General features: G+C 39.2%; 8 protein-coding genes across 12 annotated transcripts; 4 read left to right on the forward strand and 4 right to left on the reverse strand.

The window, feature by feature from the left end:
* Nucleotides 1-20094: 20094 nt before the first annotated feature.
* On the reverse strand, nucleotides 20095-21546 carry LOC148152450 (uncharacterized). Its single transcript, XM_088003358.1, has one exon. The coding sequence runs from the start codon at nucleotides 21398-21400 to the stop codon at nucleotides 20348-20350; it is 1053 nt and encodes a 350-aa protein (XP_087859484.1). The 5' UTR covers nucleotides 21401-21546; the 3' UTR covers nucleotides 20095-20347.
* Nucleotides 21547-26580: 5034 nt separating this feature from the next.
* On the reverse strand, nucleotides 26581-29852 carry b2m (beta-2-microglobulin). The gene is made up of 4 exons (XM_014974939.2): nucleotides 29693-29852; nucleotides 28668-28940; nucleotides 27409-27440; nucleotides 26581-26953 (listed from the first exon to the last, which is right to left on the reverse strand). The coding sequence occupies exons 1-3, from the start codon at nucleotides 29754-29756 to the stop codon at nucleotides 27427-27429; spliced, it is 351 nt and encodes a 116-aa protein (XP_014830425.1). The 5' UTR covers nucleotides 29757-29852; the 3' UTR covers nucleotides 26581-26953; nucleotides 27409-27426.
* A 5141-nt stretch (nucleotides 29853-34993) lies between these two features.
* hspa14 (heat shock protein family A (Hsp70) member 14) lies at nucleotides 34994-41971 on the reverse strand. The gene is made up of 14 exons (XM_014974940.2): nucleotides 41829-41971; nucleotides 40249-40329; nucleotides 40019-40101; nucleotides 39384-39432; nucleotides 38881-38986; nucleotides 38722-38812; nucleotides 38430-38534; nucleotides 37963-38124; nucleotides 36823-36978; nucleotides 36640-36742; nucleotides 35954-36169; nucleotides 35473-35637; nucleotides 35224-35291; nucleotides 34994-35149 (listed from the first exon to the last, which is right to left on the reverse strand). Exons 1-14 carry the CDS (start codon nucleotides 41895-41897, stop codon nucleotides 35071-35073), a joined length of 1533 nt encoding a protein of 510 aa, XP_014830426.2. The 5' UTR covers nucleotides 41898-41971; the 3' UTR covers nucleotides 34994-35070.
* Nucleotides 41972-44633: 2662 nt separating this feature from the next.
* prl2 (prolactin 2) lies at nucleotides 44634-49879 on the reverse strand. Its single transcript, XM_088003193.1, has 5 exons — nucleotides 49858-49879; nucleotides 49378-49565; nucleotides 47008-47115; nucleotides 46491-46670; nucleotides 44634-44860 (listed from the first exon to the last, which is right to left on the reverse strand). The coding sequence occupies exons 1-5, from the start codon at nucleotides 49877-49879 to the stop codon at nucleotides 44666-44668; spliced, it is 693 nt and encodes a 230-aa protein (XP_087859319.1). The 3' UTR covers nucleotides 44634-44665.
* A 4503-nt stretch (nucleotides 49880-54382) lies between these two features.
* rint1 (RAD50 interactor 1) lies at nucleotides 54383-65022 on the forward strand. Its single transcript, XM_014974937.2, has 15 exons — nucleotides 54383-54646; nucleotides 54736-54861; nucleotides 55659-55774; nucleotides 56128-56301; nucleotides 56379-56516; nucleotides 57498-57678; nucleotides 58299-58409; nucleotides 59069-59294; nucleotides 59598-59735; nucleotides 61035-61129; nucleotides 61324-61428; nucleotides 61634-61854; nucleotides 61997-62177; nucleotides 63858-63976; nucleotides 64662-65022. Exons 1-15 carry the CDS (start codon nucleotides 54416-54418, stop codon nucleotides 64864-64866), a joined length of 2367 nt encoding a protein of 788 aa, XP_014830423.2. The 5' UTR covers nucleotides 54383-54415; the 3' UTR covers nucleotides 64867-65022.
* Nucleotides 65023-67882: 2860 nt separating this feature from the next.
* On the forward strand, nucleotides 67883-79170 carry lemd3 (LEM domain containing 3). The gene is made up of 13 exons (XM_014974936.2): nucleotides 67883-69232; nucleotides 70290-70330; nucleotides 71158-71227; nucleotides 71519-71592; nucleotides 71731-71810; nucleotides 72892-73037; nucleotides 76225-76326; nucleotides 76398-76500; nucleotides 76570-76733; nucleotides 77207-77288; nucleotides 77468-77573; nucleotides 77668-77746; nucleotides 77819-79170. Exons 1-13 carry the CDS (start codon nucleotides 67942-67944, stop codon nucleotides 77977-77979), a joined length of 2499 nt encoding a protein of 832 aa, XP_014830422.2. The 5' UTR covers nucleotides 67883-67941; the 3' UTR covers nucleotides 77980-79170.
* Nucleotides 79171-85317: 6147 nt separating this feature from the next.
* Nucleotides 85318-95642, forward strand: msrb3 (methionine sulfoxide reductase B3). Of its 5 annotated transcripts, none has more exons than XM_088003210.1 (8): nucleotides 87244-87358; nucleotides 87698-87791; nucleotides 88567-88719; nucleotides 92246-92354; nucleotides 92617-92694; nucleotides 92878-92906; nucleotides 93193-93290; nucleotides 94075-95642. In XM_088003210.1, the coding sequence occupies exons 3-8, from the start codon at nucleotides 88644-88646 to the stop codon at nucleotides 94234-94236; spliced, it is 552 nt and encodes a 183-aa protein (XP_087859336.1). In that variant the 5' UTR covers nucleotides 87244-87358; nucleotides 87698-87791; nucleotides 88567-88643; the 3' UTR covers nucleotides 94237-95642. The 5 variants fall into 5 exon arrangements, with proteins under 5 accessions (XP_014833116.1, XP_014833115.2, XP_087859336.1 ...); XM_088003211.1 differs by having other exon boundaries at nucleotides 87702-87791; XM_014977630.2 differs by lacking the exons at nucleotides 87698-87791; nucleotides 88567-88719 and adding an exon at nucleotides 85318-85486.
* Nucleotides 95643-96953: 1311 nt separating this feature from the next.
* On the forward strand, nucleotides 96954-103058 carry dera (deoxyribose-phosphate aldolase (putative)). Its single transcript, XM_014977627.2, has 9 exons — nucleotides 96954-97122; nucleotides 97493-97590; nucleotides 97663-97810; nucleotides 98436-98531; nucleotides 98617-98751; nucleotides 99431-99559; nucleotides 101863-101975; nucleotides 102585-102734; nucleotides 102807-103058. Exons 1-9 carry the CDS (start codon nucleotides 97092-97094, stop codon nucleotides 102861-102863), a joined length of 957 nt encoding a protein of 318 aa, XP_014833113.1. The 5' UTR covers nucleotides 96954-97091; the 3' UTR covers nucleotides 102864-103058.
* The last annotated feature ends 12639 nt before the right edge of the window (nucleotides 103059-115697 follow it).

The raw sequence follows: 115697 nt of genomic DNA on the forward strand, positions 1-115697 counted from the left end.
CAGCGAACAGAGTCGCATCATAAATATTTATATGGGAGGAGGAAGATGGCGGAGTTGCAGGGGAGGAAGAAATAATAGGAAAGGAGAGAGAGATGAGTGGAACTTCAGAGGTGGCAGCAGGTGCTTTTGGCTCACTTTACCTTCTTATCCCCATCTCTCCCATTGGCTGGCCCGCTGCTGGAGCACAGCAACTCACCAAGCAACTCGCACTCCCTGCAGCTCTTATATACATGAGTGGGTAAACAGGGGAAGGACAGGACGACGCCCCCCTCCTTCCTCAGAGAGCGAGATGAACACACAAAGGCTCACAGACTCTCAAATAACAGACCTGGAAAAGTTTTTGAGGCAGCAATAATTATGATCAAACTGCTGCCGTTTCATTTTCCAGTTTGTAACTCGGTTTTGTACAAAGACTCTTCATTTCTGACATCTGATAAACTTCCAGAAGCTGTTAACTCAATGGAGATGAGATGCTTCTAGGTGGAGGACAACAGAGCAGAAGGTTGAAATGGAATTAAAATCAAAGCTCTGATGCATTCTCTCAAAAATACAAAAAAAAAATTCACAAAATATTTAGAGACAACAAACTCCTATTAGAAATGTTAAGGCATTCATAAAACTGGGATCCTCCTGCTCTTTACACATTTTCTATATTATTGCACATGACATCTTTAATTGTCTTTCTTGGTCCACCATTGAAATATTGGCCAGAGCTAAAAACTGTTGATCCTGTTTGAACTGTCACCTGACTGCTTGGGACCCTCGGCACACTCTTCTCTTGCTACACGTTTGCTAAACTGGTCAGCTGGATTTAATTACGTATTGAAATATGCTTACATTTTGTAAAACAATGCAACACAGATTCAACTGTAAATCCATTGAAGTGAAATTAATTCCAACTAAGCAAAATCAAATGAAATCTGCCTTAATCAAACTCATCCTTAAAAGGATGAGTTTCATTAACGAATGTTCATCTGACATTCGTGTCCATGAACGACACGGGCTAAAATCTGACCTGAAGGATCACATTTCAGCCAATAATGATACACTCCATAAACTGAGCATTTTGTAAACCTTTTTGTTAGTTTTCACTGTTAACTGAAGCCATTTCAGTTCAGTCAGTGAACATCTGAGAGGTTTGGATGCAACAAAGGGTTTCTTTTCTGTTTAAATGTTTAGAAAATAAGAAATCAGAAATTCTGCCCTGAATCTAAAAATTCTCTGAGCGTACTCAGATGTCCTTGAGCTTATAACAGAATAAATAAAATCAGATAAGAGCTGAACTTACAAAATACACAAGAAACTACATCATGCTGAGAAAATGCATTGAAATAAACTGATTTTTTTTTTTACTTCCAAAGTTTTAAAAGGTGCTGCATGTGACCTGTACTAAAACTACCCATGATAATCCTAGTGGTGAAATTCACACCTGAGCCACAGTAATGCTAGAGCCAAGTCTTTACTTACCTAGCCAGTCATTGAACTTTTTGACCTCAGAGGGCAGCCCAAGCTCGGTGAAGTCTCCGGCATGAATGAACACGTCTCCGTACGGCATCTGGATGGCGTCTGTGCGTGAATGAGTGTCTGAAATACACACGAAGCGTGTGTAACCTGGAGGTTTGGGAGTGTCGTGGGGCATCGGGTCCACCCTGAGAAAGAAGAGATGAGCAAAGTCAAGGTTGAGTTTGAGGGCCATGATAAAAGTGTCACTGCATGTGTAAAGTGTGCAGGCAAATAACGGTGTTTGCAAAAGTTCTGCAGTAGCAGGCTGACAGGAAAAGAAGTTTAAATTAGTATCCAACCAAAAGAGAGAAAAAAAACATCCCCACAGAATGAGGAAGCAAAGGAAGCAGGAGACTTGAGAAGAGGTGGGAACGAGAGGCCACAATAAAAGCACAGTACAGAGACACACTGAAGCAAATGTACAAAAATAGAAAAAGAATAAAGTACAGATATAGAAAAGTGTAGAGTCCTGTGGGATTTTCAGTGAGCTTGTGCATTCATGTGGTCTCCGGAGAACCAGGGAGTTGGTGAATAACCATGGCCCACTTTAGGAAGTTTCCTCCAGGTACGGTTCCACACAGCCCTTTCTCCTCCACACTGCCGTCCCACCACCCTAAGCCCCCTTCACCACCACCCACCATCCAACTTCTAGAATGTAAGAAGCAGGATGTTGGTGAAAAGCAGATATCCTACATGAATCTCAGACAGTCATGACAAGTAAAGTAAACTAAGCGCAGTAATAAAATGCTAAAGTTCACTTTAACATTTGCATTTCTCTCACATGCTAATGATCACAGGCCTCAACTGCCAGAATTACTTTCTCACATCAAATATATTTTTTTTATTCTGTCTGTAATTAGTTTCATTACACAGACACTGGCAGATGCTCCAAGGGTTGCTTCTGACTCTATTAACTATATTAGATAATTTCTTAGCCTGCAGTAACTTTTATAAAAAAAATATGTCTTTTAGATATTTGTTTAAACCACCATGTCCATGTCCAGAAAGACACAAGCTACTCCGTCTCCTCTCTCTGGTTCTACCGCCTTCTACAGAAACCCAGTCAGAAACAACCAATCAGAGTCAGGAGGAGGGCCTTAGCACCGTCAAGAGAGGACGAGTTGGCTGCTGGATGGGTCTGCTGAACTGTAACTAGTGCATCCCTACAACACAAAGGTGTAGGAGTTATCCAAAATGTCTTTATAAGCAGAAACATTAAAAGTTATTTTTACTGTAATAAATGGTCTGCCTCCTGCAGTAACCCTATACAAACCATACTCACTCACTCAGCCCAGCACCTTTTTGCTGCTAAAGTCCAAACCCTGACTTCTCTACATGACATGCATCCACAGCTCCAGAGTCCAGTGATGGACAGAGAGCACTCGGTGATGTAACGCTTGGAAATGACTCAGCAGTGGAAATCCATTCCATGAAGCTCTCTGCTGGTTTTTATCTATGTGAAGACTACAAGAAACTTGGAGGACTGTAGCTACAGAAACTTGTTATCCTCTGACTGCTCTGTCATGTTCTGAGGCCTAACACTGCATGGCACAGTTGATGTTGTTACCAATCACTTCCACTTCATCATAATACCACTAACAGCTAACTGTGGAATATTTGGAAACTCATTGCAGTGATATCTTGTCTTGGTGGCCAACATGGCCGCAGCCTTTCTTCTCCAGTTTACTCACATGTGGACATGCGGTGGCTGGAAGCGGCCCTGGTTGATGTTGTAGAAGGTGAAGGCCTGTGTGGGGTTGGTGCTGTACTCATCAACCTCCACAGCCGCCCTGCTGCCTCTCTGAGTGTGTGACTGGGCCTGGGACTGCTGCCGCCTTGCCGCCATGATTTCCGACAGAGTGAAGGCCATGGCTGTCTGTGGTGTCAGCTGTTTGGTGCTTTTGGTTCTGGACAGCGAGCAGACTGGACGGGCCAGAGGGGAGACTCCTGTCCTCAAATACACGCAGAGCTCACTGTGGCTGTGATCTGTGGCGGGAACATGGCCTCCTCTTCCTCTGCTTACTTGCAGCTCCTCAGCACCTAAAGGGATTACAAAGAACAGAATTCACAGAACTTTGGATAGCTGGGATCTGTAGCTAAACACTTACATGAGAGGGTATTTCCCAAAACACAAACACATTTCTGGGACAAACTGGAGTTTTTGTAAAGTTTTAAAATAACTATTTAGTAATGGTTGTTACACTAATTATGCCAAATTCTTGGGCCACTCCTTCAGCACTGAACGTCTGCCTTCATCATCATATGAGTTACAACATGTAATTCCCCTTTGGGATCAATAAAGTATTTTTTAATTTGAATTTCATTCAGAATGGATGGGATAAATGTGAACCAAATGTGGACCCAAACATATTTTATACAAACCCTGCTTACCGATGAATAACAGTGACTTTTTATTCTAAGAACTATGACCATAATTTTGCCCCTCAGTCTCTTGAGGTGCGGTTTGTCTGTGCAGTATTATACAAGGAGTATCTTCTACCCTTCTGTGGTAGAAGGCACACTTTGTCCGAGCAACTCAATTCAATTCAAGTCAAAAATAATTTCATAATAAAATGTTGTTGTAATTCATATCATCCAGTTATCTTCAGTCATTGTGGATGGTGATGCTGTGGGCAGGAAGGATCTCCAGTAGCAGTCAGTGTTACAACCAAGGCTGCTGCTGTATGAGAGTTTCATCATTGTCACAACATGCTAATAGCTTAATATCTGAGCAGCAGACATGATATTTTATGACAATGTCCTGCTTACTCCTGTTTATCAAGAACTGCTAATCCGCTTCCCCTTTAAATCTCTGTCTGGCTGTTTGGTTAGAAAGACTGACTGGTCCATCATGATGGATGGAAGAGACGGTTTGAAGATTTGGGGTCAGAGGTCATGTGTTAGTTAAGTTGTTGAGATACAAATCAGAAGCTCCCAGTTGTAAAAGCAATACCTTGTTTTCTTGGTTATGCAACATAACTGTTCAAAAGTAAATTAAACAAAGTAAGAGCAAAACATAATAGAATAGAATAGAATAGAATAGAATAGAATAGAATAGAATAGAATAGAATAGAATAGAATAGAATGCTTCATTTAGTTGTGCTTCTGCACAACACAATTTCATTTCAGAGCCCATCCAAAGGGAGGCAGGTGCCTGGGGCTGCAGCCATGGAGGCGCTGCTCATCCTTCCAGTTGCACAGCATCCAAAAGCAAAGTGAAGAACTGTCCAAACATGCAATGAATCAACCAAAGCAACCATGAAAAGTCAACAAACAGAACAAATCAGAACCAATACAAAAGAGTCACTTAAGAAAAGAGGCAGAACAGGAGGTGATCCTGGTATCTGCTTCTTCTTTTTAGAGCACGACAGAAAACTAGCTCTGCATGTTTAACATGGGGCGACTTGTTCTACAACCAGAATGATTAACCTTTTGCAAATTACCTCAGTCTGCTGATTACATGTTTAAAAAGATTAATGAAGTTCCTTTTATTCCTAAACAGTTACTGAAGAACACACAAAATATCTTCATATTGCATCATTTGACTCCATTATTTTGCCAATAATTCCCTTAAGCTGACTGAGAACACCCTTACTGCTAAACAAGTCGGCCCTCTGCAGACATGTTAATGTAAAGTTTAGTGAAAGGAAAAGCTGTGGTTTATTAACCACACCCTCAACAAGACGTAATCACAGCCTTGACAGGATTGTAAAGTAAAGCACGAGGTGAGTGGTTTATGACATTCCCAGTATACCCAGTACGACTCGGGTGAGTTGTGTGCCGATTATCCTCCTGGCTGTCCAAACACACACATTCCTCAGATGCAAAAAGAAGAGGGACAACTTTGAAAGGTGCCACACGTTCTGCTTGGATATATGACTGTTATTTGCTATAGCTTCACATCATGTTATAATGTTATTCCCTCATCGAAACACATCTGGAATTTTGCCTTGATTCTTTCATGCATGTTTGATCATGTTAATCTCCAGTGATATTTTGAAGAAGTCTTTCCTCAACAACAAAAAGCAAAGGAATGCTCACTCAGAGAGGCACAAGAAGCCTTTTATTTTTGAATTCCCGAGTTCCTTGAATCACCTTAGAATCGTACCTTCTCATTCCCAGTTCTGGCTTTTTATACTAATTTCTAATGTAAATTTATATCTGATTTAAAATAACATTTTATTTCTACATGCTTATTTTTCTGCATGAAAATAAACTTTTGAATAGAAGAGCTTCCATGATATTTGCAAAACAACATATGATGTCCAGCTACTGGAAAAAATACAGTAAAATGTATTATGTTGATCTCAGCAATATGTATTTTGGAAATGTCAACAAGAACAGAAGTTGTTGGTTACATCTGCTGTTTGTGCAGTGAAGTTAGTCGCAGTTTCAAGTGATCTGATCACCTTTTTGTCTTCTAAACATTTTTAAGCTCTTATGAACGACCAGCTCCACCATCTTATGCTGAGCAGCACTCAGCATAAGCACAGACAATCTGAATGTTTAAATGTTTATTCAACAGTTCTTTGAAGTTGTTGCAATTGTTTGCAACATGCATATTGTGTAGAATGAATCTGCCATATCAATAAATGTACAATACATTGTGCAGCCCTGGCAGCTGTGAACATTGACAAGCTGCCATAAAAAAGTGATTCATTCCATATGACATGCAGACATGATGAATAATACCTTTGCAGATTCCTTGATTGTTCTGATCCCTCAGAGTTTTTTTGTTTTCCTTTTTCTTGTTTTGCACCTGTGAGCTGTCTCCATTGTTACTGTTCCAGTCTGTATTTGTCAGGTTTTCAGTTTAGCATTCTTTTCTAATATTCTGCTTTCTTTGTAATCTCATCACATCAAACTTTATCAGCACCACTTTTCTTCAGAGTTCTTGTGTTTGAAGCAAGTCCACTGATTTCCTACTAATTCTACTGGAGCTCTGTGTCTGAACTGAGCATTCATCCATCTGAAAACCCTGCTCCCCTTCTGAGTTACTATTCAGAATCTTATTTGTCTTGATTAGTCAGTTCATTGAAAGATTGTATGCTTCCCATTAGTATTAATAATGTTATCAGTAGTAGTATGATTGTTAAGTTGAAAATATGTAATATCAGCTTTCAGTGTTATTCTGATATTTTTGTAAAGTATAAAACTAAATTCAGCGGATTTTGCTGCTGTCTTCCATTACGGTGTACATGTAGAAAAATAAAAAATAAAAGGTTTAACAGCAGCTACATTTTCAGGCACTCAGAAAGCACAGCCTTCCATATTTTCACCCGACCAACTGAATGAAAAATAAATCTAGCAATTTGTTCAGCTCTCAAATGATTTCATATTTACAGATGTTTTAATCAATGCTTTCACATTTTGCTAAGATGTTATGAATTTGCAGCAACATTTAGTTCCTGTGAATACAGCTTTTGACAAACTACACTGAAAAAAATAACTCTTTGGATTAACATAAAAAAATCATGGAAAGATTTTCCACCTGATTACTTTGCTTTATTTCAGCACTATGTAATTTTGTTACTCCGATTTAAAGGAAATGTGTTGGTTCAACTTAATTTATTAAGGTTATTCCAATTTAAAGGAAATGTGTTGGTTCAACTTAATTTATTAAGGTTATTCCAATTTAAAGGAAATGTGTTGGTTCAACTTAATTTTTGTGGTTGATTCAACTTATTTACTTTAGTTGGACCCAATGTAATTTAATAGAACCAGACCAACTAATTTTACACTGATAACTTCACACTACTTAATTAAGTTGATCCAACTCATGAAAATTAAGTTAGCTGAACAAACATGCTTCATGCTGAAAGACAGCTATATAATCGTGTGGAAAATCTTTCCATGATTGAATTATGTTAAATCAAAGACATTTTCTTAAGTACTATTAAATTAAGTGTTTTAAGACCACACTGAAAGAAGAAAGAACACTCAACAATTAGAAAAAGTACAACATGAAACTGTATTTTCAAAATTGTTATCCATTTTCTTTTTACACAGCACAAAAAACAGCTGAGTTGAAAGTTGAAATAAACAACAAAAGGTCAGTTTTGTTTTTCCAGAAAAAAACTGGGCTGTGTTTAGCATAGATCAAATTCTTAACAACATAAAAAGTGTCAGTAAATTCGCTCAACTTTGCGAACTGTAACAGTTAAAATTTAGTTTTCCATTGCGGTCTTTAGAAAAACATGTAAAGATAGATTGCTCAAGTTGTTCATCACTTCCACCCCGTCCAGGAGAATCCCAACATCCTCAATGGCATCGCCAGGCTCTGCACTCTCCGGTCGAATAACGAAGATTCCACAGACGGTCTCGGCCATTTGTGCACCTTGATGATGGGAACATGGGTGGGGTATTGGGGGGGAGATATTTCACATCTCATTAAATAAAAAAATAACTTTACACTTATTTGGCTGACTCAACAACAGCTAAGGTCCATCAAAGACCTGTCTGTGTTAATTGTGAGTCCAGTGGTAAGATTTTCCATTTAGAAAAGGTACCATATTTTCTACATTTTCACAAAAATCGTCTTATAATCCGGTGCACCTTGTGGTAAAATACGGTATATTGTCTCATATGGAAAAACATGAAGAGAAGGGATGAATCCCAAATAGGCCCCATATTCCATGGCCTGTTCTCCTCAATTGAAATGACAGTCTGAGGATCCACCACACAGACTGTCATTCCAAACCAGTCCTACTTATGTGCAAACAAAGCCCTGACTCTGTACACAAACCAAACATCTTATACATGAAGAACCTGTCTTATTTCCTGGATGGAGGAAATGTCATGACTATGTGTGGTAGTTATTTCCAAATAGATCAGTACTAACATCTTAGGTAAAGTTACTTAATATTTTTGTCTGCATATGAAACAATGCTGTTAGAAAAAAAGGTTCCTCTGACTCAAATTTAATACTTTTTATTATTAATAAATTAAGAATCTGTGTTACGATAGAAAGCCACAAAAGTGTGTGTGCATCCAATGTCCACTCTGCATTTACCTACATAATAACAGTACTGAAATTAAATAATAATAATAATAAAAAAACATTTAAATAGACTTATGTTTGGCCCCAGTGTTTAAAATCCACTAAACCTCAGACTTCAGAGTTTGTATGGCACCAGATGCTGAATTTACATCAGTCCAACTTTTTTCCAGGGAGTTTTAACAACCTGAGGAGGAGCAAAACTGTGACATTTATGGGGTCCGTTTTTTGTCTTGACAGCAGCTTTGTGACCCTTACACTGCTTCATGTGATGTTAGCATGATTTGAGTACATCAATTACATAGAAACGTGACCGAACATAGAAAAAAATGTTTTTTTTAAAAAGTCTTATGATTTTAATTTGCATCTTTTTATTTCGATTTTTATTTTGATTTAGACGGATGAAAATAGACTGAATCTTACCTTTTTCAAATTAAGCAGATCCAAATCAGGAATCTTCCCGCTTCTCTTGAAAGAACAGTTTGAAGTTTTCCCAGACACAAGATCTCGCGTGATCTCGCTAGCATCTCGCGTGATCTTCCGTAATTTCGCTAGCATCTCGCGTGATCTTCCATAATTTCGCTAGCATCTCGCGTGATCTTCCGTAATCTCGCCAGTGTCTCGCGTGATCTCCGGGTCTCGCTAGACCCTCTTCGGCGGGAGGTTAGTCTGACTACATTGAATCACGTTGTCTCAACTTGAATACATTTTATTAACGCTAGGTTGTTGAATTTTATGTTTATTTGACGTGATTTTGTCATATTTGCCTTTGAAATATAAAATAATTCTGTTAAACATGTTATTTTTTATAAATGCAATAACCACTTCAATTCAGTTGTGCTTTGACACAAGCATGGAGCAAGCAGGCAATAAATGTTAGAAAAACGCTGATTAATTACCAGCTAACCATCACTTCATGTGATGTTAACACATGTTAGCCACTGACATGAGTACATCAATTACATAGTGTGAAGGTATCACTGTTAAATAAGTTGGTTTCAACTAAATTTGCATTCATCTTAATCAAGTAAAGTCAATTATTTGGTCCAAAACATTGCAAATTAGTTGGTCTGGTTCTATTAAATTACATTGGGTCCAACTAAAGTAAATAAGTTGAATCAACCACAAAAGTTAAGTTGAGCCAACACATTTGCTTTAAATTGAAGTAACAGAATTACATAGTGCTGAAATAAAGCAAAGTAATCAGGTGGAAAATCTTTCCATGATTTTTTTTATGTTAATCCAAAGAGTTATTTCTTTCAGTGTACATAGCAACACTGATATGTGCACAATCCTGCCAGGAAAATTTAGTATTCTCTAAACTGCAGCTGGCGTTTTCCTGGCACGAAAAACAATCATCTCGCAGGGCCTCGTGTGATTTCCCATGATCTCGCGGGATCTGCCGTGATCTCGCTCGTCGCCTCCAGCACAAGATCAGTCTGACTATAATGAATCGTGTTATCTCAACATGATTCAATTTCATAAACGTTAAGTTGATGAATTTCTTGTTTGTTCAACATGATTTTATCACGTTTTTGTTTAAAACATGAAATTATTGTGTTAAAAGTACATGATATTCTTTTATTAATCTAATAACCCCCTAAGTTCATTTTTTTGAGTGTATAGAGCCTGAAGAGGATTTGGTCGATTTCGCTGCCTGTCCCTGGTGTTAGGCCCGTCTACGTGCGTCTCATCTATTAAGACACGGATTCAATCCTGAAGCTCATTTTTCACCGGCTGCTGGAAGCAGAGCGCAGCTACTGAGAGGTGCTGAATGATGGCAACAGTGTAAGAAGGAGGCGATAATTTGGGGACAGGCGGCTTGGCGGAGTCCACCTGGACCGCCGCGCGATGTCGGCGTGCCATCTCGATTCATCATTCACTGCAACCTCACACACTGACAGCCCACTGATGAGACAGAAACACACTTCACACTTCACACTGCGGTTGTTTGTCATAGGCGAATCCCAGCATGGCTGGTGGATGTGTTTCAGGGTGTGTGTGCATTCTGTGCACAGCGGATGAGCATGAAGGCCTGTGCATGCATATTTAAAAGTGTTTCTGTTGTCATGAATGTGACAGTGACAGTCCCTCACACTGTTAGTGTCAGACAGAGAAATGCATTAGCAGATGCTGAGTGTCTAACACTCTGGGCTCAGATGCAGCTGTCTTGATCACGTATGTGACTCAGAACAACTGAATCTTGGTTTTACAGACTCCCGTGTCGACTCTCCTTCCAGGTTTAAGTCATTTTGAAAATCTGTTTTGGACTCAAACATAACACCTTCTGTATAATTAAATAATGGAAGTATATTGTCTTCTTTATGCATACTGGAATCTTACTATTCTTTGCTGAATGTTTTCACCTTATTGCAGGTTGATGTTCTAGAAAGCAGAGATTTTCCTCTGTCTCTTATAATTTAATCCTGTTTGATGCCTGTTAGAATGACTTGAATTATTCCATATCTCTAATAAAAGGAAGAAAAAACATCTGATGAAATTAAAGACATCAGTATGTTGTGTTCTGTAGGCCTGCCACAATAACAAATTCATAAATTATCCCAGAAGCTTTCAATTCTAATGAAGGTTTCACACTGGAACTGGGAGAGATTTTAAATACCCAAAATAAAAAGACAAAACAACGAAAACAACAAATAAAATAAATAATGAAGTCTCTGTAAACAAGACTGTTCTTCAAACAAGGGACTAGTTAAGACAAAAGCACCAGACTGAAGACTTTTATCATCCAGTTTTTGGTAGAAAAAGAGAAAAGAGAAAAACTATAAATTATGAAAATAAAGATTACTGAGTTTTAATTGATCACATAACTGATTTATTGTTTATTCCAACAGACCTAGTTCTGTGGTTCCATTGTTTGTTACCTTGTTTTTTACTGTAATTATTTATTTGTTTTTTTGTTGTTGTTTTTTTTGTTGTTGTTGGATGAGTGGAAATAATTCTAGTCCCAATACTATTACTATGTATCAGAGTGACCTTTTGGCATTTAGTTCTAATTTATGAGAGTAAATAAAAATGATTCAAAGCCCTTAATATGCTTCCTGTTTTTGTTTTAAAGCCATAAACCTTAAAGCATTTTACTGAGATATTAAGTGACAGACCAACACAAAGAGCGAAATGCACATGTGGTATACACACAGGTGGACTCTGCCTCCTTATTAGGTGATTTCTGGAGGCAACTGGTTTTATTTAGTGGTGTTACAGTAAAGGAACTGAACACAGTGCAGATCAAAATGATTTATCTGTAAAAATCATTTTGACAATATTTTTCCTTGTCCTTTACAATTATGCATAGCATTACATAAAATCCCAATAAAATACCCAAAGGGTTGTAGCTGTAATGGGGCAAAATGTGAAAAAGTTCTAGGTGAATACTTTAGTAAGACACTGTACACAGAAAATAACCCAGAGGAGAAACCAAAGCTGTCATCAGTTTTCCCAGATTTCTTTTTACTTCCAGACTCGGCAGGTTGGCGCTGCAGCTCCAACATGCTGCTCTCAGCTGCCGGGGTTTTATTCTGTAGCTGTCTGCTTCAAAACGGGCAAGTGCCTGAAAACAAAGATGTCTTTAACACCTGGAAACACACTCATTCACACACTTTTAGCACCGTGTTTAAAATGTGCTTAAAACTTCAGTTTGAAGAGTGAAAAGCTTCCCAACCAATCAATTCTGTGAAAGAACTTGGAGATCATTTGTATGTTTGCAATAAAATGATCCATATATCCCACATGGTTGGTCCGTGGTCACACATTCACAAACTGTGGGACTGTTATGTGATGGTGAAGTGCCAACAGACCAATCCTCTTCCTCCCCGAGCCACAGCTCAAACAAACCTGTCGGCCAAAGAGAAGTCAGGAGGAAACCCTGACTTTATTTTTATTATGATTTATGGATTTTTCTGCATTGTTTGTTCCACAAAGAGTTTTTATGCTCATTTGACACATTTTTTGGCTCTTCTGAAAAGGAGTTCATGTCCTGAAAGCTGGATGAAAACACATTTGTCAAATAAGTTCTGATATAGTAAACTTTCCCATCCACTGGTGGGTCTGTGTACAAAATGTCTACAAACTTTCTACATCTTATCTTTTTTACAGCCATGCATAGCGTCAACATCTGATGAAATCACGTTTTGCGTAGCCTGATTGATTCATACATACATGGAAACGCACCTAATTAACTTTTATTTTAGTTTTTATTTTTTTACAACATTTTAAGAGGTTGCTCTAAGTTTGCATGACAACAGGATGGAAGCATGGCTACATGGAAGCTGGCCGGCCATTGGAGTCCTGGGCCCCTTTAGCCTCTATGGAAACTGCAGTGGCCCTGCTGCACTTCTCATTCTGAGCCTGTTCAGGACATCAGACATCATGTTGAGTTTTAGAACACCTTCTGTTAAAGGTTTCATTAGAGCTGGTGGCTGAGCTGAGGACCCCAGTGCCACCGTCGCACCGCAGCCCGCTTCTTTTTTATGTCCCATTAACATTCAGCTGAATCTTTTTTCTTTCTGCTGCACATCTCGGCTCTGAAAAATGAAGCTTTTAAATAAAAGAGTACGGCTTTCAGGCAATTACGTTTTTTAACAAAAATGAATTGCGCGGCGCTGTGTTTTTAATTATTTTTGACAGCAAATGAATCATAAGTTTACTTCATTTAATTTACAAGGTTTTACCTGAATTAAAATGATTTTAATTTGGAGATGCTTCATTAAAATGCTCTTTCAGTTTCTCCAGGCACGGCGGCCTTGTGGTTTCTGGTGAAGGAAAATGAATGAGGGGCTGTGGTGAAAAGGTGTCTGCTTACACAGGTCATCAGATCAGTTGCACGACTGAGCAGCTCTCAGTGTGGATTTGTGTTTTTACGACACATAATACATACAGATACTAAAGGAAATGTCAGGGGTTTTATTTTTTACCAAACACGATGAAATAAGAAGCATAATCACTTCAGATAACTGACTCCAAACCACACTGATATATAATGTGGTTATGTTTTACCACATTTACTTTAACTTCCTTAAATGAACATAATATTTTACTGGTTATTAGGTGCACCTGGTGGTTCAGGGCATGGAGTGGTTGTCCTACAGTTGGAAGGTTGTAGGTTTGATTCCAGATTCCTCCTGTCATGTCTATGGGCCCCTGGGCAAGGCACTGAACTAAGGTAATGAATGTAATTGTGGCTGGATTATGAAATGCTCTGAGTGGTTAGGATGACTAGAAGAGTTCTGTATAGAATCAGTCCATTTACCATTTATTACACCCCCGTTATTCAGAGGTGACCAAAATTATCTAAAAAAATCTGCAAAGTGAAGCTGAGAATTATGACTACAAGCAATAAAAATTAATGCATCTCTAATATTATTAGCAGGTTGATATTAAGGAAAATGTGTCTTTATTACAGGATCATTTATCAGAAATGCAGTTCACAATGAAAAATTACAAATGAGTTAAATTTGTAATTTGTATTCTGACTTTAAATATGGATTAACACATTAGGATCGTGAAGAGCTTCATTTGTCTGATGAATGTGACCCAGAGTGAGCGCTCATTCTTTAACACTTTCAAAAATATTTTCTTAAATTAACATTTAACACTACTAAGATGATCCATACCTTCAAGTCTTTCGATAGCAGAGCTGTGTCACTGTGTTTGTTTCCTATGTAGACACAGGTTCCCACGGCGATAACACAGCTGAGGTGATCGCATCTCCCTTGCAAAAGTTACATTTTTCTACCTAAATGATAATTCATTCAGGTAGAAAAATGTAACTATTGCAAGAGGCAAATTTTATAATTTACCTCTTTGAAAAGAGAAGACAAGCTGATTTTCCATCTTAAACCAATCAAATCTGGGTTCTGCATCATTTCAGAAAGGTCTGTTTTCATTCCTTAAAACAGGAGAGAGAGCAAACCTGTGCTCCTTTCAGCAGGAAAGGATGCCTGGTCAGGTTGATTCTGCCATCCTCATCCTTATTAATATTATGATAGAAAGTGAAAAAGCTCCCCGCCTGAACTTACAGACCACGATATGGAGCCATGATAAAAATGACATCAACAAAAGCACATTAATGATGATGGCAGCCGCCAGTGGAAGGGGACGCAGTCAGAAAGAGCTGGGAAGACAATGTGGACGGCATTGCTTCACAACTGATGACTATTTAGAAACATATTCTGAAAAAAGCCTCAGTCTCAGAACAGATGTTATGGAGTTATAAAAGCAAAGCGTTCTGTTTGAAACTGTTTCTGGTAGCAAAAAACACCCAGAGCGATGGTTTGGTTATCAGAAGAGAGCCAACCGTTGCCCCTCTAAAGGAATGCTGTTTTGAACTCGACATCATAAAGAAGCCATGAGAGACACAGTTTGTGTAGTTAATGTAACCAGCTGACTGCTGAGGTGGAATTAACAACCTGGGGTTCCCTCCAGCAGGAACCTGATGACACTCATTTTCAATACCTCAGATAAAATTAGGCTTCCCACATTAATCTAAACAATAGATAATATTTTCAGTACCATGGCAACAATATGTGACACACACCTGTTTGTTCTCACTCTTTACATGCATCCTTGAATCAAAATCTTAATGAGTTCTAAGTTAAATGCAGGTACTTTTGATCTGTTTTTATGGCAGTAATGAAAACAAAGCAGCTGCTGAATTCATGATGGGAGAATATCACCAAAACAGAAAAAATACAGCAGAATAAATCAAACTGCCTGTAGGTTTGAAACGGAACTGTGCTGTAGAAGACCTGAGAAAACGGCAACTAAGCTGATAAAGTTGACTGACAGTGCTGCTCTGATAATAAACGAAGCAGTATTGTTGTTACTCTTTTCATCATCATTTGCAGCAGTCCTTGTAATAGAAGCACATAATAAGAGCTGACTTCCTTCTTCTCCTGCTATGGTGCATTGCCAGCCGGGTTTAGCAACATGCATGTAGATCTTTATCCCATCTACTATCACGCTGTTATTCATTTATGATTTATTTTCACTGCTTGACTTTTTAGTTCTGCATGTTCTTTATTTTTTTCTCATTTAAATGGTTCCTTGACTTGAAGGAAACAAGAATGTGTGTGTTTTCGGCAGAGTCCTGCAGCGCCTTATTAATGAAAGAACTAATCTTCTTCTCTTTGTTTTACGCTCGGCTGCTGTTTGATTCAGAACTCTGATCCACACACTTATTTCAGCTTCCTGTGTGTTCTCACTGCTGTCATACAAATGAGTTAATTTCTTTGATCACCTCAAATATCAGAACTTAAAACAAACAAGAGAAAAACCAAAAACTTACTTACTTTCAGGAAAATAAAAAAAAAAAAAAAAAAATTATATATATATATATATATATATATATATATATATATATATATATATATATATATATATATATATATATATATATATATATATATATATATATATATATATATACTGCTCAAAAAAATAAAGGGAACATTTCACTTTAATTTTGTGTGTGGCTCCAAATCCAGGCCTCCATTGTTATTTGAGTGTTCCCTTTATTTTTTTGAGCAGTGTATATATGTGTGTGTATATATATATATATATATATATATATATATATATATATATATATATATATATATATATATATATATATATATATATATATATATATATATATATATATAGTTATATATATATATTACTACCTAAGTGTCAGTAGTAATTATGCTGCTTCAAATTCTGATCAAACATAACTGTTTGATCAGACATAACTGTTTGTTGTTGTTGTTTTTTTTAAACGTGAACATTTTTTCACAGATCAAGATATTTCACAGCTGAAACTGATGGATATCTTTATTGATTGCAAATGTTTTTAATAATTTTAGATTTGCAAGTTTTATATATTGGGATTATTACTGAGTATGAAAAGGCCAGATTAGAAATTTTCTAACTTGTCTGATTGTCTCTGATGTAAGTCCAGTTCTGGTCAGAACTCCTTTCTGACTGCTTTTTTCATCTGTTTGATTTGATGCTTTTATTTTTCACTAGTTATAAATGTTTTAAATCATTTATATAATATTTCCATTGGTTTGCATGTTTCCTCTGAGTAAATTGTCAGTAAACGGCTCGTCAGAGCTACTGCTTCTCTTTGTTATGAGTTTCTCAATTTTTTCAAATCTTAATTTGTATATTAGTTAAATGAAATAATAATGTATGTTGTTTCTGGTTGATCACTTTTTCCTATTGCATGCGTACACAAAAGAAATAAAATAAAATAAAATAAATCAAGAGCAGTAACTCTACATGGAACAGTTAGAAAGTGACAATATATTTATAAACTCAAATAAATAGACAAAAAAAAATATATATATATATATATATATCCAAAGTGGAAAAAATCCGGTTCTGGAAAAATAATCCAACATTTTCTACATCTATGGATCTGCTGAGCGATTAGGAGAGAAGAGGATGAAAATCTGGATTATTCCTCCACACACTGATTTCTGAAACATCACTAGTGTGTTTCAAAGACTGAATATCAGCCTGCTCTCTTCGCATTATATGAGGTCATATTCCAAATAAATATTTGAAATTATTTAATGATTACTTTTTCATCAAATTAAACAGAAATGGCTATTTTACTAAAACATCTATAAGAATTGTCAGAGAAACTGTACATTTTAAAGTGATCTCTGTTTAACACACACGCCTGTATTTATTCTAAATAGACCTGTACTTTGTTTTTCTTTTTAATCTCATGTCCATCTAATTCTGCTCCTCTCAGTTTAAGTATTGCTTACCCTGCAGAGTTCAAACACAACTTGAGAACTGGTCTAGTCAAAGATCACCTTCCTGCTCACTTTGCAGCAGATCCCTGCCTCCACAGCCGTTCACTCATCTAGATTTCAACTTTCCAACCATTTGGTCCTACCAACTGTCGTCTTTGTGCTTGGCACGTGACGGATCGGACTGGACAGCGTTCAGAGCAAAATCTGACACATCCGAGCTTTAGATCCGTTTACATATTGCACATGAAAAGCGCTCAAGTCCAGCGCAGAATCCCACAAAGACACGTGAATAAAACAATATACTAAGACATGGAGCGCAACATCTCCACAACCTGAGACACGGAGCTGCCGGGCACGGCCCGGGCTTACACACGGCGAGGAAGATGCTGAAGAAACGTACCGCTTGTGGAGGAGAGCTGCAGACTGGATGCTCTGGTCCGCGCCGGCCGGAAGGAGCCAGAAAGACGCGCTGGTCAGTTTGAAGGAGGAGAGAGCTGCTTCCTCTCCTCTGCTGCTGGCTGCCTCTGCCTGTTAAAGGGACATCCGCTACGGATTTAGCTGCACAATAAAGAGGAGCAGGAGGAGGAAGAGGAGGAGGAAGAGAACCAGGAGGAGGAGGAAGGACAGACCGCGGCAGCTCCACAGAACTCAGCACAGGCTGAAGTCCTGAAGTTCATCCAACAGACACAGAGATGAAGACAGAGGGCAGCAGCAATGTTACTGCTGGGATATCTGGACATTTTCACCCAGTCTCTGTCCGAGTTCCTACCCATGAGGACATGTCCATCATAGAGGGACACATGGGGAATAACTGGGTTGCAATCTGAACTCCATTAGTTGCATTTGGATGGAGTCATGCAAAACAGAATTATAGAACACCAATTCACTTCTCAAGGCACGTGATAAAAATCATTTCAGTTCAGTCATATACATTCCAATTGACCCTATAAGCTCAATTAATGATTGAAAGTTGATTAAAAAGTTTGTCAATGACCTGCAGCATCAGTTCCTCCAGCACACACACACACACACATACACACACACACACACACACACACACACACACACACACAGCTCTGACAGGCAGCATGCCTCAACATGAGGCATTAAAAGCTCCATGTCCACTTTTCCCACGGAGCCACAAACAACATGTTTGGTCCCTCATTCACTGATTCACCTGTTCGTTTTTTTTATTTTTATTTTTTTGTGGAATATAAATCAAAATTATTGGTGGAGAATTTGCCTATTCACTATTTTTTAAGTCGGTTAATTTCACTAAATCACCAAGTCACACAATTTGCAGATATTTTAGTTTCATGTTTTCACTTTGACTAATAAATAATGGTGTTCTGACAGACAGCTGTTTGGGTTGTTCCACCTCTGGTTAGAATTCAGTGACTTGATAATCCTGAACAGGCTGGAGGATGATTTCATTCCATCACATCTTTACTGGATTCTGAAGTATTATGCTGTTGTTGCTTGATCCAGTCATTTCACGCAGCAGGAGGAGTTATATTAAGTGAACATTAAATATATTTTTCATCTGGTATTCTAACGGTGTACATGAAGCACAGAAACACCTGCCCATGAATTTTAATGCTTTGCTGAAAAAAGGGAAATGAAAACCATGAATTTACAGTCATTGCTGGATGTAAAAGCATTCTGCACTTTGGTTTACATAATTTACTTTTTACTGTAAACATCTATAAATGCAACTGCCTTGGCTTGCTTCACATAGCCTGCTTTCTCATACCAATACTGTCACACCACCATTTTAGAACAGGTTTAGTTTCCTTTTTTGTGGTAAATAAACCATTAACAAAGCAGGCAAACATTTATGCTAACACATTTTTGCCTGTTTGTCTGATGTAGTATTGTAAGTTTCAGACAAAATGAATATTAGGTTTACATTAACTGCAAGCCAGAATCATGAAAATGAAGCTTAAAAAATTCAAAATGTAAGTACATGGACTTTCAACCAATGCAATAAACTTTTTACAATAACATTTAATAATTACTGTTGTGCATTCTCCTGTCGTATGGTAGTTAGTTTTTTTGCAGAACGAGTTAAAAATAATTTTATTCTGACCTCAGATGGAAACACCAAGTCTGAAGCAAAGCGTTTCTGAACAGTTGCAGGAATAATCAGCCAAATCACACAATTACAGCACACCACCTCCTCTGCTCCATCAACCAGCAGGTCAGCAGCAGGTAATGAGCTCAATAAGAAGAGCCCAATCTGAAACTCAAAGTCACGCTCCCATAACAAGCACCTTCAGAATGGAAGTGGTCTGAATCAGGCGCCAGGACGAGAGTGCCATCTGGTGGACATATTGGAAATGCATAACTGACATTTGGAGATGGATTATGCAAGCTAAAGCTCCTTCATCCTGCTTCACCTCTTCCCACATTAAACTGACCCCTTTTCATTTGGTCAACTCTCTCATTTCATTTATATTTGATTCAGATTTTGTTTTTGTTGTTTGTTTTTTTTTGTGGAAAACTTAAGAAAAAAAGTAGGTTGTATTAGATCATGGAGTACTTTGTAATAAAATATATCTTGTACTGAAGATTCCATCATATCTCTATTTGGTCTTTAAATTATTGTTCTGAGTGTGGGAGGAAGTTGCTGGGACGTCCAGCTGTGCCCTGCAGCACATGCTCTACTATGATCCTTCCTTAACAAACTACCGAGGCAGAGCTTGACAAATCAGATTTTCCATCTACACAGTCCTGGAAACCGGCACGTGGCACCCCCAGCCCCACTGGCTGGGGGTGCTTGAGCACCTGCCCTTTTTGCTCCTTGCCCCAAAGTGCCCTTTTGGTCAATTTCTTTTTTTTTTCTTTTTTTTTTTTTTTTGTTGGTATTATTATTTTTCAAAGCCCTCTTCTGACACATAATAACATATACCAAAATGATTTTTTTTTTGTTTTGTTTTGGTGAGATAAGGCGGCTAACTGGAGCTCAGCATAGCGAACGATCCAGATTACATAACAGTTCTTGGTGAATTTTATATATATATATATATATTTATATATAAAATAAATTCCCTTCTCACCCTCCGCAGGTGGTCTCTCTCTTTCATCCTCTGAGCTCGGGTCCTCTACCAGAGGCCTGGGAGCTTGAGGGTTCCTCCAGTATCTTGGCTGTGCCTAGTACTGCACATTTCTGGACTAAGATGTCTGATATTGTTCCTGGGATCTGTTTGAGCCACTGCTCCAGTTTGAGGGTGACTGTCCCAAGGGCCCCGATGACCACAGGCACCACTGTGGTCTTCACCTTCCAGGCCTTCTCCAGTTCCTCTCTGAGGCCCTGGTATTTCTCCAGTTTCTCATGCTCCTTTTTCCTGATGTTGTGGTCACTTGGTATTGCTACATCCACCACAACGGCTTTCTTCTGTTCTTTATCCACCACCACAATGTCCGGTTGGTTCGCCATTACCATCTTGTCTGTCTGGATCTGGAAGTCCCACAGGATCTTAGCTCGGTCATTCTCCACCACCTTTGGGGGTGTTTCCCACTTTGATCTCGGGGCTTCCAGTCCATATTCTGCACAGATGTTCCTGTACACTATGCCCGCCACTTGGTTATGTCGTTCCATGTACGCTTTCCCTGCCAGCATCTTGCACCCTGCTGTTATGTGCTGGACTGTCTCAGAGGCCTCCTTGCACAACCTACACCTTGGGTCTTGTCTGGTGTGGTAGATCTGAGCCTCTATTGCTCTGGTGTTTAGGGCCTGTTCCTGTGCAGCCAGGATGAGGGCCTCTATGCTGTCCTTGAGTCCAGCTTTTTCCAGCCATTGGTAGGATTTCCTGATATCAGCCACTTGAGTTATTTGTCGGTGGTACATCCCATGTAGAGGTTTGTCCTTCCATGATGGTACCTCTAGCACCTCGTCTTCTGTTCCCCATTGCCTGAGACATTCGCTGAGCACATCATCTGTTGAGGCTTTGTCCTTGATGTATTTATGGATCTTGGATGTTTCATCCTGGACAGTGGCTCTCACACTCACTAGTCCTCTGCCTCCTTCCTTATGGCTTGTGTACAGTCTCAGGGTGCTGGATTTGGGGTGGAACCCTCCATGCATGGTTAGTAGCTTCCGAGTCTTAACATCCGTGGCCTTTATCTCTTCCATTGGCCAGCTAATTATTCCGGCAGGGTATCTGATTACTGGTAAGGCATAGCTGTTTATTGCACGGATCTTGTTCTTGCCATTGAGCTGGCTTCTCAGGACTTGCCTTATTCGTTGGAGGTATTTGGCTGTGGCTCCTTTCCTTGTGACCTCATCGAGGTTGCCATTTGCTTGTGGTATTCCCACCTGGGAATTGTAACTGTGCTCTATGTCTGCTATTGTTCCCTCTGGGAGTGAGACCCCATATACATATATAAAACGTTTTTGGTGAATAAAGTGGAGTAGACTTGCTACTTGTCAGATGACTGAAAACATTGTAGTATCGTTTCTGCTTCAGCACGGAGTAGCGGTTTAAGCAGAGAGGTAATGAAATACAACAGACACTGACAGGCCTCTGCGTCTGCTTTTCTCTGAAGAACTACTGAGGGGAGGAGACAGCCAGGTGAGGAAAAACTGTTCTTATCTATCGATTCAGTATTTTTATCATACAGACATTAGGCTGTTGTTGTTGTGCTATTAGCTAGCTGCTAGCTAACGACTTTGCTAGCAAAGCTAGATAAATAAAAAGCTTCTTCCCTGTGTACAAGGCACATCGCCCGTCCAAAACTTATCATCTCCATAATGGATATATGTCCGATCTTCTAATTTCTTTTGCTGCATAATGTACATTGCATTTATTCTGGCGTTAAGTAAATGTATCTTGAAGGAGAATAGCACTTAAATAAAAGTCCAACAAGGATATTCCAGTGATTCTTGAGAATAGGGACAAAGTGGGTTTTAATTTTCCCATAATTTTTTTTTTGTTATTTCTCAACCTTATGTATGCAAATATGACAAATAATGTTTAGGAAATGTAAAGATGCTAAGGTACAGGCTCCCAGTTGCAACATTTTTTTAAAAAATTACATTTTTAATTGACCTGACCTAGAATGTTGTCATCACCATCTGACAAAAATAAATAAAAAATAATGTTTAATGACCCTATTAGTGATATTTTTACTCATTTTACAGACAAATGTTTCTCAGGAAACAAAATAAATATTATTTAAAACCAAAAACAACAAAAAGGCCATCTGACAGAGTTGACACAGAACTGAAGGTGGTGACAAACTAGTGAGTAAAATTAAAAACTTGGTACATGTGAAGTAATACAATTCATGTAAAATACATTAAAATGAATTAACTGCACATTTAAGTGAGATTTGACAACAATTTCACTGAAAGAGTCAGAAAAACTCTGATGGAGTTGAGAAAAAGCCAAACTACCTCAATTTATATGATGTTGTTGTGCTCACATGACCCAGGTTAGTTTAGTCAGATATTTGAAAAAATTATATTTTGTGTATATTTTATTCAAATTTTGTGCTTTATCCATAGGACCTGTTTTGTCCCTATTCTCAAGAATCACTGATTCATTTAGAATTAAAAATAACTCACCCTGAATTACCATGATAGATATAATGTATTTCATTAATGAAGGGGAAAAAACTCAACCCAGACTTTAAGTTTAGGGTCTGGTTCGCAGAGTATGTAGTTAAATTTTTTCCCCAATTATTCAATGGGAAAAAATAAACTAACCTCAGTTAAGTAAAATAAAACTGTAATTAAAACTTTTGGAATTGTAATGATTTCTTTTTTAAAAACAAATTGTTTTGTTTAGAAAACTTTTTTTAATTAAATAACTAATTTTTGTCTTGTGAACTTTAAAAGTTATTTGCCAAACATAAACTTTTATTTGCACACATCAGAAATCTTTTGTTGCTATTTTGGGTCTTGCCCATGACTTCATGTGAGAATCACAAGGAAAACTTTGAGTCAAACAAAAACTTAGAATTTCAAGAAAAGATTTCTGACTTGCACAAATAAGTTTGTTTTGCAAAAAAAAATTCCCTTCATGAGACAAATGTGTGATTTAGATGTTTAAAAAAGTTGTAAGCAAAACTCAGTAGGCTTTTCCCATAGTGACATGCATTAACAATTCAATTTTTGCTTTTGTTTTTTTCTTTTTTTCTGCAGTTCCACCTTAAAGTTTGATGCAGCTCTGCTTTTCTGAATGGACCATCTTCATCTCCACTGCAGCAAACAGGCAGCTCTTTTTTTATAGATTACAGTCCACTAAAAGGTTGCATTGTGCCCTTGTTTATATTTTTAATAGTTTAATTCTGTAAAGACAAAATATTATAATCAGAGCTAAACCACTTTACGATTTACATATCTTGCTAAATTGCAGGTTTGAATATTGGAATACTTTCCTATAACAAAATAGACCTGCAGAAAGAAATTACTAATAAAATATTTTACATATGCATGGTTGTATGCTCTGTATAGAGATTTACCTTAGCTTTGATTGTATATTTCACAATTTTGTAATTTATCATTGTTTATTAGACTCTGAAAGCTGTGTGGCTTTGTTAATATTCTGTCCTAGAAAGCGGTAAGATGTGCCCTTTTTTTTGAGTGCCCTTTTAGTGGTCTCTGTACGGCCCTGCCTGGAAAAATTGACAATTTTCAATTTTTGTCCACTTGTTACTTTGACTGGACTTCTTCCCTGACATGTTGCATTATTCTTGAGCACTGAACCCTACACCGATACTCATTTGTATGTCACTTGTGTTAGGTGCGGTGAGTGAGAGGTGGTGAGGAGAGACGCAGGACCCAGGTGTAGAAGAAAGTGATGAATTTAATGAAGATGCTCAAAACAGTCCAGATCAGGCAGCACGGCAGAAAGATAGCACACAGCTAAATACCGGTAGAAACTGAAAAGACTGAAAACGAGAGCTATACCAACACAGGACTTGACAGTACGACTTTGAAGGTATGCAGACAAAGAATGTCGTACACACGACGAGGATCCGACAACAGACAAAGACAACAGGTGGGACTAAATACACAGGGAGGGTAATCAGGAAACTAGACACAGCTGGGATCAATCAACAGGGAGGACAGGACAGAGACTCACAGGGAAACAGGACTAAATGCAGAAAATCTCAAAATAACTACACAGAGAAACGCAGATCACAACAACGTGCAGCGCAAAGGAGTTTTTAATTCATCCTGGAGAGATTCACACACTGAAAAAACTGCAATGAGAAATTTTTATTTATCATGAATGAAAACGTTTTGGTGCCGGACCCCGGGAGACCTGGGCGCTATGACCTGTAATAAGCTTGGATGGGCTAAAGGGCCATATGAGAAAGAACTATAAACATGACAGTTATGTGCTTAAATATTATTACATCAATGTAAAAAATTTGTTCAATATTATTTAAATTTCAAATGCAGAGACTTCTATAATATTTGAACCATTTGTTAATGAGCAGTTTTATTAATATGTTCTGCCATAACCGGCCTTTTGAGGACATTCATGATTTTGATTTGGCCTAAAATGAAAACGAGTTTGACGGCCTGTTAGAGGAAACTGTCAGGTCACCAGTGTGTGATATGTTGTGTTGTGTTATGACACAATATAACGTAACACAACACTTCTTATTCTCATTTTCCAACAAGCTTTTCATCAACTGTAAGGCACAATCATCAAATTGAACAAAAAAATAAATGCTACAGATATATTAGTCTGTATAATGTGTTTTGTCTCTTGAAATGAGTTACTGAAATAAACTAGACTTTAATATGTGACTTCATGTCTGGGCGCTGCAGTGGCACAGCAGTAACGCACAACACATGGAGGACTAGTCCTCAACCTCAACATCACAGGTTTGAGTCCTGGCCTGATGACTTCTGACCCCTCTCTCTCTACCCACTTTCCTGTCTGACAACTCTCAGATCAAGGCCACTAGATCCAATAAAACCTTAAAAAATGATGATTCTGAGACGCATCCTGAGACACATTCACAGTTTATGAAATACAATTAAAATATGAAACCTTTTCATAACTGTTTCCTTTCCACCAGACTTTTAGCAACTAATTGAAGTTATTAAATAAAATAATAGATTGTCTTTTCTAAGCAATATCAATTTCATGCACCTAGTGTGGAAGGTCACATGGCCAGACCTCTTTACTTCCTGCCTGTGACGCTGGAGGTAAATGTCAGCCACAAACCTGTACAAGAGGAAGTCAGTAAAATATTTAAATAAACAAATATAAATAAAATATTTTGAACACATGTTCTTTCAAGTGTCTTCTACTGATATGTAAAGAAAATTGTATCCCTTCATTCATCTTTTGATCATAAGAAGAGCAAATATAAGCATGGCAACAATTGTTGCCGCTAGCAGAATACATAGACAGCAGTACATACGTGTCGATAGCTTTGCTGTTTATTCTGCTTTGCTTAAAGATATCAGATGTTTTAGATCTAGACCTGAAGGAACCTCGAAATGATGTCTTCTACATCCCACAGTTGAAACCCTCCCCATTTCATCCCCCCAAAAGGCGATCCTTTCCACAAAATGTGGCCTATGCATTGAAAAACAACTACAAGATGATGCCACTACAAGTCGTGATGCCACGACTTGTAGTGGCATCACAACAGAGCCAAAACCTTGACTCTGTTTAGGAGCCAAGGTGTACTGCAAGGTGGAACAGGAACAATGTCCTCTCAGATGCAGATTTGTTCATACTAACAGTTTTACCTGATTTTGCCTCAATGATGAAATGACTAAATGAGGTCAAAGGTCACTCAGCACATTGAGACAATGACATCTGCTGGATGAATTTTTATGTTTCTAAAATATTTCTGAACACTCTTGTAACCATTCCTTGTTATAATAGGCTATGCATGTCATGATTTTTAATATTTTTTATAGGTATAGATTGGCCAGATTTGTGTAACTTAGACTATGCTGTTTCCCACCGGCAACAATTATTGCGAGTATAAAACCTGTATTTTCACTAACATATCCAACATAAAATGTAATAATTCATAAATATCATGTGTTAGGGAGGTCCAAGGATTGAAATGTATGCACTTATTTTGCAGGAAAAAATTTGGGATTAAATGGGTTAACATTTGTTTTTAAAGTACTGTATGAATAAATTCACACTGACAGAATTCTCTGAAGATATTTGGCTAACTATCTTCAGAGCTTAACTAAGAGCTCTGAGTTATGACATATTTTCCCTTTGGGATCAAATAAAGCAACAGTTTACGGGTACTTTGTTTTATAGTTAGCTACAATGTTGTAACTATTGTAATGTTTCTTAATTAATGACAGAAAAGAAGTATTACTAAGAGGCTTTTATTTAGTACAGGATGTTGACAATCACTTTAAGCCATAAATCAATAAGAAAAATAGAAAAACCTCTCAGAAAATGTGGCCAATTATGAAACAAAAAGTTTCACTTACAGAGTTTACATATCAAACATGGATACAATCATTTACAGGATGAAAAGCAAGAAATCAAAAACAGCACTCTTAAATTATGACATGGTGTATAAGCTGAAGACCTGTTTGTATTAACAAAAACAAGACTGAAAATGACCCACCACCTTTCTACCCAACTATTATTCAATAGACAGTCAGAGGCAAACTGAAGAAAACTGATGCTGCTGATTGATGGGATGGTGAACAGATGATTCTGCAGCAGGGAACATTCTGAAAAGAAACATGACAGCATTAATAAGAGATGATCCTGCTGCTGAGGAGCCCAAGTGCAGTCAAGATAAAAACTCTTTCTGATCTACTTCTATGTTGTTTTCACAAAGAGTTTCAGCTTCAATGTTTTTAAAACGGTGTTCTCACTAGGACACATGCTGCAGAATTTAGTTCTCCAGGTTTCAATTTCAGAAGCTTTTTTTTTTTAAAATCTATTTGAAAATGCATAAGAAAAGTTTTGAAAAGTAATCAAGCTGACTCTGACCTTGAAGTTAGTCAAAACATGTTGGAAGAGGATTTTACCAAAATTACAAATATCCAATATGAATAAACAGAATTTTTCAGTCTGGAAAACGTTGGTGATAATGTAATAATAACCTAGTAATGAACTTTATCTATCTGACGATTTTACTGTGGATCATCGGTTCTGTCAACAGGAACAAGAGGAAACTTACCTGTCTGGGTTTCTGCAGTTACATGTTGGGCTCTGTAAAACACAACACAGCAACTGTTACTCATCTGAGGAGTTTCTGAGAGTCCAGGCTGATGTCCAGAAAAAAAAACACATTCCCAGAATGCTCTACTGGGGACAATACTTTTCAGCAAAACATTTTTGGTTTATGACATGGTGATTGTATGCACAACAGCAACAAATGTTGAAAAAAATAAAAGCCGAAAACGTTGCTCTCCAGGTTCTGCAGATATCATTTAGGTATGGTCATCAGTGATGTGATAGCCACAAACAATCCAACTCTTTTAACGGCTCTTTGCTAAGTACGGCATTACTCAGGTCTGACTGAGAGCTGTTCTTTGTTTTTTTTGTTTTTTTCATAACTTAACTTGCTAACAATGCTCTGTACACACTGCAGCAGCTCTTATTATAATATTTAATGTAAAAAAATATATTTATTTAACCAGCAAATAAATAAAACAAAGGAAAGTCCTTGTTTATTAGCACTGCGCAGTTAACCGTCTGAGTTATTGTCGTGTCATGGTGGCTGTGCAGGCTAGCGGCTACACTGACAGGCTTTGATAATAACAGTCACATTAATTCTTATATTTAATAGTCCAGAAGAGGATTTGTGTTTTCGGCCACAGCATCTGTAGTCAACTTTTCCTTCGACTTTGTTACATTTTTTTAAATTTTGTTTCAATATTACAAAAAGCACCGAAACATTATGAATACACACAACATTGATTTAAAAAGCTACATGGGTATTTAACAAGTATATTTTGAAATTTTATGTTTTATGAAAACATAAAATATATTCTGTAAGAATTTTTTTTGGTTATTTACTTATTACAGATGATTCGTCTTTTTTGTAAACTTTACCCTAAAAAGCAATTAAAATAAAACTATATTATGAATAAGATTGTTTGTTAATTAAAAATTAACATTTTCAAAAATGGATACTTTGAACAGCTCTTTGCAGTTAACTGATCCTGAAGAGCCATAAGCCCCATCACTAATGGTCATACTTTTATCATAGAGGTTTAATAAATTAGATATAACAATATGTGTGCACATTTCCCCAGGTTTAAATGATTGTTTTTATGAAACCATTGTTCTCCCAGCAGGTTTCTGTTGGCTGCAGTCATGTGACCAGGCATGTTGCAGTGAGGGAAATCGAAAGCAGACTGAGGGGAATTCCTGGACTTTGGTTCTGATTCAAAACAATATCTATTCCAGAATGATTTTAAATTACCAACTCACCCCAAGTGTATTGTTTGGATGTTCCCGCATGATTGACTTTGCAGATGCATGTTTTGCCAGATTCTGGAGTGAAGGCGGCGCTTTTGGTCAGGTGGAAGTGCCAGTCCTGTTTGAAGGCCAGGTCGGTCTGCACAGGGTTGGGGAGCAGGTTGCCATCACACAGGAGGTCGATGGTGATGTCAGGGGGGTGGAAGTTGCTCACATGGCAGATCAGAGTGTTCTCCTTCCCGTACTCTCCAGGGTTACGGCTGTAGATCAGAACCTTGGGTGGAGCTAGAGGCAACAGGGCAAAAAATGGTTGTCATTTTACAGGATAATGGTAGTTATTCACATTACTTCTGCAAATAATTCCTTCTCAGTGTCTCAGTTTAGACTTTGAGGTAATGAAAAAGCTTCGTCAGGCTGCTAACATATAAAATAAGCTCTCAATACAACCACAGATCCTCAAAAGCTTGACTTTTATTTCGCTTAAACATCAAACCAGATTTTCTATGACAGTTCAAACATTAAACCTTCACGTGTTCACAGAAGATCAATAATTTGTCGCAGAGAAGCAACGGTCGAAAAGAAAGACCATTTGAAAATTACTTCACACTGTCGCCAGTAGGGGAAGCTATTCAGCAGTCTGTAACGTGAGAAAATCGAAACTAAACTCAGGTCAAGCTTTTTCTATAATTATTTTATGCTTCATATTTGTCCTTGACTTCAATTCCCGCCAACATTGAAGCTTTTCGGGAGAATTAACTAAAAGAAAAACATATTCTGTACATATATATTAACTATATATAAATAATGTCAATTTAAACTGCGTCTCTATCGAGGCCTCATCAAGATTACATTAACAAAAAAAGACACCAATGGTGTCGCCTAAAACGCTGTTACTGAACAGAACACGAAACTGTTGACAGCAGCAGAAGGTCCATCCTGTAAATAGAAAATGTTTCTGATATTCTTCAGTGTGATGAAAAGTATCATACTGTTTTATTCTATCCTGGCAGAATTAAACAGAAGATTTTGCTACTTACAATTTTTGCAGCTCACTGCGCAGAAAACAGCAACCAGAGCTGCGAGACACAGTAGCAGCTTCATTTTACTTCACTTTCTTCTTCTTCAGGTCGCTGAAGGTTAGAACAGAACCGGCTCTTTCTCCGTCCTCTGATCAATAAACAGAAAGTGCTTCAGCCTCGGGTTGAATACACATCAAATCCCGCCCACTGTGTGACCTTAACCAATCAGGAATTTTATATCCTGGTGTTACCAGGTAAAATATGACCAAACACGTTTGTGTTAATTGTAGGCTGAGAAGAGTTTTGGTAAACGGGTTAGGTGTTTCCGTGTTCTGAATTCTCCAGACAATGAACATAAAAACTAAACCTTTTGGGGTTTTCTCTTACAGTGTGAAAGTTGTAATTGAGTTCCTTTGTTTTCAAAAAAGGAAACGGTCAGCTTAATGTGTTCTTTTGGGGATATTACCAAAACTTCCTTTTCTAGTAACTGGTTCCATAAACGTGATCCTCCCAGTCTGCCAATTAACTCCCCAGCAAAGATAAAGAGTTTTAAAATAAAGATTCAACTCTATGTACACATTACACTCAGCAAAGTAACAGCCTTCTTCATAATAATAATAAAAAGGCAATAATGACAGAATACATAACAACAGATGAAGGCACAATAATTGATTAGCTGTAGAGCACATTGTCTTCATGGAGTATGAAAACATCACATGTATGAAAAGGTTGTTAATCAGAAGAAATATGCCAATAAGTTGGTATGCTGTCAGAGGACTGGCAGTGATGTTACAGCAAAGCCAAAGGGAGGAGAATGGCATGAAGAGAAAGTCCACATAAGAAAAATGAAGACTGAAGGCCTGAACTATCTGCTGTCAGTAGCTACAAATCTTCCCACTTTGTTTTATCCTCAGATTCAAACCAACTGAATACTGGACTGGAGAGTCCTTCCAGCTCTCTAGTGTCATGGTCAGCAGTGTGAAAGGCTGCACTGAGGTCCAGCAGAACCAGCACTCAGGTTCTTCCACTCTGGCTCTTCCAAAAGACAGCAGTCGGCATAGAATAGAAAAACTAAATCGCAACTATTAAATGAAAAACAGAAACGTTTGTATACAGGACGTGATAAGCACACCAAATTATCCAGGAGTGCAGCCAATGTTTCTACAGAAACTAAGTTCCAAAAACCAAAAACACTTCACATGTGAAACTGTGAGCAGATCATTTTATCCACATCTGGAAGAGCTGGTGTTATCTCTACCCAACCATTGACGGAAACCTGTTGGTGTCCCTGACAAGCTGTGAGTTGCTCTTGTATTGATCTGGAGGACATACAGCGTCGATGATGCTATGATTTTCAGCATCATCTGTCCTGTAGGACAGAACTTTACATTATGGGCCTCAGGATCAACTAGAATGATACCCCGTTGTTGTTTAACGCCTCATTTGTAAATAAAAAAAAAAAAATCAGAAAACATAGCCAGTATGGTACAGGCTAACATATGAAGAGCTTAAGGAAAGAAAAAATAAATGGAATTGAGAAAGATAATCATCCCTTTTTAAAAAAATAAGTAAATAAATAAAAGAATGCTGAACTTTTGTGAGGCACAGATTTAGATTTCCCAAAGATATATAGTACATGGCAAAAACAATGAAGAATCAAACTCTGCCACAAAGTTTCACTTTCTGTCTAAACTCATAACACTGTGCTGATGTCATTGCATCAAACAGGATGCTGTCTCATCTGGATCAACACCCTCTCACAGCTCCATCTGCCTGGGCGGAGCTTCTGCACCGCTTTTACAGGCCTGGGTTTGGCACACACTCATGGGAACGTTTGGGGATTTCCACTCGTTTGGTTTTATATAATAAAATGTCTAATTTAGTTTCGATTGTGTTTTAATACATGTAGGTCTAGGAGACATGTCGCATGTCAAAATACAAATTTAATAACTTACCTTTCAATTTTCAGGTGTTTTCTTTTTATAAGGTTTTATCAGCTCTGAGGCCTTTATTTGAGAGCGGTCATACAGGAGAGCAGGTTCTGAAAGAGAGAGAAGACGTGGGGCAAAGGTCATCGGGCCGGGACTTGAATATGACAGCCATGTTGAGGATTAAAGCCTCACCAGCCGACAGCGAGTCAAGCAGCATGGTGTAGAAATACTGAACAAATAGACAGGGTCCACTGGAGTTCAGAGGACCCTGAACTCCAGGGTTCAGAGTCCACTGAACCCTTGAGGGTTCACTGTAGAACTCCAGTGGACCCTGTCTGATTTGTTTGGGGGAAACTTTGGTTAGAGGGTAGGGCACTTGACTCACATCCTGAAAAGTTGTGGGTTCAGTTGCAGTTTTCTTCCTGACACATCCTGACCCTGTGCAAGGCACTTAACCCCAAGTTGCCTATATCTGTGTAGAAACTTGTGTGTGACTGAGTGAACATGTCTCCAGAGTAAAATGATTCAATTGGGTGGATTGACTAGAAAGTGACTTAAAATGTATCCATTTACAATTTTAATACAATATTGTGATCTGTAATGAGCTGCACAGTGGCACAGTTGGTAGCACTATTGCCTTCCAGCAAGAAGGTCCTGGGTTTGATTCCTGGCTTGGGGTCTTTCTGCATGGAGTTTGCATGTTTTCCCTGTGCATGGTGGGTTCTCTCCAGGTACTCTGGCTTCCTCCCACAGTCCAAAAACATGACTGTTAGATTAATTTGTCTCTCTAAATTCTCCCTAGGTGTGAGTGTGTGTGTGCATAAGACAGACAGATGTCCTGTCTGTCTGTGTTTGCCCTGCAACAGACTGGTGATGTGTCTAGGGTCAACCCACCTCTCACTTGAAATATTTGCTGGAGTTAGGCATCAGCAACCCTCCTGACCCTACTAGGGACAAGGGTGTACAGAAAATGACTGGATGGAGGGTAATCTGTAATAGCTTTAACAAAAACAGGTGCGTCTGTAATTCCATTGGAATCTGACCTGGACCCAGTTTAAGAACAAATCTGGTTTAACATCATCATGTGAGCTAGAAGAATGCCTGGAATGCCCTCCTCTCATCAGCAACCCAAAATATGAGAAAGTTGGGTAAAATCTTTTCTTTAGATGTGACACTTAAGACACACGATCTAGTGTAGATGCTGGATAAATAAAAAAATTAATCCTTTTTTTTTAGTTTTACTTAAACGGGCCATTTCCAAGACATTAGCTTATGCAGAAACATATTTTGTAATATCTGCATCAGTTTATTTTACAATAAATATGAATGGTTTCTTCAAAGAGATATAATTATGTAACTCTGACGACAGCATAAGTGTTTCTTCTCATCACTTATTTCCAGCCAGAGAACCACTTTTAGAACTAATTATTTCATATAAAATGCAGAAACAATTGTTTCTATTTCGGTGTGATCGCAGCTGATGAAGACCACAAACAGCCTGACCAGGGGCCTCATGCATAAAGCGTGCGTGCGCACAAAAAATGTGCGGTTCCATATTTTATGCAAAAGTCGGCATGTATAAAAATTAACTTTGCGTCAAGAAGCACCAAAACGATGTTTTTCATGATTTTAATATTTTATTGCTTAAAGGTAAACGATGGAAATGAGCCGCGTTTATCCTCAGACAATAAGCTAACACGCACACAAAATAGAGAAAATAAAAATAGAAGTATGTGAAAACCTCGCTCGAATGTAAATAGTACTTTTCCTCAGTTTTTGTCTCATAAAGATGTAACACATTGGTCCATGAGCCGAAGCACATGAATTGCATCTGCGAAGTAATTTAATTCTCACTAAAAAAAAGAAAACGTGGTTGGATCAGTAGATTAACTCAAACCTGCTGATTAAAAATAACCAACAGGTTTGATTATTTTTAAGGTGATCAAGGTGTGTGTATACAATCACACATAAGTAGCTGCGCAAAGGTGAGCAGCGTAATTGTGGAGCCCTTTGGCTCTGGTGGAGAACATCCCCAATGGAAGGATTCAGAGGGAGTGTTTGTTCAGAGATCATATTGATCTGCTGGGAAATGTTGATGGTGGTTTATTAGCGTTTAGATTGCTAATCATCCTGGATCTCTGAGCAAAACTTAAAGAAGGATTGCTATACCGGTCTTGTGCCAGCTACAGCCATCCTTCAGTCGAGCCGCCCTTTTGTGAATGCGCCATATAAAGCATCTTTATTCTGCAAATGTACAACTTATACACACGATTCTACTATTTAGAATAAACTGGTTGTTATGTCTAAAGAAGGCTCGGTTCTGCTGCCCCCCTTACCTGAGAACATCTGTGGGCCCTTAACTGATAAAGCTGGTGCTGAACTCCGACATCATACTCACAATCACAGACAATCCGTGCTTCAGTTAGGGTTCATGGTCTGACACACATAACTCACGAGACCCATATGCACGTCACACCTCCTCCTTGTACCCGGCTTGTTTTGTCTATGAGTTTATATGTGCCCTGTAAAGAGCAGAGTTTGAAACAGGCTGTTTTCCCCCCCTCTCCTTACCTGATGTTTTTCTTATTTCCTCTGCAAGGCGCCTGTCGGGCTGGGAGGCCTCAGCCAACTATTCGCCCTCTCCCCCTCGTGTTGTGTAATGGATGGTTGTACTGGAATTGCAATTTTGTTGCCTTTCTGACAATGACAATAAAATTCTTCTGATTCTGATTCTAAACGTCCACTTTCCCCACTCGAAGGACCCTCTGACTCGGTCTTTAAATCCCGGCTGACCGCGCTACTGTTCAGACAGGCATTTGCACGATCTCATTTTTTTTATTTGTATTTGTTTTTGTCTTTAAAATGTACTTTTATTTTTGTGAGGTGACATTATGTGCCCTCAAAGCACCTTTTAAATAAAATATATAATTATTAGTATTACTATAAATACCTGAACTGCTTCAAACAAGGACGTTGCCATGGTTATTGCTTCACGTGGTGGCAGACTTCCGGGTATTTATACAAATTCACATATGTATTTGTGGGTGGCGACAGGGCGGACCAGCAGCTGCGCTCCATTTCCCGCAAATTAGGATTTATAAAGGAAAGGTGAGCGGCCACCTGCGTGCGCACGGCTTTATGCGTCCGATATTTTTGTGCGCCGCACTTTTCTAAATTTTTCCGTACTCCAAGTTTTAGTGTCAAAACTGCGCAGTCTTTTATGCATGAGGCCCTAGAACTTTACTTTCATTTTTATCTGAATGTGTTCCAGTATCAAATCCTGCTCATACTGCCCAACTCTCAAATCTGCTTAGAAGAACTTTGACCTTGTGGTCATTTTTGCGATCTGCATTATTCCGTGTCTGTATGAAAGCACCGAGCAGCTGCACATGGTTTCATTAGTTTATTAAGTTGTAGAAAACAGGAGGAGCGCTGCAACACGGAGTGGAAGGCGATGAAGTGAATTCATGATGCTGCTGCTATGGTGACGGCCTCAGATCTCCCACTGCTCTGCGCTGCACATGACACATGAACAGAACCGTCCCTGGAACACACAGACAAGAATTCTCCACAACTGTGAACTGAACTGAGCACACTGAAGCTTCAGAGGACACACACCTTTTCATGGTGACCACAGCATCAATGCTGTGGTTCTCTTCACTGGGCTGCAGGTCTCTTAAAATAATCTGGATATTAAACACAAACATGTGCAAGTACTTAGATGGTGCATAATATTTTCGTGAATTTGCACAATTTTTCTTTACCTTCAGTGAAAATGTGCAGTTGCGTGGCAAACTTTTTCAGTCAGCAATATCAAACTACAAAGTACTAAAACTCACCTGAATACAAAACTATAACTCTGATTACCTTGGATAGTTTTTGGGGCTGCTGCGTGGTGACCCTCTGATAAACCTCCAGGCAGAGGGAGGACAGTCTGCCCTCGGCGGAGAAGGTGTGGTGTCTGCGAGCAGGAAGGGGAGTTCCCACAGGAAGTAGAACGCTAAACGTCTCAGCTCCTGAATCATCCACTTCCTGCAGCACAAAGCAGAACATTTTCATCCTAATCCTCATTTTATAGAACTGAATGAAAGAGGATGTCTTTTGTTTTATATCTTTATTTTACATCTCAAACGATAAAAAAGCTAATTCCATAGATTCCACTATTTTAAGAGGGAAAATGAGTAACTACTTAACTTGCTATTTCTGTTTTGGAATGTTGTCACAATATGACAAAATTTTATCCACTTTATATATACATAGTAATATATATAAAGGTCATATTCCAGAGGGAAAGCCATCCATGCTGTGCAGATGGCTCAGTGCAGACGACTCAAACAGATGAGGATACCTTCAGGAGGATGTCAGCAGCAGAAACATCCACAGCAACAGACTCCTCCTCCAGGGCAAGGCTGTCCCGGCCAACCAGAAGCCCCGCCTCCATGGCCGCTCCCACGGCGATCACCTCATCCGGAGGGGCTGAGTTCAGCAGCTCTATGTCTGGGAACATCTCACGGATCATTTGTTGGAGGCGAGGGATCCTGGACGATCCGCCACAGAGAACCACCTAAAACAAAAATGGCCGCCCAACTGCTGGGTTATGTTCATATCCATGATTTATGTTTCTCAGCTAATAAAAATGCCAGAATTCAGATTTGCAGATGCTCAGCAGGCAGTCGCTGGTAAACAAGCTGGTTTTTCAGAGTGGAAAGTTTAGTGGAAGGAGAAGTGGTGGTAGAAGCACTTATTAGGATCCAACCATGCAAACAATCAAAGAACTGTGTGCAACTTTGAATGCCTCGCAGCATGAACAGCCCAAACACCTAGCTAAATACTAGTCAGGTTTAGCAGTAAATGTCTTAAGCGCAACTGATAGCCATACAAGATCATTTTTCCATAATTGGGTTTTTAATTAAATGGGTCAAAATTAATATAATATTTGAAGTACATCAGAACATTTTATTTTTCCTCTCAACATGAACCTGTTATTTTTTGATGTGCTTTGCATGAAGCTGTGCCTGGGTCAACCTGTCTTACCTTGTTGATGTCTCCAGCAGAGAGTCCCGCCTCGTCCAGCAGCGACCTGATTGGCTGGATGCTTTTGTTGAACAGTGTGGAGCAGAGCAACTCAAATCGAGCTCTGTGGGAAACGAACCAAAAGGTCAAAGCGTAACGAAATGAAACAAATAACGAGATGAAACACCCTCGCTGGCACCTCACCTAGAAACAGCGCACTCAAAGTCTACGCCGTCATGCAGGGAATCAACGAAGCAGTTGGCTGACCCCAGGGAGGACAGAGAGTGCTTGGCCATGTCTGCACTGTTCATGAGCTTCAGCAGGGCCCGCGGGTTACAGCTCACATCGTGTTTAAAGGTTCTGCACAACAACACAGACATCTTAGCCCAGTGAAAACCAGCTTGGTTCAACGCTTTGCTACTGGACTTACTAAAAAAACCATTCCATTCTGGAGGCCTGGACTCTGTTAAAGTTTTACATTTTACCTAGTCGCTAATGTCTGCCTGTGATGCATGTAGTGCACCAGTTTACCAGAAATTTTTTGCACTGTCAGAGAAGGGTCAATCCAAATGAGGTGGCTGTTGATATTAATTTAATATTTGGAAGTGTAACCAGCACGGACTGAACAGTTTCCTTCACTGTCATCACTAAAACTACAGGCAGACTACGATTCTAAAATAGAGCAGAAAATCAACATCATCATTCAGTCCTTCTGTTTGCTAATTAGAAATTCAAGTGAATGGGAGAAAGCCCAAACTGGTCTGTAAACCAGAATATTTTTATGGAATTGCACAGGAAGGCAACAGCCCGGCTAGAGACATCTGGCTGCCATGACGGCTGAGAAAAACAGTCCAGAGAAAAGAGGTTCCCAGTTTATACGGCAACTCTCAATATTTTCTACATTATGCAAATGCCCTCTGGAATTATGGGAACATTTGGACTCTCCAGTCCAGATGAACTGGTGATGAAGTTGAGATGCACATGTTCTTATTGATTTGAAATATTTCTATTATTAGCTCAATAACCCATCAAGATTTAACCTTCAACCCTAGCATAACACAAAGATACAAACCCATAATTTACAAATTATCAAGAAGATAATTATTTTGGTCATAAGAATCTAAAAGTGAAACTCACACTATGAAGATTCAATATCCTGCATCGCTGGTCTGATATAACATTTTGAGTTTTTATTTCAGTAAATGTTAATTTCAACATGAGCAGAAATAAATACTTGATATGCATTATTCTGATAAAAAGAACTTTAAAAAAAAGCCATTAACTGAATGTTCTTCTCTGTGTTTAATGGACCTGACTTGTGTTGTTCTTTGTGACGGTAGCTACCGTTTGAACTCGGAGGCCAGGTGCTGAGCCAGGGCCTGGGTGAAGCTCTCCCCCCCGATGCTGTGGTCCGTCCGGGTGCTGACCACCCGCAGCATACCCCCGTTCACCTGCAGCACCGTCACACTCAAGGACGTCCCCCCAAGCTTATACACCAGGACGTGACTGGGACAAAACCACAAGGTCAAACATCAACACACACTCTACACAGGAGGAAGACGATCCATTTAGAATTCAGATCAGACTCAGTAAGCTGAACCTCTTCAGCACAGCTCAGACAAATGAAAAGGCTGAGCAGCAGCCAGTGACGCCTAAAGCAATTTAGCTTTTAAGAACGACTGTGGAGGCACACTAATTGACCACTTTATTAGGTACCCCTGCTTAATTGCATGTTAAAATAAATGTCTAATCAGCCTTTGACATTTCCTCTGTTGTTTTCCAGGCGTTCTGCAGACGTTTCCACCCTGTACCTGTTCCCAGAGGAGTAGTCCTGTCCCACGTTGTAGGCCAGCAGAGCAGCAGCAGGTTCATGGATCATCCTCAAAACATGGAAGCCTGCAGCTTCAGCTGCCTCTCTGCAAAACAACGTTTTGAAGCATATTTCAAAAAACTTCCAGATTGTTTTGCCTACCAAACTGCAGCAGTTAAATGTACTACTGTCAATTAAAGAAACATGGACACCATACATTTGTCCCCCAAAGCCATAAAGCTTGGTGAAATATAGTAATAAAACAGAAATGAATGAAAATAAAATATTCTTACCTCAAACTACGCTTCTGAGCATGTGCAAACTCAAAGGGAACAGTAATAACGGTGTCAGTCACATCAGAGCCCAGAGCTGACTGAGCCGTTTCTGGGGAAAAGTAAAGAAGTCATCTGATTGTCCTTTTCTACGGACAGGGTGCATTTAATTCACACTACCTTTCATCTTCTTGAAGATGAGCTTTGCAACATCCTCTGGTGCCACAAGCTTTGTATGCTCTCCACAGGTGATCTCATAATATGGCATCTGCTCTCTGTTGATAACCTGCACACAAACCACAAGTCAGATGGAGCCACAGCTTTGTCTCTGTTGGCAAAGCGCATTTCCGGAAAGAAACCAAAGTCCTATTCCAAGTAGAGAGTGGTAGAAGAAATAAAAATAATGATAATTAAGAAAATGTATCACCAGTCAAAAAAAGAAGGAACCAGGTGAATGTGTGCCTGATGATGGGATGTTTTACATGACAGTAGCATTATTATAGCAAAAGTCAACTGATGATAATTGATGATAAAACTGGCCTGTTTCTTTTTATGTTTTTGTCACTCTAGCTCTTATGTGGGTTGAAGAGTGGCATACGATGGAAACATTTAAATAATGGACATAACCAAAAAATAAATACATAATTAGACTTCTTTCTCTTAATGTGACTGCCACAACATACCTGGCATTTGGTCTCTGCTTTGTGTGTTTGTGTCACAGGATCATCGAATCTAAATCAAGACAGAGAAAAGAACTCTATTATTGTCCAGAGCTGTTGTCAAGGAGCCGTTCTTCCCCTCAGTCCAGCTAAATAAAGCCTGTTACATAACCGTCTCTGAAAAGACGACTTCAAAATGTTCAATAAATATCCATAACAGAAAATTTGTAGTAATTTCTAAAGAACTGCAGGTTGTTTTCTGTTTTAGGTTTTTAAATAGACAAAACATAAAACATGTACAAACAGAGGACTGATACATTTTCTTCTATGGCATGTTGATGTTTGTGTTAAATTATGGAAACAAACAATTTCCACAGTAATAATGAGAATCTATATATATATATATATATATATATATATATATATATAAAACTTATAGTTGATATGAGTCTAACAAATCTGCCTTTGTTAGATACATACATTAAAAAAAGGAAGTCTGTGTAAAAAAAAAAATAGAAAATAGACAAAAGTCAAAAAAAGTGATTGCTGTCGCTTTACACATTTAACAATAATTCAGATTTTGGCCTGCAGGTCTGATCAGAGCCATTGTTCTACTGAAGCTACATAAGCTGCAACAAAACATTCCTCTGGTGACCTACCTTCTCCCCAGAACCTGCTTCACCTTAACAACTGTGTTGGCCGCATTTCGGACCTGACCTTGCTTTGCTGCTATTCCCACAATCTGCAAACGAAGAAACAGTCCACATGGAATTAACAAGAATGACACAGCTTCAGAATGCCAGAAAAGACACAAAAATGATTCTGTTGGCAATAATTTTAGGAGAGTAAATAAGATTGGTAAAATGAAAAGCAGAACTAAATGACTCACCTGCTCTGTATCTCTGTAGCCCACCACAGCTGGAGTGACTCTGTCTCCTGCATCGTTAGCCACCACATCAGAACGCCCCTCCTAAGACACACATTTTACTTCATTAAAACAAAAAATAAAAACAGGAAACAAAGAAGACAACTGGCATGACAGCCATCAGGACACTGGCAGCAGTCATGTAGAGGGAGGTCCTTACAGGGTCCGGCAGGCTTATAACACACTGGGGGGACCCTGTCAGAAGTGTAGCTTGAGTACATTTCATGAAATAATCTGATGACAAAAAATACTTTTATACAATGAGGTTTTATGAGCTTAGTAAGCCAAGCTTTTGAAACCAAAGCAAGGGGAACAGGGTAGAGTACACTGACAGGAGGCAGCGACAGTAAAGAGGACGAGGATTTGAAAAGATATGAGAGTTAATCAGCTCTAGGGACTAAGTGGAGCCCTGGCCTGCACACTGCTGGATGATATTCCAGTTGCACATTGAACATGATTATGGACACATTGTACACAATATAGTGGCTGCTGGTCATCTTCTACATAGAGTCTATCCCTTGTTTGTCCAGAACTGTGTGGTTTGGCTCATCCACAAACAGGACAGGTCCAACTGTAGAGAGGGTCAGCAGGAATGACCAGCCCTCCATCCAGGATTGGAACAGGTCAAGGGTCAGGCAAAGGAAATCTTAAATCTCTGCTGACCCCACACATCCCAGACACAAACTTTTCAGCCTTTTATCTTCAGGCCGACGCGACAGAGTATGACTTGTGTGTGTGTGTGTGTGTGTGTGTGTGTATATATGCACACACACGTATACATGTTAAATGCATTCACTGAGAGCAAAGCAGAACTGAAGTCAAATTTATTCTGTGCGCACAAACTTGGCAAATAATGCAGATTCTAATAAATATGTATGTTATTATAGTGTTAAAAGTATAAATATGAATGTGTAGATCATACAACATCATCATATATATTATAGAATAATCATACATATATAAACAGTAAGGATCATTCAGGAAACAGAACTTCCTGAATGATCCTTAACAGCTGGAAGCTGTTAAGGATCACAAATTATAGGTTTGTTATCCAGGTTCAACTTTTAAGAACCTGGGTTTATTTTTTTAAGCACATATGTTGATTCAAAATTAAAAAGTTGTGTCCTAATTTATAACACATTAACACAATAAGTTAAATTCCTTATTAAAAAGTAGAGGTAACAATAACGTTACAGATTCTGGATCAGTGACTGACGGCATTACCCTCCCAACATGGCGACCTCGTCGACGTGTGTAACTGTTAGCGTGTACACATTATATAGCTTCCCTCTGAGCTGAACCTGGCGGGTCTTCCACACACCTGGACCCCCTCACTCCTCTCTGATCTTCTAGCCTCTTGGTTCTCCCAACTTCTTTTCTTCTCTGAACGACCACTATACTGCTGCTGCTGCTAACGCTTACATTTTACCACGACGCCATCCATCATTACCGGAACTGACATCACTGCTCGTCCTCCCCGCGAAAAGCGGCGTGGAACTCAGCTCTGAAAGATTTTAGGTGGTAAAAGACTGCGAGTCGCTCACCTTAAACACGGCCACACAGGCACAAGTATAACCAAAATGAATCCCAATTGCAGACATGCTGGAAAACATGGACTTCCTCTTCTTCTTTAGGAGTTTACCAGCGGTTTAACTTGCACTATTGCCTCCCTGTGGTTTTGTTGTGCATTACTGCCCACGTGCCACTTTTTTCATAATCATTCAGTGATTCTTGAGAATAGGGACAAAATGGATTTTAATTTTTCCAATTTTTTTTTATTATTATTTCTCAATCTGATGTATGCAAATATGTCAAATAATGTTTTGGAAATGTAAAAATGTGCAGCCTCCAAGTTGCAACATTTTTTTTTAAATTACATTTTTAATCAACCTGACCCAGAACTTTGTCATCACCATCTGACAAAAATAAATCTAAAATTATTTTTAAAATACCCTATTAGCGATATTTTTCTAATTTTTACAGACAAATACTTCAAGAAACAAAAAAAAAATATTTAAAACAAAAAACAACAAAAAGTCCATCTGGCAGAGTTGACAGTGCATGACGGAGTTGACATAGAGCTGAAGGTGATGACAAATTAGTGAGAAAAAAATAAATACTTGATAGATGTGAAGTAATGCAATTTATGTAAAATACATTAAAATGAATTAAATGCACATTTAAGTGAGATTTAAAATTGATTTTCTTGAAAATAAAGAGATTGAGGGAGCATTTATAGCAAATGTAAAATCTGATCTATGTTTGGACTTTTCTGATTCAATTGAACTTCCTGAATTATCAAAAATATTTACTTCATCTAAATATAAGTTAGACCCAATCCCTGACTGAATTATTTAAAGAAGTATGCCCTGTAATGGTTCACTAGAGGGACCCAGAAACTCAGCCACGACACAGGAGTGAGCAGAATACTCAATTTATTAAAAAGCAGCTAAAGCCGGACACACAGGATCGTCAGCTGCAGCACTGCGAAGGGGGCGGAGAAGAGAGATCGGTGACTGGAGAGATAGCAATGAAGGGATCTTATTAGTGTGTATGAGGGGAACACTAACCTGGCTTGGCGGTCCGGTACAGCGGTGATCGGCTGAGGGACGAGGAGACAGCAGATGCTGTGCTGACGCAGGGCGCCGGAGGAAGCGCCTGGAGAGGGGAAGCGCTGATACTGGGCAGCGCACTACTGGGTGAAACAGCAGAAGGGCCAAATCCAGATCCGAATACTTAGTCAGACGAGCAGGGGTCATGCACAGTGGGACTGAGAGCAGAATCCGTGGGAGTGGGCGAGAGCAGAGTCAGCGAGACAGGCGTGGGTCGAGATCCGAAGGGCAAATAGCAACAGTCCGACAAGGGCAAGGCAAAAGGGGTAGATCCGTGGAACAAAGCGTGGTAGAAACGATGAGAGCGAGACAGGAGTGCTGGAAAACTACTAGCAGAAAGGGTTCGATAATCTGGCGACTTGGTAGTGACTGAGAAGGGCTTAAGAGGGGAAACAATCAGGGAGCAACACAGGTGTGGGGAATAACGGGAATGAGGGGTGTGGCATGGATAAGTTCAAACAAAAACACAGAACACCATGTAAACATTACATGCCCTTTGATTACTGTCCCCAATTTAGACATGATTACTCACTCCTTATATAACACAGGTTTTTAGGATCGGTGTCATTACATTGTATTTATGAAACAATACAGCTACAAGGTAAGCTAATGGACCTAGACAGTTCATTAGCTTGATTTAAGGCCTTCCACAGGGGCTAAGAGTGAATATATCATGGTGGCTTCATTCATGAAGAGCCTTGTCAGTGACGGACGTTGGCTCATGCAGGTTCTTATCATCCTTCAGTGTTGAGAGCACCATTATAATATATTTTTGTTTATTGGCTTGATTTCTTATTAGGCTAAGAGAAGATTTAAGCTTGTTATGTGTCAAACATATATATGGAATGAGAAACAAGAAAAAAATTCCCTTTAAAGTGACAAAGTTTGGATTTAGCTCGTTGAACCACACTAAACTGATTAAAAATGCTTTTTGTGGTTGTGATAAAAGACACAAAATGAAACGGCTTGTGGGTCCATTTGCTGAAATGTCTCACGGTTCTCATGGCACACAGTTCTGACAATATTCTTGTCTTTTGATATTTTCATGAAGACAAAAAAGTATATAATTTTGACATCTGAAATGAGTAAAATTGAAACTAAAATTCATGTTTTTTTGTGGATTGTTTGACTAAATGCCAAGATCAATGTCAAGTAGACACTTTTCTGTTCTCACTGGCCAACTGAGACATGTGACAGTGAACTTTTACTATGGTCACATGTTACACTTAACACCATTACTTTGTGGTCAGACTAGAACTTGCCATTTAAAGATATGATGATACGTTATCCAAAGACTGTACATAAAGAAAACTGATTATTGTGTTCATATTGGCTCTTTTCTGACCATGTGAACATGAACAGTCTCTGGTGGAATGTGGAAACACTGCACATAATTCTTCTCTGGTGAAATGAGAATAATATATATTTTTCCTAGTAATGTTTTTATATAATACAACCATACTTCAATACATTGTTCATTTTACATGACATTTGTAAACATTTGTGCTGCCACTGCACCCTTACATTATGCCCATCGTTTTTCTGAAGTTTTGAAAGTGAAATCAAGTATGAAGTACACAGTAAGCCGACTACCTGCAGGTCTTCATTCATGACAGAACTGAACAAATTATAAGTGTAGCTACTTCATGCCTGATAGCTGGCAAAAGGAACATACAGTAAGTCAGATTATACATGGTTTCTTTATGGAGTATTTCCATTTCAATGCTGATGTAACAGAGTCCAACACAACCTCTTTGATAGTGTTCCTTTTAGCACCCATGCTCTGGAACAATTCGACACTTCAGGATTTTCAGGTAATTCTGGATCTTGTTTGAATCACGGCGAAAGCAATAGAGGAGATCGTAGTCGTTCATGAGTCGCCATTCAGCCCTGTCAGACGCCAGCAGAGCCTCCGGGGAACCCAGGTTACCAAGAGAACTGTTTATTACTCCCAGCATCTGCATCTGAGGCACAGGAACACACATGATTACTTCAACTTTCAAACCAATACCAAAACGCTCTTATTGATAGTAAACCACATATTTAAAGCTTCTTAATGTCTATTTAGGAGACTGAACAACTTTCTTCAAAAAATATGACATTCAACTCATCTGTCTTCAAAAAACATGGTTTGGGGAAAAAAAAAGCTGGTAAAGTAGTCTACAGCTCTGGTGATCAGGTGGATGAGACGAGTTAACCTCAAGGACTATCAGACAGTAACAGTTTTATGCACTGAGGCATTTTGTTCTAAAATAAATTACTTTAGGAATTAAAAAAACAACAAAAACATAAATCACGCAGTGTCCTCTATGAAAGTTCTCATGAGAAATACAAAGTGTTGTGATCTGTGTTTTCTGTGTATTTCTTTTTAGGTTTAGCCTGTTCCCCTGTGAGTCTCTGTCTTCCCTGTTGATTGATCCCAGCTGTGTCTCGTTTCTTTGATTACCCAGTGTATTTAGTCCCACCTGTTGTCTTTGTCTCTTCTCATTTTCACTGCAACCTCGGTTCAACCTGCGTCTCTCCTCACCACCTCATCCACACATCATGACACAAAGCCTTTTACCCACCAGAACTACTTTCACCAAGTTCCTTTAAAACTATTTATATTCCACACAGATATAATTTCCTTTGTCTTGAATATCAGTGTTTCAGTGATTTAGGTGTGAGGTTTTACTGTGTTGTCTTGTCATGACCATGTGCTAGAGCTTGAAGAAATAATATTGATGGAACATAACTTTAGAAATATATTAAATTATGAAATATAAACCATATATGATGATTAATATGTACAATGATTTCCTGCTGGAAACCTTTCGTATGTAAGCAGCTTAGGATAGTTTGCTTACATTCTTGGTATCTATCGGAATCTAAATAGTGGTTGAAAAAGAATAGAATCAATTTTCTCTTTTTTTGGGTGTTCAGCTAATTTTCTTTTTTTTTCCATTCTACTTTGTTTTATTGTTACTGGGTTCAGTTCAACAAACATAACCAATGACCTTCAAATTTACCAATGACTGCCTGACCGGATCCAGCGCATTGGGAAGAGGTTTACCCGTCAGGTAAACTGAGACTAGACTGTCATCTTCATCAGTGAGCCAACCATTTCATTTCACAAAACATGCACTCACTATTTCTGTGCTGTCTTAGAAGTTGAACTCTGAGAGGTTGGGTTACTCCAAAAATCAACCATTTTCCTTTAATATTTGGTATTGAAACTCATAACTGTACACATAGTCTGAAGAAAGTAGCAAGAGACCTAACTCATTGTAGCTAATATTTCAAATGTTCACTATTTGCTCATAAAACCTTCCCCTCTTTTTCCCCCATCAGTTTGTGTTGAGTATTATTGATGCATTAGTATATATTTTGGTGGTTTCTGTTCTTTGTACTTATTTATTTTATTGGGACAGCAGTATGAATAATGAGAAAATAAAATATCCTGTTAATTAAAAAGGTTCCTGGTCTTTTTTAGTGATAAGTACATTTTAATCTGATAAGTATAAATAATCTCCTTACATCTCTCATAAAGGTGGCTCAGAATCATTCATCTTGGTTTATGATTTAGATTATGCGGACGTGTGTGCAGGCATGTACCTTCTCAACCACTTTCTGCACACCCCTGCGTAGTTCATGCACCATTTCGCTCATTTCCAGGGACTTGTTTGAGCTGAAGTTGTTAAATTCACGGTGCTGAGCCATGTTCTGATGAAAATGCCACAGAGGTTCCCGCCATGCGACCAGGAGCTTCAAAATCACCTCGGTTAGTTCCTCTCTCTGCAGAGCAGCAGGACATATGGAAACATGGTGAGATACAAATGTCAGGAGAGCTTGTTCACCGTCACAGCTGTACCGTTGCATTTTTAATGCAACACACACATGCTTTCTGTGTGTGTGTGTGTGTGTGTGTGCGTGTGCGTGCGTGTGCATGCGTGTGTGCGTGCGTGCGTGTGTGTGTGTGTGTATGTACATGTGCATCACTAAACCGTTAACCGTTTAAGCAGTTGTAAAAGGTAATAACTGAAGGGGAACCCAAAAGGTTACATGACGTTTCACTATGATGTAGACAGCTGATGTCAGGAAGAGGAAATACGTTCCAGAAAGGTTAACTCACCGCTATTCTCTGAGCATTCTCTTTGCCATTTGGAGTTAGGATGGTAGACGTGTGGCAGTTGCGACTGACCCGGCCAATCTGGTTCTTACTGGGAAGGAAGTAGAGTTCCTGATGGAGTAGACATGAATGAGAATGTCAAAGGTCAGGCTTCTTCTAAATGCCATCTGTGGACAGAGTACGCAAGTGATTAATATTAGTGATGCTTTGTGTGTGTGTGTGTGTGTGTGCGCGCGCGTTTGTTTGTAATACCTTGTGGGGACGATTTTCCTGACATATACTACGTTGTGGGGACCAATCGCTCCTCGTGGGGACCGGAGCCTGGTCCCCATGAGGGGAAACCCTGTTTTTGGGTCAGGGATCAGATTTAGGGCTAAGGTATGAATTGAGTTTTGGTTAGGGTTAGGGTTAGGAAAAGGGTAAAGGTAAGGTTTAGGCTGTAGAAATGAATGGAAGTCAATGGAAAGTCCCCACAAAGATAGCAACACAAACATGTGTGTGTGTGTGTGTGTGTGTGTGTGTGTGTGTGTGTGTGTGTGTGTGTGTGTGTGTGCGTGTGTGTGTGTGTGTACATGTGCATCACTAAATAATAGCAAGAAGAGCAATGGAAGATGGGTTACAGAGAGCATTGCTTTTCTAAACCTGTTGAACTGACATCATTAGTGATGTTTGGTGCTAATGGCCCTCACAACTGGAATAAAATAAAAAGGATGGAAGAAAATTGCTGCAGCTAAAATTTAAGTATTGTTTGGTTTTTATTCATACCATTAGCTTTTGGTATCTTTGCCAGTTTTATATTTGTCTTATTATTTTTACTAAACTTAATTTTATTTTCTATTTTGTCATTTATCTACCTGTGATGTTGTGCTTGTTGCAAAGCACTTGGGTCAGCTGAGGCTGCTGTAAATGTGCTATATAAACTTTGACTTGACTAGAATTCAGTCAATATAATAAATTATTACTATCAAAATTCAATGTATGAGTATTGCTAGTTTCACTGCAGTTCAGAAAAGCACTGTGGTATGCTAGTCGTGACAAATACCCATCTGAATACTATTTGATGTATAACCTGATGATGTCATTCTCAAAAATGCAAATATACAAACAGACCCTTGACACTGGATTTAATTCTGAGGTGTGGGTGAATGTCTCTCTCTGTGTTAAAAGGCTTTTTTTATTGAAGCACAAAGTGTGACTTCATTCCATCTATTTAATAGGTGAGATTAGACTTTTTGTTACAGACACCATCCGCTTTGTTGCAGCACCCATAAGAGCATTACAGTTATGAGCCCCATATGGTCAGAACAGACAACAAGGTCTGTATTTAAAAAAAAGAAAAGAAAAGAAAAAATATCTGTGTTCCTAGGAGTTCCTTGGCGATGCCTGTTGCTGTGTCAGTCTACCTTATCAGCAGATTTCTGATATCAGCTGATGATGAGCCCACAGGGACCATTTTAAAACAACTATAAGATCTGGAAAGCATGGCAGCATGGCATCCAGAAGGTTAAAAACTTATATAGGTCATACTGTCATTCACAAATTACCATATATATTAGCATTTGTTGTATTCTTTCTTGTTGCCTTTGGTCACCTAAACTATGTTTTATGTTTAAATGTGCATATAGCTAAAAGAACAGCTGAGATGTTTTTGATTTACTTGCTCAAAGGTTATTTTTCCAGATCTCTTAGAACACTTAATGTTGTCAGACAGGTTATGTTTCAGTCAGTTTTTTGATTTCACAGGTCCAGCTGTAATCAGGTCTGGGTGTGACAAGGAAAACTGAAGTTAGTATCCATTAAATGTAGTTAATAATAATAAATTGAGCAATGAGGTAATTCATTTTTCATGTAGGACAAGGTTGGTTTGGACAGCTAATTTTCTCAACTACGTAAAATCAGAACTTAAAAAAGAGGTTTTGGATTTACTCAGGTTATCTTTCTCAGGTTATTAAAATTAATTTACTTTTAAACTTTTAAACATGACTAAAAAACCAAAAAAAATTATGAAGGTGAAAATACAGTGTATTTATTTGATCCTCCTCTTACAAAACCTTTTTAGGTATGATAACATGTTTAGTTCCCACTTAAAACAGAGTAATGTTCTGTATGTCCTAAGATCACTTCTTAACTTCATTTAATTTTTTTTTTTTTTTTAATTATTGGCAAAGTAAGGTTCACCAGTAGACCAAACTGTATAATCCTAACCAATCACTGGAATAGCTAATAAAACAGAACTGTTACATCTAATAGATAGATCGAGTAGAAATGCACTCTGGACACAACGGATACACTCAGAATGACAGAACACAAGTATATCAAAGAGACTCTGATCCAAATCATTAAAAATCCTCAGGAAATAAGAAAAAGTCTTACAAATTCAGAGTGTAGGTCATTTGAAATGCCATGCATCCTGGCTGAGTGCTGGATGACCCGGTCAAACAGGTTGGCCAGGGAAAGGAAGTGGCATCCAGTCTGGCCGTTGGTGCAGCTGGATGCTGCTCTTATGCTGCTCAGCCTGCTGCAGAGTGCCAGGTAGACTAGCACCACCAACACGGGGGAGACTAAGAAATGCCAAAGAAAGAGAAAAATGAGGAAAAACAACAAAGACCGGAATATTAAGAAAACTCACAGTGACCCTCAAGAATATGGACAGTAAGTAAATGAATGAATTGACATATTTTCTCCATGTTTTCCATATTAAAACCTAAATGTGCCTCCCTTTTTTTTTCAAAATATTAAAATGGATTCTACAAAAAGCAGCAAAAAAGGTCAAAACTTCATGCAGTGACAGACTGAGAAATTAGACGGGATGTGAAGAGACAGAGAGAAGTCCTTTTCATGCATGATACCTGCCTGGTCTGATGTGTGCAGACATCCTGTAGGTGCAGAAGGCTTTCGTCTCTGGTGCAGAAATGAATGCTTCAGTTTCAAGACAGCAAGAGCTTTATATGAATCCTCACTGATAATTTGGCTGGTAAGCAAAAATAAGGAGGGGGATGTTAAGAAAGGATGGGGGGAGAAGGGGAACAGGGGCATGTGAGTGATCAGTCAGATCACTGTAAGCCCAACCCTAAGAACAATGAGTCATTCTAGAACAGTTTATTTTGTGTTGTTATTATTTCCAGGGGTTGAAAGCATTGTAATCATGTTGTCTTTCTTTGTCCTTCATGTCCTTTAATGCCCTTTAATATCTGTCTCTCAAACTCATATACTATGGGAGAGTAGGTATGATGCATACAGGTTAATATCCTATGGCTTATGTTTTATTTTAATGCTTATGAACTTTGACCTAATGACCCTGTCTGAGCCCTGAGGTAGCTATCCTGGGCTTTTTTTCTACAGCTGCAAGAAATCTAGACTGTCTTTATTTCTCTGTCCTTGGTGTAAAAATGATGACAGAACTGTACTCTGACCTATTCATGAATATCTGTACGTAAGTGCTCCTATCATGTACATATTCATAAACCTGGTGGTTATGTATGTATGTGTGTGTGTACCATGTATTTAATACTTTGTGGGGACCATTTTCCTGACACATTACTTTGTGGGGACCGATGCCTGGTCCCCACAAGGAGAAATGCTGATTTTGGGTCAGGATTTAGGTTTAGGACTAAGGTGTGAATTGAGTTCAAATTCAAAGTCAAAAATACTTTATTAATCCCAAAAGGAAATTAAATATTGTAACACAATGATTTAGATTCTTCAAAGAGTTATTGAAGATGGTGATGACTGTTGGTAGGAAAAATCTTCAGCAGTCTGTACTGCACTGAATCTGAAGAAGCCTCTGACTGAAGATGCTCTGCACACAATAAGTACACAATAAGTTTTTTCCTCTGCCTCCACCAACTAAACCACTTCAGTCTCCTTCCAGGTCCCAACAGGCCACTCTTTCAGGTTCTGTGTCTCAGACAGGAACATGTTTTGGAGTGAAATGCTTGCATCTACCCCAGAGCAAAAGCAGGGCAGCCATGTTGGTACATTTGGAGGAAGAAGGGAGGAAGCTTGCAACTCTGAGATGAGTATCCAGGAAACTTGTTTTTGAGATTTTGACTAATCCAAACTACGATAGTGCTTTGTTCACAATTCAAATCAGTAAACCCACCAGCCCAGCAGTTGCCTCATTAAGTTCTTTTTAGAATAATTTTCCTTTCTTTTCAAAATAAAGCTTCACTACATTATTCCATATACTCTTTCTGCATAGCCTACAGACTCAGCATGTTGACTAAGTAAAATTTTGTCCTATCAGTGTGTGCATCATAATGTCTCACTCCTTTTACACCCTGATGCTGAAGGTTTGTTGTACTAAAAGGATGTCATTACTTCATTAGAGACGATTATGTGATTCAGTCTAGAAAGCTTCATCTCATAAAAGCATTGATTTGTTTTGGAGATTGAAAACAGTACATTATCAGAGATGTTTCACTGATAATTGAATGATGATTCCACATGTGACCAAGCTACATGTGCAGACAAGCCACACTTAGGCTTCCATGGGAAGCTGTGTTGTCAGGCAGATCTTCTCATGTTGTCATTTTTAGACTGACCTGTAGAGTTAAGGGGTCAAAGTTTTGTTCACGAATGCCCACAGGACACTACAGTCACTGGATCTGACCTTTCAATCCATAATTACAGAAAGCAAATTTTCCTGGTAGACAAACAAAGAAACCTTATTGATGTGTTGGAACAATGGAGATTTGAAAGTTATCTTCTGGTTAAAATCTTTCCTGAAATAAATGGTGTCTCAAATACTAGACTAAAAGTTTATAAATGTTCAAAAGTTTGGAGTAAAAAAGAGTAAATTATTGGAGATTGCGAAAGTTTTTGCTAAAACCTTTTGAACTTCCGAAGTTGTCTGAAATAAAGATCGTAAGATGTAAAAATGTGAAAAGAAATGTATTTATTTTTTGTTGTTGTGAAGGATTGAATATCTAAATATTTCTCACTGGAACAAACTTCCACAAAACTGCAAAACAGCTGAAACATTGAGTTCCTTGAAATTGATTAACAATAACTGGAACACCGATGAATATATCTGATGTGCATTTGTTTGATGATTATTCTTGATGATTTTGAAGATGGTATTTGACTAAATGTAATGTTTATTGCTTGTTTCGTAATTGGTTACTGTATTATGTTTGTATAATGTAAAGCACTTTGAACTGGGTTGTTGCTGAAATATGCTGCAAATAAATCTGACTTAAATATTGCTGTTAATTTCTGAGAATGTGTTAGTCACAAAGTCAGTGCCATAATGTACAACTTTCCTGGAAGAGCTGCATAGTCTGCCTACTTGACTATTTAGTAAAGTGTTTATGCTGTTATGTTTGCTCTATATTTCTGTATGTCACTGACAGGTGGACAGTGCCTGACAGATAGCCATTATGTAGATAATCATTTGGACTTATCTTTGTTGTTAATTTGTAATAAAAAAATACTCATTTGATTCATCCACAGTGTGTTCTAGAAGCTGAAGGTTGGTATTTTGGGTCATTCAAATCTAAAGGAAACATTTTTCTCCAGCAGATGCAATCTGTGCCAGTAGGTAGATCAACACCTGTTTACTCTAATAAACAGGCTATTTGACATTTTATTGTGTGTTTTGATGATTTTTGATACTTAAAAATTTTGTCTCCAAAGTACCCTGCCTTTAACATCAGTGTATTTCCCTCTCGGTGTATTATGGGGTTTTTCTTCCTTTCTATGGTTGAGTCTGATACCGTTGGCTCTCCATATCATCTCTGCTTATGTTTTATAAACAAGTACTTTTTATTGCTTTTCACGTTGATCTGGAAATTCATCCTAGCCGAACGGATTTGCACATCATCTTTGGATATTATTCAAGTGTGCTTCAATTCCAGTGGTGGGTAGTAATGAAGTACAAGTACTTCGTTACTGTACTTAAATACAATTTTCATGTATCTGTACTTTACTTAAGTAGATTTAATAATGGATACTTTCTACTTTTACTCCACTACAGTAAGTATTTCCAGTATTTTACAGTAAGTATCTGTAATTTCTACTTCACTACATTTCTACAAAACTGTCGCGTTACTCGTTACATCCAAGTAGCGTTGCGCTTTTTGTCCATTAAAATGTGTAGTTCAGGGTCTTAAGGTGGCGCCGTAAAATCCATGCAATAACGTGACTGTTATTGTCACGTTATTGTCTGTTGTCACCCATCGCCTCCACCTTTACTAGCACGCGGAGCTCCAGACATGCGCAGTGGTTTCCTCTGAGCGGGAGAAGATGTCTGTCTAATCGTCAGTAATATAATAGCGCTGCATAAATTATAAAATATGGCGACATGTTAAATCAGCAGCGCTTCGCTTTCACAGACGGTGGGGACTTCGTCCAACTTTTAGCGTCACTTAGAAGGAAAGCTTAAAGAAACGTAAGATCTGTGGACGTGATGCTAGCAAAGCTAGCTGTAAGAGACACATGTTGCATCTGCGATGAAAAAAAGTTGTCACTCATGCGCTGAATTATTGTGTGGAGGTGTTGAATGAGGTGTCGCAAATATGGGACAAAGCTGTGACCAAAGTCTGCTTTGATATGACATTCAGGAACGATCCGATTCTTCTGGACGGATCTTTACTGATTAAATTTATTTCAGCTCTAAGTATTTAATATCTATGTGTTTTATGGGAATGTGGATCTTTCAGATCAATTTGAGAAGCAATTTTGATAGGTAAAACTTAATTTTTTTGTGTCACGTAGCGTGGGGTGCTGGTCTTGACTTGGTCTTGGGTAGGTGGTCTTGACTACAACTCTGCTATGTAGCTCCTCGGTTGCATGTCCTCCCTCACCCACCTTCTTTCCATCCCCTTTCTGTTGGATTTCTTTAAAAAAATAAAAGCCACTAGTGGCAAAAAAAGAAAAGAAAAGTGAAGTTCATCCTATGTTAGGACAGGAGACAAGATGTTTCCATCCCTGAAATTATGATGCATAGAATCAGTCAGTCTAAACCATGTTACAGAGAGTAAACATAATAAAAACATGCTTTATCTGTGGCGTTGTTCATTAAAATGGCACATTTCTAATGTATTAAAATTAAATACGATCGGTTCATTTAATGATATTGTATTAGGGATTAGGTAATGCATTCAGCAAGTACTTTTACTTTTAATATTTAAGTATTTTTAAAAGCCAGTACTTTTTTACTTTTACTTAAGTACAAATGTTAATATGATAGTTTTACTTTGAGTACATTTTTGTCTGTGTATTTGTACTTTTACTTAAGTAAATTTTTTTGAGTACTTTCTCCACCACTGTTCAATTCATAATACATGTCAATAAAACAGTGGCCTTCATTCTGCTTTCATACCACCCCGAAGCGGCAGGGGGCAGTAACTTTAACATTCGATTTGTACTCTCCGGAAAGACAACGTCATCCCGGTAGATTAAAGGGAGAATGGCTGCAGTTACAGAGGAGCAACAAGACTCCCCAATGAGAAAAAGTAGCGATCAGTTAAAAGAGAAGGTTTCTCAGAGGAATGAAGGAGTTCCTGATGATTTGCGGGAGCAGGAGGACTACGGACTGGAGTTTCTGGAGAAGGAGCAGAGCGACATCCTGAATTCCTCCAGGAATGTTTGTGAGCTGCTGGAAAAGATCCGAGAGGAGACCGAAGCTTTGGAGGAGCAGGTCGGTTGGCTCAACTCTGAGTAAACACAAAAGTCAACACAAGTTTATGACTATAAAAGCCAATGTGAATGTCTCCTTTTTTTATTCAGGTTGTGACTGTTTGCAGTTCTGCTCCTCCTAAAGTTGCAGCAGCTCTTTCTGCTGCAGTGGAGGTCAGATGTTCTCTGGACGAGCTGCTGCAGAGAGAGCAGCGCATCTCCAACAAGCTGCAGCAGGTAGAGCTCATAGAAAAAACGATAGAGATAGTTTTAGGTCAAAGTGTCCAAAGGTCAGATTTAAGCCTGAGATCGTCTTGTGAACAGTTCCCACTTATTAATGCTGCATTTCCCCCCAGAGATCTAGGGGTCTCTGTCCAATTGGATCCATGCATTTTCTTTCTGTTATTTTACTAATCATTATTTCAGCAATCAGTTATTTGACGATTAATCAATTAGTTGGATAAAACAATAGCCTCATTCTACAGATTTGTCATTGAACCACATAAGCTTTTTCTATACATTATAAGAAATACATTAAAGGTGCAAATAAACACATAACCTAGTTTTAAAAAAAAGTCATTTTAACTGCCTAAAATGCAATAACTGCTTCCTGTAGTGAGTTTGAACCAGGTGAAGTTAAACATATTTACAGACAACGAGATTTTTATTTTAAATGCAAAATGTTTAAATATTTTTTTACAGTTCAGGGTTAGTTTCTACTCTGAATGTGTAGGGTTTGTTTTTAGTCTATACATTCCAGTTAGCGATTAACCAATTTCTAAATTATCCTTCTATCCATTTTCTTACAACTTTATCCCATTGGGGTCATGAGGGGTGCTGGTGTCTATCTCCAGCTGTCAATGGGTGAGAGGTGGGGTCACCCTGAACAGGTTTTCAGTACATAGAAACAAGTACTAAATTAATTGAGGACTGTTTAATTAATTGAGTCATCATGATTAATCATTTCAACCCTAGTCGTGTTATGAGTGTTTTATGATGTTTGTATTTATGATGATCTTGTTGCTCTTCTCTAGCACCTACAGGGGACCAAGCAGTGGATGGAGGATCTGGGCAAGACATGTAACCATGTGGACATCATAGAGAGATCCATGAAATACCTGAAGTGCCTTCACCACATAGAGGAGCTTAGGTACAATAAACCAGGACACATGGTTAAATACAAGGAGAAAAACTCAAAAACAGAGAGTCAGCCTCTTTTAGACCAGATCCAAAAAGTTCCTTTTTTGTTCTCGTTGGTCCACAGAATGTTTTCCCAGAAGTCTTAAGGGTCAACAAAGGTCAACAAATTTAGAGAAAAAGAATGAAAATGATGGTACTGTGCATTTGGGAGAAAACATTGTGTGTGACTTTGTCTCCTGATTGAGTTTAGGAAACATTTTGGTGCATCTCATGCAAGGTTTGGTAGGGCTGTTTGTTTTGTTGTGGTCTAATCCCACTGTATATATGCGTGTGTGTGGTGTGTGTGTGCTGCTGTGTCCACAGTGCTGCAGTCCAGCAGTCTCTGATGATAAGCAGTGTGTGGGATGCCATAAAGGGAGTAGAGAGCATGGCAGCCCTGGACTGTGGTCTCAATCAATCCCAATGTTCCCATCTTCGTGACTTTCTCCGGAAAACTCTTTGTTTCTGGCACAACATCATCAAGGATCGACTGACCAGGTAGCTCTGCCTCAAAGCCCCGGCTCTCAGGAGATCAGATTCTTCAGAAGTCTGATTCTCCTTTTTTTCTGTCATAGTGATTTTGAGAAAGTGTTGGCTCAGCTGCAGTGGCCCATCATCACACCGAACCAATTAGTGACGCCACCTGCTAACCACCAGGAGCTGAGCAGCCAGCTGGAGGGACTGCTGCTGCAGCTACTGGCTCTGCAGACCTCGTATCCTTTCACATGTACAGAGCTGCTCAGTACACTTAGAATATTACATTAAAAACCACTGAATGCAGAAATGTGGCAAATGCGTGTTTAATACCTGCTTAAAGGTTGTTGTTGTCGGAGGTACTTTTAGCCTGACCTCATCAGAACTCTAATTTATTGAATCTCACTGTACCTTACATTTTGATTTTGAGTTTGACTGTGAAGCAGAGCCTGAACTGATTGTTCATCTCAACATGGCACACAGGTCCGGTAAATATGTTGGGTTGTTAACTCAGAGTAACTCCAGCCTCTAGTTGGCAGCAAAGTGTTTCCAGTTATGGTCTCTGGTACATATAGAATATCAGTCATAAGTCAACTTGGCTGCATCAAAACCAGTTACATCCAAGTCTGAGAACTTCCATTAATGAGACTGCAGGGGTGCCATCCACCTTTCATAGCATAGCAGTCCTCTTAAAGCTGCTGCTGTCCAACTTCATTGCGCACACTTTTCTACCTAACTTTTTTCTTTCACTCAACTTTCCATACATTCAAGTCCACTTCTCTGTAAACAGCCAGTTTCTTTAGCAGTGGGTGTTTATGGCTGACTGTCCATGTAGAGGGATAAATAACCTGTTGTACATCTGTCAATGCATAGATGTGACTATAACAAAACATTTTTTTAATTCTACATTTTTATTGTTCTTAAGTAAAAATGTAATTTCATAAGAATGTTTTATGAATTTTGAGTTTAAATTAGCTGGTAGTAATAGTGAACAAAAATAATGTGTGGGTGTAAAAATCTCTCTTTGAATTGATTTGAATGAATAAATGAACATTCAGTGATATTCTGATATATTGAGATTCCCCTTTAACAGAAATTATTAAATGCTACAGTAAGTAATTCAGCTATTGCTCCTAATGTTAAGTTTTAATCATAAATCAGAAACACTGACTGCAGTCAGCTTCCATCAGGCTGTTAGTTTCTGTAACCACCCCTCAAAGCGATGACCTCATATCTCAGAAGGCCTCAGCCTCCACCCAAGGAGCGCCGCCTGGCTCTTCATCCACCCTGCCCCCTGCAGCACCGCCCCTCTGCCTGCCCATTCAGATCATGCTGCAGCCACTCACCAAGAGGTTCAGATACCACTTCTATGGAAATCGCCAAACCAACTCCATACACAAGGTTTGTCCTGCACTGAACACCCAGTGCAGGATGTCCTAACACTAACTCCTCTCCCCGGTTCCTTCAGGTGACATTTACTCTCAGAATGAAAAGTAAAATAACCTTGAAGTTTATTCCTCCTTAATGACCTATTTGTTTAGAAGAAGTTATACCAACTTGTTTCCATATTTTTCTGCTGTTGCTTTGTTTTCTATTTGTGAACTGCAAGCTAACTGTGAGACGATCTCTCTGTGGATTGGCTCTAATCTTCCTATCAGTTATTTTCTTTCCATCTCGACCTCGAAGTATTTCTGTGCTTTGAAAGTTCATGTATATCATTTGAGTTTAATTGACTTTTTTTTATATACTGCAGCTGAGTTTCATTTACAGATTTATAATTAAAGAATCCTTTTTACTGTTGAGGAAATAAAAATGCAGTAGACAGAATATAATAAAAGTAGTTTTAATGTTAATAAAATGGACTCCTCCTTTAAAAAGGACTCCACTTTAAACACTGTTTGGTTTAGTACCTTCTTTAATGAAGCACTGTGTGTGGAGAAATGAGCCGTTTGAGTTCAGTTCTGCACTAACTAGACTGGTTCCCTGCTTTAGAAGAGGCTCATTATCTCTGTGTGTTCCAGCCAGAGTGGTACCTCACTCAGGTTCTGAAATGGATGGAGAACAGCACCACCTTCATGGAGGAAAAGATTCAGCCTGTGTTTGACCGGTCTGGACAAACCATCAGTGCTAAGGTATGTTGGTCATGAAAGAGAAATAAAATGGATCCAAATCAGGCACTGAGATCAGTTCTAGCCTATCTAGCAGTGCTTACCTTAAACATGTAAAAATCTTTTCTGAAAACTCCACGACCATGATGAAACTGATTTTTTAAATTTTATTAATGAATGTCTGTTGGGAACAGATTTGTTGAAGAGGTGGTAAAACTGGTAGGTGCTAGTTTACTGTAAGTCTGTCTTTAACTGTTCTGATGTTACAGAGTCTAGATGTATGGAACTGCAAGCACTAATTATAAATGTAATTATTTATTCCTCTGTCAGACCTTTAGACTGTTGTTGGTCTCACTGAATTTAAATTTCATGTTTTTAATGGTTGGACTGCTTGATTGTTAGAACTAAAACTGTTTGGCCAGACTCTCTTGGAAAGTAGATATTTGATCTCAACAAGTCATTTCAAAAATGTTTTGACTTTAACACATGATCTTCTTGTTATGAATCTATCCAAATTAAAACATTAAAGTTCAAGTTCTTGTTTTGTCTAAAATTATAATGTATAACTTTAGGTTTTAAAATTAGAAAGTTTCATCTACAAATCCTCTGAATCCAGAAAAAAAGGAACAAAGTCTCCTGATGGGTGACGAGAGAAGCAATCTGTTGGCTCTGTCTGCCTACAGGTGGCGCTGTGTCGAGGCCTGGTGTGTTTAGTCCAGGAGAAGGTAGCCAGTGATGCATCTCGAATGCTGTATGATGATGGGCTCTTCTGCCACCTGGTGGAAGAGGTGCTGCAGTTTGAGAAGGACCTGAGAAGCCATCATTCCTACCCGGCGACGCTGCCCGCTCTGCTCCACATCCTGCTTGACGACGCCTTCCTTCAGAAGTGGCTCGCCGTGGAGAGGAAGAGTGAGTTCTTACCTGACTGCCGTCCATCAGTTTCTTCCTCTTTCGTTGGGTTTAAAGCCGTATCTTGTCACTCAGGGCTCATGTTGCAGAAGTAACTCTGACATCTGCTGGAAAATTCTAAATCAAACAGTGATGTGCTGGTTGGTCATTTTTGCCCATGATTCAGTGATTTTAATTTTTTTGTTCTTTTTGTGGTTTGGAGATGATGTTACAAAAGCTCCCAGACCAGAACACCAGGCAACGTGGAGCGTCCTCCACGTTGCCTGCGTCACTTCCTGTGCTTTTCTCTCCGTTTGCTCACAGTGGCTGTGGAGAAGATGGATGCGATGCTGTCAACTGAGGGAGCCTGGACTTCTCAGTACAAAGACATCAGTGACATGGATGAGCTGAAGGCACCAGAATGTGCAGAGACATTCATGACTCTCCTGCAGGTCATCACAGGTATGACCTCATCATGTTTTCACACATAAAGTAGAAGCTGAGAAGTGTTGCTATGGCCAGGTGTGTGTAAACTCAAAATCTCTTCAAGCTGGTCAGTTATCAGACATAGACTCATCCAGAATAACTGATAATTTGTACAAAGGATTTCTGCTCATTTTGATGATTACAGATAAGGTAGAAAAGCAACAGGAGTAAGAGGATTTTGAAGCAAATGAGTAAAAAGTGTTCCATTCTGTGTTAAAGGGACAGTATTATGTAAAATTGACCTTTTTTAAGCTATACATCATGTTATGTTATTCCCTCATCAAAAACATACTTGGAGTGTTGTCTTGATTAATTCATGCATGTTTGAGAAATCCTTTAATCTCCGTGGCAACCATTCAGCTGTGCTAAATTCCTGGGTGGACCTAGCTCTGCCTTTAAAGTTTCCAAGATTCAGATTCCTTACAGAGCAGCCCTCCACAGTGACTTAGCCACTCAGCTCCTTCAGACTAGCCAGCAGCAATTAGCAAACACCTGGTGTAACTGGACATCAGCTGAGCTCATTATAGCAGCTGCTTCTCAGTTCAACTCTGTTAAAATGTTGTTAAAGGGTTAATAGAGGAGCCATATTGTGATGACTTCCTGAAGACAGAGATTTCAAGGCGCTAAATCATCAAGTGACATTTCTTATAAGTCATATTTGATATAAATAGCATTTTTATAACAACCAAAGGTAACATAGTTACTTGATTATGTTATAAAATGGCACTGTGGGTCTGGAAAATACATAATACTGTTTCTTTAAACCGCTCCTGACCCAGAGATAGAAAATGGATAAAGTTTTGCCAAAACTAAAAACAACAATAAGCTCATTTGAAAAGAGGACTACATATTTAATTATAATATAGATTCCTCCAACAGTTTTGGTAACACTTTATTTGACGGGGTGTGAATAACACTGACATGAGACTGTCATAAACATGACATAGCACCTGTCATGAACATGAAGTCTTTATGAATGTCTATGAATATTGTCATGAAGTGTCATTCGGTAAATAATGACACTTTTAATGCAAAGTTGCTCTAAAAGTTGCATTGAAAGTCCATTAAAAGTGCCAACTTTGCATTAAATTGTCATTATTTACCGGATGACACTTCATGACAAAAGTCATAGACATTCATAAGGACTCGTTCACGTTCATGACAGGTGTTATGTCATGTTTATGACAGTGTCATGTCAGTCTTATGCACACCCCTTCAAATAAAGTGTTACCACAGTTTTTTGTAAACTAACTGTGTTTGGTTGCAAACTTGCAGAACGGTATCGGGCCTTGCCCAGTCCTGCAGCACAGCTCAGGTTCTTTGGGCTGCAGAAGGAATTGGTCGATGACTTCCGCATACGACTAACTCAGGTAAGGATGACTCTGGATGTCAGCTTATCATAAAAGACTTGTTTCATAACGCTTTGAAAAACATAAAATCATGAGTCAGCAAGAAAACCTCACAATCAGACAGTCCGCTCTGCGACATCAGGAACAACCAGAATGTCCAACATGAGGACCACTGAATGTCCAACCACATGAATGTCCTTTTCTTTTGTTCCCAGGTGATGAAAGAGGAGTCCCGCTGCCCATTGGGGGTCCGTTACTGCGCCATCCTCAATGCAGTCAACTACATTTCAACCATTCTGAGAGACTGGGGGGACAATGTGGTGTGTATGGGTTTATGTGACTGCAGTTCTAGCAGAAGGTTGTATTCACCTCTTCATGCTGAGCTTTTGAGCAGAACAGGAGCTGTAAAATCATCCTGAGTTTTACAAGTAAAGCATTTGCTAAGCATGAAGCCAGAGATGCAAAGGAATGACAGGGAACTGAAGGCTACAGAGTGTGTGACTGCTTCCTGTGTGTGTGCTCCAGTTTTTCCTCCAGCTGCAGCAGGCTGCGGTTTCTCTGGGACAGCAGGAGGTTCTGGGCAGCGTGGAGATGACAGAAGTCGGGCGTCTGGCCTCCCTGGAGGGGTCTCTGTTCGATGGTCTGCTGTCACTGCTGGATCGACTGAAGGGAGACATGTTGGGAAGACTGCTGCACTTTCTAATGAGAGACACGGCTGAAAAAGCCCAGCCATACTGTCAGGAAAGGCGAGTCTGCTAATGTGCCACACCCAGTCACAAATCTGATGGTTTTTGTCCTGGTTATTGACCTTTTTTCAATATTTGACTCAGTTTTTATTACGAATGTTTTTCAGAATAGATGGATATTGTGCTCTTTCTCCTGTCGTAGATGGTTGTCCATTCCATCTCCTCAAGACCAGTCTGCCATGTCCCTGTCCAGTTCAGCATGTCCCATGATGCTTTGCGTGAGGGACAGACTGTTGAACCTTCATCAGGTCCTGAGTGTTTCTCTGTTCCAACTTGCCTGGCAGGGTTTGGCAGAGAAACTGGACAACTTCATCTACCAAGAGGTGAGAGCTGTGATGTTTCTGTTTTGTGATATTCACAGAATAGCTGATCTAATATAGTAAGAGACTTTACTATGCCCACAGTGTTTCACACTGATACACTCAGCTGCTTTATTTCACTGTTTTGGACATTTCCTGGGGGACATCAGGGTGAACTGGTTTTATTGGACTGTTCTGCTGGCAAAAAATGAATAATGAAAACTCTACTACATTTTGACTCTTTATGTCTGTAGGACTAAACGAAGGTAGCTTCTTGTTGTCTGTGATTGGAACTGTTCAGAAATGTTCAAAGATTTGTTTCAGTAAAGATTACATTAAAAACAAAACAATAGACAGTGTTTGATCACAGAGACTACAAATTACAGCGTAAAGTAAAAGTCCTCTCTGTGCAGATCGTCTTGTGAGACAATTACAAACTTTTGCAAACAGTCCAAGATGTCAATGTGTAGATTTGTAAAGCCGGCAGAGCCATACCCCACAAGACCTTTAGCTTTATTAGTTTCAAAAGGTGAGAAGAGAGACACAAGGTGGAGCAGAGGGCTATTGTCTTGTCTGCTCTCAGTAGACGTGGGCCCTGGTTTCCAGGTCAACTGTACATCCTGTTCTGTCTGTCTCTCCGCAGGCTGTACGTCTGGGTCAGAACTCTATGCTATCTGCTGGGCTGGGACATCTTGTCTGAACCAAGAGGCTGGTTGCTTATTCTTTGCATAAAAGAAAATGTTTGAAGCCAAGAGTGGTAGTCTAGTTTTATCAGGATTATGTCCATTGGCCTTGAAGAATGGTTTTCTTTCCCAAAACATTTGAAAATTCTTAATAAATTCTATTGAACTGTCAATGCAGGTATTTTAAGCCACTTATTTGAGGGGCAGTATGGCACACAGAAACGTACATCAATCAAGTTTTTTATTATAGTCCATTCAGCAGCAAGGGAGTTCAAAGTGCTTCACATTATAGAAATGCAAAGTCATAAATACACCATGTGGTAAACCAGCAAATATTACTTTACAAGGAACTCTAATCAAGTTGGTTTTAGCGATTTAAAGGAACTCAGTGTTCCTTTAAATACAGTTTTCTGGAAGTTTATTCCAGAAGAAATGTGTGGTGCTTCTATGCACCACACATTTCAGATTTGTGGTGCATAGAAGCTGAATGCTCCTTCTCCATGTTTGGTTCTGGTTCTGGATGCAGAGCAGAACCAGCAGACCTGGGAGGTCTGGAAGGTTGATTCAACAACAGCAGATCTTCATAAACTAACAGTATTTTAAAGTCTATTATCTCAGTGAAGGACTGTAGAACATATAGACATTGAATGAGTGTGGTCCTAGGATTGAACCTTGGGGTACACCACGTGACTTCAATCAGAAGTTACCTATTAACACAAATAAATCCCTGTTTTTTCTGTAAGATCAGAACCAATTGAGTACTGGAGAGTCTGACCCAGCTTTCCATTCACTTCAGTAATATAAGATAAGATGGGTCCCACAGAACCAGCACTGTGGTTCTTCCACAGTCTGTGTTTATGTGGATGTTATTGAACACTTTGATGAGGGAAGTCTCATTACTGTGGTAATCATGGAAACCAGACTGAAAGATGTCAAAGCTGTTTGTCACCATTGGGAAGCTGTTAACATCTTTTTCAATAAAGTGCTGCCAGTAATTTCATGAAATGTTTCTGTCTGCCAGGTTATTTTGTCTAATCACTTCAGTGATGGTGGAGCAGCTCAGCTTCAGTTTGACATGACCAGAAACTTGTTCCCTCTGTTCGGCCATTACTGCAGAAGACCTGAGAACTTCTTTAAGCAGTAAGTGTTTGACAGCGGCTCGGCTTTACTGCAGCACAACGTCCCACTGACCAGGATCCAGAGATGGAAAAGGGCAGAAGGCCAACATGAGATCCTCCTGATATGACGACAATTAAACACTAGAGCTACACAATACGTTAAATTGCCGTCATCGCAAAATACCAGTCAATACCAGTGTGTTTAATATCACAGTTGCAAAGGGCTACATGGATGCAATATTAAGAGGGACTACAATTGTCACAGTCTGTTTAGTCGGTTATTATTGCTAACGAAAGAGGGCTAATCACAACTGATGTCAATGTTGCAATTTCCTGGAATCATACAGCCCTACTAAAAATACTAGTGGTTCACCAATTGCAGTTTTCTGGCCTATCACCGAGTTTTAAAAACTCTGACCTGCCGATATGTTTTTTTTTTGTTTGTTTGTTTGTATGAAAAGTTACTAAATATAGCAGCTAAGTTAGCAACAGCGGGGTGACTGATTTTAACTGCAGACATGATCTGTCAGGAGTCTGTCAGTCAGCCCTGTCTCATGGCAGAGCAGCCACTGATTGTCTGAAAATCAGCCACTGATTTTCAGACTTTTGTGAAGGTAAAGATCGATTTCTTTGTTTTTGTTTGATAAATGTTTTTGTGGAACCAGATGTAACTGTTTTTTCCCCCGTCTTCCTTTTTGTCTTTGCAGTGTGAAAGAAGCGTGCATTATTTTGTGTCTAAAGGCTGGTTCTGCCATTCTCCTAAAGGATCTCCTTAAACGCTCCGAGCAGGAGACAACAGACTTTGAAGATCCTTCACCAGAGTCTGCTCTGAATGAGTTGGGAATTTTCTGCTTGGCACCATGTGATGTGTTAATCCTTCTCAACCTCAAAGCTTCATTTCCAGGAATATAACAATGACTGTTTTGACTGTATTCCTGTTATGTGGAGCATGGATCGGATGAACTGAAAGACTGAAGTCTCATCCTATGTATTTTCGTCTTGCACTCTTAAATCCAAAACATTGCTTCTTACATTAGGATTAGAGTTAATAAATTCTGATTCCTCCAAGGTAATGTTTATATTTGAGTCTTTTTGTCATGATGGTGGTTGTTTCACTTATTACTTCATCAGAGGAGGTTTGCAAACCAATATAACAAAGGCTGTAACATCACAAATGAGGACAAAGTGAAGCGCTGTGAATACTTTCAAGATGAACGGTATAAAATGTACAGTGCAGTATTTGCTAGTATTGCCTTTAACTGCCTTGGTTAAACCTTACAGGGGTTCCTTCCTCCAGATTGTCCCACTGGTTTGCAGGATTTCTGACCCATTCCTCCTGACAGAACTGGTGAAACTGGGTCAGGTTTGTGGGTAGTCTTGCTCTGGCTTTGTGATCGTCTCCTCAAAACATCAACCTTGTCCTTGGGCCACTCCAGCTGAAGGTCATTCTCTATCTGGTACCCTGGCTTTGACTTCATAGTTGATGTCTACAGATGTCACTTCAATGTGACATCTGTAGACATCAACTACATAATGTTCTTTCCTCAAGATGCATTTTATGAAGTGCACAAGTTCCTAGCAAAGCAGCGCCACAACATGATGCTGCCACCACCAAACGTCAGTTAGGATGGTGTTCCAGACAACAACCATCCCCATGTTTCCTTCAAATGTAACGATGGTCATTATGGTCAGACAGTTCCACTTCAGTCCCATCAGATCAGAGGACATATCTCCAAAAATGAAGGTCTTTGTCCTTGTGGACATTTGTAAATTTCAGTCTGGCTTTTTACTGTTTCTTTTGGAGTAATGGATTCTTTTTCTCTGAGTTCCTTTCAGTCTGGTTTGGTGCAGGACAGTTTCACTGTGGTTAATGACTCTGTCTTACCAGATTCAGCAGCTTCTTCACAAGGTCTTTGGTTTATGTTCTGGATCAATCTTCACATGTTGGACCAAAACTCGTTCATCTCCGGGACACAGATCACGTCACCTTCCTAAGTCAATATGATAATTGGAGATTCCCATCATGTCTATGAATGGATGAATGAATCACCTTCAAGCATCTGGAAATAGTTCCCAAGGATGAACCAAACTGATGCAACTCCATGATTCTCTTCCAGATGTCTTTGCTGATTTCTCTTCAATAGACTTGCGAACCAGAAAGTAAAGTGCTGCACGTGTGGCTCCAATTAACTCAAATGTGCCTTCTGGGTATTCCCGCATTGCTTAAAGAAACAGTAATCATTCTAGATGTAAACTTATGATTTTGAAAATAAATACACCTCTGATATATATTTTTTTCCCATTATTATGGCTTTTAATGAATAACTCGGTTGATTCTAACCAACCATAAACAAGAAAAGTTTGGTCTGATTTAACTTCAGACATTGAGAAAAATGATCTATGAATTTTCATTGTATGTATTTAAACTCGTGTTTGCAAATGTGTTAAAATATGTAGAAAATATAGATATGCTCCTTCTAGCAATATTTCTGTTTATTTCATTGTTTTCTTCAGCAGACATTCATTTTTAGGTAAGCCCAAGCTTCACCTAAGCCTGGCAGATATAGGATTAAAATAATCTTTTTAATTTTACCAACATCTTTCTTCTGACTGAAAGTAATACGTTTTTAGAGTGGCCCACCCAGAATTATGACTTCAGTCTGACCAAGAATATGTGGAGCGAGGTAAAGATTAGAATGATGGCACAGATTTCTTTTAACCTCAAGATAAATTATTATTGTACCAGTGAACAAAGACAAAAAGCTATTCATTCATTATAAGAAGGGTCTAGTTGCTGTAATAAGTATTTTTTCCCCATTGATTATTGAGATGCCAATTTTACTAAAATGCAAATTATATATTTTTTATGAATCCTCATTCTAAATTGTGGAACAATCTTTTCAGATAGGCCTGCCTCATTTTAAATATGGAGAGGGCAGGGAAACATTTTTGATGGAATAAAAGTAATTTTAAATCTAAATCAGGGGTTGTGAAGAATTTTGGGCACTACATCCTCACAAAATAAATATTGAACGATTTTTTTTCTTTCTTTCTGGTGGCTCTTTTGGCTGATTTTATTATTATTAGTAGTAGTAGTAGTAGTGGTAGTAGTAGCATAAGTAACTCATTAATCAAATAGAATATATTCTAATGTAGGTGGCAGTAATGCAGCTTTGTGTTGACGACAGCAATTGATAAGGAAACGAACGAAGAACGTTTTCAGCATATTGAATATTAATGAATAAATTTTTAGAATGAAAATATATGGATCCCGGGTTAAGTTAATGTGGATTCCTGCTCATATTGGAATACTAGGAGATGAGTTGGCGGATAAATTTGCTAAAGGTACAGCAAAAAGGAATAATGTTGAGGTAAATATCAAAATAAGCAAAAATGAGGTCAAAAGTATAAGTAAAATATATATTAAAAAGAGATGGCAGGAACTATGGGATAGAGAAGAAAAGGCAAGATTTTATTATAGCATTCAAAATAAAGTAGGGGAATGTAGGGAAGGTAATAGGAATAAAAAAAGAGGATGTTATATCCAGATTAAGGTTTGGGCATACAGGGTTAAATAGTACTTTGAAAATAATTAATAAACATAGTACAGGTTTGTGTAATTATTGTGGAGAGTCAGAAACAGTGCAGCATATTTTTCTAGAATGTAATAAGTATAGTCAGGAAAGAGAGGTGTTAATCAAAGAGTTAAATAGAAATAAAAATTAGATATTAAAAATTTGCTGCAAAGATCGTCTGAGGATGTAGTATTTTACAGCATTTTTAGTTTTCTTAGGAAGTCAGGTATTATGGGAAGATTATAGTGGTAGGACATCTAATCTATACTCCAGTCTGGAAGGTGGCGGTAATGCACTTATAAGTTGTTTGCCAACCGCCATAAAACCAAAAAAAGAAGAAGAAGAAGAAGAAGAAGAAGAAGAAGAAGAAGAAGAAGAAGAACGTTTTCAGACATTTTTTTCCTCTCCAAAGATGGCGTCGACGCAGTTAACAGATGAAGAGCTCTTTTCCCAGTTGAAGTGCTTCGGTTACACCCCTGGCCCAGTCACAGAAAACACACGTCCGGTGTATTTAAAGAAACTGAAGAAGTTTCGCGAGGAGCAGCAGCAGCAGCAGCGAGGTAAAGGCCGAGTCAGCGGGACGAGCAGCAGCAGCACTGGGGCACCAAGGCCAGTTAGACATGACGTCAGGCGCCTGAGCTCCGGTAGGAGACCGGGCCTAAAGTCCTCTGTTCTCGGCTTCAGCTCTGACGAATCTGACGCGGAAACGCCACTGAAAAGAAAGGGCCTGGATCACATGAAAAGACCCAGCCGAAGCCCACACCTTCAACAACAACAGCTGAAGATTAGAGCAGCTACGCCTCTTAACGAGGCTAACAAGAAGCAGTATGGCGTTGGGACTGCTCTGAAAAGCAATTCATTCCCGAACCCAGACGGACAGACAAGTGCCTCCCTGGGTTGGGAAACTGGTAAAAGATATATGCATGATCCTGAATCCAGGGACGAAGACGTTAGTGATGAAGAAGTGCAGAATTCCCACCCGGTTAATGGTCGCAGCGCTGCTCGCCTGAACACAAGCAAACTAGCCGGAGAGTACTCAGACTCGGACGAGGAGGAAGTTGGGGGCCCTGGAGGCCCAGAGCGAGACCGGAGGAGTTTGGAGCTGCGACGGATATACACAAGCGGACCGTTTGCTTCGCATGTAGACGACGGAGGGTCCCGAATCGGAGGGAAAAACTGTGCGCTTAATCCGCTTGGGAACAGAGCCATGGCAGGCGGCAGAGAGGAGTATGAGGAGAGGGGGAAGAAAGGAGACCTGGACGCATCGGGAGGCTTACGGAGCCACATGCTTCCCAGGAAGCCGATCTACTTGTCCCTCGGCGAGGACCACCAGAGTAAGACCGGGGGAAACAACCATATTAACAGAGAGGAGGGGGCGTCCGGCAGCAACATGGCCAGCATCGCGCTGAGACCGCGCTACCGCGGTTCCTACAGCCCGACCCTGAGCCCTCAGGGGGGCTACTCTAATCACAGCTCTGTCCCGAACCACGCATACGGCCCGGGAACCCAGAAGAAGAAGCCAACTGCCCCAGAGGATGAGCTGCTGCTGCAATTTAAAAGAGAGGAGCAACCTTCCTCCGGAAGCTTCAGCGCACACTACCTGTCCATGTTCCTGCTCACCGCAGCCTGCCTCTTTTTCCTCCTGCTCGGCCTCATGTACATCCGCATGAGGGGCTCGGGATCCCCGGCGGGAGATGGTGTCAGTAAGTGTCTAAAATGTTTCATGTTGGCCCATCTCCATCCGGTAGAGAGGGACACATTACTAGCTGGAGTGAAAGAGATTTGAATTTAAAATACACCAGGATTACTGGCTGCAGTTAGTAATCACAGCAGCTTTTTGTTTTTCCTATCAGCTGGGGAGATCCAACAATAAAATTCAGTTATTACACGAGGCAGGGCATTTACATAAATTCATAAAACTTATTGATGTTATATACATATATTAAGGTCAATTTAAAATGAAAAAGTGTTTTAGTTTATGAAGTATACCACAAATACAGGTCAACAGGAATACTTAAAAGTAATTTCTTTTTCCGTATTTTTTCAGTTCCAAAAGTGAAACTTGTATATAATATATGTCCACTGTTTGGTATTGTATTGTGTGGCTGATTTATAGCTTACAGCTAACAAAGCTCTTAATAGCTGCTTGCTGCTGCTTCACTGGAGGAATCTTCAGCTCTTCTTCCAATGATTCTTCTTCTTCTGCCTCTTGTCAGGTTTATGAGCATCGTTTAAAGTGACGTTCTGTAAAGTTTTCATCAGCAACACTTTATCTGGAGTAGAAAGTTCTTGTATCTTGACATAATGTAAAATCTGAATGTTGACTCTTTGTTGATGGTGTTAGTTATGTCTCTCAGATTCTGTTGAATTGATGCTTCAGGCTCTAGCTGGTGAAATGAAACTCCAAATGTCTAACAAGGAGAGTCATTCTGTCTTCCTGCAGGACCAGGATACTTTGGACAGATGGTTTTTCCTAACAAAGTCATCGTGTTTAAACTGCTTTTTGTGTTTATTTGATCTTAAAATGACTTGATCAGTTTTTGATGATGTGAAGGAGGACTAGATGGCTCTCAGAGAGAGCAGCTGGAGGCTGGACTGGATCTGGGCTCACCAGCTTAGCGATCAAACGTTTCATGTCGTGTAAAAAGTTTCCATTAACATTTACACGAGTTGCTTTTATTCTGAAAACATTTTAAATAGTTCTGGTTAACTTTTGATTTAATATTTTTATCTTCATTAATCCTTGTCTCTTTGCTGTAGTTAAGAGTCACCCGTTTGGCAGCAACTTTGACTCCTCATATGTAAGTATAATTTCTTCCTTTATGACATATATTCATCTTCAGACATCCACAGTGTTAAAAAAGTAAAGATTAACCTTTTAATATTTGATTGTTTGTTTTTTTAACTTATTAAATATGACCTACCGCAAAAAATGTACATTAGATGTGTGAATGGCAGTTAGTCCATCCGATTGGTCAAACATATTAATATGCAAACTATGAATGCACAACAAAAAGTCACATCTAAGTTTGCACTGATTGCAGTTTTCTGGCTGATTACCGATCTTCAAAAAACATGACTGACTTTGTTTTCTGAAAAGTTGCTAAATATGGCGACAAAGTTGCTGAGTTTGCCTTAGTAAACTCAGCAACTTTAGTAGCTGAGTAGTAGTTCAGTTTGCTTCATAGACTGACGTTAACAGCATGTTGAGGCGTGACCTGGGGAGAGGAAGGGGGGTCTCTGTCATGGCAGGGCTGGTTTTCACTCATTTTCCAACACAGATCAGTTTCTCATACAAGTATTGATCGCTGATCTGACAAACTTAAGGAAATCGTGGCCGATTTATTGAATCCTACCAAACATTGTGCTCAAGCAGGCTTTGCTATTGCATTGTTTTTACGTGTCTGAGTGTAAAATCGTCTGGTTGGTCGGACCACCGCCACCTCCAGCTGACCTAGCCAAGAGCTTTTTTAACCTCTGGCTCCAAATGTCAACACTGCTGGTGTTCAGGATCAGTTTGTGTCATAGGCATGTTAGTACAGAGCTAATGTTACAAAGTTCTGTATGGTATGCTGCTATGGTAACCAAGTGTTTTTTATGTTTTTTTTTTTTTTTTTTCTTTCCTCAGAGTAAGACAGAAAAAGACGTGATCCTAAAGCTGCTGCTCAGCCTCCATGATCACCTGGCCATCGTTGCTGGTAGATATGGGACTGATTGCTAAGTTTGAGCTTCATATGAACACATGCTCCATAACACACAGACAGCCAATGGTTTTAAGATCTGTCCCAACACTTGGACTCCACAACAATAATGTCCCATGAATCCTGAGTTCTGTTCAGAACAAAGTTTTCAGTTCCAGTTTAGGATTTATTAACCATGACTCATACTGCCTCCTATAAGCATCAGCTGTTACTATATGAACTCCTTATAAAGAATGTACTCTAATGTAAGCAGTTACTCAGTGATGTAACTCTGGTATTGCTTCACAGGTCATCATGACTGTGGAGAGCAGCAGTATGCTAGCAGGAGTCTGTCCAGAGAGCAGGTCACACAGTATTTACTGGTAGGTGACATGAATCAGATGCTGACCTGGGGTCAGATTTTGCTCTGGTTGAGCATCAGAAGCTTACATTTGGAAACCATCAGAGTTTGACCTGGGATGGACTCAATCGTCTTGGTTTTAAATGTGTGTGTTTTTAAGGCTCAGGATGGAGACTTTAAAGACTTCATCGACGTCTCTCTAGAGTGGATCATCCGAGCTGGCCAGGATGTCGGTATAAGGTGAGGATGGGGAGAAAATGTTCACATGACTGTTGCTATAGCAACTCATCTTTATCCGTCATGGGCTGCTTGTGGGTATAAATGTATGTTGATGTTTAAAGTTGTTTTAAAAGAATATATAAGGGGGTAATAGCGTTACGATACCTGCTCAGCACTCATTGTTTGCAGCCTGGCTTCTGACAGACTGCCCCAGGGCAGCCATGGCTATAATCCAGTAGTTTACCACCATCGGTGTGTGAATGTGCCCTTTGAGATCTCAATTTGGTATAAAGAGCATTATAAATAAATTGAATTCTTATTATTAGCAGTGGGCTTTTAAGGAACCTCTCCCTCCGTCTGTGTGCACCGAATATTTCATTGACTATTATAATCCCAAATTTTCCATAAGTCGGAGAGTCTGGTATTTATTTTATGCCACCAAGTGAAATGTAAACAAAGGCATCGGCTCCAGCATAACAGATATGAACATCTCCTTTGTCTATTTCAAAAATAAAGAACCGAAATGTTGAGCTTATTCACATAAAGAGCGCCCATGTTTGTTTTTTCATTATGTTCCTCATCCATCATGTTGGCTATCATATTTTCTCTGGAAAAATGTACTGACGTACGGAGACCGTCATCCTTTGCTAATGATGATGGACTGCTGTTAGCAGCAGCTCTGCTGCGCTGAAATGAATGTGGTAGTGATCACAACCTGAGATTCAGTCAAGAATAATCCAGTCCAGGATTAATCATTTTAACTGATGGTAAAGCCATAAAAATTACTATTTTATCTTTTGAGAGATGCCGGTCTCATTACTTATTAGAAACCAACTTATTAGTTGAACGTGAATAAGCTTTAATCTAAATCTGCCAGGGGTATGAATAATTTTGCTAGGAGAGATTGTTACTGTACAACATGCATCAGTCAGGTGTAGCTGGTCTGTTCTTTAATCTCTTATAAGTGACACATGTCCTGTATCTGTAAATAAAGCTCTGGGAACCATGGAAACAATAGCTGCACAGGCAATCATTTCATACTGAAACCACAACAGATAAAGTATTTTTGGTGTGAACATGTGATGAACTTGTGTGTTTCCAGGCTGAGCGGGGAGCTAGCTGACGACCTAGTGACGGATGTGTCTGAGATTTCTTGGTTGGAATCCACGCATCCCAGGATGCCGTTCACCTGCCGCTTTCGTCGAGCTTTGCTCACAGTCATGAACAAAGTCCTGGTCGTTGCCGTTGGTGAGTGTACCCAAACGCATGGAGTTCTGGGAGGGGTAGCGAAGGTCAAAGCTATACAAGTAACATCAGATCTGAAACATGTAGCTCTGGAACAATAAGAGCAGTGGTCTGTACCGCTAACCGATAAGCTAGCTATGATAACCCTGAAGTGCTAATCATAAATATTAGTTCCACTAATATCAACATGATATTTAGTGGAAGCTCGTGCTAAAACGCTAACTTCAACCGTCTTCATACCATGTGTCAATGATTAAACATGTGGAACAACATATGGAGCCAAAGTGGGACCATAAAGTTTGTTCAATAGAAAAAAAGTTTGAAACTGAAAAAGATTTCAAACTGAGAAAAACATTTTTGAAACTAAACAAGAAGTATGTGAAACTTAAAATGTTGAAAACTGCTTTTCAGATTGAAGGTTTTTATTTTTTTAGTTTGAGATGGTTTTCTTTTTTTTTATTTTTTTCCCAGTTTCATACTTTTGGCTGTGTTTTGGGTGGTGGGGTGTGGGATCATGACAGACAGCTCACTACCACAGCTGGACAACATGGTCCCAGATGTTGCATTCAGGGACCATGAGAAGTGGAAATGTCCTTTAAAACATCATCAATATTCTATGTGTGTGTGATTGATTTTGAAAAATCACCTGCTTCACTGACATAAGCATAACCTGCTTATGTCAACACACCACACAGATATCTGTGAAAAAAATATGATGTTGACACATTTAACTAACTGTTGATCAACATGATATGTATTCATAAGTATTCATACTTATTAATCACAATCGGGCTTTGGTCAGAAAGCACACTGGACATCAGGAGATTTTTTACTGTAGAACTACATGCTGTCATTCTACAGTGATGCATTCTGGGTGCAGAATAAACATCATTTGCTGGACCTGCATCCAAAGAACATGAGGACTATATGTTTTGGGATTGTTGTATAAGAATATTATAGGACAGTGGTTCTTAACCTTTTTTGAGGTACTGAACCCCCCAGTTTCATATGCGCATTCACTGACCCCCCCTCTCCCCCTGCGCCGACTCACAAAATACTTTGCGGTATTCTGATTTAGTAATGTAATTATATTAGCTGCGTTACCACCCCCACGCCACTAGAGGCAGTACCAAAGTACGAACCTTTTTTTATCAAACTTTTTTAAATGACTTAAATAAGGCTTATGTTGAAAGACTGCAACCTTCAAGCACCAATTTAATTTTGACATTTTAATTTATAGGTCTATAAAGCCCTCAGAAACTCTACTTATTTTTAAGTAAGCTCTATTTACTGTTCTGTACTGAACAGTAAGTACATAACCGGTACTACCAGTTCTGTACTGTCTGTTTTATTTTGTTACTTTATGTTTCTTATTTTAGTTATTGGGGGGGAGGTGGGAGAATATGAGGAGAAGAAACAGTACTGTTCCTCAAAATAACCCTCTTCAAAATAAGAGCATGAACGTGAATATCTAATTTTAGGATTCTTAAAGTGAAACTCGCCCCCAAATCAATTTTTGTTGCTGATAGACCGTCTAAATAAGCTATTTAGGTGCAAATTTTCTTGAACTGATGACTATCAGACTGAGGAAGGAGGAGAAGCTAATGGCTGCTCTCGCTGCTAGCTCAGGACAGACGGGTTGCAGCCAAGCTGCACAGTGATGTCACAATTAGGGCTGAAACGATTCCTCGAATGATTCGAGTACCTCGATTACTAAAATTCCTCGAGGAAAATTTACCTGCCTCGAAGCTTCGTTAATTTATGTTTTATTAGTTAGCGCACCGTGTTCCGGCCGGGACTTCATTTGCGTTGCGCGGAGCTCTCACTTCCGCCTCTGAGTTGTTGACAAAAGCTAAGTCTCAGCGGCATAAAGTCCAATCTTCAAGATTGGCCCGTGGGGATTTTATTGATTGATGATAATGCCCGACTTTTTATCGTTTTTGGGGAACCAATAAGCATCCTTAAAATGACTGGGGGAATGCCTGGAGTACGGCAGCATTTCTCCTCCGGGGCTGCTGGTTGAAAGCGAACGGCGGGAAGAGCGCTGAGGTGAGCGGATAGCCTGAACAGGGCGGGCGGCTGAGTAGCTGATGCTTACCGTGTAAATGTAGCTTTACCGACGAACCACACAATAAATTTCATATCCCGGTCTGAAGAAACGGGTGGCGGAGCGCATCGTACATGGCTGGTAGATGAGTTTCTGAGTGTGACCAGTGAAGGTGTCGTAAATATCCCGTATTGCTTCCCCCGTGTTCGTCCCCCGGTCTAACGGTTCGTCAGTCCGCTGGTCTATTTCCTCCCCTCCACCCCATCTTACGTTCGTTCATTCGCCCTCTCTTCCCACTCCAGGCGGCATTTCCCGTATTTTCAAACCCAAAGCGTGACAGGTTAGGTGGCAAGGTGAGTTTAATTAATCTATTAAACTCACTGAAGATGAATACATAAACTAAAAGCTGGATTGTAGACATTTTTTATAAGCATATTTGTGAGCCTGCCTCTTTGTTATTACATTCAATATAATTTCAGATTTTTCTATAACTTTTCTTCTGGTTAACTTAGAAAGTGAGCTATTATTGTTACAGGTTAGTTTTCTAAACTACAAAAAAGCAACTGTTAGGGATGCTCAAATATGGAAAATTGGACTGATATTGATATCTGATAGTAACACCGGTATTATGCCAGATTTACCAATATTTCATTTTATAATTTTTTTTATCCGATTACTCGATTAATCGTAAGAATAATCGATAGATTACTCGATTACTAAAATATTCGTTTACAACAGCCCTAGTCACAATGAAAGTCTCCAACAACACAGAAAAAAACTCTCTAGATTTGTCAGTAGCTCTTATTTAAAAAAAAAAAAGAAAAAAGGGGGCCTTGGAGGAGACTGAAAATTTGATAAATACAGCAACAAAGTGGATAAGCTGACGGTAGTGAATCTGATCACAGTCCACTAACCCCTCCCTCATCGCCACACTCGACTGTGTCTCTTGGCTCCATATATAAAACAAAACTAATCAATAATTATTGATAGACTGATACGAAACGCTTATATCGTCCAGCCCTACTTCACAGATTTCCTGCTTCCACAGCTGGGGGGTTAGCCCCCACCCTGTATTTTAATACATTCTTATTTGTATCAGGTGTATTGCTGAGTGAACTTAACATGAAAGTGTCATGTCTGCAGTTGTAGGCTTAGTGTGCAGTGTGATCTGCTACGTGAAGTATCGCTGGAGGAGAGAGGAGGAGGAGACGAGGCAGATGTACGACATGGTGGAGAGGATCATCGGTAAGATCAGCACACTTCACATCACAACTTGAAGCAAAAAGCAGAAATCAGTGTAAACTGTTGTGGTCCAGATGTGTTAAGGACCCACGGTGAGGCATGCCAAGAGAACCAGGACCTAGAGCCTTACCTGCCCATCCCCCATGTCAGAGACTCCCTGGTTCAACCCCAGGATAGGTGAGTTCCAACAGCAGCAGGAAGCGTCTGTCAGCCTCCAGAGACCAGGTTAACCGAGTTACTCCTCAGGAGGAAGATGAAGAAGGTTTGGGAGCGAGCCGTGAAGTTCCTCTCAGCTAACGAGTCCAGGATCCGGACAGAGACGCAGCAGATCAAGGGAGCAGACTTCATGGTGTGGAGGTGGATCCAGCCGCCTCTCAGCTCTGACAAATCCAAGATGTGGCAGGGGAAAGGTACCATGCTGCTCCTGCTATTTATTTATTTAGTAATTTTTGTTTGTTGCTTTTAAGATTTGATAGTTGTGTGTTTAAGCATTGTCAACAATGTCTTCCAGTAACATAATTACCTGGTAATATTTTACATTTCCTGTTAACATTTTTTAATACAAAAACTCGGCGGCCCGACCAACAGGCTTAGCAAGTTTTCTGGATAAAACCCTGACTTAAATGATCTCAGTTACAATAGCAATTAATTTCCCTCTTGGGACAAATGGTTATTTTGAATCAACCTGTAAGCCTCCTCAGGGTTTGCCTTCCCTCATGTTGTCACTTCCTGTAGAGATGCATAATAGGAGAGCATGCAGAGACAGGCAGCTTCTGACTTTGACTGATTCTGTCAAAGTCTTAGAGCTGCAGCAGACTGCTGCATGGCAGCTGGTTTACAGCCAGGAAATGAATGCCGGTCTCATGTTCGTGTTTTTTCCCAGCATTCCCTCTAGATCGGAGGAATTCACCGCCCAACAGTCTGACTCCATGTCTGAAGATCAGAAACATGTTTGATCCAGACATGTAAGTACCTCCATGATTGAACTGCCGAAGGCTCTCCTCCTCCAACCTGTGTGCAGATTTTCAGTGTGTGTGTGTGTGTGTGTGTGTGTGTGTGTGTGTGTGTGTGTGTGTGTGTGTGTGTGTGTGTGTGTGTGTGTGTGTGTGTGTGTGTGTGTGTGTGTCTGTGTGTGCGCGTGCAGGGAGGTTGGTGACAGCTGGGATTTGGCCATTCAGGAAGCCATCCTGGAGAAATGCAGTGACAATGACGGCATCGTCCATATTTCTGTTGATAAGAACTCTAAAGAGGTGAGCTGTGTGGTGTCATTGAGTCGGGTTTGTTCTGTGTTTCTGAAGCGGGTTGGTTCTGTGGTTCTCCTCCACTGACTGTGTGTTTCCACAGGGCTGTGTCTATGTCAAGTGTCTTTCTGCAGAGCACTCAGGAAAAGCCTTCAAAGCCCTGCATGGCTCCTGGTTTGATGGTGAGTTACATGCATTAAGTTGTGTGTGCGTGTGTGTGGCTCTGTATTATAGAGTGATGTGTTTGCTTGCAGGTAAGCTGGTGACAGTCAAGTATCTGCGTCTGGACCGGTACCACCAGCGCTTCCCGCAGGCCCAGGGCTGCAGTGTGCCCCTGAAAGCGTCCAGCCTCCACCAGACCCCGGCTCCCTGCCCACTGCAGCATGGGGGCCCCAACTCCTCAGGCTTCTCCTGAGAGGGCCCCTCCCTGTATCATAGAACTGTGGCCCCGCAGCGAGGCGGCAGCACAAGCTGTTCAGTGGTGCAGAGTTTTTAAAAACATCAACTTTATATTTCAAGTGTCATAGAATTGAAAACAAAGCAAAGTGAGTATTTATTGTTATTTTTTTTCTCTTCCATCGCTCATTGCCACAGTGGAGTCATGTATGTATGTAAGCTTTCAGTGCAACACTGTCACTGTTCACTTCTGTTTATCACCGCCTCCATGCTGGCAACTGGAAGATGGGAATCCTTCTGAAGCACAAGTTTTCCATCGTAGTGTGTGTGTGTGTCTCTGTGTGTGTGTCTGCGTGAGAGAGAGAGGCTGATGATCTGAGCACACATCCTGATGCTTCTGTCCAAAGACTGAGTGCATCTGCAGGAAAACCCTGAGATTATGCAACAGCAGCGTTCCAGCATGTTGGAAAAACTCCATCATTTCTTTAGCTCCATCTGACTGCCCAAAGGGGCGGAGTCTGCACCACCTGACTCCTCCCCTCACCCACACTCACAGTACAGGCTTAGATTAGATTAGATTAGATTAGATTAGATTAAACTTCCTGCTCCACCAGAGTCAGTGTGACTCGTCCTTAACCATGATGTCAACACTCTGATGGAAGGATCCTGAACTCCACGTATCCCACACACTGCAAGCATCTGAAGCATTGGAAGCTTCCAGTCTCCTGTTTTTGCTGCACTTTTATATTCCTAAAACATGACATGAGCTGATACTTGTTTTTAATGCAGATAATACAGTATCATACTCAGTTCTTGCTGTGTAAAATTGTGCATATAGTTTTCATATTTTGCGTTTGCTTGCTGCAGTGACAGTTTACTGCAAATGATCCAACTGTGCCTTAAATTGTGCTTTTTTTTTAACTGGCACTGCTTTAGAGAATGTACCGGATATAGAAAATACTGAAATTGTTTAGAGGAGAAATGAGGAAGACATATAGTTCTTAGTTTGGAAACTTGGAAGTTGGCGTTTTGTAGAAGTTTCCTTTGATATTAAACCAAAAGGTTCTATTTATTTTCATTTTTAATGAGGGTTATGTCTATTTTAATGTCACTAGACCTGTTGTATGTTTTTCATTAATGATTGACACTTGCTTTGTAAGGATCGTCAGGATGTTTAAGACAAAATAAAGTGAACACTTTGTGAAATAAAGGAGCATTTAGAGCTTGACTCTGGACCATCTGAACGCTCACAAATGGTTGGACACTATTGAAAGGAATTCTTATATGAATGTTGTTTCTTTACTGCATCCCATATTATTCTGGCCATTTATGGCTGCAGATAAGTTCTACGTAATCAGAATTAAATCAGGTTATGTCTCTTATCAAGTTCTTATTTATTGATCCAATGGGTCTAGTCACAGCTCTGCATCTTCACAAGCCAAAGAGCCATTTTTGCCTAACCCTAACCACAAATGTCATATTCTGAAAAGAAAAAAAACAAGAATTTTTTTATATAATATAGGACATTGTCATTTTTAAAGAGCCACCATTTCTAGTTTTAGTTCTTAAAAACAAAATTGTCACAGAAGACAATGGACACATCAGTGTTGTAGTACTCGAGATCGGTCTTGGTTTTTGATGGTCTCGGTCGCTGAGGACTCGGCATTTTATTTCAAGACCAGTCAAGACCGCTACTGTGAAAATATCACTAAACGTACAGCATACTGTCCAGTTTATTTGTTAACATCGTTGTTTTCAGTGGATGCAAAACACACCGATTAAAATCCAAGCAATTAACGTGTTTCTGTTACTCCCCCCTCCCCACCTTTCACTCGCACCTTGCGCTCCAAGACATGCGCAAGACATGGCGCACTCTGGGCGCCAGAAGATGTCTGTGTAATCGTTAGTAATAGAATAGCGCTGCATAAATCATAAGAAAATCGATGGCCAAAGCTAACTCAGCATCGCTTCGCTTTCACAGACGGTGGGGACAAAGTCTAACTTTTTTCGTTACTTAGAAAAGTAGCTCAAAGAAAGGTAAACTCCGTTGACATGATGCTAGCAAAGTTAGCTGTAGCTGTGTTTTTTCATCACAGCATTTGTGATGGAAAAAAAGTCACTCACTGCGCTGAATTATTGTGCAGAGGTATTTACTGACTTGTCGCATATATGGGACAGCGCTGTGTCCAAAAATCTGCAATATGGTGATGTGACATTCAGAAACAGTCTGATTCTTCTGCACGGCTCTTTACTTATTAGACAGGACTGGAGTGTCACTGAGAGCCGTTGTTCTATCAGAGTACCATAAGCTGTCACAATAGCGTTCATGCAGTGAGTACCATGCCTGCGCATGCACATTAATTAGTCCGGCATCAGAGGAGTTGTCAGTTCACCATATGCAAGAAGTTATGACGAAAATAAGTCATTAAATTGTTTTCAATGATAACTATATAGATATACATGCGTTGTCATTGTTTCAAAGTGTATTTAAAGCAGGTTCTGGCTGCAGCTGCAGTCAACTACAACACACGCCTGTGTAGAACTCATTAACCTACTTGCTAAGTCAGGATACCATACAACTGTTAATAAGTGCATGATGATCTACGTCATGATTCTATGTTGCTGATTAAATGAAATCTTATGGTAATGACCTGTCTGACAGATATAGCCGTGAGTTCATGCGTGCTAAGCTTATGACAATCTGACCTGACAGAACACCAGTTCTTTGTCTTGTAATGCTCTGCGTACACTGCAGTACCTATCATTATTTTATTTAATTATGTACGTTGATATTTTCTTAATTAACAAATAAATAAAACACAAGAACAAAAGAGCATGCACATTGCTCTTTGATTGTTTTCATTCAAAGTGGCAGCTGTAATCTGTCCCATGGTGTCAGACTGCCTGGCTTCATATAGCGGGAGAGAGGGTGTGAACAGTCACGGTGAGCGCCTTGTGCTTAGTTACTTCTTGCTTGTTGCTCCTTGGTCAGTGTTCATAGTTGAGCGTTATTTACCATCAGGGCATTGCCTCAATTGCTATGTTTAATGGTGCAGACAGTGGTGGTTTCTGACATGAGCAATATGGGCAAACGCCCAGGGCGTTATCTTTTTAGGGATGTCACCAGAAGACCATGCATTGTAGCACAGAGATGGAATATTTAATATTGGTAAAATAAATGTATTAAGTATTTAATATCTAGGTGTTTTTATGGGAATGTGGATCTTTCAGATCAATTTGAGAAGCAATTTTGATCATATTTTACATTTTATTGTGTCATGTAGCACATGATCTTGGCTTCCTCAACAAGTCCAGTCTGCTCTGTCTCTTATACAGGCACTTCTCAAAAAATTAGCATATTGTGAAAGACTATATCGGTCTTGACTTCCCTCGGTCTTGGTCTTGACTTGGTCTCGGACCCTAAAAGTCTTGGTCTTGTCTCAGTCTCGATACACTCTGGTCTTGGTCTCGGGTTAGGTGGTCTTGACCACAACACTGGGACACATTTCTTCCATGGGATGCTAATATTTATAAAAAAAATATTGTTGGGTTGAAATCCAAAGCAAATGGAAAATGAAAGGACAAGCCTGGGAAGAAAACAGTCAAAGCTGAGACTTGTTTCCAGGGAACCCTAAATTCTGAGACACCACTAGAGGACAGGGGGAGGCCGTTGACTAGACGTAAAACACCTGTGGGACTCTAAGCCTCAGCCGGTCCATACAGAAGACAAGGAACCTCTACAGTCAACCTAGAAGATGCCACTGGTGAAAAAATACCAAACAATAAATAAATAAATAAATTGGCTTTATTAGCTATTATTGTACTAATTCAAAACTCAAATTCTACTCAAATAATAAAAAAATACTTTATTGATTCCAAACGAACATAAAATGTAATTTTACAGTTATTGTGAATGGTGATGGCTGTTGACAAGAAAGATCTCTTGTAGCAATCTGTATTACTGTGACTCAACAACAGACTGATGGAAGATCTGCAGCATCTTGCTGCAAACCTTGAAGGATCTTGGCTTCCTCAACAAGTCCAGTCTGCTCTGTCTCTTATACAGGTCCTTCTCAAAAAATTAGCATATTGTGATAAAGTTCATTTTCCATAATGTAATGATAAAAATTAAACTGTCATATATTTTAGATTCATTGCATACCAACTGAAGTATTTCAGGTCTTTTATTGTTTTAATACTGATTATTTTGGCATACAGCTCATGAAAACCCAAAATTCCAATCTTAAAAAATTAGCATATTTCATCCGACCAATAAAAGAAAAGTGTTTTAATACCAAAAAAGTCAACTTTCAAATAATTATGTTTAAGTTATGCACTCAATACTTGGTCAGGAATCCTTTTTGCAGAAATGACTGCTTCAGTGTGGCGTGGCATGGAGGCAATTAGCCTGTGGCACTGCTGAGGTGTTATGGAGGCCCAGGATGCTTCGATAGCGACCTTAAGCTCATCCGGAGAGTTGGGTCTTGCGTCTCTCAACTTTCTCTTCACAATATCCCACAGATTCTCTATGGGGTTCAGGTCAGGAGAGTTGGCAGGCCAACTGAGCACAGTAATACCATGGCCAGTAAACCATTTACCAGTGGTTTTGGCACTGTGAGCAAGTGCCAGGTTGTGCTGAAAAATGAAATCTTCATCTCCATAAAGCTTTTCAGCAGATGGAAGCATGAAGTGCTCCAAAATCTCCTGATGACTAGCTGCATTGACCCTGCCCAAGGGCAGGGTCAATGCAGCTAGTCATCAGGAGCTAGTCTTTTATCAAGATAAAACACAGTGGACCAACACCAGCATTTGACATGGCACCCCAGACCATCACTGACTGTGGGTACTTGACACTGGACTTCTGGCATTTTGGCATGTCCTTCTCCCCAGTCTTCCTCCAGACTCTGGCACCTTGATTTCCGAATGAGTGGTCCAAAGTACTTTGGACCACTGAGCAACAGTCCAGTGCTGCTTCTCTGTAACCCAGGTCAGGCACTTCTGCCGCTGTTTCTGGTTCAAAAGTGGCTTGACCTGGGGAATGGGGCACCTGTAGCCCATTTCCTGCACACTCCTGTACACAGTGGCTATGGATGTTTCTACTCCAGACTCAGTCCACTGCTTCCACAAGTCCCCCAAGGTCTGGAATCGGCCCTTCTCCACAATCTTCCTCAGGGTCCGGTCACTTCTTCTCATTGTGCAGCGTTTTCTGCCACACTCTTTCCTTCTTTTATTTGTATTTAAATCTTTAAATGGCCTTGCTCCCTCCTATCTCTCTGAGCTCTTAGATCAGCGAGCCAAATGAACCTGGAGGTGCCGAGGACTTCAAGGAGGCAGAGAGGAGACAGGGCGTTTGCTGTTGCAGCTCCCAAACTTTGGAATTCTTTACCTATGTCGGTAAAACAGGCCTCTTCTTTAGCAATTTTTAAATCTGCTCTTAAGACTTACCTTTTTCGGTTGGCCTTTGATTCAGTTTGAGCTGCTGCTTTCCTGTATTTATCTGGGTATGTTTATGTATTGTATAGGGTGTTCTAAGTCACTGTATTGTTGGTTATAGTGTGTTTTAATTTTGATTTTTATTTGATTAATCTTGTGATTGTACAGCACTTTGGTCAGTGGTACTGTTTTAAAGTGCTATATAAATAAACTTGCCTTGCCTTGCCTTGCCTTGCCTTCCCACAGATTTCCCACTGATACAGCACATCTACAGTATTTCTGTAGATGACAGAAGTCGGATTTGTGCTGGAAGTCTGAAGTGTACAGATTGAAAAGAATGGTGAGACACAGAAATTTGTTTCTGTGTCTTACCCTCTTGCTTGAGGGTGTCAATAATGGCCTTCTGGACAACAGTCAGATGGGCAGTCTTACTCATAACTGCGGTTTTGAGAAATGAACCAGGCTGGGAGTTTTTAAAAGCCTTGGGCATCTTTTGAAGGTGTTTAGACTTACTTTGTTGATTCAGATGATGAGGTTAATTGCTCATTCAGAGAACCTTTTCATAATATTCTAATTTTTTGAGATAGGAATTTTGGAATTTCATGAGCTGTATGCCAAAATAATCAGTATTAAAACAATAATAGGCCTGGAATATTTCAGTTGGTGTGCAATGAATCTAAAATATATGACAGTTTAATTTTTATCATTACATTATGGTAAATAATGAACTTTATCACAATATGCTAATTTTTTGAGAAGGACCTGTAGTTGCTTCACTGTTGCTTCTCCAGTCCAGTCTGTTGTCCAGATTAACATCAAGGTATTTTTATTCATCAACCACTTCCTCTTCTTCTCCCATGATGGAAACAGGGTTTGATTCTTCTGAACTCTACAACCATCTCCTTTGTTCTGTTCACATTCAAGATGAGATTATTGCTCCCACCATGACACAAAGCGGTGCACGAGATCTCTGTTCTCAGCTTCTTGTCCATCTGTGTTTCACCCAACAACTCCAGAGTCATCAGAGTATTTCTGTAGATGACAGAAGTCGGATTTGTGCTGGAAGTCTGAAGTGTACAGATTGAAAAGAATGGTGAGAGTACAGAGCCCTGTGGCACCATTCTGGTTGACCACCTGGTTAGACACACAGTCCTTCAGTCTCTCAAACTGTGGTCTATCAGGTAGTCATAGATCCAGACAATTGTTGAGACCTCCACTTGTGTCTTCTGGAGTTTCTGACAAAGCAGATCAGGCTGCATTGTGAGCCTGATCTCTCTCTCTCACACACACACACACACACACACACACAAAGAAGAAGCAGAATCACTGATCCAGAAAGTACTTTTTGTGTTCAAAGGAAGTAAAAAGGTAATGCAGTAATAGTTTCTATGACGGGATAATCTAGGAGAGAAACACATCTTAACACAAGCTCTGAGTCAGTTTCTAGTTCTGTAGAATTAGGGATGAGAGAGTTAAAAATAGCAATATTTTATTAAAATTTTACACAACATGAGATGTGAAAAAACAAACAAACCTCCCCACCCCCTCAAAAACTGCATTTGTAAATTTAATGTTGTGCCCAAACCTGGTAAATATGATTCTGAATTTTTGTACACATGCGTGTAAAAAAACTTCATGAATGTACCCCAAGACAAACTCTACTTGCCAAGCTGAGATGAAAAACAGAGCAACCAGGACTGTATTCTTTCAGAGGACATGGAGAAGAGTTTTTCACTCTTGTACGGTAGGTGGCAGTATGTACATGGAGTTTAAACGTGCATGTAAATTAATATTTCTGCTATTTTTGTTGTTGCTGCTGCACATAGTACACCTCATGTAAGATGTGCACAAATCCACTTGAGCACATGTACTTGGTGAAGATATGCTTCTCTACCAAAGCGGAAGCTACACATATTTGTGCCCATATAAGGTAATGTGTTGGTGCCTTGACATTCGGCTCACTCAGACTCGGCCTGTTGGTCAGAAACTCTGTTCATCTGAACTCCACCTGATGTACCGCTTTAAACAAGGCTTATCAGCCGCAGATACAGGACGTTTACCAGCTAGCATCGTGCTGCTCCTGCTCTTCTCTGGTATGATTTTTATCTTGTTTTACGCCTAAAACTAGCTTTGTAAAACAACAAACCGGTGCGTTTTATTAAACGATTAACATATTTGTAGTAAATGACTATTTCATCAATATTTCACATTTTTGTTATCAATTTAATTGGTGATAACGCTACAATAATTTAAAATTTCATCATGAAATCCGGAACTTGAATACAGGCAGGGACCTGGCAGTCCAGGTGTTCAGGATCTGTTGGTTGCCCAGATGATCTGCTGAGTCCAGTTCATCTGAGAAGGGCTTTTTGTTTAGTAGGCGTTACTTTTAGGGACCCGTTTTACTTGTCAGACAATAAATGACATCGTCATGAGCATAAATGATATATGTCCAGTATGGTTACACAGCAATTCCAGTAGACCCGTCCTTCCAATATGGCTGCGGCGTTAAAGTATGTAACCGTTAGCCATAACGCGTAGGTAGCTACGTGTATAAACACGTAGCTTGGCTACAAGCTAGGTGTTTGTCTTGGTATAAACCATATCATGACTCCCACCTCGCCCCCCCAACCTTTATTTATAAAGAGAATATAGCAGTTTTGTGAAACGGCAAGTAGCTGCTCGAGGCTTAAAGACTGGCATGATGATACAAAAATGCAAGCAGGTTGTTGCAAAATGAACATGACTGTTTATAAGACAGCTGTGACTTTAGAGGCCAAGACAAATGGACATTAAGCCCCGTTTTACCCTGGAGAAGCACAGTTTGCTGCCCAGTAGCCAAAAGTGATGCTGAAACAATAACAATTTTTCTTATGCAGAGGAATAAGATAAGAATTCAAATAAACTCAGTAAACCTGAAAAGTCATTTTTGCACAAAAATGTAACTGGCTAATAGCATAGCTTTTTGTGTATTTATCCTTCATGACAATTTTAACAGCCATTGAATTTTTTTTTCCCTTCAAGGTGTTAAAAAATTGGGCTAAATTATTGTTTTAGATGTAATGAAAAACTGATTTTTCTAAGTTTCCCTTCTAACAAAGAGTAGAGTTGTCTGTAAGCTTCAGCTTAGATTCACCTCAACTGTGAGAGATGGGACCTAAAAGTAAAATCCAGAAAAATAACATTGATTTGATTTTCCAATTATTAATTGGTGTTTGTTTGTATGAAATAAGTATTTGATACAATAGAAAGTGAGAACTTAATATTTGCTACACAAACCTTTGTTTATAATTTCAGGTCAGATATTTCCTGTAATCTTTGACCAGGTATGCAGAAATTGCAGCAGGGGTTTTGGTCCACTCCTCAGATCTTCCCCAGATCTCTTAGGTTATTATTGATATTGTTTTATTTATATTAAAAATAAATACTTCCTTCTGAAGGTTCTATTTTGCCCGATGCTTTATACAGCCTGGGAAGTCGTCGCATTAAAAGAGCTTTTAAACTGTAGGAGCAGCATTTCTCTATTTTCAAAACACAACTTTTTAAAAACTTTAATGGATCTGCCTCTGGTTCATGCCAGACTTTATATTGTGATGAGAAAGGCACTGAACGGATGCTTCCTAAGCGTCTGATTGTGGGCGCATGCAAACATTTCACAGCTGAGCTTTTCTGGGAAAATGATTCATACTTCAGTTTAGTATCTCATGGTGTTGATGAGCTTTGGTAGATTACAGGCCTGACCTGTTAGTTTATATGAACACAGTGAGGGGAAAAGAAATCTGCTCTGCAACGCTTCAGTTCTTTTTCCTGTCTATTGTCTCAGAAGTGATCAGTGTCTCTCTGTCTGTAGCGTCACAGGTTTATGGCTGTCTTCCTTAGACGTGGGCTCCTCTTAGCCTTTCATCGTACCCTTGGACAAGGCAGCAACACAGCCTACCCCTCTGTTCTACCTGCAGCTGTTCTAGGTAGAGTAATAGATTTAAGTGTTAAAATATGCACTTTGTTCACAACAATGTTGACTGTAATATTTTTACATAACTGTCTAATATGACAATATTAAAACATGAAATAGTTTTCCTAATAGAAGCTCCGACCAGCTGGTGCTGAGAATCAGGAGTAGAGCTGGAGAATCTAAATATTTCTAAAATAGGAACCAGTGAAGTGATTCCACAGTTACTTTGCCTGTAACCAGGCCTAACACAGTTTACAGATTAAAAAAAAAAAGTTTCAGTAAATATCTACATTTTCCTCTTTCCGAACTTTATTTTTTATTTTGGCACCAATCTGAAGTATCATTTTCCCAGGCAGAGCTCAGCAGAGGGTCGCACTGCACCAGATTACAGTAAAACATCAAAGTAAGGAGATGAAGTAAATACTTTACGTTAAAGGACCCAAAAGGTAACCAGCTTTCTGCTCTGATTTTTTCCCAACATATACAATCATATCCCATTTTATGAATTAATATTATTTTTAAATTTTTTGATTAACAATTACAAAGATTAGATCATCATCAAAAAAATACAAATGTGCAGTTATAGTTGACAGAAATTGACAAAATTTAAATATCAAATTTAACTACAATCCAATATTTAGTCCTATTGACAAAAATAAGTATTTAATTGTGGTTCACAGAAGTGAGAGTTATAATAGATATAACTATTATAACTGTATCAATTAGGATTTTCTTTAACCAATATTCAATTCAGCTTATTCATATTGAGCCAATTCACAACCAAAGCAGATTGAATCTACTGATCAGTGTTTGTCAACATGTAAACACAATTTTATTGGACTCCAAGGATTTTCACTTTATGATGAGAAGATTTCTTAGAGAAAACTTTAAACAAGTTCTTTTTGAACTTGTATCTGATAAGTCTGCACAGTAATGTGTTGTCAGCACAAAAGCTGCTGCTGCCATCCGTTGTGTACGACTCCACTGAATGACCAAACCATAGGAAGCAAGAAGGTAAGATCAACAAAGCCTGGAAACAGAATCAATCTTCATTGTAAACCATGAACAAATAAGTGACTGTAACATTTTCTGTGTCGTTTTTAACCAATCCTCATCAGAACCTTCATCAACACTGTGGATTTCAGTGATCTGGCAGCCTGGATTTGGTTTCTAATGCTGTTCATGATCCTGTTTTCCCTTGTCATTCTGTCCCTCATCCAGTCCAGACCTGGGTTGTGGCCCTGCTGAGGGCGGGTTGATTCTAGTGCTGTGTGGGTTCTGCCTTTTCTCCAGCAACCATGTCGGGCTTCAATCTGCTGCATCTAATAACCAAGAGTCAGCCTGTGTCTCTGAGGTCCTGCAGTCTCCCCTCAGGTCCACTGACTGCGTGCTGTGTGTCTGACTGGCTCTGCCTTGCATTAACACATTAACACATTGCTGGAGTGGTGTGCTGTGTTTTGATTTGTTTTCTAATCAGACTGATCTGAACTAACCATTTCTAGCTTTTTTTTAATTGGTCGTTTCAGAGAACAGAGATCTTACTTGTTTGTTGACCAAACCAAGTCTAAATGAACCAACAAGGTTAATTGTTAGATTTGGATTTTTTTTTGTCCTGAATCCTTCAACATTAAAAGATCCCAATTAATGAAAGTCAAACAATTTAAGAATCTAAAAAGTTGAATAAGAACACAAGGCAATTTCACTCAGCAGTATTTGGTTAAATTGTGATAGAAGCAGTTCAATTATAATTTATTGTTTGGACAAAGTCTAGTTTCAGCCTTAATTTAAGGCAACAGTAAGTATTTAGACGGTAACTGATGTCTTTTGGCCTCCTGACAAATTGAAAGTGACGAATATCTACACAAGAAGAGCCTCTAAAATCAGAAGTGACCGACTATATTGATTCAAGTTCTGACTGTAACCGATCACAAACTAGCATCTTCCAAATGTTCAGACAAAATGTTTAACTAGTTGTCATAGAACTATCAACCCTGACACATGCTGAACTGTTTCTGGCACTAATCAGCACCTAGACTAAGAGTTCACTATGTAAAACATCATCTATATTTGTCAACTAATTGTACAATTTGATGAAGAGTGTGCACGTACAGGCAGAGACCTTTAAAATGGCCAACATGAATCTGATCCAAGAATAAAGATTAGGGCAATGGCAAGGAGGGCTTCCAACCTCAGAGACTTGGAGAGCTCTACCAAAGATGAATCATCGAAACACCAGAGGAAACATGGAAAAAGCTGAGCAACAAGGAAAGGGTTTTATCTGAGTCAGGTTTGTTCCTTAGAGACTATATTTTTTTTGCATGATTGGCAGAATGAGTCTTGGTTGACTTGAGAATTTGTGAGGTTTGCTGGTGGAGTCGAACGCCAAATACACTGGAGAATTGCAAAAGAAAGTCGAGGCTGTATTTCAGTCTCTGGCCTTGACCATAGCTCTCCAGAAAGAGAGTCGGAAGCCCCAGGAAGCAGCATGCTTCAAACTGCAGCAGGACCTGCAGCTCATCATCCAGTCTGCAGGAAAAGGCAACCACATATAATACAAATATAAAATAAAACCAGTGTATTTTCTCCGTATTTTCTCCAACAGAGATGCATGTCAAGACAGTTAAAGTTTGGGTAAATCCAGTATTGGTGTATTGGAGGTTTTAGTTGTTCTTAGTATGAAAAAGTAATGCAAATAACTCTATATCAGAGGTTTTATTCACGTGATTTAAATACTTTGTACATATCATATTATATGTTCTTTTTGGATTCAAATAGCGCTTGCGATTGTACCAGCACATAAGATATTTTGTTTTTAGAATTTTTTGAAACTTTCTTTTAATATCACTTCACTACTACAGACTACCGCCTGATCTTGTATGATGAAACAAAGACTGGTTTGAGGATGTTCTCCACTTGCCTGACCAACCCTGTCCTGAAGAGTCGGGGTTGGCCACATCTCTGAGGTAGTTCAGCTTGGTGTTGAGGCCCTAAGGGCAGTTAGGTTCTGGAGAAAAATCTGTGAATGTGTGACTCTGTAGGAACACTGAGTAGGTCTGCTGGATTCCTGTGCATTCAGAGGAACTACATGAGGCGGATTTAGCATCTTCCTGACATTGTCCAGAGGGAACAGTTCAAACCTCTCACAGTGGAGGTCTTAGAGTTGAGGGTTGGGTATCCTGGCTCTAGCTTGGGTGCTGTGTATGGCTATGGAGGGTTTCTGGAGGGCCCATGGAGGGAGTTCTCGAAGCAGAATGTAAGTCGCATTTAGAGCACACTGTTTACAGGAACAAAAGGCAGTATAATTTTCATCATTGTAGATACTACTTCTTGCATAAGTCATGTAATTTAACATTTTGGATGCTGATCCATGATGTAAAGCCATACAGTTTGTATGGACAGCAGATTTTGTGGTAACACTATTTGACGGGGTGTGCATAAGACTGACATAACACTGTCCTAAACATAAAATAACACCTGTCATGAACATGGAGTCTTTATGACTATTGTCATGAAGTGTCATTAGGTAAATAATGACACTCTTAATGCAAAGTTGCTTTAAAAGTTGCCTTGAAAGTTCAATAAAAGTGCCAACTTTGCATTAAAATGTCATTATTTACCTAATGACACTTCATGACAACAGTTATAGACATTCATAAAGACTCCTTCATGTTCATGACAGGTGTTATGTCATGTTTATGACAGTGTCATATCAGTCTTATGCACACCCTGTCAAATAAAGTGTTACAGATTTTGTTTGTGAAACTGTGTTGCTTTTATTACCCTGCGGTCCTCTTAAACCTTGTGATGTTGCTTTTGACTCGTCTGCTCTAGGATCCAAACATTACACTTCAATAGTGGCTACAGAGAAGGTGGTCTTCATTTACTTTTAAATTCAACATTTACTGTTGAGGTCAACCTTTAACTAGAACAAACTTTCAGTTGCATAATGAACTGCCTGGCTTTGCTGCAGCTTGCATGCAAAAAGTCACTGTCTTAAATAATTGTCTAGCTGCACATTTTTTTCCTGTCTGTTTAGTTTTTTTCATAGGATGTTCACAGCACTGCAGTTTTTATAAAAAATGTCTATGTGCAGGTTGAAGGAAGTGATAAAAATCTGGAGCGCAAGACCAATTGTAACATTATGGCAATTTTTTTATTTACTGATCAGCCACATCTGAAAACCAATGAACAACATAGTTTTATCTTAATGCAAAAATGTCAGAAATAACATGAAATTCTCGATCCCAACATAGTTAGCCTGCAGTCTGCTGCAGACCGACAGAAACACACACCACACATAGCTGGTGTGTGTGTGTGTGTGTGTGTGCGTGTGTGTGTGTGTGTGCGTGCGTGTGTGTGTGTGCGTGCGCGTGTGTGTGTATGGTGTATCCATTCCTCATCCTGCTGAGGTTTTACATTTTGACACATTGCTGCATTCTGAAGACAATTAGTTGCACTTGGTTTTATGTTGAGATATTAGCATTAAGTGGATTGTAATCACACACACTCATCACACACACTCATCACACTTTTCAGGTTTTTAATGGTAAAAAATTTTGGATTCCAAAGTATCATTTTTCTTCCACTTCATATGGATATACTACTTTTTGTAGTATATCGCCTAAGTTCTAAATAAAATATGTTTTAAGTTTGTAGTTCTAAAGTCATAAATGCGGAAAAATTGAAGACTGTGAACAACAAACTCTCATCTCATAAGGATCTGCTGCCAGCGTCCCAGCAGGTGTTCTTAGCAGAAAGTTTTCAGTTTGCAGCTGATCAGTGGATAAGATTCAGTGTGTAATACTTTATATATAGTTAGATAAGCAAATCACATATTGATTCTTTTTCTGTGGCTTCAGAAGAAATCTGGAGTGAACCTTTTTCATGTCTTCATTCACAGGAGCCTGTAGGAGTAAGAAGACCTGGCCAGTGAGTTTCCCTCAGGAGGAACTGAGGAAACGCCTCACCCCAAAGCAGTTCCATGTCACTCAGGAGAGAGGAACCGAGAGGTCGGGAAGATACAGCTTTGATTCTCTGCCATGTCTCAAATCAGTCTTTTTTAAAATGTTATAATTGTCCTGGAATAGATCTCAGGTTTCACTGCGTGCTTGAATTTTATTCCAAAGATATTTTGCAATTGGGCGAAGCACAGGGTTGAAGTAGAATCTGATTATATTAGACTGATAATAATCCTACAGTGCATGGTTCCACATTACTAACTGCTGAATCATTTTGTGTTGTTACTATTTATTAATACTTTCTTTCCCACAGTGCCTTTACTGGGGAGTTTACATACCATAAAGATGAGGGAACCTATCACTGTGTTGTCTGTGGGGCCCCTCTCTTCAGGTGAGGAGCTCTGTACACCACAGCTGACTGCCCATGTGTCTGTGCTTGCCCAACTGATGGATTAAAGCTCACAGTACAGTTATAAAAAAATTAGTTAAATCAGAGGATTATTTTTGTAAGAAAATATCATAAGACGAAACAATACCATTGCTTTATTTGAGCTATTTTTGTTTCCTTTTACAGCTCAGATTCTAAATTTGACTCAGGATCAGGTGAGTAGAACTTCTGTCAGATTTCTGTCTGTCTGAACTCTCTTATTTCCATCTGCAGTTATTTATTTTACTGCTCAATAACTGAATCTGATTAATATAAAACAAGCTGAAGCTCTAATGGAGCCTTGTTCTGAAGCCTCAGGTGTCATATGTGACTCATTATTCTAGATGTATGGTATTAATAATCCAAATGTTGATGAAAACAGAAGTATGAAATGTGATGTGGAAGGAGGCGGAGGTTTTTATCCTGACATTCCTCTTGTATTCTTAAACAAACTGTGTGTAGGCTGGCCGTCCTTCTTCGACTTGTTGAAGGAGGAGTCCGTCTCTCTGGCTGATGATTTCTCCTACGGCTTACACAGAGTGGAGACTACCTGCAGCCAGGTGAGCTGAAACACACCACTTCATTTATCAACTTTCCTTAAAGTTCTTGCAGTAAACTGATTTACTGATTTACTTCATAAAGTAAATCAGTTCAAAATCATGTTTGTAGGGCGGAGTGATGAAGCTTTGTGTGTAGCTCTACGCTCTTGTGTAAATATTTTGTCCGTCAACATAAAGAGCAATGACTACTCTAATTTCTGGTTGAAAGTGCTTCGGTATGTTACAGTTGTAACATATATACTTATTATTAATAAACAAAAAAATGGCTTATCAAATACAATATTTCTCAATTTCCAGTACTTGTATATATACCATCACAATTATAATGAGAAGACTGTCCAATGGATATGTATGCACAGTTATGTCCAAAATTATTCATACCCCTGGTAGATTTATGTTTAAGTACTATTTTAATTAATCTTTTAATTTAGCACACAACAATTTATTCGCAATGGAATTGATATCAATGTTTTGGAGTGGCTCAGTCAAAGTAAATCCTAACTGGAATCTGATTAGAGAACTATGGATTGAACTAAATATATGGGTGATGGTAAGGAGGCATTCCAAGCCCACAGTCATCCAGCATTCCAGCATTTGCTGTAATGATTAACTTTTTTTTTTTGTCCCACCAGAAAACAAGTTCTTGGTTGAAAATAAATCATTTTCTCTTCAGTTTGTTGTGTTTATATAGTTCTGATTCACAGCAGATATTTTCTTCAGACACAAACTGTGCATGAGGTTTCACACAGGTTCCTCAGTGCTGCTGAATGTTCCTGTGTTTCAGTGTGGAGCTCATCTTGGTCACCTGTTTGATGATGGTCCAAAACCTACAGGAAAGCGTTACTGCATCAACTCTGCTTCCCTGGCGTTTCAGGCCGCAGGCCCGGATGAGGGCAGAGCCTCGGCCTCCAGCGGCGCTGCCACTAGCGGGAAGGGTGACCTGTAGGAGCACAGCTGGCAGGCAGACGATTAGGGAAAGTCATACAGCTCATTAAAAAGATGCTTCTTTGTTTTTGATATGCAGACAGAGCAAAACACCAGTAAAGTTAATGAATGTAGCTAAACTGACAGATTTTGACCGTCTTTGAAACTGTAATCTGAGGTAATGGTAATATACCAGAGCACTAGAGGGATAAGTCATCTGCTGATTTCTACAACAATGGCCGTGGTTCCCATAGTAACCAATCGCAGCCACCAGTCACAGTCCCTTTAAGGCTTTAATGAAGATCCTTTAGTGCTCTGGTGTGCTTACCAAAAGGAAATGGAAAAATATTTCTTAAAGGAAGGCTTTTCCTTGTGTACCCGATTTTCATCCTCTGTAATATTTGAGTAGATTTAAGCCAGGAAATGTTTTATTTAAACTTCTTTTACTCTATTCCTCTATCTTGGCTGTCCTAGATCCACATGCTTGATCCAATGATCCGTTTGTCTCTTTTCACAAATATATCCATATGTGTCTAACAACAAGCCTTCCAGACAGATTCAGCTAGCGTTGTTTGACTTTACAGCAGGAATCTGTAGAGTGAAGGCAGGGTTTCCATGGTGACTGGACGGACACAACAGCAAAGATGATGAAGCATATTTCTTCATATGCATATAAAATGCATATTTTCACTGGATATGATGACATAGATATATCATCATATGTTCAGCTCCACATGATGAACACAGCTGAGTCTGTCCTCAGGTGTGTTAACAGATCCAATCAGGGTGAGGAGAAAGGAAACGAGGTTCAACCAGCAAACACTTTACTTCTCCGATGTTTAAACACATAATTATAATTATACTTTAAAACAATCCTAAGCCTTCTAACCGTCAGTCTGTCATACAACAGAATCTTCTGTCAGAGGCCTCTTAAGATTTGCTGTAATACAGACTGCTACAGGAGATCTTTCCTGCCAACAGCCATCAATTATCTACAATAACTCCAAAGAATCTTGAATTAATATCAGTTACAACATAATTTCCCTTTGGGTTCAATAAAGTATTTTTGAATTTTGAATTTGAACTTGAAACACGAGTTTAGAATCTGTTAACAGCCAGATCATACGTTACAGAACCTAAAGTCTTGGCGTTGTTTGTGCCATGGCTGCACATTGTGGATCTGTAGGTTTAGTCACACTAAATTTCTCTGATTTGTATTAGATTAATTCGTATTGATATTGCACTGAGAAGTAATGAAATATCTATGCAAGTTTTTGATTGCAGTGTGAAGCTTATTGGAACACTAAATGGGTTTTGATCTGCCTTTTTAGGTCAGAAATATTTTATGTTTTTGATTTTAAGTGTAGCCACTTTCCTTGCAGTTTGATCTGATCACCTGGTTAAGTGAATAAAATGTATTCATAAAAAGTCTCACTCTTATTGCTAATTAGAACTTGACTAATTCCCAGGGGAATTTGTGAAGTGTTTTTATTGTTGAATTATGTATTTTCTTGACCTCCAGACGTCACAGTTGGCTCATCAGACAGAAAATGACACTTAATCTTTTGGGTGGGAGTAGAATTTTCTTTAAATTTCTCTCAAGAAACCTACCAAATGATCCAACCTTCATAAGAAGCTGTTCTATTTTGGAAACTTTTATATAAACATAATTTCTCTCTAACCACTCTGATGTCAGTCAGGTCAGCTGGATTCTGCAAGCACTGCTGACTATAAATGTTCCCCACAAAACATGACAACATAAATATGACTGCATAATATTGATTGTAGTACTTCTAAAGTTTGATTTCATTCAGTAGAATCAATAAGTTTACATGATGCACTGATTAAAAGCATATACATATTTTTTCACTGTTTCAAGTTAAAGCAGACCAAGCACCGCTTGTCAGTTAAAATTACCAATCGTTTTGCTGAGGAAGGAGACGCTTCTGTGTCCCAAAGATATAAAAGGTTGGTCCAAAATTTGCAGATGGACCCCAGAACAGAAACCACAGATGATGTGAAGAAGCTGCTGAAGCAGGTAAGACCGAATCATTCACAGTGAAACTGTCCTGCACCAAACTGGTACAGGACGGAGAGGAAGAATCCATTACGCCAAAAGAAACAGGAAAACACCAGACTGCAGTTTGCAAATGTCCACAGGAAAAAAGACCTTCATTTTATGAAATGAGTATCTTGATTGTTATCAAAATACCCAAGCGATGAAAGCAAAAAAAAAAGTGTGTGTGTGTGTGTATATATATATATAGCATTATCTGAAAAATGATTATGATGCACTACACATGAGTCTATTTATAAAACTGTACAACTGTCATATTTATTGTGGTTATAGGCGATCCTTTACAGAATCCAAAGAAAGTTTGTTGTCACCTCTCATGACTTGAGAGAAATTAATTCCTGAAAATGAGATCCTGGATCAGCGTCAGAGGTACTAGTCAAAAGTACAATTAAGAAATTGTTTTTCCTAATTTTAGGAAACTTCAAACTTCATTGATATCAATCAGTGAAGTTTATTTCAGCAACAAGGCAGTTCAAAGTTCTTCACATAATAAAATCAGGAATAATAAGTCGTAAAAATATGATGTTTAATTCCTCTGATGCATTATACGGTGTAACTCTGGATATGTGTCGATATTTCAATAAAGATTTTGAAAAAAACAAACAAGAAAAAGTTGGTATTGCCATCTAGCGCCCTCTCGTGGAGATAATTCTTCACACGTGATCGGTCACGTGCTGGTCCTGAAGAAGGAGCAGCTTTCCTGCCAGCAACCTGGTGGAAGTGTCCCAGCAGAGCTGGTTGGCCTGGGCCTGGAGGAGAGGGCTCTGTTGCCGGGTCCCCTCACACATCTATCTGTAAAAATGTCAGCCAGGAATCCCGGAACTGACTTCGGTAAGTCAAACACTCCCAGTCCGGCTGCGATTTAATCATAGACACGTGTCTGTATAGAGTTGTCATATAAACCGACCTTTCTGCCCTAATTCTGAGGTTCTCATTCCGTGGTGTAGTACAAGAATGTTAAATAAATTAGCGACGTGAGAGTTAAGTGAAGAAGCGTGAGCATTCCAGTTTAATGAGTAACAGCGGGTCAGTAACCTTGCAGGATGACAGCTCTAACCCACCGAACGTTTCTCCTCACCGTGCAGAGTGTACACTTAGATTTATTTTCTGAACCGGATGGTAGAAAATAATAATAAAACCGTTTTTAAAGTAAAATGTAAACAAACTGATGCCAGTAGTAGTCTTTCTTTCTTGCCCCCAGACCTAGAATGGTTGTCCAAAGTGAGGGTAAACACTCAGGCTGTGCTGAAGAGGGCTCAGCACATCCAAGGCCTGAAGCTCCCCAAGAAGCAGTGGCAGGTGAGTTTTCCCATAGTGCATGCTGTGCTGTAAATGTTCAGAAGCTCTTCAGTTCCTGTGTTCACCCTGCAGACGGCCTGGCTGCTGAAGGCGGCTTCATGTATCGATTTGACGACGCTGGCTGGAGATGACACGCCGTCCAACGTCCATCGCCTGTGTATGAAAGCCATCCAGCCGGTCCGATACGACCTGCTCAGGAGGATGGACATGCATGACAAAGGTCTGCTCTGCTCAGCTCATCAAGATCACCAACAGTATTCACTCATCTGCCTTCGCATTTATAGAAACTTGAGTGGCATCCCATTCATAATCTGTAGGGATTAACATGACATCAGCCCCCTATTCTGGTATAACAGCTACAGCTTTAGTGGAAAGGATTTCCAGCAGGGTTAGGTGTGTTTCCATGGGAACTCTGACTGTTCATTTGTGAGGTCAGATGCTGATGTAGGTCAAGAAGGCCTGCTTTAAAGTCTGTGCTCTGAGTGTTTTCAGGCTGAGCTCAGGACTCTGAGCAGACCTCTTAAGGTTTTCCACACTCGACTCCCTAATCTAACATATAAACATATAGTTTTTTAGGTTGAATATTTTCATAAAAAATAAAAAATAATATATGTTTTGGCCTACACACATTCATAGGGAGGTTTGCTGACTGTCAGCTGTCCAGCCATAAACACTACTTGCTAAAGGAAGCAGCTGTTCATAATGCTGAGTCCACTTTTAAAAGATACACAGCAGCAGACCTGTAGGCTGTAGATGATGACGGGTCTGGTCATGCATCAGTCCAGCCTGCAGAGGGAGCTCCAGCCCGGTTTATCAGCCTAACTGGGACTCTTGATGTGATCCAGGGTTAACCACAGCAGCAGTGTGTGTGTATCCCTCTCGGGTGGCTGATGCTGTCAGATCACTAAAGGCAGCTAACTCATGCCTGCCTGTTGCCTCAGGTGAGTCTCCTGGAATCTTTTTACACTTGCTCTGTGCAGGTTAAAGGTCGTGGGTGTGAGTGTGTGTGTTTCCGTTCCTTCCCAGTTGCCACTGGTTTTCCAGCTGGGCAGACGCCTCTGGAGACCCGGCTGCAGGAGGTCCGTATGGCAGTGAGAGATGGCGCTACAGAGATCGATATCGTCATTAACAGGACTCTGGCTCTGACAGGACAGTGGGAAGGTAGGCTGCATCAGAGCTGCCCAGAAAAACATTCTGAGCTGTTCAGTGATAAACTTCAGGTCCAACCAGGCTGAGAGAGCGGCCATCAACAAAACCACTCCACAAGATTAAAAACAGAAGCAGCTTTTATATAAAGTGAATCTGAAAAGAGCAAATTTAACAAAGGAAGTAAGTTGTGAGTCCTCTTTGTGCTCAGGAGAGTTCACTGTTGGAAATGCAACAAGAAATTTCTAGAACTGGAGCAGCTCTGGTCCGTTAGTTCTCACTTGTTTACTTTCCAGACTTTCTTCATGTTTTTCTGCATGTTTGGACAGTCCATCTGGATGTTGTGCATCTCTCTGTTCAGGATCTCCCTCTCCTTCATGCTTTACTCTAAACATTTGATTTGGTGAACTATTGTTTCCAGCATGTTGTGGTGTAGATATAGAACCAGGTGGTGGTTTACGCATTGTTCCAGCACATCTTCTTCCACAGTGTTTTAGCGTGTGTTTAAAGGTAAGGGTCACTTTGAACACAATCCCTGAAAAATCAGCAGATTGTGTCAGCAGAAGTGGGGAAAAAGGTCCACCAGTGTGAGAGCTGTGATGTTCAGGAGCTCTTCTCTAGTGTAAGATCTCCCAGAACTGTGGAAATGCATAAGATTAATGGAGTAAGCCTTATCAGCATTCTGTCTCTGCAGTCATGTACAGAGAGATTGTCCAGTTTCGAGAGGCTTGTGGTGACGCCCACATGAAGACCATTCTGGCTACTGGAGACCTGGGAACCTTCACCAACATCTACAAAGCCAGCATGGTGGCCATGATGGCGGGTCAGTCCCACAACACAATTGTCTTTGTAATTGTGAAGATGAAGGTTGGTCTGTTGTTATGAAAATGATGCAAAAAAGACATTTATTACTCAAAAAACACTGGAACTCCGTCACCTGATTCCTAATGACGATTGTACGTAAAAATTCATATTTATGTGTCAATTGAAATATATTCAGCAAACTCGGTGTGGGAGAGAAAATTAGTTATTTTGTGTGGATAATTCAGAGTTGCTTAACAAACACTAAAATGTAATAATCATAAGTTATGAACCATTTTTGGGAAACGCAGAAGTGGAACTCTGCATGTGATATTCAACATAACTTCACTTCACAGAGAAAATGACTTGGACCAGATCCACGCTGTTTCCAAGACAACCTGCGAGGAAGACTGAAACACAAAAACAAGAGGAACTAACTTTATTAAACTTGGAGAAGCAACAACAGCTTATACCAGAGGCTCATCAAGCTAGTGCTGCTAAAGTTTTTCTTTACCTGGTTGAAAACTTCACTCCATGAATACTCTGGATCTCAGTATTCGGGGGAGTGAAGGACCACAACCACCCACAACAAGCTAAAATCCACAAATACTTGAGCTCTCCTCTAAAGATGCTTATGTTCAGATACCAAATATACCTCAATATGTTTTTAATACGCACAGTGGAATCTATCTTAGCATTATCACAGAAGCTATCATCCACAGTCTTCCTAAACTCTGATCTAGTGTGAGCAGCAATCAACAACAAGGGAAATTATTGCCGCTATGACAACCTATTGGCCTGAAACAGCAGCCAGTAGGACGTTATTGTGCCTTGCTGTGCTGAGGCGTCTCAGCTTCACAAGCTGCATTTTTATTTTTTCTATAGATTTTAAATCCACCAGAAGGCAAATTCACACAGAGTCACATTCCACAGAGAAATCTATGGAGGGTGGCAGTGCAGGCATAGAGAGGGGCTCACAGAGAGGTCGTCACGGGGTCAAGTTCCGGCCTGGGGTCTTTCTACATCCATGTTGGTGTTTGGTTCTCTCTGGTACTCCGGCGTCCTGCCACAGTCTGAAACATGATTGCTGCGTTAGTGTCATTTGTAAGGCGACTTCTCAAGGTTAAGGTTGATTTGATTAAGGGTATGACAGTAAATTCGTGCTGAAAGTCTTTTTCATACTAATTGTGACTCCATAGTTTTGCACTCCTTTGTGATGCTGTATCATATTGTGATTGTAACATTATAAGATGTGAGAAAGTTTAAGCAATATGAATTCAGCACAACTCAAACGTTTGCACTCGCCCGGTCTCTGCTTAGCTAACCATCACATGATGAGCTGATTACAGAACCAAATTGTCAGGGACTGTTAGATAGAGCTCATTATTTTAATGCATTGCTTTTGTCACCTCACTCGCGTCTTAATCTGCCACTGTTCCTATAAATTGCACATGAGATTCGTGAAATTAAATGATAATTTAACCTATTAATCTGTGATGTCTATTTAACTCTACCGTCCTCTCCTAGTATCCTTGTGCCCACCTAAATGAATGGACCTTTCATCCTCCCCCCTTCCTCCCCTACACACATTTAATGCCCATTAGCCATTATCAGGTAATTAAGATTCCTCATAATGAATCTCTAAGAATATTCCAGATTGAGAAAAGCGAATGAAGGCTCAAAAAGAAAGAAGACCTGACTGGAAAAAGAATTTGCGGAACACGCCTTTAATGATCTAGGAAATGTTTAACTTGCTCTGCTCAGCAGCGGCCAGATGAACGCTCATTATAAATCAGGGTGAACGAAGATGGAGAACATTTTGTGTGCTGCTTGCAGTTTGTGAGGATCTATTAAAGAATCATTTTATCATCTATTTTTAGCAGGAAAGCCGATAAAACACAAATTGTGAAAGAAGACATAAAAAGTCTGAGCATGGGGATATTTTTAATTCATGAACATGTAGATATCGTCTGTCAGCCGGGAGCAGATGTTCATGTCTGCCTCTGCTCACTGCTGGATGTCCTGCACAGCTTAACTTGAGCAGAGGCTGGGAGACCAGTCACTGCCAGAGCTTCACTGGAAAGAGCTACTGCAGTTTTTTACCATTAGCATAAGTCCAAAACAAAACCGGAGTTAAGTGAACATGATGGCCTTTTAAAGCGTGAATAAGATGAATATTTAATCCTCACTTCCAAGCACATATTAATCTCATGAATCAGCTGGAATATTATGAAAAGCCTGTAAATAAACGTGAAGTCAGTAGCTGACTGCAGTGTAGCTGAAGCAGCAGTGGTTTCTTAATGCTGTCATTGTTAATCCCAACAGGTTCAGACTTCATCAAGACCTCTACCGGGAAGGAGGCCGTCAATGCTACTTATCCTGTTGCCATAGTGATGGTGAGAGCTATCCGTGACTACTTCTTGCGCACTGGCCACAAGGTAGAGTACTGCCTGTTGTTATGGATTGTTTACTTGTTGAAATAAAGACATAAAAATTTTCCTGTAACTCAGACATCTGGAAGAAACGTTTTAGCTTGCACCAGCCTGAACATGGCGTCCCTTCAGTGAAACACGGGGGTGGCTGCGTTTATGCTGTGGGATGTTTTCTTTCAGCAGAGACCGGGGGAGATGGATGAGGCAAAACATCAGTTTCCCCACTGAGGGATTAATAAAGGACCAATCTGAAAGGGGAGCAAAGGGTTTGGGTCAGCTGGACAACAAGCTGCATTATGACGGTTCATAACAACCATGTTCATGTTAGAATCACCGCTGGATTGGATTCATGTTTATCAAAGTTCTTCCAGACTAAGCAAGTTAGAGAAACCGGTACTTACATTTCACTTTAATCTATAAATTAATTCAGACAAAAGAATAAGTGGGGAAACTGATCTTACATGTGGATTAAAAAAATGTTTGTATCTGTTTGTAAGCATATGTCATGGTTTAAAGATAAAAGGTATGCAGTAAATGTTTGCGGGGTTATATTTCTGTAACTGAGCTGTGTGTGTGTGTATGTATGTGTGTGTGCGTGCGTGCGTGCTCTTCCAGGTGGGCTTTAAGCCAGCAGGGGGAATCCGGACTGCCCAGGAAGCCCTGGTGTGGCTCACGCTGATCAAAGAAGAGCTTGGTAACGATTGGCTCCACCCACATCTGTTCCGTCTGGGAGCTAGCAGCCTATTGGCTGACATCGAGAGACAGGTGAGAATTTAAATCACATCGTCACTACATGTTTGCTTCATATTTCCAACATCTGTGCTCCGTCTTGTGCAGGTTTACCACCATGTGACGGGGCAGTATGCAGCTTATCATGAGCAGCCCATGGCCTGAACATGGCAGCTCATGTTAAGGCCAGGAGCCTAAATATGGCTCCTGGCCTGAACATAGCCTGAAGCAACTTCTGTGCTTCAGAAGTTATGAAGGAAACATCCAGTCATGTCTGTTTTGAATTCTAGACAAGTGTTTTTTAGACAATAACTTGTGATGAGTTACCAAAACTTAATAAATCTTTCATTTTAGTTCTGAGCTCTGGTGATTATTTCCATCTTTTTTTTAAAAGAAGCTATATGTTGTCGTGTAAAAAATCCTGATCAGATCATCTTCTTCCATGCAGAATGGAACCCTCTTAAATAGTAAACCCAGAGTATGTGGCAGATATAGATGAACAAATAGTGACTTGTGTTCCATTTTTAACCTATTTATGTATATGCCTTTAAAGTTAGTATTAATTTAAAGCCTTAATAACCGCTGTGATCAGACACTGGCTCCTCCTGAACCAACTGGAGATGGAAAAAATAATGTTTGCTCTGGTTACAGATGAAAAAATAAAAAATATGTGGTCAAAATTAATAGTTTACATTTATTCTAACTAAATGAATGTCAATGTTGAGGAAAAGCTTTTGGAAATATTAGCATTTTTCTGTAGTTCTAAAACTAAATCTCTTGGCAGTTTATTTTGTATCAATACATTATACTGTACAATAGTTTTGCTTAAAAAAGACAAAAAGAAATGGAAGGATTGGCCACTGGTCACATACTGGTCAGTGTGACCATCAGGTAACTTCGTTAAGCCCAAACTTATTGATACCCTGTTATGGTTAAATGTAATCTGTTCATTTTACTCATGCCTCTTCAGCTAACACAGGTAGATCTAAAAAAAAAAAGATTTTCTGAAAAGTCCAATATATTTTGTTCATTTCGGAGAGAACAACATGCATATTTTTGATAAAGTGCAAAGAAATAAAATAACATTCGACTTGTTTAATGTTTATTAGGACACTCAAAGACTCTACAATAAACTCGCCCATTCCCTTTCACATACATTCACTTGCTGATGAAAAATATTGATATTCATTTTACATTATTCTTATCTTTCAGAGATGTCTGTCTCATTCTTTAACAGGAATAAACTTTTTGGTTGGATGAAAATCATTTTACATCTTAAATCTGCGTGGGGTATGAATACATTTGGGCTTATCTCTGGTTGGTCCACACAGGCCTTCAGCTAACTCACAAGCTAACGCTGTATTATCAAGCTGTTTTAATTCATTCTGTAGTTTTTGGGTCCATCACACATGGCAGCAATTGATGGCAACTTCTTGTTACCATCAATAAAAAATACTAAATAGATGAATAAGAGTTCAGCACTTCTGTTCTTCCCATTAAAAACTCAAATCATAATCTTTCCTCTTAAGATTAAAATATTCTTTTTTTAATTTGATAGACTTTTAGTTTTGCTATACAGCAGTTTTAAATTCAGAAATTATTTAATTGTGTACTTAATATGACAATTTATGTAAGAGTTTAAAATATAAATGAGCTACTCAACAACCACAGCACTTAAACCACTGAGTGGGAGTTCCTTACAGAGATAAATTATCTTGATAAATTTCGGATAAAAACACTTTATTCCAATAGTTTCACTTCTCTGAGGTGTCAGAATGATCTAACGTTTAACCTGGAGAGGATTTAAAGCTCAAAGCAGCACATTAAAATCTAAAAAAAGGTGATCCTGTAGGAGCCAGCTGTGCCTGATGAAAAATGGACAGCGCTTCATCTCCCTGAGTTTGCTCTATTTATTAATTGGTATGAGTTCTAAATCTGGTTTTGACTCTGTATGATGAAAGATATAAAACGGATATAGAAACATTTTAATCAAAGGGCTGAAAGATTTCTCGTTTTTTCAGTCCCTCTCATTCACTTACAATCACAGCACGTTGATAAACTGAAACACTAGGACTTTAATTAGTTTTTTAAAAAACACCACTGTGTAGAATCCAAATCCTTGGAATCTCTGCAAATAACAAACGGGGACATTTCCCCTGCCATTTGTCCTCCCTGAAACAGACAGAAAAGCAGATGGAGAATGACTGAGACTTTAAGAAAAATGATCAAATCAACAGAGAAACAAACTACTGTGGATAAAAAGATAAAGAATTAAATGGGATACATTAATTACATGGAAACTGTTACTAATCGCCATGCAGGTTGATTCCAGCTGTTCACACATATTTGTCAGATCATTATGTGTGTTAGTCTATAGACTGATATAGACTAATACATTATCACAACAGTGATATCTGTGTTTGACCTGCCCTACATTCTGGATCTGTGAATTTTTTTTCTGGATAACTCAGCAGCACTCAGGGTTCTTTTGTCTGTTAACAATTAAAGTGATACATTTTTATCTGAGGACTGAGTGTTTTGGTTCTAATCATCACCTCCTGACAGCAGTGTGTAGAAACATCCTGGGTGGGTCTAGCACTGTTTTTCACAGAAGGCTCAGAAAGATCCTCCCTCAGCCAGTGAGCTGTAAAATGGCAAGATGGTCAAAGAAATGAGAGACCTTGTGATGTGAAGGAGCCTGAAAAAATGATCTATGAAGCTTTTCCTGTTTCCAGGGACAGGACACAACGGTGACGAAAGGCTGCGTACAGAAGCCTTCATGGTTACTTCACTTTGCCATTTCCAGTGAGCAGCCAGTCACCTTCATGTAGATGAATGCATTGTTCATTATCCAGCCTCTGGAATACATAAGGTTATTAATGTCATTTGATCCAAAATGAAGGCAGTCTCCTCAAATTATGACTAAAAATTACTTTCTGTCAGTCACTTGGAGACCATCCCAACAGTTAGAGATCAACAGGTGGAATATGAAAAACAGAAATAGACTTTATAGTTTTCTACATATGTGCAACAGTAAAAGTGGTAAATCAACAACACAAATTCCTGATTCATAAGGATTATGTTTAGGAAAAATTAAATCTTTGTTGAAAATACAACATGCTAAGAAATCAGAAATGAGTGTTAACAATTTGAAGTTTACAAATGTTTTTCAAACACCAGGGGCCACTGGAGGGCCAGTGGGGGCCCACTGGGGTGCACTACAGGGTCCTTGGAATTCTAAAGGGAAGCTGAGAAAAATAGTAAATAATAAAAAAATCTAATACCTATTTTAATAATTTCTAACATTTTTTTTTATTATAAAGTGTAATATGTTTTTCAGTCTGTACTGAAAAATATATGTGAAACTATTTTATTGAAATGTCATGTTCATCTCTCTGATTGGCTGCCAGTCAAATTCATCCAGCTGCTTCACTCCACAAGCTCTGAGCAAAGCAGCTGAAATGAATCTGTGTTGAAACCATGTGGTAGAAAGACAATGTTTAAAAAGCATGTGCCTGTTATCCAACTGTTCTCAAATCAAGTTACATGCTGCATTGGTTGTCTGAATTATCCACTGGCTCCAAAAACAGAGAACATGTGTTTGAGTCCTGGCTTCAAAGCTGTCACTCCGGTCTACTCTGCCTGGTTTCTGGAACATTTTCATTCCAAGCCACAGAAATCCATTCTAAGCTATCTAAAGACAGAGTAAGTCAGATCTGAATATAATTTCATGTTAGCTGCACGCATTGAAAAATGTAAATATAACAGATGAAATAGGACTATTTAATGTAAGGACTTTTGCAGGAAAAAGCTTATTAATCACTGACTTTATTCTCAAACACAAACAGTGGAGCAGTGCTTGTTAATGTAGCTCCTCCCAGTGAAACTGGAACACAAAGAACAGCACATGATATTTATGACAAAACAGAAGATCTGCAGCATGTTGCTTCTTTCACTGAAGCAGGTTTATAGCATATTATAACATATATTGTTATAAATGTGCAAAAGAGATGATTGCGTGCTGTGACACATTTTAAAGCCAGAATGAAATAACAAGAAACACAATTTCTGTCAGAAAAAAAAAAAATTTTCATTGTGCAAAAATAAACTTCTTCTGTATTTTTGAAAGGAACAGGAGTTATTGCTCCCAAATAATAAAACAAAAAAACTGATGGAGAACAAGTTGTGTTTTTAATCAAAGGTTGCACCACAGCATGCTACAAAGCCACAGGGACCACAAGGTCCTAGCTTGGTAAAAGCTTCTCTAAAGAGGCAAGGGGGGAAAGGATCAGCAGGGAAACCAGAAGGTTTTATCTGATCAATAAAGAGATTGGAAACTTTTAGAGACAAAGACTGAAACCTACTAAAGGCAGCAGAGCAGGAGCCGGAAACAGAGGAGGTCAAATAACTGATGTAGTTAAAGGAGTAGTATTATGGAAAATCTACTTTTTTGTCTGCCATCATGTTATAATGTTATTCCCTCACCAAAAACAAACCTAGAGTGTTGCCTCGATTCTTTCATTCATGTTTGAGAAATCATTCAAACTCTATGGCAACTATTCAGCAATACAAAACACCTGTGTGGACCTAGCCCCGCCTTTGAGGCGCAACTCCTCCCCGTAGCTGCAGTCCACAGCAATTAGCAAACACCTGGTGGAACTGAGGATCTGCCGAGCTCATTATAGCTATAATGAAAGTAGCTCATTATAGCTACTTTCAGGTGGTAAAAACGTTTGTTAAAGGGTTAATAAAAACATGACAATTAAAATTAGATTACATTAGACAAACCAACATATAACACAGAAATGTGGGTTAAATGAAAACCATCCTTAATACCATCTTCAAGGTTGTTATTTTCAAAAGGTATACGATGCTTCAGATAGCTAGGCTCTGCTGTATGAAGTGTTGCCTCCTAGACTTGGCTGTGGTGGCTGAGGAGAATGCCTGACTGAAAGTTGGCATAATGCCTTACAGTTTCCTTGAAACATTTAGAGCGGAGGAATTGGGACCTTTTTATTCACTTTTTGTCACTTTACAAAGATTACTGAAGAAGTTTGACAATGACAGAATTAGAACAGGGGTTTTCTCAGCAGCATCGACACCACAGGGAACACGGCACACACGAGTCAGAAACAAAGTTTACTTTTGTTGTCGTTTGGAAGAATGGGGTCACATGAAAACTAATGCCACCAAGAGAAATGTGAAGAGAAGCTGCACATCTTTGAAATGGAACCTTGGAAAACTTCAATAGCAGGAGTTGTCTTATGATCACCCTGTAGGGTTTTAGGGAATATATAATTCAGTAGCAGAAGATAGTTGGCTTCTGGTTTCATCCTTCCTCCACTGTTTCTACAGCAGACAGCTGTCACTGGAAAAAGCTCTTTTTGTCTTGTCTTGTTTGATATTTTGGGGATAGTTACAGTTTGATTGAATACAGAGATGTAGTTAAAATAATTTATTTTAAAAAAGAGCATCGATGTTAACCCAAAAGCAGTTTCACTCCAGAACTATTTAATAAATAAAACTGTAGGTTCTCCATAGGTAAAGTGAATGCACTTATCTAGAATCAGCACCTTGAAGAGTTGTATGAATAGATATTCATACAAACTGTAAGTCTTGTTCTGCTCTCCACATGCAGAAGAGGTTCACAGTCACTGGATAAAATGACCATTTCTTGTTTTCTGTATTTAAGCGAAGCTAAACATTCCTAGTTAGTTAGTTAGTTAGTTAGGGTTATCAGTCCTCCTCATGTCAGCTCTGTGCAGAGGGCTGCTGACCAGCCATCATCTATTCCTGCTTCTTCGTTGTCCTGCTGGAAGAAGATGTGTTTCACTGATGACATTGACTCTCTCTTACCAACTTCATTCATTGTCTTCTTTTAAGAAGCAATTGGGCTAGATTATTATTTGGTTAGCTGTCACCTGATAACCGGTAGATGAAAAGACAATTGAGGAATGGATGCCATTATTATTTTTTGGAAAATGAAAAATGAGCTCATCAGTATGCAAGTAATGTTTAGGATATCATAAAAAAATCGGATTTCACACACCAAAAAATACCAAGACTCATAAGCATTAAATATTAATATTTAAAGGTCATGGATTTATGCGACAGACTGACAACCTTGCCAAGGGTGTACCCCACCTCTCGCCCTGAACATTAGCTGGAGATAGGCACCAGCAACCCCCTCAACCCCACAAGGGATATGGGTGTACAGAAAACGGATGGATGGGTCATGGATTTAATGATCCTTCATAAAAAGAAATATGGAAGCAGCTGCGCTGAGCTTGGATCAGATCTGATCAGACGTTAAGCTGGATTTAAAGTGGATGCTGGATCTGCATGGAGCCATGGAGAGCCTGGTGCATGTCAACAATGATAGGAATATTGTCTGCTGTTACAGTTACTGAGGCAGATAGCAAAATGTATCCAGAACAGAAGCTAGAAGTTGGTCAGCTCACTTCTGAGTGAACTGAGCAACATTCATACTCCAGTATGAACGCTCCATGCTGCTTCCCTCCTGAACTCAGCCTCACACCATCTTCCTTCCTCCTCATTCAGCTGCTCAGCATGACAAGGATCAGAAGGATTCAGTCATCTTTGTTCCAAACCGAAAGATGTAGCGATTGGATGTTTTACCCTTTATATTGCTGTTACAAATTGCTGTTGTGTTACAACAACCCCTGCAGAATAGAATAGAATATGCCTCAGTTTAACTCAATTGTCGTTTATTAATTTCTTGTACTCATACATAGCCAGGAGATTGTCATTTGATGGGCATACTAATCTTATTGTATGTAAACTTCAGAGATGAAAAAAAGAAAAAAACATCCCCAAACATTTCTCTCTGAAGTTCACGTTGACTTAATGCCGTAAAATAACAACAGAACCTGTCGTCGCCATACCAACAGTGAGTATTCATATCTCCTTTCATGCTATGTGGCAAACTGAGACTGAGAGAGGCTGAGTGTCCATGTGCAAACATTTATGAAAGGTTCAATGCAGCAATTTTCTCTGCATGCTTGACTTTGTAAACTGAGACCTAATGGCCACGGAGGGCATCTGTTAAATGTTACTCTGCTGCATCAAAGAGAAGTCGAATAAACCAAAAAACTTTCCCTGACTGTGGAATCCAGACTTGCCTCATTATTAGTTTCATGCATCTTTTCCATGCTGGGAAAAAAATGAAACATATTGATTTTGAATACTCTTTGAATGTTTCCTCTAAATGGAATCATTTCATTGTGGTGTTAGGGGCTGAGTTGTATGTTGTCGACATGACATACCAGACCTCAATGTTAGAATGCCTGCCAGTCTTAATGAACTTGGAATGGTTTAAAAAGAGTGTTCCCAAATTCTTCCACAGTCCTGTGAGACTAACTGTGAAGCCAGCTTGATAAGCAGAGATAGTTGCAGCCAAGCAATCTTTAAAAACAAAAGACTCAGCAAAGGAGTCTTTTGCTTCTGACACGCTGAAGTCAGAAGCTGGACAACTTCTCCTCTATCCCAACGCGGCTCCAAACATCACATGCATAAGGTTTCAAATTTAACATATTTTATTAGATTTGATCAGTGATCCATCTTCACTCAGGTAGTGAACACCACTAATACAAGAAACCTCAATAAATTAGACTATATTGAAAATGTTCTATATTTTTTGTCTCTCATTTCAGAAAGTGAAACTTGTTTACATTCATTATAAATAGGGTGAAATATTTCAAGCCTTTAATTTTGATGATTACAGCTTACAGATAATGAATAATGGTTATGAATATTTGGGTTGATTTGGGCAATTATTCATTAAACTAATAATTTGGATCAAAACCTCTAATAAAACACGGATCCACGAATAAAAGTGTGCATGTCTATTAAAACAGCACATCCTGTGTTTTCAGCTAACATGTCCAAAAAAAAGAAAAAAAAAGAAATGATGATAGAAATAAATGATTACAAAAATAAAATATTTATTTCTATTTATAATTGTTGTTTATAACTTTTCGATCAGGTCAGTTCTGAGGATCTCGATTTCTGAAGATTTTGGTTTTCTCCAGAGGAACAGCAGGATATCGGACAGTTAGCTGAACTTAAGCTACGGTTAGTTTGGTCAGAGTATCGTTGAACTGGTTAATCCTCTACACTCTTGTGCATGGATGATTTACTCGTCATTACTGGAACATTGCTGAGTTTTAATCAGCCGTTCAGACAGCTGTAGTATTCAAGAACATTACTCCCATCTCTTTGAAAGCACCAAGATGAATCTTAGCATTGGTTTGTGTTTTTCCCCTGGAAGGGGAGCAGGGAGTCTGTGGAGCCAACACAGACTTTATGTTCCAGGGTCAACTGGAACATAAATGATACTGCTAATGATGCGTAACTTGCTGCTAATGGCTTTTCTAAGTGCTTCTGTAAACTGTCAGCCTTTCAGTGGGATCTAGCAGGCGTGGCTAATTTAACATTATCAGAGTTTTTCTTTACCATGACCAACTCTATAACATCATATTTTCTTGTTTTGATGTCTGACCATTTTCATTTTCCAAATCTTCGTTTTTTCCTCTACAAAACAAAATTATAAATTTTTCTTCTTCACATTATCTACGTTTTCTCTGCTTTCTTTTTACATATCTTTTCATTTGCCAGATTGTCAGTTATCTTGTTTTTAGATCTGCTAAATGTAATTTCTGTATTGTATTGACCACTACAAGTACTTTGTAGTATAGCTTTGTAAGTATTTTTATCTATGAAAACCTTTCAATGGCAATTCTTGGTCATCACATAAATTATAAACCTGATTGCAGAGAAAACCATTATGTTCAGTTGACATTAATATTGGTCAGTCATGTGGAAAAAAATTCCAGTTGTGCGAAACTGAGAGGATTAAACTCACAAATCCTTCATCAAGTAATAACACACAGCTTGGACAAAAGAAAACTCATCCTATGGCTCAGTTAGTTTCTTTAATTAGATCTCCATTTAAGAAATAACAAAGAGCATTCAATAGCATTAACTAGATCAAACACTTTCCCTCTCCTCTTTGTGTCGAACACAAAGAAATTCAATTAGCTTAATTAGCTTGGGTATTTTGCTCTTAATACAATTTAAGAATTACTTTCAACAAGTTGACAGTAAAACACCAATCAGAACAGAGCCGTAACGATTTGTTCCTCATGTTCTGTTTGAAACAAAGATCAAGCTACAGTCAGCAGGTTAGAACTGAGTTGCAGTAAGGACTGGTCCAGTTTGGGTGTAACATCACACACAACAAATCAGCCATGGGAATACAAATGACTGGATTTACAGAGGTTATAATGGCAGCAGTTCTAGTGTGATCAGACACTTTGGAGTTTTAGGTAAGCTCTCTCAAACTTCATCAGGTGGAGGCAATTCTGCTTTTGGGACTTAACTGATGCTAGAACCAACTAAACAGCAGTTCTTTGTATTTCTAAAACACTGGAGCTGTCCCAGAGCTCAGAGGACAGAGGTGCTGCAGTCAGGAGCTGCAGCACAGCAGCCAATCAGCAGCAGCCAATCAACTGCTGCTGATTGGTTGTTGTTAATTGGCGGCTGCTGCTGTTGGCTCTTCCATAAAAAGCACTATAAAAAAAAAGAAGCAAAAATGAATGATATTTTTAATGTACAATCACAGACTGACATGCCATATGTTGAAGTGAAGTTTGCTGTTCTGGAAGCTGGAGTGGTCTCCACTGCTTTGAATCAGGCTGTCCTTTTGACAAGTGTTGGCTGTTAAGGTTAATGTTCCTCTGCAGAGAGAAGCTAAATTAATTGACATAAACCTGTGGTGGACATGTCACACGCATCTGAAACGGAAGAGGTCTAAATATTTTTGACAATGAACAACCACTTATTTGAGCAACAGATGCACAGAAGGCTTTTAAAGATTAATGACATATAACAAGCAGTCAGCCCTTCGTAAGTGCATTGACATGTTCAAAGGTCTCCATAGGGTCAGCTTAATTTAGTGTGAGAGAAAAGCTTTTGATAACACAAAAATCATCTCTATCGAGTCCATTTCCAAATCTAGGCCGTTCTAAAAACCCAGGGATCTTCTAGAGGTTTTTTCTCTGGTACTCAATAACTCCCACTCTCTTCCTTCTCATTTTGGCTTTTGGCTTCAAAACACTCGACCCATTAGTAAAGTTTCTGACCAACTTGTAAACATCTGGGGCCTCATGCATAAAAGACTGCGCAATTTTGACACTAAAACTTGGAGTACGGAAAAATTTAGAAAAGTGCGGCGCACAAAAAAAAAAAAAAAAAAAAAAAAAAATCGAATGCATAAAGCCGTGCAAACGCACGTGGCCGCGCATCTTTCCTTTATAAATTCTAATTTAATAAGAGAGCACAACTGCTGGTCCGCCCTGTAGCTACCCACAAATACATATGTAAATTTGTATAAATACGTGAAGCAATAACCATGGCAACGTCCTTGTTTGAAGCAGTATAAGTATTTACAATAATAATAATAATAATAATAATAATAATAATAATAATAATAATATATTTTATTTAAAAGGTGCTTTGAGGGGACATAATGTCACCTCACAAAAATAAAAATACATTTAAAAAAAATCTAAATAATAATAAAAAAAAAATAATAAAGAAATCGTGCAAATGCCTGTCTGAACAGTAGCGCGTTCAGCCAGGATTTAAAGACAGATAGAGTCAGAGAGTCCTTTGAGTGGGGAAAGTGGACGTTTATTCTAAATAGTAGAATCGTGTGTATAAGTCGTACATTTACAGAATAAAGATGCTTTATGCCCATAAGGCGCATTCACAAAGCGGGAGGCTCGACTGAAGGATGGCTGCAGCTGGATCGCACGCCTTCTTTAAGTTTTGCTCAGAGATCCAGGATGATTAGCAATCTAAACGCTAATAAATCATCATCAACATTTCCCAGCAGATCAATATGATCTCTGAACAAACACTCCCTCTGAATCCTTCCATTGGGGATGTTCTCCACCAGAGCCAAAGGGCTCCACAATTACGCGGCTCACCTTTGCGCAGCTACTTATGTGTGATTGTATACACACACCTTGATCACCTTAAAAGTAATCAAACCTGTTGGTTATTTTTAATCAGCAGGTTTGAGTTAATCTACTGATCTAACCACGTTTTCTTTTTTTTTTTAGTGAGAATTAAATTACCCCGCAGATGCAATTCATGTGCTTCGGCTCATGGACCAATGTGTTACATCTTTATGAGACAAAAACTGAGGAAAAGTACTATTTACATTCGAGCGAGGTTTTCACATACTTCTATTTTTATTTTCTCTATTTTGTGTGCGTGTTAGCTTATTGTCTGAGGATAAACGCGGCTCATTTCTATCGTTTACCTTTAAGCAATAAAATATTAAAATCATGAAAAACATCGGTTTGGTGCTTCTTGGTCTAAATAACACCGAATGTAGTCAGACTTCAGTGTATTTAGGTAAGTTTTGACGCTTTGTGGTTTGATATCGTCCATAGAAGAGTTTGCATGGCTGCCGCACATTTTCACGGCAGCGGAGAAGTGTGCGTGTATTTACGCAAACCTTGACGCAAAGTTAATTTTTATACATGCCGACTTTTGCATAAAATATGGGACCGCACATTTTTTGTGCGCACGCACGCTTTATGCATGAGGCCCCTGGTTATTAACTTCTACACCCAGAGGCCATGAACACATAGATGCAGTGATTATTGTACAGATTTAATGAACACAATGCTTTGCTTTATCCTCTTCTGTAAACATATTTGACTGTTAAAACGTTAACAGCTTAAGTTTCTTTAAGTTTCTAAATCTGGCGTTGATAAAAAAGGAGAAGGTGAAAAATCACAGAAACTATTGAAATGAATTATAATAAACTCAGCCTTTCTTCAGATGCCTTTAATGTTACGTTTTACTGCCTGTAAAAATAATTCACCCCTTAGATGTTTTACTGCTTTTACAAATTGACAAAAAACTTTTCACTTTAATGTCAAAGTGAAAAGTGATTTCTGACAACAGAAGAAGTGATTGCATTAATATCCACCCTCTCAGTGTGTATTTATCAGCTGGCTCTCTGTGTGGATCGCTTACAGGCTGCACTTCTCCTCCATTCTTCCAGATAAACTGCTCCAGCTGTCAGCTTGGTGATCAAACTTTTTAAACACCTGCCACTAGTTTTCTATGGGACACATCTGGACTTTGACTGGGCCTTTAGAAGGACACAAGTCTGCTGCCAAGAAGTATCCCCACAGCATGATTCTGCAACCACCATGCGTCACAGTGGGAACAGTGCGTTTGTGGTGATGTTTAGTGAACTTTCTTCCATTTGGCCATGCAGTCTCCCTCATGTCTTTGGAAAACTCTGACTTTTCTTCAGTAGTGTCTTTCTTATTGGAACTTCAAGAAAGCTCTGGCTGGTGAAGAACCAACAGTTAGTGTAGTCATAGTAACCTGGTGTCCCCTCTCACTAGTGACATATTCCTTCTTGATGATTTAAATTTCTTACATTTCCAAGCATGACAAAACAATGGCTTCTTATATATTGAACTTCTTCACATGTAAACGGATGTGAGTGGAGGAGTCTGTTTTTGAGATTTTGAGAGTATGGATGTGATGAGGTGTGTGTTTTTAATTTTTTGCATGATTTTTACAAATTTTGTTATTGCATGTTTTTAGTATCTTTACAGTGTTTGCATCCACTGTGGACTCAAAGGAGACAGAAATGACAATTTCCCTGAAGGAGAATCCCAAAGGCATTCAAAAACTTTCCATCTATACAATATTTTTCTTTTATTAATATAGCTATTTCAAAGATATTACAAAGACAGCTAATAGTCTGTCTTTGTGAATTATTTTGAAAATACAGATGTTGTACTAGTGCAGCTTCCTGTTGGAGTGGTGGGATTTCTGAAGACTGACTGGACTTGTTGTGGCTTCCGAATCTGTTTTCATTTTGGACGCAGTGTAACTGCTGTCACTGCCTGTGATGGGTGTGTATTCACTGCTGAGGCCGAG

The sequence above is a fragment of the Poecilia mexicana genome, unplaced genomic scaffold (genome assembly GCF_051168715.1).
Source record: "Poecilia mexicana isolate PSO_F unplaced genomic scaffold, ASM5116871v1 scaffold_23, whole genome shotgun sequence".
Taxonomy (NCBI): domain Eukaryota; kingdom Metazoa; phylum Chordata; class Actinopteri; order Cyprinodontiformes; family Poeciliidae; genus Poecilia; species Poecilia mexicana.

Bases quoted from the DNA above. Each gene is read 5' to 3' on its own strand.
- prl2 (XM_088003193.1), bottom strand. From the start codon at position 49,879: ATGTCTGCACACATCAGACCAG. The intron at 46,671-47,007 runs GTGAGTTAACCT...GCTGCTCTGCAG, and splicing joins AGAATGCTCAGAGAATAGCG to AGAGAGGAACTAACCGAGGT. The intron at 44,861-46,490 runs GTACATGCCTGC...CCTGTGCCTCAG, and splicing joins TGCAGAAAGTGGTTGAGAAG to ATGCAGATGCTGGGAGTAAT.
- lemd3 (XM_014974936.2), top strand. From the start codon at position 67,942: ATGGCGTCGACGCAGTTAACAGATGAAGAGCTCTTTTCCCAGTTGAAG. The intron at 73,038-76,224 runs GTGAGTGTACCC...TCATGTCTGCAG, and splicing joins AGTCCTGGTCGTTGCCGTTG to TTGTAGGCTTAGTGTGCAGT. The intron at 77,747-77,818 runs GTGAGTTACATG...GTTTGCTTGCAG, and splicing joins GCATGGCTCCTGGTTTGATG to GTAAGCTGGTGACAGTCAAG.
- msrb3 (XM_014977629.2), top strand. From the start codon at position 85,327: ATGTGTTGGTGCCTTGACATTCGGCTCACTCAGACTCGGCCTGTTGGT. The intron at 85,487-92,245 runs GTATGATTTTTA...CTTCATTCACAG, and splicing joins GCTGCTCCTGCTCTTCTCTG to GAGCCTGTAGGAGTAAGAAG. The intron at 92,907-93,192 runs GTGAGTAGAACT...AACTGTGTGTAG, and splicing joins TAAATTTGACTCAGGATCAG to GCTGGCCGTCCTTCTTCGAC.
- b2m (XM_014974939.2), bottom strand. From the start codon at position 29,756: ATGAAGCTGCTACTGTGTCTCGCAGCTCTGGTTGCTGTTTTCTGCGCA. The intron at 28,941-29,692 runs GTAAGTAGCAAA...TGTTGCCTCTAG, and splicing joins CGCAGTGAGCTGCAAAAATT to CTCCACCCAAGGTTCTGATC.
- hspa14 (XM_014974940.2), bottom strand. From the start codon at position 41,897: ATGTTTTCCAGCATGTCTGCAATTGGGATTCATTTTGGTTATACTTGT. The intron at 36,170-36,639 runs GTAAGACAGGTT...TTTTTGTTTTAG, and splicing joins CTGCTGGAGACATCAACAAG to GTGGTTCTCTGTGGCGGATC. The intron at 35,150-35,223 runs GTGTGTGTCCTC...TGTGTGTTCCAG, and splicing joins GCTGTGGTCACCATGAAAAG to GGACGGTTCTGTTCATGTGT.
- rint1 (XM_014974937.2), top strand. From the start codon at position 54,416: ATGGCTGCAGTTACAGAGGAGCAACAAGACTCCCCAATGAGAAAAAGT. The intron at 57,679-58,298 runs GTTTGTCCTGCA...TGTGTGTTCCAG, and splicing joins AAACCAACTCCATACACAAG to CCAGAGTGGTACCTCACTCA. The intron at 61,130-61,323 runs GTAAGGATGACT...TTTTGTTCCCAG, and splicing joins TCCGCATACGACTAACTCAG to GTGATGAAAGAGGAGTCCCG.
- LOC148152450 (XM_088003358.1), bottom strand. From the start codon at position 21,400: ATGGAAGAGATAAAGGCCACGGATGTTAAGACTCGGAAGCTACTAACC.
- dera (XM_014977627.2), top strand. From the start codon at position 97,092: ATGTCAGCCAGGAATCCCGGAACTGACTTCG. The intron at 97,123-97,492 runs GTAAGTCAAACA...TCTTGCCCCCAG, and splicing joins GAATCCCGGAACTGACTTCG to ACCTAGAATGGTTGTCCAAA. The intron at 98,532-98,616 runs GTGAGTCTCCTG...GTTCCTTCCCAG, and splicing joins ATGCCTGCCTGTTGCCTCAG to TTGCCACTGGTTTTCCAGCT.